Source organism: Cyprinodon tularosa, unplaced genomic scaffold (genome assembly GCF_016077235.1).
Source record: "Cyprinodon tularosa strain WSP-4 unplaced genomic scaffold, ASM1607723v1 ctg245, whole genome shotgun sequence".
Taxonomy (NCBI): domain Eukaryota; kingdom Metazoa; phylum Chordata; class Actinopteri; order Cyprinodontiformes; family Cyprinodontidae; genus Cyprinodon; species Cyprinodon tularosa.
The window spans coordinates 77,893-222,071 of NW_024038908.1; the positions used below are offsets into that span (position 1 = coordinate 77,893).

Sequence of the window (144,179 nt, forward strand, 5' to 3'; positions counted from 1 at the left end):
CCTGACTGCTCTCTTTCCAAATAAGGTGGTTGTGGGGAATGTCAAAAAATATCAAAAACAAATACAGTTAATAACCGACACAAAATCAATGTCAAATTTTTATTATTTTTTTACTATTAAGGTGAAGCACATTTGTTTTTGTCCAATTTTAAAAGATTTTAATCATTTTTTTCTTAAACAATTTTTCTCTTTAAAATCAGCGTGTTTCTTTTTTAAAATACTTTTGAGTCACTTGACTGACTAAAACAACACTAATGTCAAATCATTATACGAGACCGGACAGGTGAAGCTGACTTGCTTTTAATCCAATTTTGGTGCATTTACTTTTTTTTTATTAACTTTTCTAATACAGAGAATCATTTCCTATTTTCTTATAATGAAAAATAAGAAAATCACATATTTTGATGTATTGTTGGTAGGTGAAAAAGAAAGGCACATAAAAACCTATTAAGGGCATTCCTTTCCTCCTTTACTAGACTTATTTTCTCTATCTTACATTTTGATTGAAAAAAGCTTGTCTCTGCTGCACTCCTTCACCCAGCGTCACAGCCGCATCTAATTCACAAATGTTCTGATTCTTTAACTCCTGCAAATTTTGCAGTTTGAATCTGGCAGATTCAGCAGTGCTCTCGCTTTGCTGTATATGCCAAAAACCTGCAATTCCCTTTGCCTTAAAGCACTTCTCAGTTGGCCTCTACATAGGTAAATTGTAAATTGTTTGCTCAGTGCAGGGAAGTCATGTTTGTATGAACTCACCTTAAGTCATCTATTGATATGTTTTATTGACAAACAAAATATTTAGGAGAGAGTATTGCTTTTAATAATGTAACTGACAAGTACAGGTAAGCAGAATAAGCTAAATCCCAAATGTGGCTGTGGATCGGAAATCCTGACTAACTCAGGAAGGAGATTTGTGCTTAATTGGAATACAGTAAATTGTAGGTCCTATCTCCCTTCACAAATGTAAGAATGCCATGGTGCATAGGAAAGGAACTCTGGACTGCTGTTACAAATATGAACATCATTACACCACAGAAACAGATACATGGATGATGCTTGTCAAATTGGCACTACAGCCTTCTGGAACAGAACTACAAAAATCACAAGTTACATAAATGTATCATATATGAAGCTCCCCATAATAAAACCCAAAACATATGAAGGTATGTACATTCACATGTGCCACAAAGATTGTTTGTGCTAGGTGGCCTTTGCATATATGTCCTGACATGCAAAGGATTGTGGGAATCTGTATAGCTTCTAATCGTCAGGAGATCCCTATGCCAGATGAACTATCACTGCAAACGTCCTGCTTCCTTGTTTTCTTCTTAACTGCCAACACTATTTGAACAACACTTATTATGGTAACCCATAACGCTTTTCCACTTTGGGTTAAGAGTCCTTACTGATTTGCTTTATTTGAATCAAGCATCTACACATAAATGGAACAAATAAAAAACCTGTGCAGGAAAACACTGTATCTAGCATTGACACTTGAAACAGCAAATAATATAATTATCAGGTTCAACAATAATAATGACATTTGAAGTTTATTAATCTGACATTGGAGAAATTCACTCTCTGCATTTAACCCAACCCCTTGGGGAGCAGTGAGCTGCCATTGTGCAGCGCCGGGGAGCAGTGTGAGGTTAAGGGTCTTGCTCAGAGACCAAGAATGCAGGTTGTGGGGATCCAGGTGGGGTAGTTGCAACTGGGTACTTGTTTCCGACTTACACCTGGCATGCCCCAACCAGGCAGTGACATCATACCAAGATCCAAGTTCCAGCCTCTGAGACAAATAAAATGTGGTAGAAGAGTAAATCATTGGCTGGCAGCGGATATCCTTTGGAGTTAGATAATCCTGATTTAATGCTGAAAATGTGATTATGTTATTGGAAGTTACATTAAATCCTCTGTCATCAAAGCATGTACACTAAGAACTCTGTAAGGATTTAATCAACTGTAGCCTTTTTTTGTAGATTAAACTTTTACATCGAAGAAATTACTGCTGCAACCGAAAAAGTAAGACAAATTTAAATGACATCATGGTGCAAAGCACTGAAGGCCCCCCTCAGTGCAACTCTTGTTTGGTTCTTTTAAAAGATGTCAGTAAGTAAAAGGCACAGCTAGGCTAAATGCTCGTAGAACAGAAAGGGGAGATGGAGGGCAGAGAAAAAAAAACATGAAATGAGCAAAGTTCCCTCTAGAGACACAAATAATCAGACAAAGCTGCAAAGAATATAAACTCAACAACCATTGAGTGAAGGTCAAACACTAACAGGTGCAAAATAACCAAAACCCGATGAAAGTGCCATCCTGTTCAGAAGCGGAAACAGAGAATACATGAAAGTTTGAGGCAGAAGCCTGTGGAAATGACCAGAGAGGCTTTGTGGTTAAAATTAAATGAGACAGGTGGGCCTTTTAGCACACAGGTCAATACTTGTGTGTTGCCCTATCGATTGGCAAGGCTTCAACCAAATGTCAGTATCCACCAGACTAGAATCTTTCATGATTTCCAAAATATGAAAAAGCGACTCTCCTTCAGAGGGCAACACAACGCAAAAACATTATTTGTGTTCAGATATCGCATACTACTCTAACAACATTTAGACCTCTTAATTGATCAATGACAATACCAATAATACACAATATAAAAATATACAGTAGATTTAGCATCAGAATGTGATTTGGAATCACATTTGCATGTGAACACTGGGGCAAACCACAAGGCAGCATGACCATTCAGGTGTGTCAGACTTTGATCCTTTGGCCTCACTGCACGGCATCCTGACACTGTCATGGGTCACATGGTCTGAGTCCATGTCTTTGTCCCTGTTTGCCCTCTGGCAAGTCAGTCCTCTTCTGCCATGGGCTCTGAGCTGATTACAACCACACCAGTGAGCTAAAAAGACAGTATCACTGCATCTTGTCACCTTGCCAGACTTATAGGATGGATAGACAATTTAGGTTGGAGATATGTTAAGTAATCCGACCTTAATTGGAATATATAGTTTACTTTTCAGCATATTGATACTACTTTAGATTGTATCGATGTATATAAAAGATTTTTGTTCCATCTCACATTCTATTTTATTTCTTTTAACTCTCTATTTTTGCTTTTACACTTTAATTTTATTTTTAAATTTAGTTTAAATTTATAGAAAGAGGACTAAAATGTAAGCAGTGTATCTTTATGAAGATGGCACATACTTCTCAGGATATCTTGAAGCATTCAATCTAAAAACTAAAAATGTTAGGTAGAATTTAAGTGTTTATCAGATCAGTCTCTGTTTCTGAATTTTAATTGGATATGGATTATGCTGAAAGCTTTGTGAGGTTCTAAACACTTTAGTAAAATTGTTGGACATATATTCCTAGATGCATATACATGACCTTTGATCCGAATATTTCAGGCTCTTAAAAATATTCAAGTGTTTTATTTAAAGCTACAGTGTGTAATTTTCAGCGACATCTAGGGGTCAGACTGCAGACTGCAGCAACATGAACGTCTCCCCCCCACCGCTTCTCCCCCCCAACAGTACGGCGAGCGTTACGGGACAAAATGTCTTCCACGACGTCCGCATCACCTACCTTCTCAAGTGATGAGGTTTGTTTACATAGATAATTTTACAGATAGTATTTCATTAGTCTGTGTAGGGTATAGATTTCATGTAGACTTAAGATAATAAATATACCCGTTATTTTTTCTACGTCGTTGTGACGTTTTGGTGAGCTGCTTTGCATGGTGATATAAACAGACGAAGTAATTGTAGTCATTAGTTTAACAGCGAGATTGTGTTCGCTGGAAGAATATATATTCCCCGTTTACAGAGTCCAAGTCTTGTTTGTGGCACGGGGGTTACAAGGCAAGGAAGAGGGAAAGGAAGAGGGCAGAGAGGCCGGGGTGAGCGTGCAGCTGGGGCCAGGCGAGAGAGGGGAGCCAGCGGGGTGAGAGCAGAGGAGGAAAGGCTTGAAGATCTCCAAAGGAGCCGGAGAGAAGTAACCGAGGTATATATCCAGAAAATTATTTTACAGAAAATTACTGAATCATTACCTGTGAAACGTCAGGGACGTTGCTGAATAAGTATACTGGAGAGTAACAGCATCATCACGCAGCATGTTATTGTTTTAGACAGGTCTGAGCATCCTGTACTCCAAAAACTGCAGTGATATTAGACAATTGTGTGTATAGGATTAATTACCTGTCCAAGAGAAAACTGGCAACTTGAGCGTCACTTTGAAAACCTTTTTCCTCCATCAGTGACTTCCATCGTGTAAATGCCGTGCCAATGTTGATCCGTGTTTTTTGTCGTTTCTTGTCACTCTTGCGTTTATTCTCGTCGTGTTTCCGCTTCTTAGATGACGGGGGTTCGGTGTCCGCCGCTTTTCGTTGTGATACAGAGTAGGCATGATCCTCCATTCGTCTGATGTTTGGCCACACAGTGCCAAACAGTTTGCAAAGTCACTCACGCCTGCCGCCTTGTTTACCTTTCTTGTTACCGAGGCGCAGTATACCTGCTTCTTCTTCTTCTTTGGTTTCAGGCAGACTAAACGCTTCTCAGGCATAATACTGCCATCTACTGTTCAGTACCGTCTCAGTTCATCTCTCTCAACTTGCCGTAGTTATTTTCGAGCGTCATGGGAGATCTCGCAATCGCTAGTTTGTTGCCTCTGCGCTGCCGTAGCGCAAAGATGTCAGCCTCCATGGCTGCGAGACCCGCTCCTATGTAATTATAAATAACGAATTCTAAGGCAACGCAAATGTTATGGTTAAAAGGCTGAGCTCATAGGTGATGATAAATAACATAGTTATGTATAATATATAAAATTTCTGAATTTATATGCCTGTAATTATTACACACTGTAGCTTTAAGATTTCTGGATGAAATCTCTGTAGGATTAACTGTTATGGAATTTACTGTAACTGGAGACAGTTAAATATATGTAAAACTTTTTAGACAATTTATAACACTTATATCTGCACAAGAAGCGTAAAATGGACAATGCATAAGCTCAGTGAATGAGAAGCTATTAAAAAATGAAGGAGATATATCCGTGCAAGTTGCCTTAGTCAGCAGGGAGGCCCTTTTGTGACTCAGAGAGCAGGAGATATAATAATTTACTCTGTCACTTCCTGGGGTGGGTGGAGACAGCAAACAGCTGGCAGCTCTGCCCATGGTGATGCCAACAGCATGATTACACTACAAAAAACAAACGCAGTGATAAAGAGAGAAAGATGGTGTTTAACACAGTTCAAAGCTAAAAAAGGGAACGGATGAGTAAGTGTGAGGAACAGAAGGTGGAGGTACGTAGCAACTGGAAGCAATGACACTCATTCCTCTGTCCCAATATCGCTGTATTAGTGAGACTAACAAGTGTTGCTTTGTATATGTCCTGAGAGGCTCCTTCACACTGCAGAGGTTTTTAATTAATCTTTTTAATCCAACAAACTGAAGCCTTCATTCTGATTCAGTTATGGGCCCAGAGAGCTGGAACACATGAAAGAGAAATTCACTTCTTCTCCATCACTGTCACAAAAGTTTCTACAAAATGAGGTTTGCCAGATCCAATACAGTAAAGACAACCGCTTGAATGCAAAGAAACACTGCACCACCGAACAGGAAAAACTGCTGTTTCAGTGTGCTGAGAGCCATTTTTTATAGACGACAACAGGACAGGCAAACCAGCTTGTTTTACTATTAAAAAACATGTCATCCAAAAACAGGCTTTACTCACTAAGAGTAGTGATGATACAGAGTTAAAAGGCTTGCTTTGAATTTGCATCCGGGGTTGGTTGTGGGGGCTGGGTTACCAGCTGCTGTGCATCTCACACGGCCCGTATGGAGAGGAAATTATCCCTGGGTGTCAGAGTGTCACATCATGGTTGCTACAGAAACCTTACTGGCGCAATATTTTAGAAGGAAGTCAAATTAAGTTGACAAGACACATTTTATAGAGCGCTGTCTTTAAAATATTTAGTGCTTTGGAATTGACTAAGAGTAATGTAACTTTGAGCGCATGGATGCTAAGTTTGTATCACCACCAGTTGTATTTCAAAATATGTATTTTGTTTGCTGTTGTGTCTCTGGCCCACTAGACATAAATGGATACTTAAAGTTGTTATTTTTGGTTTGTTTTCACATTCTGATCACATCCAAGCATGGTTTATGTGAGTAAAACGATCTAAAAATTAATAGATTATCAAATAAAATGATTTACTCTATGGCCACTATGTATTTTTTTGTTTTTCAGTTTAACTTTCAATTGATTTTTAAGAAAAATCAAATAATGAATAATGTCCCCAAATACAAGAAAATTTTTGAAATTTTCCCTTCTAGTACAGATAAAGAAAATACACTTAAAAACTCATTTTTATATTTAGAAAGTTGAAGGACTGATTAAAAGAAAATTATTTATTGGCTGGAAAACATGTATCCACCTTAGTTTTCTGTGGTTTGCAACAAAACCTTAAGCGTTTGAGTGTTTGGATGTATTTTTTTGTCAAACTTTTATTGTCTTGATATTAATTTAACTGCCCCTACTGAAGTGGAATAGAAAAAGAAATGTAATCATTAGAATTACAGGGAAATATATAATAGAGAGAATATAAATAATGTACCAATCTTTCATTTCAAATGTGTAGCTATGACACAAATACTTTTTTTGTAGCTCCACTATGAGTGACCAACTGACCAATGAACCAACAATCTATCCACCTGTGATCAAACTGGGAAGAAAGATAAAGAGTCAGAGGAAACTAACATGAATGAAAACAATAGATTTTTAATATCTGGGCTCTCGAGATAAAGCAACAAAAGGAGCTATAGCTCTATTTACAAAGAGTTTGGGACAGAAAGACAGAGGACACTGAAAATACAGAGAGGGAAGGTGAAAAGAGTCTAAAGCTGAAGTGGAAAACTATTGTAAAGGTAGGGGAAAACAAGGTAAAGAATGCCCCAGAGAGGACATGGAGGGAAAAAGTCAAAGAACTTAAAAAAAAAAAAATGCATGGCATTGAGAGAGGGAAGGAGAAAGCAGCATAACAACTGTTTTGTTGGGGTATTCATGAAAAAGCCAGTTCAGCAGTACTCCAGGGTTTTCTGATAAAAAAAAGGTGTTTCTATGTGTGTCCTCTGCATCTAGGAGCACCTGCTTCTGTTCTACACACTATGAAGGAATAATATATGTAATATTGTAGGACTGTGCATGGATGTGGAAGGCTGCCTGTGAGCTGAGAAAGTGAACAGAGATTACTGAAGCACGTAATGGAGAGCTGGTGTTCATAGCATTTAGAATGATGACTCCTTTAAACTCCTATCCCACTCTTCTCCATCTCTTGCTTTTCCCAATGTTTTTTGGGACGGGGAAAATGGCAGTGCTCAAGATGAACAAACGTCCCTTGAGACAGCGCAGGGAGCAATGATCAGGGGGGCATCAAGGAGACGAGTAGGGCAGGAGGAGGAAGGAACACATTAGCCTCTTACTCAGCGTGTCACTCAAATTGGCAGCACCAGCCAGCGCTGCTAGTTGCTGTGGGTCCACACAGAGCCTCTCCTAGCCTTCAACAGGATTTATGTCTTACTCTCTGACGGCAGCGGGATCTAGAGCATTTGGCCCATTTGGTCGACTACATTTCTTTATAGCTGAATAAAACAAATACGTGCAAACAATCAAATCTTTATATGATGAAGGGATTAGGGATGAAAACAATCCCTTCCTAAAGCTACTCTTATATATGGGCTTTGATATTTTCATATCAGCAAATTGGATGTTTTTATTTTTCAATATCTCTTTTGATTAAATTATATACAAACAGCAGTGTTCCAGTTAAACTGCCTGGCCTTCAGTATCAGAACAGGCAAACGCTAAGGCTCTGTGGACATCCATGCCTTTATAAAATGCATGCACATAAGGTTAGGTAACTGGATTTTAGAACATAAAAAACTTGAGTGCCATAAAAAAGTATTTGCCCACTAAAAGATGGATGCCTTGCGTTGCTTTTTTAGAACTTTTACATTATACAAACTATAATGTCACACAAAATACCTAAATAATAAATACAAAAGCAGTCTTCTCTATATTCAAACACCGGCTGAAACAATTAATCGGATTAATCGTGATGAATCAATTATTGAAATAATCGTCAACTAATTTAGTAATCGATTAACTGTTTACTGGAGTATAGGGACTGTAAAACATGCCTTTAGCTGACAGTGCAACCCAAGATGGGTAAAAAAAGAAAATATGCTCTATCCAGAACTCCTCGCGCAGAAAAGATTTTGTTTCATGTGGTTTAATTTTGTGAAATCTCCTTTAAGGAACCTTTTGCTATTATTAATCAATTAATCAAAAACATTTTGGACAGATTAATCGATCTGCTAAAAAATCATTAATTGCTGCCCAAATTCAAATATAACTGAATAATTGTCCTCTTGTGAAATCATGACTGACCTGTGATAAAGCACATTTTGCCATTTTTTTATTTATTTCATCAGCAACACTTTAGCCTGATCACTGCTAGAGCACTGGAAGCAAGAAATCACATAATTAGAACCTGTCTGGCAAATTGAAGTAGGCCTAAATAGCTCAAAAAGCTAACATATCATGCCTCAATCTAAATAGATTCAAGAACCGATGAGAAACAAATACAATGATAGGTCAGTCTGGAAAAGGGTTATGAAATCTCTAAAGTTTGGGACTCTTGCAAACAACAGTAAGAGTTGTTATCTACAAATAGAAAAAAACAAAACAAAACAGGGATAACATTTCTCTCGACAAAAACTTATGCCAGGAGTCATCTACAATGACGTAAACCTCACTCCCCTCACTTGTAAAAGTCAATGTTAATGACACGCACAGTGAAAACTGCTGCTGACTTTCTGTTTGATTCAAAGCACATAAGAAATTTCAGCTCCAAATACCTAAATTTAAAACAAAATCAGGGTTTTCTAGGGTTGCCTACAACTGCATTTAAATCCAAATTAATTGCTGTGACATGACGTACTATTAAGTTTTCTCAATTTAGAAGGTAAAACATGACCTGAGAAAACAGGAAAGATGATTTGACTATTTTTATAGAAGATATACACTCACCGTCCACTTTATTAGGTACCCCATGCTAGTAACGAATTGGACCCCCTTTTGCCTTCAGAACTGCCTCAATTCTTCGTGGCATAGATTCAACAAGGTCCTGGAAGCATTCCTCAGGGAGTTTGGTCCATATTGACATGATGGCATCACACAGTTGCCGCAGATTTGTCGGCTGCACATCCATGATGCGAATCTCCCGTTCCACCACATCCCAAAGATGCTCTATTGGATTGAGATCTGGTGACTGTGGAGGCCATTTGAGTACAGTGAACTCATTGTCATGTTCAAGAAACCAGTCTGAGATGATTCCAGCTTTATGACATGATGCATTATCCTGCTAAAAGTAGCCATCAGAAGTTGGCTACATTGTGGTCAGAAAGGGATGGACATGGTCAGCAACAATAGTCAGGTAGGCTGTGGCGTTGCAACGATGCTCAATTGGTACCAAGGGGCCCAAAGGTGCCAAGAAAATATTCCCCACACCATGACACCACCACCACCAGCCTGAACCATTGATACAAGGCAGGATGGATCCATGCTTTCATGTTGTAGACGCCAAATTCTGACCCTACCATCCGAATGTCGCAGCAGAAATCGAGACTCATCAGACCAGGCAACGTTTTTCCAATCTTCTATTGTCCAATTTCGATGAGCTTTTGCAAATTGTAGCCTCAGTTTCCTGTTCTTAGCTGAAAGGAGTGGCACCCGGTGTGGTCTTCTGCTGCTGTAGCCCATCTGCCTCAAAGTTTGACGTACTGTGCGTTCAGAGATGCTCTTCTGCCCACCTTGGTTGTAACGGGTGGTAATTTGAGTCACTGTTGCCCTGCTATCAGCTCGAACCAGTCTGGCCATTCTCCTCTGACCTCTGGCATCAACAAGGCATTTCTGCCCACAGAACTGCCTCTCACTGGATGTTTTTTCTTTTTCGGACCATTCTCTGTAAACCCTAGAGATGGTTGTGCGTGAAAATCCCAGTAGATCAGCAGTTTCTGAAATACTCAGACCAGCCCTTCTGGCACCAACAATCATGCCACGTTCAAAGTCACTCAAATCACCTTTCTTCCCCATACTGATGCTCGGTTTGAACTGCAGGAGATTGTCTTGACCATGTCTACATGCCTAAATGCACTGAGTTGCCGCCATGTGATTGGCTGCTTAGAAATTAAGTGTTAACGAGCAATTGGATACCTAATAAAGTGTCCGGTGAGTGTAAAATTAATAAAAGCTACTATTTTGTATTTTTTTTATGGGTAGATGAAAAAAAAATTATCAATGCACAAGAAAACTTCATTTAATTTTCAAATAAATTATGTAATTCAGTTTTTTTTTAGGATTGAGGAAAGCAAACTATGCTCAAATATAACTAATCATCCATGAAAATTATTGTTAGGTGCAATAGTGGAATAAAAAGCTCTTGTCTAATTAGCATATCTGCTGTAGGGAAGCCCTAGTGATCAAAAGTGCAGTTACTTGTAGAACTTGACCTGCAACACCATCTGGATATCCTCATTGGCCCCATGTATACATGAGCCCTGTTGTTTATAATATAAACAGCATTTTCCTTCATTGTAATACTGTATTGTACTGTAGAACTGTATAAACCCCACAGTAAATATGCATCTGTTAGGCAATGGTAGCGTATTTATACTGGCTCCACAGAGCGTCTTATCTCCCATTTTCTTTAGAGTTAGAAGTTTATTCTAAAACCTAGTATTACATTATCAAAGTGACCATCCACCTGACAATTTAGAGTCAAGCAGATTTAATACATTTTGAACTTCTGTCAGTTCTATGTCTTATACAACAGAGCATCTATAGAGTGGAGCAGTGGGTAGCACTGCTACCTTGCAGCAAGAAGGTTAAAGGTTTAATTTCTGGCCCGAGGTCTTTCTGCAAGGAGTTTGAATGTTCTCCCTGTGCATGCATGGGTTCTCTCTGGGTACTCTGGCTTCCTCCCATATTCCAAAGCTACCACAGCTTCTCTAAATTTTCCTTTGATGTGTGTGCGTGAAGATTGTTTACCTAAGAGATATATCAGTCACGTATATTAATGTTTAATCATACATTTTTGTCTTTCTAAAGGTTTTTTTATTTTTGTAAACAGCATTCTGATAATAATACCAGAAGCACAGTGACGCTCGCAGCACAACTAGTTGAAGTAGTTGGGTGGAGCTGAATCAGCTATAATGACTTTAACCTCACTCAGACCCAAACAGGTATGGACGTTAATTTACTCTTGCTTTATTAGCTCACCAACTGTTAACCAGACCAATTCAGTTGGTCTGTTCCATGACACTGACCTAAACAAGGATTGTTAGATCACAGTCAAAGTTTAAGCCCAGTCATGGCCTCCCAGCAACTACTCACCGCCGTGAAAGCTGTGCATCTTCGAATTTAAACAGTAGGCTAGTCATCTTTACGCTTCATTATCTTTTTGTTCAGGCTATGCATTATGTATATCCTTTTTTATGAAACATTTTGAACAAATGTACAAAATCACGTGGTTTGTACATACGTGAAGTCAAGTCTTACAGGCTTAAGGCACACATATGGTTATAAGGCAACAATAAAACAGAACAACACAACCCAAAAAAAATCTAATCAAATAAAAGGACAAGGGCGCATTATGTAATCTACGCTTTTATTTTGAAATATTTTCCTGCACTTCCGGGCCAGCCATGAAACCTTCTTCGTCTTCCAAACTCTGAAGAAGAATAATGCTAAAAGGAATTGGCGAAATCCAAAAACGGGCTGTTTTTTTCCATTAAGTTTTTCTGGTTTTTCTTTCTAAATTCTGGTGACAAGACAGGAAAAACGGCTTTGTTTTCCGTTTTTGATCTGTAAATGGAAAAATGGAAGTAGTATCCATTTTTGGTTTTGAAGAAGAAAAAAAAATAGTAGTACACAGACTCATATACCTTCCAGAAAAATGTTACTGCTGGTCAGGTTTGAAGATCATTCAGCGGATTTCCAGCCAATGGTTCTGCACCGAGAATCCTCTCATAATCTGCGTTCCTTATTATGTCAAAAACTCCTATCTTGATAAAATAGAAATGATTCTTACCTTTTTTTAGAAAGCAGTATTAAATTGTCTTGAAAGGTGATAAAAATTCCTTTTTAAAACTTATTTTAAAAAGTGTTTGGTTTGTAAACATTAAATTTGCTAGCATACACAACAATTTCAATTACAACAGTAATTAAAATAGTCATTCAGAACAGCAATAGAGGAATGAAAGGAAAAAAAACAGTGACATTTCACACCTTTTTGAAGGTTTACAATAGAAAATAGTGCATAAAATTCTCAAATCTTGTCGAAAACATTACAGTAATGATTTAACGCTAAAACAGTTCCCATATCATAGACAACCTATAGATAAAAAAAAATTAAAAATGCAGGATTGGGCTTTGGAGTGTGTCCTGGAAAATCCAGATGATAAATGCTGCTACTTCACTTCCCATGCGGGACCAGAAGAACTCATGCCACCTATAATCTAGGAGGTTCTCTCTTATCTGATTATGAATGCGAGTAAAGAGGATTTAGGTGCTAGTGCCTAAATGCTATGCCGTGCTGATTAAAGGTCTGTTGGTAGGGTTATGTAACTGATACAACGGGCTAAAGAAGGTATGCTTCATCTAAACTCTTTTCTTGTAATACATGAGGATAACTTGCTCAATGCCTGAAAAGGTAATAACTCCAACTGACTGATGTTACCTTGAGCTTCTATGTACAGATAACATTTTTTGTGAGATTATTTAGTTACAGAAACATAGAAAAAGAAAGAAAATGTTTTTACAAAAGATATTCTAATTGTTATCCATACAAAAACAGGGAGAGCATATGGACTTAACCTTTTAACCTCAATAACAACTCATATTGCACTGAAAGATAAAAACATGTTGTGCTCCTTGCATCTAAAAGAGACAATGTGTCTCTAGTCTAACTATATCGTTCCTACACTATTTCTTGATAAAAACTCCTCTCATCTTGGTCTCTTGGAGCATCAAGATCTACATCAGTGCACCTACTGTACAAGCTTAGTGAATTAATGTCTGGAAGATAGCAGTCGGCTGGAAGGAGGCAGCCTACTGTGATCAGAAACAAACACCCCTGAGCAAAAGCCTACGAGTCTGCCAACAGTGTCTGTGGTGGAGAGGACCAAGCACTGCAGAACTGAATGGCAAAAGGCTGTGTGCATACTGGCCCATTGCTTATTTCCACCAGCTAGACTAGCTTATTAGATAAAGAGGAGAGTAATGGAGCAGATCCACATTAAGGAGCAAGAACAAGGCTGGACATGGCTGCTGTGTGAGGGGGGCATGTGGCTGGCTGACTCTGCAAGGAAGAAGCAGTGATCTCTTTAAAATGCCCATAGATGCTTTTCTATTATCTTCAGGGGCAGCACGTTAGCAACATGCTAACCCAAAAATATATAAAAATGTGAATTTTATTTCATGAAAACATAGAACATGCAATGTTTGTGTCAACACAATTTAATTAGCTCTACCTAAAAAAAAAAAAATTGTAAAAAACTGAAAGTGACTTTTCTCTTGCATATTATAAGTTAGTAACTGCAGCAAGATGAAGTCACACTATAACCCCTTTTATAATGCCTCTTAAAAACCCCAGAAGCCTGGGGCTATTTAAAGCCTGGGTAGCCGTTTGATACACATGTACGCTGTTAATCTAAATTTTCTGGGGTTTTACTTAACTGAATCTTATTGTCCCATTCCTTAGGTGTAGCTTTAAAACCTTTCATATATTGAAGAGATAGAGCTTTGTACAGGATATCCGTAATATGTTTTTAAGCAAAAAAGTACACCTCATAACCTTATCTGCACGTTAAGGTTAAGGTTATCTGTCGGTTCATCACGGTTCTGAGCCTATCTAAAATGTCTTTCGAATACACATGATTTATTATACAAATTAAGTTGAATTATTTAAACTTTATTTAATAGCTTTGCGTTAAAATTAACGTTAAAAAGTAATTGTACTAAATTAAGTAATACATTCACCGAAATCTTAAAATTTGGGTGAAATATTTTATTTTTATTTTATTTTATATTTTTTTATTTTAATATATTAAGTTTTTGTCAATTACAATGTACAATTTTACAGTGTTTTCTATTCATAAATATAAAATGAAAGATTCAGTAAACATTTATTTCAAAGAATGCTTCTAGAACACAAAAATATTTTTTTTGCATTAGAAACAGCTGAGATTAACAACAGTGGGACAATTATACTATAATGACAGGTCAATAAAGCTGCATTAGATTCTTTATCTATCTGTCTGTCTGTCTGTCTGTCTGTCACTATTTTCATTTCTTAATGTTTCTAATAACTTACATACTAAAACTATACCTTTTCGCTCAGAAGGTTAAGTGTAGCTATGTCTGGTTGTTTGTTAAGCAGAACAAGGAAGAGCTTATCTGGGGTATAATTCATGCAAGAGCTGCCACAGCATGGGGCCTTAGTCATTTAAACATGAGAAATTAGGCATTGATTTTACTTAGTAAAAATGTAAGAATAAACCCCAACAGAAAATAGCCAGATGCTGGCCCCTACAGCCAGCATCAGTCTTACTGTTATAACCACCTGTCCTTATTTAAGCTGGTCCCTTTTAGCTACTAAAACAGCTCTATAGAATCAGGCCATGAAATACATAATGTGGCAGCCATATGCATTCTTACCTGTGAGTATTGTGGGGTGAATATTTTAGTTGCTCGGGTGTCCTAAAGGCACCTTAATATTGTGGCACCTTAAAGGCAAAGGCTAAGTCATGTCAAGAGGATTAAGAGTTAAGACTCCGTTGGGAGATATGAAAGAGTGTGTGATCTTGATATCTGCATCAAATATCAGCCTAAATGAGGAAAAATATATTTAGAATGCATAAATGCTATAAATGTTACAGAAATTAGACAGCATTTACAAACATATGAAAATATTAAATTGCATGTGGGTGATATTTTTGCAATCAATAAAAACATTTTTTGTGACTTGTTAATATACTTAACCAGCATTTTATGTTATGAAAGCAGAAAATGTTTGTGGACCACTGCTGTAGAGAAGTGCTTATACCATAATGGGGTTAGTACTGTGCAAAAAATATTTGTGCTGGTAGAATGCATTCAAATAACATTTATGCAAATGTAATAATGAAGGATGAACATTGCATTGTAATAACACTTGTTTTCCAGTAGCTTTATCTGTGAGAGGCCATGTTGATATAAACATACTTATCATTTTCTTGCCAACACAGTCATCAAAAGGTTTGCCCCCGTTCTTGGAATTCAGAAGCCACAACATCATTTAGCCTTATACATGTGCCAGTTAAACAAGCCTCATCCCCTGTGCTTAATGAGTATATTCCCTAAAGTCAAAGATCTTGGAGGAGGACTTCTTTTTTACAAAGTTACTCTCTTTTCCATGGACTCCTAACATCTCACAAAAACAAGCATTTGGTAGTGCTAGTCATTTTTTCTGAATCCAACTATTTTTTTCAAAAGAAAATACACAGTAACACATAAAACACACTGCATTTTTTTACAGTTTCATTTATAATTCATCACTAAAGGTTTGCAATCATCAGGACCAGCACCCTGGGAAGAACTTGTGAGTGCACCAGCTGGATAACTTAAAGCTTTGTTCTGCCACTTTCTTTGCCTCCATCTTTCCTGTATCGCTTGCAGCTTCTCTGGGCACCTCTTCACAGCTACTATTACATTAGCTTTATTTTATCACACATTGGATTTCTATCTTTTCAGTTTAAAATGCAAGTTCATGTAAACCTAATTGTATGAAATGGTTTGAATGACCCCATGGGGAAGGTAACAACCTCCGTGCATAACCTTTACTTAAAGGCCAAAGGGGTTGTATGTGGCATAAAGCATCAGAACTGACTCTAACTGTAGAGTAAGACTGAGTAAAAGGAAAAGGAGAGAAGAGAGGAAAGGGCAAATGTGTGTGCCAGAAGACAAATTGCATTTGACAAAGAGCTTTAGTTGCCTTGTATGAAAGCACATGGCTGTGTAGCGAAACTAGTAATGGCATTTCCTCAGTCAGGAGCTTTCAAAAGAGCTCACTGCATGATGTTTGAGCGGTTAAAGGCTTCCCTCAACTCGGGGAGCTGCTTTATGACTATGCAGTCACAGTACTCTACTTTTGTATGAGTTTCAGCTGCAGATAGCCTAAGCTATTGAAATCATGATCAGGCCCTCCACATAGGCCTGTCAGCAGGATGGTAATTCAATTTGATTTAGGATGGGATTTCCCTTCCAGGAACCAAGGGCTTCCCCCTCATGATAGTGTACAAGTCAGCAAAACACAGATGTGTCTGAAGTCAAAAAAGGAACTGTATTGGGGAGTAAATCACTTCAGACGTTGCACAGCATAGCAAATTACTCAACTGCTGTCACATGAGTCGGCCCTAAATTAGATATCGGCAGTCTCTGTCTAATTAATTCATATGATAAACAGCTTCACTGTAAAGGATGAATGCTGTAATCAAGCTGAGACAGGATCAGTGTCAATCACAACCACTGTTTGAATTACTGAAAATAGGGAATTTGTCAATAAAGCAGGAGGGGAGAGTGGTTTGCATAATAGACAACAATGGGATAAACAACCTCTGTCGACTAAGAGCAATTATGTTTCGTTGTTCTTGAATAATATCTTAGTTTTTAACAACAGTGTGCTAGCTGCTAATATAACGCTTTCACCTTTTATTTTAAGACAAGGCAAGAACTAGAGACACGCCCGTCTATAGGCCAAATAATGGAATCAGTCAGTTTTACCCTTAAACAGCTGTGATCAGTAATCAGCAGCTCAAAAACTAAAGAAAAAAGTATTTTCTATTCTTGGTACTGTACCTTCAGCTTTAAGGATCACTGCTTTATGATTGTGCTGTTATTCCTGTACAACCAGTATGTAACAAATAGAGTTTTGTATTACAAATGTTGAAACATGTTATATACTTTTACTATATAGTGATGTTATGAAAAAGTGAATCATTTTTTAACCTTACTGTTGTGATCACTTGTGTTCAGCAAATTCTTTCTCCTTGTTAACTAAATCCATCAAAATAAAGATCTCCCTCCTTTTTTGCTATAAATACATCAACTTATGACAGATAACATCTTGTCTTCTTACACTTGGAAGAACATTCTATTGTACAAAAGAAAAAAACTGATGTATAGCCTTGAGGTACAACACAAACCTACAACAGAGTATAACCTCCTGTATTATTCCTTGGAGGCTGGCTGTTATTTTCCTTATAAGTCCTTTTTTAGATGCGCGACTCAGTTGGCCAATAACTGATATTAGTCAATTTTCCTGTGACCAGAAACTTCACAGAAACTGGTCATATTGTCATGTGTAGAGGTGAGTATTGGCATGAGTGTTGCGATTCGATACATGTCACGATACGATATTATCACGATTTTGCAGTATCACTATATATTGCCATATTTTCCCCAGCTATCAAAATCAAATGATGAGATAAAACAGCAAGTCCTGTATATTTTCATCAGAAAATATTGATTAGGTATTATTATCCATGTTGTATGGGGTTTTCTTCCACTGTGACTGCCTCAAATACAGATTTGGTGCTGCACTCACAGTTAAAGGGCTCCACAGCGCTTTCTGCCAGAGTGGTGGTGCAGAGGTAGCACATTTTCCCATCAATGTTTTATGTAACCATTTTTTTTTTTAATCGATACTAAGTAAGTGAAATATCGATATTATATTGGGCAGCCGAATATCACGATATATCGCCAAAACGATTATTTCCCACACCCCTAGTCATGTGTATGACATAGATCAAATTGAACAATCCCACTATATATATTTATATGTATATAAAAGCATCTAGCACCTTTATTATTTTATGCTATTCGGTGAATTACCTTGAAGTCCTTAGAGCTGACGGTATTCTAGTCTCAGTCTCTGACTTTTAGACGTAAGCAGTCACACAAGACCTCACTATGCAAGCATTGTATGGTAAGAAGATAAGGCCACTGGACAGTGACATACAAAGTCAAGAACATATTGTTCTTTAAAACTGACAAGTCTTGTTGGGAACCGTGTAAATAGGATTTGTAATCTCTAAGCAGGAGTAAATGCAACTTTAATCAGTTAATATATTAGATATAGTATATTCTGAAGACAGACAATCTTATTTTGCTTGAAAGTGGACAATGTAAGAAAACATATAAAACAGGCATTAATATAGCTATGAGAAGCTACTCCATCATCAAGTCACTGAAAGACTGTCACCAAGACACAAAATGAAGCTGTATCAGGGAAGAAACGTATCTCTTCTTATTAAAAACTTAGTCAAGTCACTGATCAGCAGTAATTTAGATAAAAAACAGACACAATTATTTTTCCGGCCCTCTGTTTTATCCTCAGAATACTTTGCTTTTAAAACTTAACCACTGTTTCAACTGACCGTATCACATTCGAGCTGATGAACTCATGGGCATGTTTTGAAGCGCACGTGGGAGTTGGTCTTTAACAAGCATGCTTGCAATGTGTTATTATGCAACCAGAGTGTTCAGCTTGGACTGAGACTAAGAAATGTGAGGCTGAGGAGGTACAAACTCCCTTTGCAGTCTTGGATTCTTACCTTTGCAGCCACGGAGGAGCTGGGCTTCTCCAGAAGATCCCAAAGTTTCCTCCTCTTCTCTGGGCAGCAGGTGTTATCGAACTCTCCCTCTCCCTCCCTCTCCCTCATGGTTTCAGCCTCCCTCCGAAGCTCCTCATTCATCTGCTCTTTTTTCTGGTGGTAGCGGGCCTGGCAGCAAGACTCCAGGTAGATCTCGTCGATCCCCCAGTAGTCCAGCTCCTGGCCAAAAGAGAGGGCACACATCTCCTCCATCATGTGCAGCTTGCCTGTGCGGTAGAAGTTCAGGATGGAGGTGAAGGCCCCCGGGTGCCGGTCAAAGAAGTACTCATTCTCATTTAGGCTGTAGTCATCACAGATCTCCATGAGGGACTCATGGGTGTTGCAGTCCCGGAGCTTACCGAGCCGGGTCCTTGGTAGGCGATCCAGGGTCCGCCACAGAACCTCATGGTTCAGGCCACCGACATTAAGGCGGACCCTTCGTGAGCGGGCTTTGGTGCGAATGATTTCGATAGGCTCGGGGGGTAATGATGGTGAAGTTCGGATGTTGTTGGGTTTAGGCCCTGTTGGTCCAAGCTTCTCGGCCATGATAATGGAAAAGGATACTTCTCAATAGATGTTACCACGTTGAACAGGCAAAGAACAATATGCAGGGGAAATGTATGAAACTTTTGAATTATGTTGGATCCTCTCTAGGCAAGTCCCTCCATGGCTGAAAAGAAAAAGAAACAAAAAGAGACGACTTCTGAGGAAGGAGAAATGGAACACCGGGTGTTAAATCTTTGTACCACTTGTCTTCAAGTCAAACATTATGACAGCTGCACAGGGTTATTGATCCAGTTCATCATATTTCTAAGAGAGCATTTGGCCAAATCAATGATTTCACTTTGCCAGTCTATGCAGAGTGTATTTATAGTGAGTCAATATCATTTCACTACAGTACTCCTACAAAATTACTTTCTTTAAATCCAACTTTAAAGAGCAATCTCCAGGTTTAGCAGAAATTTCTGAAGTTTAATCACACCTATCAGAATGCTAAGGCTTTTACTTTACTAAAAACTTTTACTTAAAATTTGTTGGCAGCCCTTAGATAAATCATTTTAAAACCTATTGCCATTTTATTCTGAAGTGAATTCAAAGTTAATTGTACACTATGATAACTGATATCAAACCACAAACACATTGTATGTTAGCCTAGTGGAAACTGGAATCTGCCAAATAAAATCAATCAAATTGTTTTATTCATAGATTATAGATTTGCATTCAGTTAGATATGCTGTAGTGCATTTGTTTTGAAAAAATAAATAAATAAACTGACCTAACAATTAAAAATTAAATTTGGGAGTTAAGCATGTAAAATCGTGAGATTGTTTGCCTTTCACATGAAAGAATTTTCTTGAACAGGTTTTAGTTACATTTGGTTTTGGCTGATTTGAATAACAAATTTTGCACGCACAAGCTGAATGGTTGGCATATGCTATAATATGTCTGTAGGAAAGGGTCATGGTGAAATAATCCATATATATATATATAACACCGCGGCATACCTGTTACACTATTTATTCAATAGTCACTGTGAATCTCCTAACAATCCGCCAACTACCTCCAGTATCAGCACTCTGACAGCCTACACATTCCTTACAGCACTAAAGTAATAATAGGTTAAAAATATTCATAATATTTCATCAAAATAGCCATTCTTACCTTGCCGCTGTAAACCAGCCTTTTCATGCAAACTACTCTGGATCCTAAGGTGGGAAAACCGAGCTGGGATCCCCCTTCAGTTAGGCGGCTACGGCTGAGGGGAGCACTCCGCGCACACGACGCGCGTCCCACATTATGTGGAAAATGAGTGTGGAAGAAAAAAAAGAGAGAAGATAAAGAGATGGAGGGAGAACAAAAAAAAGGTTTTAATCCTTTACACTGAGCGATCACATGCACCGCTTTGCCATCGGAACGCGGACTGTCCGGCAGCTTTCCGAAGCCTGACAGAAGCGCTGTGGACGCAGAGACGCGGAGCGCGTAAAATGAAGCAAAGGGGAAGGAGCGGGATGAGCGAACTGCGGAGCGTCCCGCTGGGTACTACAGTTCAGAAAGGAGGAGCGCAGGGGCGCGCACTGCACAGGCTGCACCAAAGCACAGAGGTGATGACCAAATCAGAGCCGGGCAGCAGGTTGTTCTCCCTAAGTGATAGAAAACAAGGAAACAATCTTCCTTCACAGAACTGTTGCTCCTCTTATTTGCGTCATTTAATAACAATTAAACCTAGTATTTTATAAACTCACAGATCTAGATGCCCTGGAATCAAACAAACCACACACACACACCCTTCCGAGTGGACCATAAAGTAATGCCTCCATGTGATAGGGGGCACATTTCGCCGCGGGCCACTTTTTAGTGTAGCCTAATGACCATAAAATGTAGTGTTGCTTCGCTTTCTGCAGAATGAACTAATGTGCGTGCCCTCACGCTGTAGGGCTGCAAATGATCTCCTGTAAAACCCAAGAGAACACATTTTTATTATGCTCCTTCTATGGATTTAAAACTCGGTTTACATCCCCAGTTTGTCTCAAAAACTGTAGAAACAGTGGCAGTACTAGACAAAATATACCAGGGGGCCAGGAGGGGGCCTGCATTGTTTTCATGGGGGCCAAGAAAAGCATGAAATATAAAAGCAGGGCAAGGGATTCAAATATATTAAAATGGCTGCATTAAATGAAAGTTCTATTCAATTAGGTTTAATTAAAATTCTATGTCTTATTAGGTAAATATACATTTATGATTTAGGAATTTTACTTTTTTTCACTTAATTTAAGTTAAAATTGCTCTTTTCTATAAAATCCGAATTAGAACTCAAGAAAACTGATAAATTCAGCTGTAAAAAAATATTTTTTTTTTTGAAAAAAACAAAACAAAACCATTTGGCAGATGAAAACTGGGACCGTATCTCAATACTTCTGAAGCCTTATTATCACCTTATTGTTTTTAAATAATTATTAAAACAGAATCTGTCATGATGGGTTTTCAAAGTTAGCCCACCTGCAGAAACAACTCAGAGGCTGGTAAAAGTTAAATAGTTTATTGTGAGGTGCGGCACTCAGAGAGACAACACAAATGGGGTTCTCAGAGAGACAAAACATGGGTTTCTCAGCTTGTGGGAAATCCAGCGGTCTGGTGAACTGGAACCGGAAACTCTAGAGGGAGATCAAAGTGGTGAGTTCAAGGACTGTGGGAAAACTGGCTGATGTCTGAATTTAGGGTTGATGGTGGTCCTGAGGAGCAGCTGAGCAGACTGTCACAATGTTCCTGAAGTGAACGGTGTTCAGATAAGGAGATCTGTCTACTTTTCTCAGCGTGACAAGAGAGTCCCTTCCAAGACCAGAAGGACCTGGCTTATCCAGTGGATCAGTTGATATCCTGCAAAAAGACAAACTTGGTTAGCGCTAGAAAGCTCAGATGAAACAAGAACTCAAAGAATGTCTCGGCAAACTCTGAGGGGCTTGAGTACCCAATACTGGCAAACACTCTGGCCAGGAAGTGAAGACAGTCTGCTGCTTAAATACTCCTCAGGAAGTGATGATCAAATAGGCTGCAGGTGTGAGAGGTTGAGAAGAACACGAAGCCCTCCAGACCATCTGAGAACAATGGCACCATCTGGTGGATGCATGGAGGAACTGAAAAATAACAAAACAACCCCCACAAACTGGAACGCTAACAGAATCTGTAAAGAAAAAAGGAAATAGATCCAAATGACCTATCGTAACCATGTCTTTTTCAGCGTAGATCATCATTAGAATTTCTTTGAGTATTATGTCTTTGGTAAAGGACCCATAACAGGGGCCAGGACATGATCTACAGGGGTCCCTGTCTAGAACCACCCATGTGTAGAGACCTAAGGTATTGTAACTAAACAACAAGGATTGGGGGTTAGTAACTAGAGCTTTAAGTTTTAGTCTTCTGTTGTTTGCAATAAAATGCAGTCACATTGGAGTGACGATACATTATGCATCAGTTTTCAAGCCACTGATTGTCATTTGATTCCAGATTTTGACTTGGATTAGACCAATCTAACTCTGGCTTTTTTTTTAATTAATTTCTCTATAATTAAGTCCATCCATCACCCCTATGATATTTAACTGTCCTGTTAAATAAATGCATCCCCACAAATTGATGCTGCCACCTAGCCTAGTAAACTAGCCTCACCCGTCAGCGGCATAAAATAACTTTTGCCTGTGAGTGGTCTAGCCTTGATCAATGCCCCAGGCCCTAGAACTGGCGGGCTAATCACAACGCAAAGATGTGTTTTGAATTTCTGGATGCAAAGCAGGCTGGGTTTTGAGGGTATGAGGACAAAGCTGCACGACGCTGGAAAAAATAAAAAATAAACACAACAAGGAAGATGGCAACAACTATTGAACAGTTCTTATTTGACTCAGCTTTGGAATCAGTTTTGGAAGGGTTAGACTTGAAACGTGAGAAGGAAGAGGCTCCAGGCTCATTCATTTTTAAGAAGGACGTATTCGCCGTTTTACTGAAAGGCTGTTTGTTTACACTCCCCCACCAGCTTTCTGTCACGCTTACTACGTCGGAGTCTGTTCCGCTCATTGGTCAGAGCGTTGGCCAACAGGCACAAACAGCGGTTTGAAAGACAATGGGTTGTTCTCATCAACAATCTTCCGATGTCTCATTCATTGGGGCCAGATTAAACATTTAATCTAACATTTAGTCTTGTTTATCAGGCTACCTGCCACTGCCATTCTCCGTTAGTCTGCTCACATTGCATTTTCAATGAAAGCATTTCTTCAGCTTCATGTATGTATTATCTGTTATCCTTGCCTGACCTGTGAAAAGCCATGCCTTTGGCACTTGTACCACAAAGGAAATCTGTGAAAGCAATGGATGTTGCTTTAAAATCTAACTATACTTTAAATGTTTCCACAACTTTTTGTTTAGCCTGTCTGTTATGTTTCTTGATCTTCAAGAGGAAGTTTTCTTTAAATTCCCACCAAGCCAAAAAAAAAGAGGTTGAAAAATGGCATTTCAGCATCTTTTTAATGATTATTATTGGACTGAAGTGGGACAAAGATCAAACCAACCAAACAGAGTCCAATTTTCAAAATCTATGGTAAAAATCAAGACTATAACGGACCAACCATATTTAGCCTATAAACCAACGTTTAAATGACGTCTGCTGTTTGGTGGGTTATGTGTTACCCTTGTCTGTTAGATTAATCCTACAGTAATGTAATAATAAACTATAAATAATATTACTCTTGGTTCCTATCTCTCAATACATCTGCTTCCTTCATTTTGCAATGATAACACCATAAAGGACTAGCATTACTGTCAATCGAACATTTTGTTACAGCTCAGCAGTTTTGTAGAAATTTGATTATATGCTGCATATATGTAATTGATTTGCCATTGATGCTGCTTGCTTCCTGTGGCTACCAATCAATACAACTGCACTGACTAAACAAAAACTTTGTATAATGTAGCGCATGTCTTAAACCCTGGGGCTACAACATGTTTTGAAGGTCCAAACACAGTACAATCATTTTGGCTCTAGATCATGGCCTCTGGTTGAACTTTACCACTGATATTACCAAATAATTACCTTATACAGCATTTAACAGGACAGCATCCGGACATGGTCAAAGGAGATCATCCTATTCTCTAAACTGCGAGATTTAGAATAACAAAAAAAAAAAAAAAAACTGCTGAAACAGTTGTTCATTAGGCTGGTGAGAGATGATTAGGGGTAATTGCCTGTGTCCACTCACATTAATTTTCATTATCAAACTGGCAGCCAATCAAGCAACCCCATGAGCCAGGATATGCAAGGTTGCTCTAGTTTTCAGTGGAAATGAACACCAAAGTGAATCACTGCAGCTTCTGCTGCTCTGATAATAAAGTGTGCTGTGTAGGACATGCTTGGAGTAGATGCTTCTGCCCCCTTGGCAAATGTTACCTAGCATGTCCTTCAGAGAGTTAAAGCCAGCTTGTATCACGTGGGTGAAATAAATCTATTTACCATCTTGATATTTATTATAACTCTCTTACCAACTAATCAAAATAGCTCTAATGTTTTATTTTTTATCTGGAGAGTCTTTAAAAGGAACAGCACTTGGATATTTTTTGTTATTTCTGAGTAGTATGTGGGCATCTGAGCTTTAGTGGGTTGTTGCTAAAGCAACCCTGTTAGGTTCTCTGGGTTTTTCTTTTTCTGGTATCAGTTAGCTTACTGTCACAGAGAGGATCTCTGCTGATGGCTCGACCGACCTGTGTTGCTGTACACCTGATAACCTTGCTCAATCAAGATGACTAGTGTGTAAATAAGGAAGCGAAGGATCATCTCTCTTCGCCGGAGGATTACCCCTGATGGTATTCCAGCCAAAGACCTAAACGAGGAAGAACTTGTCAAAAATTTTCTTTTTTTAAATTTCTTTTAATCTGAACACTGTTATTGTTCAAGACAACCAGTGAACCTCAATCCTTCTCCAAACTTCATGAAAAAGACCTTACCTGTGTGCAACAGTTCTGAGTCTTCTTCACCTGCTTGTCTGCTCTCCAGCATGACATCTCTTGCAAGTACCAGTGCTCTCGGATCTCACTCACATTCTCCTGGACCTCTGGGGTAGGGTCTGCAAATCGCACTGAACCAAACCCCTACAGATTCATGCTACCTCCCCTTCATCTTACACAGAAAAAAATAACGCAACCTTTAACACAATTGTTTCATGTTAGATGGGTAGGAGATAAAATAATTGTGTTAAAGTAACTAAATATGATTGAGACATTTCAAAAGCGGTTGCATTATTTTTTTCAGTGTATATATATATAGATAGATAAATAAATATATATCATCGCAAAACAGCTGAAGTCTTTTTTTTTACAAGCAGGATTATTACACAAGCTTGCTGCACAGGATATTTACATGGGTATTTATATAGATGGGTATTTATCAATATAACTATTGCACTTGGTATAAAATATAAAGAAACAAATTCTTGCACAGGGTATTAAATTGTAATTGCACATATGCATTGCACAAGTTATTCCCGTTGTAGTGTCACATTGTAGAGTCTGGCTACAGCAGGGATGAATGACCTGTGGTAGTGGTGTTTTTTACAAACAGGGTGTAAAAGTCTTTCACTAAAGGAGTTCTCAGCTCCTGTACACTCCGGTGCCAGGGGTTGAAAGGTGATGTCCATGATGATGCTGATGCCACCACAGAGTCACAGAAGGTTTTAAGCAGGGGACTGCTCACTTCAAAGGATCTCAGCCTCCTCAGGAGGTGGAGGTGGCTCAGGCCCTTCTTGGACAGGGCTTCAGTGTTATGAGTCCAGTCCAGTTCATTATTGATGTGAACACCCAAGTATTTGAAACTCTCCACAGTTTCTATGTTTTGCCCCTGGATGTTCACGGACTTCTAACTCTGGAAGAGAAGTAGTTAGCCTGAAGTTGCTTTGCTAGTACAGCCTCAAGAGGTGGGATTTCCTGAAGAGTATCCAATCACAAGTGGCTTTGTCTGGTGGGTAATGCCTTCAAAGTGACAAAAGTTGACATGAGTAGACAGAAACAGGTCCACACGTGAGGAGGAGGGAGGCTGTGATATAGTGAGCCCCTGAGGTACTCTATTTGCGCATGTAACATGTTGAACATGCACAAGAGGAAGAGTTGATGAGGGTCTCTATGAAGTAGGGTTGTCACGATACTAAACGTTTCAACTCGATACCGATACTAAGGAAAATATTCAATACTCGATACCATTTTCAATACCACAAGGATAAAAACAAAGACTCCAAAATTCTACAGAAATATTTTCATTAACACATAAAATACAATAAATAAATACAATAAAGGTTGTATGCTGTGCACAATATTAAGCAAACTTGATAAAAAACTTATAAAATTAAAATTAAGTGTTCCTTCCTTAGCTATGCTTTGCACACATAACAATGACACTAGCCAAACCGGTTAAGAAACAAAAATAATTCTCAGCAGCTGCACCTCTTACAAAAAAAAAAGTCTGAAACTGAAAAGAGCATAGAATTATTCAATCACACAGTGTTCAGAAAGTGCATTGTCCTCTATTCTGCACTTTAGATGAATCACTGTGGTGGCACTGTATCCATACTTTTAAAAACGAGTATTGTATCCGGATACAACATTTCAGTATCGATACTTTTTTGAGTATCAATATTTTTGACAACCTTACTATGAAGTAAGCTACTTGTAGGAGTATTTATTGCATGTGTGGACTTTTGGCGGAATACTAAAGCGATACAGTAGAGGTTACCCTAACCCTAACCAGCTTGTTCAGGTAACAGAGGAAAGGGTTATAAACCCCCTCTCTCAGCCATCCTTCTTAATCCAGGGTGGGTGGTTTCTTTCATCTTAGGCTTGGGTCCTCTACCAGATGCATTGGATTTTTTTGGGTTCATTGCAGTATCTTACTGTAGCTGTTCCTAGCACTAAGCTCCCCTGGATTGAGATGTCGGTGTCTCCAGGTATCTGTTTGAGCCCCTTTGCAGGACTGGGGTTACTGTCCAGAGTACTCTGATGACCACAGGAACTTAATTTGCCTTTGTCCTCCAGACTCTTTCAAGTTCCTTCAGTCTCCAGTATTCTTTTTTCTGAGGTTTCCATTATTTGGTAAATGGTAAGTGACCTGTACTAATATAGAGCCTTTTCAGGTCATGGGACTCCAAAGCATGTACGCTAAGTTCTCCCATTCATACACACATTCGCACTCTGATTTTGACAGGCTGCAATGTAGCCACAGCTGCCCTGAGGCTCACTGACCAAACTGAGGCAGCCATGCACAGAGGCTACGAGGCCCTCTGACAACCTTTTATTGGCAGGCTGTGGGAAGTGTCTTGCCCAAGGATAGAACTTCAAAAAAAAAATCCAGAGCTGGGGTTTCAAATGATGACCATTTGGTTGCCGGGAAAACTCCTGTGTCTGACTCAATGATCGATATGACAGTGAACAATTGATGTGGCCATTCAACATTTGGGATGGTGAGATTAATCACAACGGTTGTCCTATGCTGTTTATCAAAGATCACAATTTGTTGGTTTGCATCTAAAAATCCCACAAGATCTTAGATTTGTCATTCTTCAACATCCTCGGAGATGACTTCCATTTTGACCTCGAGTTCTCTAATTTGTATTCTGCACAGATGAAATTATACACTATACCAGCCACTAACCCTAATCATTCCTTTTCTGCTAATATCTTGCACCTTTGCTGTGAGATGCAGGAGTCATTCTGAAGCTTCCTTGAATGGCATGAACCTGGGATCTTGCTGGTATGGTAGATCTGGGGCTCGCTCTATTGCTCTGCTGCTCAAGCCTGCTCCTGTGCTACAATTATCTGTGTGTTTATGCTTTCCTTCTTCCAACCCTCTCTAAACATTGGCAGCTAGGATATCAGCCACTTCAACTAGTTTTCAGTAGTACACCCATTCCTTTTCTTCCAGCTTTTATTGGGAGACATTCACTGAGTATTTTATCCTTTGGGGCCATCTTCTTGATATATTCTTGGTGCTTGGATATCTAATCTTTGATGGTGGCAAAAGGCTGCATCGTGGTGCAGTGGGTAACGCTGTTCCCTTGAAACAGGAAGGTTCCAGGTTGTCCCTGTGCATGTGTGGGTTCTCTTTGGATACCTGGCTTCCTCCCACAGTCCAAAAACATGACCTTTAGGTTAATTGGCTTTTTTCTAAATTGTCCTTAGGTGTGTGTGTATGTGCATGGTTCATGTGTCTCTGTGGTGCCCTACGATAGACCTGCAACCTGTCTAGGGAGTATCTTTCCTCTTGTTCATAGGCTGATGGAATAAGCTTTAGAAGAGGGGTGGATGGGGGCAAATGATCACTAGTCCTCTGCCTACTTCATTGCGCTTAGCGTATAGTCAGTGAATACTGGATTTTGACTGGAATACACCATGCATCGTGAGTACTAGGGGTAAATATTGGCATGGGTGCTGTAATACAATATGCGTCAAGACACTTGGGTCACAATATGATAATATCACAATATTATCATAATATTGCTATATCACAATTCATATATTGCAATATTTTCCCCAATTGTCCAAGTTAAATGTATAAATTAAAAGTTCTATATATGTTTATCATACGTTATTGATAATTTAGTTATTTTGGTATCCAAGTTTTTTGGTGTTTGAGTACGTCCACGTCTTCTACTGTGACTGGCTCAAAGCAAAAGGGCTCCGTAGTGCTATTTGCCAGAGTGGCAGTGCAGAGGCAGCCCATTGTCCTTCATTGTTGTTGTTTTTTAATTTTTTTTATCGATATTAGGATGTGAAAGATCGATATTATATCAGGAAGCCAAAAATCAGGATATATCTCCAAATCGATTTTTTATTTTTTTTACCATACCCTTAGTGAGTAGCTTGTGTTTTAATGTCAGTGGCCTGAATTTCTTCCTTTGGCCACCCCATTACCTCAGCACGGTATCTGATTACTGGCAAGGCATAGCTGTTGATTGCCCAGACCTTGTTCATACCCTTGAACTGACATCTCAGAACTTGCCTTACTAATTGTAGGTATTTGGCGGTTGGTGCTTTTCCTAGTAGCCTCTTTCTGGTTGCCATTTGTCTTTGGTTTTCCAAAGTACTTAAAGCTCTCTACAACATCTGCTATTTTCCCCTCTGGGAGTCCCATCCCCTCTGTGTGAATTACCGTTCCTCTTTTTGTCACCATCTGACCACATTTCTCCAGCCCAAATGACATTCCAGTGTCCCTGCTGTAAATCAGCAAGTCAGAGTTTCACTTACTCTTTGGGAACAGCTTTATGCCATCCACAGATGTGCACAGCATAAGTTAAGTTAACAGAAGTGGTTTCATGACACTTTGAATTTGGCTCTTATAAATTTGATTTAGAATTGGCTTTGCTCTTTTTAATTAGCTCAATAGATTAATAGATTTGTATAAAGATATTACTCATGTTTCTGTCACATACTTATATGGCATGAAGGATAATACGACATCCATTAAAAAAGGTGAAAGAAACAGTATTTTCTGTTTTCAGTTTTGGAATTGAAGGCTCTGTCTTATTTGACCTGTAAACATATCAACGAAGTGTATGTTTTAACATAACTGTGAATTAAGTAAAATCAGTATGGAATACAAAGATTCCCCTTATGAAGTGCTTGGTTCAGTGTGTGTTCTATCTTGATTTTTCTTAAGATTAGTCTTAGGCCTAGCTGAATATTTTTCCTTTGAGGTAATTTTTTTTCACATAGCCACATATGTTTAAGCAATCTTTGTTTATACAGTTCCCCACTTTTAAGTATTACTTGTTAAACTGGAGATGCTGCTTTCTGAATAGTTATCCTATTAATAGTTTTTGCAATGATATTTGCTATTATATTGTCTGCAGACACTGAGGGAATTTATTTTTGTAAGCAATAATAAACTTTTTAAAACTTCCAATTAAACTGAATAAAAACAGTTATTAGAACTGTCCAACATCTGACTTTTCCCAGTTATTCATGTTTTTTTTTTTTTCACCCTGCTGCTCAGTAGCAGTACTGCTTACAAAATGTACTTCGGTTTAAACAGAATTCTTTACTTTTATGTCTGCAGATAGTCACTGCTTTGGCTATGACTCTTTTTTCTCTCCAAACAAAACAGTGTAAAACATTTTTTTAATGTTGTGGTTAACGGGCAGAATATATATATATATACATTTTTCTTATTTGTTTGAAAATCATGGATTTCTAAAAAGTATGGTAGAAAATGGAAAAGCCCATTCTTTTATAAATAATCAAGCATCCAAAATAGAGCCTCAGAGGGGTCTCACATGAAATCCAGAAATCATTAGCTATGATTATGTGCACTATATTTTAGGATCAGACTGAAACTTATTCAGATCAAAAGACAAAAAAAGTTGTTTACTTTTTATATGGACATAAACAATTCAAATATAACAGCCAGTCAGACTACAAAGGTGTCAAGTTAACATGCTGATCAGAATATTCTGATAAAGGCTAGGTAGAGTGACTGGCCCCTGGAGGCGGACATGCATCATGTTGATGTGGAGTGGTCATGTATACCCAGCTCAGCCTCTTTCAGAATAATTTGATCCTGTCAAACTTTTACATGCAGTTTCTAAATTGTGCAGAATATTCCGCCACACATGTTTACAAGAAACTTTTGTGATTGGCTGTTTATTACAATAACATATTGTTCACCAAGACGTAGCAATTGATGAGTACTTGAAATTCAGCAAGGAGAGAAAGAAATAGTTGAGCTTAATCGGCAGAGAATTTATAACAGATAATATAATATCATGGCATGAAAATTAAGTCCAATCAAGAATGAACTGCAGCTCTTAAAGAAACGTACAAAAGAGTAAAGGAAACATGACTATGAGATAAACAGGATTGAGGGTTGTTCTTACAAGTAGTACTCTGAATCCCCATCCAATCACCATCTGTAAAAGTTGTTGCAGTTTGTGTCCATGATGTGTGGATTCTATATTAGCTGCCCTTTTCCCATTTGTAGCCCTTTACCACTCATGGATGGAGAGCACTTCAGCCTTGGTGATCGTCTCTGCAGACCTAATTGCTTTTTATCATTAGTAAATTTCCTGTTTTGCAGAAGAGCCAAACCACACAGTGATGGACGATCATAGGGCACACCAAGCAAGAGTTGTGAGAGAACACACCCCTGTGGGTCAACTGTGATGATAGTTCCTAAGCAAAGGAAATGTGCCTTCCAGCATCACCTGCAGGCGGAGGCTATCACTGTGAGCTGGCCAAGCTTCTGGTGGATGTGTCATCTTTGTATGATAATTATGTATTGCACTGTTGTTGTTTTTTTTGTCTAATTCCATACAATAACTTGATAATATTCCAACTTATTCACATGCAATCAATAAACTACAATGATCTTTCATAGGGCAAATAGGTTTTTATTAGTACTTTTTTTTAGAGCAAATCAGATTTTCAATTGCTTAGACTGAGAATATCTGAATTGTACATGTAGTCTTGCATATACAATCTATTTGTGTGTTCATGATACAAAATAACTAATTTGAGCTACTACAGGAGTGGAAGCGCAAAGGTCAAAATTATTTAAATAACAAAAACAATCATTCAGTCACTGAGTGTGGCCTTTCTATTAATAATTTCACATTGTAACGGTTATATTAATATAAAAAAAATAGTTAAAGAGTGTGTATCAATGTTCTTTTCTTTCAAACCTTAAGCTGCTTTTTTAAAGAAATAGTTCAATAAAATTAAAGATTAAAATAAAGTTTGTGTGTATTTATAAATGTGTGTTTCAACACAAGTCTGTTTCACTTAATAATAAGGGGGAGGAACACTCCAATGCAGCATCCTATTTATTCTCTCTTGCTATTTTTAGTTTGCTCATGTCAAGGTCCACATTGACACCCAGCCACACACACCCACCCATCAACCATGAATAGCTTTAGTATAACAGCCTGTGTCGCAGTCATTAATCTTTGTCATGTCTCCATTCATCCCACAAAGGCACCTGTTCCCCTCAGATGTTACCACCTTGGCATAATATGTCAAAAATTACCCATTACTTGATAGGTATGCTTTGGTATTTGCCTATGTAAAAAGAATAGGCTACTGTAATAAGCAGGGGTCTCCCTCCAGGATTAAGGGGTCTTTGTTTATACAATGTACCCATGCAACTACTAAACTTTGCTTTACATCCAACATAGGGCCTTTTCACTATTTCATGTGCCCCTGAATATCATGTTTTATGATATCTTCTCTGTGCTATCAATCAAAGTGAGGGAACTATGTCCTAAAATATTCTTCAGAAAAGGAGAGCACATCTTTTTTTTTTTACAAATGCATGTGACTATAGTACTGTTGTGCAGTAGAAAAACAGATAGGATTGATTACTGCTTCATCCTGCTGGTTATGTTTGCATAATACGTCCCTACACATGGATCACTGTGATATGGATTTTGGTTTGTGTTTATACTGTTGTTGGGGTCTCTCTGCTCCTGTGGCTTGTTCAGTACTCTTGCAATTATGCTGTACACAGCATGCATGCTTGCCACAGCCAGACAAGGAAAACACACTTATGCAGATCTCTTCCTGCTCTAGCATTGTTGTTTACTGAAGGGAGGATGTTTTTTCATTTGTAGCTAAACGCACTTCGAGATTTCAGGAGCTTGAGGCGTAATCATCAGCATTCATCGATTTGAATGGTGCTGCCTCTTAGGCTAGATCAAGACAAGGACTGCTGCTCTTTAAAAGTGATGGGACTAACGGCGTTGAAACTAACGGCGTTACTAACGCCGTTACCTTGTTTTAGTAACGAGTAATCTAACTAATTACTTTGACTGTAACTATAACGCAGTTACCATTGCAGGCACCCCGTTACTGCGCGTTACTCAGGTCGCACAATGAACCTTTTTTCATGATAGGACTCGTGCGCAGCTGCGTGAAGCTGACACCCCACCCACGTCAAAAAGCTCTGCAAATAGACTGAATGGTTAGTGCAACGTTAGTGCAGATTTGTGCAGAAAAAAATATTGTTTGTGCTACTTTTGTTTAAGAGATATTAAAGATTATTTTTTAGGTCATCCAGAGGTGCGCGCCTTGTCATGAGAGAGGGGAGGATGAGATTCCGTCTGTCAGTTGAATAGGTGGGTGTTTCTGCTGGTGGGTGTTAACGTACAGCACACACAGAGAGATGGAGAGTGATGATGACTTCAGCAGCAAAACAGCGTTTTCCACATGGAAATACCGGTGTTATGTAGAGCTGCGTTTCCCCATCACATAACGGTTTCCTCTGCATCTCCACACAGCGCAGGCGGCAAGAGTCACCGCGCAAGCGGCAGGAAACGCGCATGCTCGCTAAAGGCGCGCACCAGTCGCCCTGTGCTCGCGCCACAGGAGAACTATGGAGAGCGTGAACGATCAAATGAACCTGACAACAGCCAGAAATGATGCCTATATGGAGAAAGGGAGAAATCTGGATGGATGGATGGATGGATGGATGGATGGATGGATGGATGGATGGATGGATGGATGCTCTGCCTTCTCAACCTACTGTATTTTTTATTTTAAACATTATTTGATGGCCTTTGTGGCAGGGATGGAGATCCATATTTTATGTCACACACAGAGTATACATCTAGATAGATAGATGATAGATAGATAGATAGATAGATAGATAGATAGATAGATAGATAGATGTTGCAGTATCTATAACAACCCAAACACACAGGATTTCAGAATTAGACATCCCCAGTTATTAATTTCATTTACTCACGGGATCTGAATGTCCTGTTATAAAACTTCACATCGCGTTCCCCCCTGATGTCATTTACGTTGAGTTGCAATAAATGCTAAACTGTCTGCAGGTTCTTGTCTTGTCGTCCGCTCTATTCAGCTGGCTTTGGAAACACACGGCGAGAAGGTGGGGGCCGGGTGGTGAGGGTTACGGGGGCGAGAAACGCAAAAGTAACGCAATAGTTACTTTTACTAGTAACTAGTTACTTTTATTGTAGAGTAACTCAGTTAGTAACTCAGTTACTTTTTGGGAGAAGTAACTAGTAACTATAACTAATTACTTTTTCAAAGTAACGTGCCCAACACTGCTCTTTAACCCAAAGTGCTTGAGGCATTGTAATACAAATATAATGCAGGTGGGCGACCTGAAACAAAAACACCTATATTAGCATTTTGACCTGCTTGTCTTATGGGAGAAAAGCTTTTTGCAATTAGGGCATGTGTGGGACCTCCAGCCTTTTCCAGTGATCACTCTCTGTTTGTCTCTAAAGAGAAAGACAGGGAGGAGAGACCACGGGATGCATAGCAATGAAGTCACAGAAGATGTGGCTGGCAAGTTAGTTAGGCAGTAAAGAATTTCTGTTCTCAATATTGCTTTTTTAGTGTTGTTCCTTTAATCCCCAGTAGATTCATAACAAAAGAAAGATGCTTAGGATGTGTACAGTATTGGACATGAACTGTTTTGTCCTTTATGTGATCAGGAAGGTCCCATGTTGTGATCTCTTCTCAAATGCAGCCGATATCAACATTTTAGCAGGTAAAATGCCAATCAAAACAAATACTGCAACCTACAGTAGGTACAATCATCAACCATTATCAGTTTGGTCAGTTTGTCTCTCTAAAATGCTACTTGTGAGCGTTAACTGCTGTTTTTTTTTTTCAACAAATTGGATCACTGCATATATAGAATAAACACATTAGGCCAGCACATAGATTCGAAAGTGAAATAGATTTTCAGTACTAAAAGAAACTTGGGTTGAGTATGTACACTGAAATAAGATTCTTCCTGATCAAAATCAAACTCCTAGACCTTACTGTTATAATACATTTTCAAAATTATATTTTTATAGCAAAAAACTAAAGTAAAAAAACAAAATTATACTAGTAAGAATTAAGTTTTATAAGTTTATCTAACTAGAACGGTTTACACATTTTAAGTGGCCGTTCTGACATTTATCAGCTTGACTGAAAATTTATTTACGATATCTGAAAAACATTTTTGTTATAGTTAAAATGATACAAATGCTGACCAGAAATAGTCTATGAAATCAATTTCTAGACATCCTGAATGTTTATTCTACATGTAGATAACCTCATTTTTTGTTTGAAATGGTCATTTAGACAAAGAAAAAAAGTTTTTTCAGATATCAGGAAAGCATATTTAGTAAAACTAGTACATATCAAAACGGCTTGCCAGGTGTTGTTACCGTCAAAATATAAAGTATCTGTTTGCAGACAAATGGCCGTTATAGGCAGCTATCAGGCCCATAAAATGGCTTCAGATTGTGCAAGTAGGCTCATTAGTGTGTTATCATCGAGTAAATCCAAACCCTAACTCTAAGGTAATATATGGGATCTAAGGGAATCTATGTACGTGTAATCTGAAAATAATTTCAGTAGTTCTTGTACTGTACATATAACTAAATGAAAATAAAAAGATCTGCATCTCGCTCATAATAAACAAACCAAAAGCAATTAATCTCGTGTCCTGTCAATTGAGTTGAAGAATTCCCTTCCTATAAATACTTAATTCTCTGTGAGAAAGTTCTAATCATTCTTTAATTAGATCCTCATGAAATGGACATGCAATGTTTGTTTTTAAAAACCAATGTGTCTAACGGATCTAGTGAATGATGTGTATATATATATATATATATATATATATATATATATATATATATATATATATATATATATATATATATATATTTTTTTTTTATGCACAAAACTACAACAAAAATCTCACTATATTAAGAAATAAACGTGTGAACTTGTGAAGTTAACTGAAGATAACCCGCTCCCGGCCAGGTTAGCTCTGGGAGAATGTTACTACTGTGACTGAAACAAAGGTTGAGGAAACTCTCTTTGTGAAATGGAAAACCTGAAATCAGAGTCTCCCTAATTTCAAGTTTAAATAACGTATGCTACGTTCACTCCGCAAGCAGCATGAGCAGCAAATATGCCTGTGCTGCTTAATTTTTGATGCTTGTACAAGTTTAGTTCTGATGTGCGGCTGAAGCATTTTAATTTTATTTAGACATTAAGAAACAATGAATGATCATTGCTATCTACATCAGCGGAGCTGTGTCTGTCTCCCTCCGAGCTCCCAGATCAGCTTCTCTGATTGGTTGATGTGGTGTGTCCAGCAGCAAAAGTACAATTTTTCGAACTCCAGCAGCTGCTGCTTCTGAAGCTAATGACGTGCTGCTTCAGCTGCCCAGACGCGGTGCTTCTGCTGCTCCAAACGTCCTGGGGGACCTTTTGCTTCGCAAAAATGTGTGTTACCCATTGACTTTGCATTTAAACTAGCTGCTTCTGCTGCCCCTGCTGCTTGGTAGATGGTACAACAACCTCATCCAGAAATAACAGGCTGGGAACTCAGGAACCAAAAACTAGCGAAGCTCGGGAGAAACATGTTAAGATACTTATTTTTTGTACTCAGTTGTCAATGAGATGTGTGGTTATGCAACTTTGATAATATGTAGTATTTGGTTTAGCCACAGTGTGTCGCTGTGAGATTGGCACGACAGGTGCCAAATAATTTTTTTTTCTACTTAGACTAACCAGAACCACTCCCCGTTCTTGTATAAGCTCATGCTTTGCTATGAAGTTCTGTCAATAAATATGCCAAGAGGGCTAAAGGAAGAAATTGCCTCTGTGAATGTATTCCCCCGTGTTCAGCTAATAATAAGATGATCTGGACAATATTAGAAAAGCATTTAAATATCGAGAAAATACTATGCATGAAGGGGAAGCCCTGCATTATTACTTGTACAACGCTCTTACATCGCTGAAGAAGATGAACAGTGAAACTGTTACGGTGTCATGATCGGTGTTGGTGTGGAGGACCCAAACGCAGAGACCAGTAGGCAGAGATGAATAAAGCCTGTTTATTCTGGTTCACTGAACCAGGGGCAGGAATCAGAGTCCAACAGAAAAACAGCAAACGAACCTGAACCAAGGAGACATCAGGGATAATCAAACTAGAAGCCAGGGAGAGACAAGACAGGGCAGGCAGATAACAGACAGGAAGCCAGACGGGATGTTTGACGAGGATCCAGCAAACAGGAACTGAACAGGGAGGGCTTTTAAAGGGGACAGAGACAGAGAGAGAGCTGACGAGGAAATTGGCAGCAGGTGTTTGGCAGGACAGAGAAACAGAGGAAGGGAGGACACAAGAGGGCAGCAGAGGACAACAAATGGATAACAGGAACAATCAGACCAGGACCATGACATACGGACTACATAATCAGGGCAAAGACCGCCATTACAGCGCTGCAGAATGTGGGAGAAACATTAGGAGATGGCCTGCTGATTGCTATGGTTTTAAAAGGACTGCCAGAAAGCGTTAAGACATTTGCAATACACCAAACATGTAACGAGGATGATATAACATTTGCCATAGTTCAAAACAAGACAATGTGATGAGAACTGTAGCGAGAGCTGGGATGACGCCCGCCAAGTCAGGTGCATGAGACAGAAACAATGAGGATGCTGAATGTTTTAAGTGTGGCACAAACAGTCACAGAGCAAAAGCATGTCGGCAAAAAAAAAAACATGGTGCTGTCATTGCAAAACTGACACAACGTGTAGGTGTAAACGTAAAAAGGATGAAGCAATGGAAGTTGAAGATGACGGCGGCAACAGATCATTCAGATCCAGATCCAGATCATTGATGCATATCTATGGGATCATGCAGCATCAACGAAGAAGGCTTAATGGCTGACACTGCAGCTACTTCCCACATCCTTAATGATATATACAAGTTTAAACGCTGTGTGGAGTTGGTGAATAGGACCTTGTGCAGGGGTGTCGCTAAATGAGAAGGAAATGTGGAGGTTTTCCTGGTAGACAGCATTGGACAACGATGTAGAGCAACGATCCAGAACAACGCTGAGAGATTTATCCCAACTTATCCCCAGGAGATTTTCTCTGTAAGGTCAGCCACAGCATCTGGGGCAATTGTTGCATTTAAACAAAAACATAATATGTTCACATATAAAGATGGTAGGTTTGATAGGTTTGCTATTCATGTGTACGGAAAATTGCATTATCTGCACACTGAGATTGAGGATAGTGATAAGTGTAAAACTTGTCACGACATGAAGACATGGCATGAAATATTAGGTCACTGTAACTATGAAGATATAGTTAGACTGCAATATGTTGTCAGTGGCATGCAGATCAAGGGCAAGGTTATTAAACCTAATCAGGAGCCTGAAGTGTGTATTCAGGGACAATTCGCACAACCCTGAAATAGAGATTAATACAAGAGCAAAAGCTCCTTTAGAAATGGTTCACACATACCTAGCAAGTCCAGTAGCTAATGAGAGTATTGATGGGTACAAATATGTGCAGTCATTCACTGATTATTCTAATGCAGTGTTTGTGTATTTTCTCAAGACAAAGAGTGACATAGTGCAGGCCACTGAAAAGTTCCAAGCAGATACAGCTAATTTTGGGAAGGTAAAATGCACCAGGTCTGATAACGACACAGATATTATTTGAAAGAACTTTTAAAATCTACTAAGGAAAAATGGCATTAAGCACGAGACATCTGCCCCATATTCACCTCATCAGAATGGTACAGCTGAGGGAGCTGGCATACTCTTTTTAAAACGGGCAGATGCATGCTAATTGAGTTTCAGCTACAAAAATGCCACTGTAACTATGCTGTTCAAACCGTAACCATAGTGCACAACAGATGCTTTAACAAGCGCACAGGGAAGACCTCTTACCAGATGCTGACAGATAAAAAGCCAAATAAGTTTGGATCAATATGTTACACATACAAACAGAACAAGGGAAAACTTGATTCAAGATGTAATCAGGGATTATTTGTAGGCTATAAAAAGAACAGTCCTGCTTATTTGGTCTTCTACCCTGACACTGAAAAGGTCCAAAGACATAGACTCATGAAATTTCTGAACAAAGTAAATGTGGAAAAGTAAGCACAGACAGTTGAGGCAGAATCAAATGACAACAATGAAAGATTGAGAAGGTTGAGCAATAAAAAGTCTCAGGAGCCAAGGATAAGAAACAAAATTTCAACAAAGTGGTACATCTGACAAGTATGATCAAGAAGGCTCAAGTCAAGCAAGTGAAACTGTCATTGGGAGATTGAAAGAGACCAGGTTTTTTTTAAAAGATTATGTAACTGATTATAGTGATGATGGGATTCCCCCTTGCAATTTTTTCCACAAATTGAAATGTCTTTAAATCCACATTAACATGAATTCAACACACTTTAGTAAACGGATAATTGAGGCAGAAGATGTCTTTCAGTCATCAATGCACACATTCAGTGACACAAGAGCTCTTTCAAGCTGGGCACCATTTCATTCATAAGACCTGTCCCATCAACCAGGAATCAGAAATACTTTATTAATTCCAGGGGGAAATTACTTTTGTTACATTACTCCATATGTACTGTAATAGAGTGACAATAGGACCAGTTTTTATATAATACAATTTCATACAATATATATAAATAGGGGGTGCCCGCCCCATCTCGCTAGCAGTTTGGGAGTCCTTGGCCTGGAAAACATTGAAGACCCCTGGGCGATAGAATCAGCTAACTCAAAGCAGTGGGTTAAAACAATGGATGAAGGAATCCAGTCATTAAACGGAAACAACACATTCATTCTGAGGGGGGCGTAAATGGGTTTATTCTATTAAGAGTGACATTGAGGGGAAAGACAAGTACAAAGCAAGGTTTGTAGCGAAGGGTTACAGCCAGAAGATGGGGATTGAATAGGTTGAGACATTCTCCCCAACAGCAAACGTGACAAGCGTGAGGGTATTGCTACAGAAAGCAGCACAGGAGAATCTGCTTCTCCATCAAATGCAGGCAAAAACTGCTTAGCTGCATGCACCCATTGACTATGAAATCTACTTAGACTAACCAGAAGAATATGAAGGAGGGGAAGGTCTGGTGTATATGCTGGAGAAGTCTTTGTATGGACTAAAGCAGTCAGGCTGGACCTGGAACAGGACTCTACATGGTTGTTTAACTGTGATTTTTTTGCTGCATTATTTGAAGGAAGACACAACTGACTTAAGTGAGGATAAAAAAGGGATGTTGTGCAAAACAGATTTCTTTACAAAGAAAATTAAGTATAACACTGTAAAAAAAAAAAAAACAACTTCATAATACAGTTTATTAACAAAACCCAGCAGACCATTGTGTCTATGCTAAGAAAACAAAAGAGGGAAAGATGATTTGGATAGTGTGGGTGGAAAATTTGATAATTACAATCAGCAATGAAAACATGATTAAAGATGTAAAACTGGATGCCTTCAGAAAAATTCAAGATGAATGACTTAGGTCAACTAAAGCATTTTCTTGGTACTGATTTTAGATTGATTTTCTGGAGGAAATGTTAGAATGCCAGAGGAAAGATATGCACACAGGATTTTGAAAAAGTTTTACATGCAGAACTGCAAACCCAGAGAAACTCCCTGTGATCAAAAACTGTTCTACATAGAAGACACTGTTAAGATGAGGGACATAAAGATCGATAGGGAGGCTGCAGGCAGCCTAATATATTTAACTAACTGTACACATCCAGACTTAAGTTTTGTGGTAAGCAAGCTATTGCAATATTTTTGTGAACCAACAGAAGAAGAGTGGGTAACGGTAAAGCAGGTGTTAAGGTATCTCAGAGGTACAGCAGGCAGAGAGTTGTGTTTCAGGAGGGATGACAGTATAGAGTTAGGTCTTGTAGCCTACAGAGATGCAGACTGGGCAGCAAATACAACTAATAGACACAGCACTACAGGTTACTGCGTGAGCCTAAGCAGAGGCGTGCACAGACATTTTGGGGGGCAGGTGCTCAGGAGGGGGGGGCACTTTTTAGCGCACGTGGAACACTTAATTATAAAAAAAATACACGCATGTTGAATGAAATTTTACTTTTATTTGTAACATTCTCTAAACGTCAGTTTTCAATGGAAAAAAGTCACACCACCAACAGAACAGACTAAAGCTCATCTTTCTTTTTCTTTCATCTGGCTCATCTCCCCGTTTTCCCTCATCCATCTGCTCTCCCTCATCCTGGTCTTTTTCTGTCTCTGTGTCTTCCCTGAACTCTTCCTCATCTCCTGTCCTGGTAGATGTTGATGGTATAGAGCTTCCCTGCTGTGACTGGCTACAATATAATAATAATAACCATCATGACAATAATAATAATAATAGCTTTAACAATTATGCCACATTAGTTTAAATAATGGGCTATTAGGGCAACATGACTGGAAGTCTTGTCACGTGGATATGACTTATGGTAGCCTAAAAAATAATAGCTATTTTAATACCTGCTTCACAAACCACTTAAAAATAAAATGTGAACAGCTTTTAATATTTTTCAATACGATTAACCCTCCTTTCTTGGCATTGTGCTGCAATTACTAAATCAATATACAATTAAGACAGTAAAGAGACCAAAATGTGTTAATTTATGTTGCCTAACAAAACCTATGCAACAGAATTCTGAGATTAAAGTCAGAATTCTGACTTTTCTCCCATACTAAACTGAAATAAAATTTAAAAATCAGTTAACTTTTTTTTTTTTTCAGTGGCCCTAATCCTCTTCCGTATTTGCAATTGCAAACTCTACCGAAATTATTTGTAGCGTATGTGGTCGTCCTCACGTTATCTGTCATTGACTTGGGCTACAGTGTAAAACTTTCAGAATCGGGTTTATTGCCATTGTTAGTGAAGGAGTTCACAAACTAGGAATTTTTTGTGGTACAATCGTGCAACATGAAACATAATATGATATAGGTAAATATAATTATAAAAATATCTAAAAACTGTGGGTATACGTCATGCAATAAAATAGACTAATATATACACTTAAGCTAAAAATATGGATATAAAATATAAAAAGTAAAATAGCATCCTACAAGGAGACAACTAGTTTATCAGGTGACCAGTCGGCAAAATGCTTGTTTGGTGCTGTTGAGTGAGACATTTTAATGCACAACAAAATGATTTTGCTTGATCTGTATATTACCTGGCTAATGGAGCACGGAAGAAGCAGCCTGTCAGCGGCCGTTCCTGCTATCTGAAGACGCTACTGAACTGCTATGATGCTGCGCATCTGGCATGCCCTGCGGGCGACCGCGCGAGGTCATGTGACAAAGGAAGAGAGAGAGAGAGAGAGGGTCGTTTGTGCGCAAGTAGGTGGCTCATTTCGGGGCATTGTTTCAGTTGTTTTTAGTCGCTCAGGTTTTCAAAAGATCATTTCAAAACCGACCTCAGTAAAATCTTATTAATATTAATAATAATAATAATAAAAAAAACGAGTTTCAAAAGGGCATTTTCTTTGATAAAGGGCAAACTTCCTAGTGCTTTAGCACCACCTAGTGTCTATGTATGCACGCCCCTGAGCCTAAGTGACAACAGTTCCAGGGCACAATTGCTATAGCCAAAAACCCTGAACATTAAATATAATTTCATAAGGTCCATCGTGAACAAGGGAAAAGTGAGTCTGATATATTGCACTACTGAAGACATGGTCTCAGATGCTTTGACAAAGCCTGTCACCAAGTTCAAATTGAAAAAGTTTGCAGGCACTGTGTTTGGCGTCTAAAAAAAGTTGGCAGAAGAGGTCAACATCTGTATTTCATCTGTTTTGGATATCAACAAACTGAGTACAAGTAAAGGTGTTAAGAGACTTATTTTTGTTGTTAATAAGATGTCTGGTTACGTGACTGTGATAAGGTGCAGTATTTAGTTTTGCCACAGTGTGTTGCTGTTAGATTGGTAGGACAGGTGCCAATAAATTTTTTTTCTAACCACACCCTGTTCTTGCTATGAAGTTCTGTCAAATATGCCAAGAGGGCTAAAGGAAAAATGTGCCTCCATGAAAATATTAATTGGGAGCAGATATGAACAGAAGCAGCTAGAAGGAGCTAAGGGTAAAGGAAAGAGGCACTGGGGAGAAAAAAGAGTAAACCCAGAAAACAGGATTTAACTGTAACTAGAAAATGAATAAAACTAATGACTACAAAATAAGGAATAACCAAGGGGAAAACTAGAGGATAAGAGAAGGGACTGAAGATAACTGAAGCCATGGAAAACATAACCCAAGGATAAAAGAAAGAATACCTGACTAAAACTAGACCAAGGAATAAATAATAGCAAAAATGGTGAAAAGAGATAACAAGAAAGAGTAAAACTCCATCCATCAATTTGCTTCCGCTTTCTTCCAGGGCCAGGTCGCGGAGGCAGCAGTCTATGCAGAGATGCCCATGACTTCCTGATCAGCACACACCTGCTCCAGCTGCTCTTGGAGGACTTCAAGGAAACACCAGGCCAGCTCAGAGACATAGTCCCTCAAGCTTGTCCTGGGCCTTCCACGAGGCCTCCTCCCAATAGGACATGCCTGGAAAACCTCCCGAGGGATGCGACGAGGTGGCATCCGGAACAGATGCCTGAGCCACTTCAGCTGGCTCCTTGCGATTTGGAGGAGCATCAACTATACTCCGAGCTCCTCCCGGGTAACTGAGCTCCTCACCTGATCTCGAAGGGTGCTCGAAGCCACCCTTCGAAGGAAACTCAGTTTGGCCACCTGTATTCAAGATCTTGTCCTTCTGGTCATTACCCAGATCTAATGAGCATAGGTAAGGGTGGGAACATACATTGATCGGTAAATCGAGAGTTTTGCGCCTCGATTCGGCTCCCTCTTCACCACGAGAGTCCGATACAGCGACCACATTACTGCCGAAGCCACACTGATCTATCATTCTAACAGTCCATTCGTCCCTCACTCGTGAACAAGACCCCGAGATACTTGAACTACTCCACTTAAAACAAGTACTCTCCACTGACCTGAAGGGGACAATCCACCTTTCTCCAGTGGAGAACCATGGCCTCGGATTTGGAGGTGCTGATCCTGATCCTGACCACTACACGCTCGGCTGCAAACATGCCAAAGGTCCTAGTTTGATGAGGCCAACAGGACAACATCATCTGCAAGCAGCAGAGATGATATCCTGAGGTTCCCAAACTGGACACCCTTCAGTCCCTGGCTGTGCTGAGAAATTCTCTCCATAAATATAATGAACATAACCGGTGACAAAGGTGCAGGCCTGGTCGAGACCAACATGCACTGTGAACAGGTCGAAAGTACTGCTGGCAATGCGACCAAGCTCCTGCTGCGTTCATACAGAGAACTAACAGCCCTTAACAGAGGGCCTCGCACCCCATACTCCAGGAGCACTCAGCAGAGGGCACCATGAAGGACGCAGTTGAACGCCTTCTTCAGATCCATAAAACACATGTGGACTGGTTGGGCAAACTCCCACAAGCCGTGAGCGGGACGAAAACCACATTGTTCCCTCTGGATCCGACTATCAGGTGCATACTCCTCTCCAGCACCCTGGAGTAGACCTTACGGGGGAGGCTGATGAGTGTGAACCCTCTATAATTGGAGCACACCCTCTGATCCCCCTTTTCAAAGAGACGGACCATTACCCAGTCTGCCAATCCAGGGGTACGGTCCCCGACCGCCACGCAATGCTGCAGAGACGTGTCGTGTGGCGAGTCTGCCTCTAAGTCCCCAGCCTCTGTCTCCTCCTCAGAAGATTTGATGATGGGATTGAGGAGATCCTCAAAGTACTCCTTCCACTACCCAAAAACATCCCCAGTCAAGGACAGCAGCTTCCGACCTGCACTGTAAACAGTGTTAGGGAGACACTGCTTCCCCCTCTTAAGGCCTCTCCGAACTCCTCCCAGACCCGAGCTTTGCCTCTGCAATCGCACGCCCTGCAGCACACTTGGCCTGCCAGTACCTCTCAGCTGACTCCGGAGTCCCACTAGCTAACAAGGCCAAGTGGGCCTCCTTCTTCAGCTTGACAGCATCCCTTACTTCTGGGTGCCACCAACGAGTTCAGGGATTGCCACCATGACCGGCACCAGAGACCTTACAGCAACAGCTACAAACAGCTGCATTGACAATGGAGGAGAACATGTACCACTCCGACTCGATGTCTCCAACCTCCCTCGATATCTGGGAGAAGCTTGTCTGGAGGTGGAAGTTAAACACTGCACCAACAGACCAAGAGTAAAACTAACTAAGAGTAAAACAGGAATTCAAAAAGGATATAAATCTTGACAATATAGAATAACATGAAATAAACTATAAATGAGAACCCAAAATGTAAAGCTTACACAGGAAAAAAAAGTCCAGAATGGCAGATCATGACAGCCAGGGCCAATTCTCTTAATACTACATATGCTCCCAATTGGTTGAATGATTAGGCAGAATAGGATTAATTTCCACAGTTATGCTAATAGAACTCAGCTATATCTGTCTATAAATCTAGTTGAAACTAACCAATTACTTAGACTACAATCATGTTCTGAAGACATAAAAACCTGGATGAATCTAAAATTTCTAGTAACTCACTTCATTTGGATGGGTTTAAATTGATCTCAGATAAAAAAAATAAAAAATCTTGGTGTTATTTTTGATCACGAACTGTCAAACTTATATCAAAGAGGTTTCTATATTTTTATTCTTTCATCTCCAGATTATCGCAAAAATTCAGTTTCCTGTCCAGGGGTGATGCTGAGAAACTAGTGCATGCATTTGTTAATTAAAGGCTTGACCATTGTAATTCTTTACAATAACAAAGTCTACAAGCTGCAGTTAACAGCCTCAAAGCTGATCCAAAATGCAGACAGAGTTCTTATGAAAATTGAAAAGAGAGATCATATTTCTCCTGTCTTAGCTTCTCTTCGTTGGCTTTCTGTTCATTCAGATCAGAATTTAAAATCCCTTCTCCCACATATAAAGCCTTAAACGGCCAAGCTCCATCTTATATCAGAGATCCGATTATACCTTGTGTTATTAACAGAGCACTTTGCTCTCGATCTGCAGGTTTGCTAGTGGTTCCTGGAATTTCTAAAAGTAGAATGGGAGGCAGTTTATTTTTGTTATCAGGCTCATCTCCTAAAACTACCAGGTTTGGTCCGTGAGGCAGACACCCTGTCTATTTTCAAGGGTAGGCTTAAAACTTTCCTTTCCTCATATTTAGAGTGTCTCCAGTTATCCTGTGCTATCTCTATAGTTATGCTGCTATAGGCTTAGACTACTGGAGGGCGTATGGTTCCCTTTTCCTCACTCTGCTCCATTCTATCTGCTGTGCAGCTGCCATCAACACCTTAGTTTGTAGATAATAGAGCTTGGTCTGTTTTTCAGTGTAGTCTGGTTTCTCTTACTGTGACTCCCTGTATGTGCTCTTTTTCATCCTCCTATAGGAGTTGGCTTGGAGCTTGTCTTGCTCGCAGTGTGTTTTCTAGATGGGGCAACTTGCCTTGAGATGACATGTGTTGTGAACTGGCACTATATAAATAAACTGATTTGAATAGGCAGAAGATGCTTTACATTTTTCCATTTACTTTATTGATTAGAAGACACTGCATATCTAAGATGAACTTACAAATCTCCATTAATCAATTCCTGAAGTTTCTATTTGATGCGGTCCAGTGAATCATGCTAATTTTCATCATTGCTGTGAGCATTTTGCTATTATAGCCTATCCTTTTTATTTTGCTCAGTTTTTTAAAAGATTTACCAATTTAACCTTAAAGAGATCAAAGGGCTCTTTCACCTTTTGTACAGGCTTTTTTTCTACCATTGGGCAAAGTAGTCAGACTCAGTGGTGTAGTTGGGTGTGGATGCAGCACAAAGCTCCCTCGAGGAATGGTTGACATCCACCCTGAGTACCTTAGTTCTCTGGATGTTGTTGGGCTGTTATGGCTTACCATCCTCTTAAAGATTGTGTTGAGGTTGCTGGTATTGCACCTGTTCAGAAGTGACGGAAGAAAAGGGAGTTTTCCTCTCCACTGTCGCTACAAGTATGCTTGGTGTGAAAGATTGCTTTTGAGTCAGTGAGTCGATGCTGTCAGCTAGTTTATTTTTGATATGTATGATCTGGTCAAAGTGCCTTGAGATGACATGTTTTGAATTAGCACTTTATAAATAAACTGATTGATTTAATTGAATTGAGTTAGGCATGCTCAAAATAAGGGTTGCAGTCCTGCTGGTTTTGGGTAGGGGTGTAAATAATAATCGTTTTGTATCGATGCATCGATCCAAAAGCCGACGATCCGATGCATCGACACGTCCGCAAGATAATCGATTCATGTTTTTTTTTTTCCTCCGGTCTATTTTTATCCATTTCCTCCTGGGCGTAATTCTCCCTCCCGTGCTGCGGTGCCGCTAAACCTATTTTGCCCTCCTACCAGGAAGCGTCCTGGTTATACTCTTACAGCAGTTTGTTGCAGCGAGCTTCACACAGACATTTTTAAATTATGCTCAGTATTGAAGCGTGGTCTGAGCTACACACTGTGGGTCTAGATACGGCCGAGGCGGTGAGGAAGTGGGGACAAGTTTAGTCCGACGGCGGAGGGACATGAGGGCCAAAAAGAGCGGAGATTCAGCTGGAAAAAGGGTCCCAGCGTTCTCGCGCACCTCGCTCTTCTAGCGGGTCAAACTTCACGAGTTTTGTTCCGCGATTTTGGTCATTAAACAAAACAAGCCGGCCTCCTGTCTGGTGCACTGTTTGTGGTCAGCTACAATCTGGGAGAGGTGCAGCGGAGCGTCTCTCAAGGGGGCGGTGACGCAACACTCTGGAGCCTTCTTCTTCTTCTTTTTTTAATGGCGGTTGGCAAACAACTTATAGGTGCATAACCGCCACCTTCCAGAATGGAGTATGGACCAGACAAACTACTATATTCTCCCTAAAATACCCGTTCTTCTTAGAAAATTAAAAATACTACCAAAAACTACATCCCCAGATGACCTTTGAAACAATTCCCTTAAATCTAGTTTATTTTTATTCCTGTCTAACTCTCTATGCAACATCTCTCTTTCCTGAGTATATTTATTACATTCTAAAAAGACAGTTTCTCTGGAGCAGAGGTATTGCATTGAACTCATTACACTGATATTGTGCAGTATTTTTGCAGTATTTTTTTTTATGCAACTTTTCTACTTCTGTTATTTGGTGTTGTTTCTAAAGAAAATGCATAATGATATTACAGCTTTCATTGATTTATTTCAATCTTGAAACTTTGTTTAGCCTGTAAGCTGTAAAAAAAAAAAAAAAAAAAAAAAAAAAAAAATAACAACCGATCAATCGATTAATCGAATCGAATCAAATCGTGGTGTATTCTTGAGTATCGAAAATAATCGAATCGTTGGGTCAGGAAATCGATACTGAATCGAATCGCCATGATGGATGTGATTTACACCCCTAGTTTTGGGGGGGGTTCTCTTCTTCAGCACAGCTAATTCTGATGATTGCAGTTCAGTAAAAGGCTTTAAATCAGCTATCAATGGAAAATCAGCTGTGCAGGGAAACTTCTAAAACCTGCAGGACAGCAGTCCTCGATGACCCACTTTGGGCATGTCTGGTCTATGTTCCTATTTTCACCTATGCTCATGAAATCTAGGTCATGGTCGAAAGAACAAGATCCAGGATACAAGCAGCTGAAATGAGCTTTTTTCTGCAGGGTGCAAGTTACCCTTAAATATAGGGTAGGGAACCGCTTTTCGTCCACATTGAGATAAATCAGCTGAGGTGGCTGAGACATCTTTTTTCTGATGCCCCCTTGATGCCTCCTTTGGGCAGTCTTCAATGGACTTCCAAACCAGGAGGAGTCCCAGGCGGGGAGCCACAACCCACTGGAAGGACTATGTCTCTCAGCTGGAGTGGAAGGGCCTCAAGCTTCCCCCAGCAGAGCAGTAGAAGGTGTCTGGGGAGAGGGATGTCTGGGAGTCTCTGCTGAGACTAATGTCCTCTTAATCCTGTCCAGGATGAAGCGGAAGACGTTGAAGTAAGGATATTTATAGATATTTTTAATTTAGCCTGTGATATACACAGATTTGGTGTTTTGGAAGACCATAAACTAAAGTTTTTTACACTGTGTCCCAGAGAGTAAAAATACCAATGCACGGTTTTTCATGTTTCCTTAAGTAGGCCACATGACAACTATGTCTTACTGTATCTGAAACAATGACATTGAAGTTCTATCTTTCTCTGTTATCTTCATATTTATATCTCATAGACACCTACCAACATGGCGCTGCGTGGTCTAGTTTTCATACTAAAGCAAATATTCGCTTTGTTACTACTGTCAGTTGCACTTCACATTGTCCACTGCCAATCCAAATAATGGTCACATTGTGGCTGTTTCCCGAAATGTTGCTTTGCTTATCTTACATGACTTATGGGTGGATGCCCTATGTGGTTACTGCTATGCCATGGTATATTTTGTATGTCCTGGAGCAGTGTCATAGCGCCACCAGGGGGCTAAGCATACCTACTGCAGTATTTTCATTAATGCTGTATTCTCTTGTGCTTTATGTTTGTCTCCACATGGATGGGACATAAGAAAAACCAGAAGAGACCACTTAATTTCTCCTTAATGTAATGCTTCCTTTACACATTACGCAGTTAATGATACATTAATTCAAAAATATATAACAGGTGGGGTGCAGCAGAACATGTGCTTTTGGAAATCTAAATTACACTATTCTATATTTTTTCTTAGAAATAGAGAAATCATTTATAAGTTATGCTTTAAGTCAAAAATCATTGAAAGTCAGAGGTTTCTCAACATGCTACATGCGTACTTGAACTAGTTAGTCAGTACTTAAAATGTTGATATTATTGGAATACCACACTTTGTGTTTTATACTTCTAATGGTTTAAATAGTATTGAATCAACTGCTCACATCTGTTGTCTAGACCTAAAAATTATGAGGAATAATCTATTGTCATTGATTACAAAACAGTGTATTTTAAAAACAAGTTATATGTTCTTAACTTTACCTTTAATTTAAAGATGATATAGTTTGTTAAAAATGAATATAAATCGAGGGACTTGAGCAATAAATCACTACCTCACTGTATTTCCAACTCATATGAGATAAACAAGCATTACCTCACAAGCACATTATTGATCACAAATCTAAGTATATATGTTATTTGAACAAAAGCTCCACATGGGATGGCAGAATTCCAAAGGTTATTCTGTATTGTACTAGCCCTGCAGATGGCAGCATTAATTTTATGTGATATTCTCTAAATATACGCATTAAGAATTAATTTATACAGAAATCTTTACATATCTAGTTGGGGAAAAGTTACATTTTATGATTCACACAAACAAAGTACTTGAACAAAAACCATTTTTAACATCTTATAATGATGTTTTTTTTTTATTCGTCACAGCACTTTGAGTGAGTGATCCACAAAAGCTTGTTTCCTGAGGCATACTGTAAAGGTGATGTGTTTCTTACTCATCAAAATGCAAAAAGCCATTTGGTTGATGATTAACTTTTCCATACAGGTTGCTTAAGTTTATCTTGGTTTCATACATAAATAAAAAAGTTACACTCTTTTGAACGGTTATTATAGTTAAATTAAAATAGGAACAACATGTACAATGGGAATCTGTAACAATACCAAAGATGAATCTGAACAGCACGTTCTGATTTTGAGCATAAACTGAGGCTTACTTCCAATGGGTTCACATAAGCCACATAATAGGAGAGTAATGACTGCTAAGTGCTCAGGGGTCAGAGTTTCACCATGTTGATGGGTGGTTGTGGTTGGTGTCCTATAGCATATAATTAGATAGCCTGAAGTTACAAGAGCTTTTATTCATCTGATGGTGTTCAGCAGAAAAGCTCATACTTTATTTGAATCTCTGCTGCTCACTTACTGTCTTTTTCATGGTTGTTATTAAGGAGAAACATGGAAAGTTGTAAAACACAGTAGCACTATCAATATATACAGTATATATATATATATATATATATATATATATATATATATATATATATATATATATATATATATATATATATATATATATATATATATATATATAAATATAGACACATACACTTGACAAATATTTGGTTTTGCTCCCTTTTTTTTTACCTAAAACTTTTACCAAATACACAATATAAAAATTTCCCTCAAATATTGTTCACAAAGCAGTCTAAATCTGTGATAATAAGCACTTATCCTTTGCTGAGATAATCCATCCCACCTCACAGGTGTGCCATATAAAGATACTGATTAGACACCATGATTAGTGCACAGGTGTTGCTGAGACTGCCCACAATTAAAGGTCACTCTGAAAGGTGTGTGACGACAGCCTGCCTGCAACAATCTGATACAGCCATCGACATTTCCACAAAATATGCCTTTTAGAATGCCATGTAGAACGCTACAAACAAACAGTTCTAGTCAGTTTTATTTTGCAAAAAAAAGTTAACCTTTACAATTGCAAATAATAACCAGATTTTTTGCCAGACTGATAGTTCTAGCCTAAATAGATCATCATCATTGCTGTTGCACAGAAAACCTTGATTTATAGACTTCACATAAACTTTTTTTTATGAATTAATGCTCTACTTTATAAAAAAGTGTCTCACAAAAGTTGTGAAAATAGCAGATCAGCCACATAGTTAATTAAGTAGCGATGGAAGAGCCATACAGCTGAGAGCGAACCATTACGAACAACGACCCACTAATTTTTATTAAGTCTCTTCTCGTCAACTAAAACTCAAACCTATGACTAGTTATGTTTTAGATCAAAGATCCACGTTTATCTCATCATTTTTGTATTGTCATCAAAATAAGGTGTGTCAACGAAATGATTTCGTCATCGTCATCCTTAACGAAAAAAACACTAGCAGCAACAGTGGAGAGGAAAAAGACCCGGCATGGGATGTACACAGGCAGATTGGTGAGGTGGCTAAAATGACAAAACCCTGCCAATGGCTAAAGCACATAAGGGACAGCACAGAAGCACTGATAACTGTAGCATGGGAGCAGGCCTTGAGCACCAGAGTAACAGAGGGCTAGATCCACAATGCCAGTCAAGTTCCCAGGTTAAAGCTATGCAAAGAAGCTCCATTCCATTGATAAAGAGCAGAGTACTGGCATGGTGATTGACTAATGTGGCAGTAACAAATAATGGAAACATCAGAAAAAAAAAAAAACATGAGAAACTGGAGAACTACCAAGCGGTCAGGGAAGAAGCAGAGAGACCCTCAAAGGTAATTATTTTGCTCTTTTGTCCCTCCAAATCCCTCTCACAAGGGCTGCATCATGTTTATAGAATGTAAGCAGAGTTGTTTCGGCTTGTTAGACTAGACACAAATGGCGCGGTGTGTTAACATCCGTATGTAAATTAACGTGTCAACACGGCTCTGGTGTTCCCACAGCATGCCGATCAGAGCTGAGGCGATTTTAATGTGGGTTGCTTGCCGACTTCTTTGAGCTGGGTAGATGGGCGTCAGTGTGCTGCTCCCACTGCCACTAAAAGGCCGTTGTTCCTGAGTTTAAGCAGGTTTTTAGGCCAGTGAGAAAGGGGTAAATATGTGTTTCTAAACAATTAAGCCATGAGTGAAAGTTAATTGTAAGCTGTACAGATGTCAAAGTAACTTTGTTCAAGCGGATAACAGCTGACTTCTTTCCTGGCATTGAGATCAGGTGCATGGTTTCATTTTTTCTCCTCATGTGTACTTGACTTTTGAAATCGTGTGGATGGGGTTCTAGGGGAGGGAACTCTGTCTTGTCCAAAAAAGATATCCAGTATGATTGGACAATGATTGTTATACCCTTCTTTTGTTTGGCGTAGTTGAAGGAATTATTTGCCTTGAATTTGTGTCTCTGAACCAGAATATTTTCTTGTGTTGGGCATGGCTCAGCAGCAATGAAATGTTTGGTGGTGGAGTTGTGAGGAACCTACCCTAACCTAGGTTGCAATGGAGAGGAAAATAACAGAAACCTGTATAAAAGCACCAAATTAACTACTTTACTCAAGTCACTCCTTTACCTAAGTCATGATGCTACTGTTTGTGGACTATTCTTTTTGAGTTTTCATTTACATTTTTTTTATTTATATCATTCTGTGTTTTCTTGTTAATTGTTTTTTTTCCATTTTGGGTTATTGTAGTTGTTTTTTTACTTATATTTTAGCAGTGTCACGCTTTTGTGCTGCTCTCTGTTTCCCTCTCGGCTAGTCTCCTTTCACCAAGCTTCTAGTTGCTTTTGTCCACACCTGCTCCCAATTAACTGATTACTCCACTCTTGGTTCTGTCTGCCATGTATAATCTTCCTCTGCAGTTCATCAGTACTGGTTTCTCCTGATTGCTTCAATCCTAACCTGTGTTTCCCCCCTGGTGTCTCCTGGTTTTGATTTCTTGTTTTTGTTCCTAGACTTGTGTATCTGGGGCCTGTTTCAATAAGGAAGTTCAACCAACTCTGAGTTAAAACTTGAACTCTGAGTTGACTTATCCTGAGATTGGAAACTCTGAGTTTTGGGTTTCAGAACAGCTGAAATGAGTTAGTTCAATCAACTCTAAATTGACTGACTCTGAGTTAAGCGTGTGCACCACAACTATAAAAAGCCATTATCAATGGAGCACAGATATTACGAGTCACCATGGCAACAGCGTCAGACAAAAAAAGGTGTGCATATTTCTCACCAGCAGAACTGGGTGTGCTTATGCAAGCATATTCAGAATTTGAACATGTATTTAAAAAAAAAAAAAGCAACTCGGCTGCAGCGGCAAAGGAGAGAGAGTTAGCTTGGGTGAAAATAGCTGCTCGAGTCAATGCGTAAGTTTACATTTTAATTACTTTTATACAGTGTTGGGTGTAATGAATTAAGTTACTTAAGTCATATAAATACTGTAATTAAATTAAAGACTATAAAACAATAGTGGATTTAATATCAAATTTTAAAAGGTATATTTTGATTTGAACTTTCTCCCTCTAGTTACACACTTTGGTCAATTTACTGTAAGATTAATTCATGCAATTGAATATTGTTTATTTGAAAGCATTAGAAGTGCAGTTTCTTGTCTCTCCTTGTATTGTTCAAGTGGTTGTGGTTGATTTGGGATTTAGAAAGTAATTAATAAGTAAGTAAAACAAACTAGTAAGTAGACCAATACTTTCTAGAGACAGTAATTATTACATTAATCTAATTAGACTTGTTGAAGATAAAATTTGTAGTTAGTAATTAAGAACTATTTTAGAGTAACTTACCCAACTGTTATAATATCAGAGGTGAAACTGGAAGAACAGTATTTTATTAAACCTAATTTAGTTTTCATGGATAGGTGCAATCCTGCAGGCATCAAAAGAACATGGTAGCAGCTGAAAATGAAATATAAAAACATACTTCAAGCAGGTAAGCCTTGAGCACATCATGGGAGTAGAGTAGCTACCTGGCTTTACAAACAGGATCATCCATAAAAGGACATGCCATTTCATTCCCTTTGATGCGCTCTACGTGACTGAAATGTGTGCAATGAATACTGTATGTCCCCAAAGAATCAATGAGGTGTTTAAACACCACTTCCTCTTTAAAAAAGGGGAGGAGACCAAAATAAACTCTGGATTTTCTGAAGAAAACCTGCTCCCGACCAGGTTAGGTTCACAGAGTAAATTCCCATGGTAACTGACTCTGAGTATAAGTTAGCTCTCTTTCAGAAACGGGCTTGACTTACTCTGCTTTCTCAGGTTTAACTTACCTCCCTTTCTGAAACAGAAAACCCAGAGTTTCCCTCATTTCAGCGTTAACAAACTTTTTTCACTTAACCTCCTTTCTGAAACAGGCCCCTGGTGCCGTCTGCATCAAAATAAATCTGCAAGAACTCATCTCTGCCTCTTATCTTTGCATTTGGGGTCAGCCAACTTCCACCCAACCCTGACACTAACCCTAAAAAAGTACAAGCTCCACATTGTACCTGAGTATTTTCAAACAGGATAATATAGACTGAAGTGAACCAAAGTCCTGCATGAGCAGATTATATTTTTAGAGCTCTGGTATTCAAAACAGACAAGTTGAAAGCAGCATTAAAAAAGGATTTGAATCATCTAATAAAGGGGACATCAATGGGTAATCTCTTGCATCTCAGAATTTGATCCATCATCGACAATGTTTTCAACCCCTCTTTGGTAATCTATGTCGCCTTCAGTGTTTTTGTATAAAACAAACTGGTCTCCAACTGGACCAATTCTCTATGCGATGTACACTGTATTTGCTCCAGTTAAATAAACGGAAATCAATGGATTTCACTCAGTCAGCACTTTATTTTTATCATTTCAAAGAGAGAAAACTTCATCATACAGCCCTCATTGCACAGTAATCAGCCCTGTTCTGCCTGGGCGGCGTTCGTTCCCCCTTATTTACAGTAATGGAAAGTTGTCACAGTCGAAACAAATTACAGAAACTTTGGTTAAACAGTAGCATGTTATGAATAAACCTTGAGAAAGAATCTGGTTTGTTATGGGAAGAAGTATTCCTTGTATGTAAAACACTTCTCACTAAGACATATTTTTGGCCTTGCAGGTGAAACAGACTGAGTAAAAACTTTTATAGTGAGTAAATAGCATAAATCAATATATGAAATAAGAGAAATCTAAATTTTCCGACCACAGCAGTCTTGATCTTTCTCTCTGATTTGCAGCGGCTGTTACATCATGTCGTCATCCACATATACAGAAGTAAATTTTGAGAAAAAAAGGAGTTGGAGGTAGGTAAAAATTAATACTCAAGAAAAGTGTAAATTACTAAATGTAAGAAAGTTCCAAGGTTAAAAAGGTCAAGGTAAGGTTTTTGTAACAGTAAGCCATTTTACTTCTGCGTCTTTTTTTAAAATAAACCACTTACTGTTGAAATGCACTGTATGCACTTCAACAGTATGCACAAGGTCAAAGGCTTGATCCAAATATATCACATTATATTAATGTTTTTCAGAAAATATTCAAATGTTGGACCTGCTGAGGCAAATAGTCATCAAGTAGCATATTTTTTTTCTTTTGTAAACATTGCAAGTCTCCCACAGTCTAGAATACATAATAAGTATTGCATAAAATATTTAATCCACCCCTCACTATGCAAATAAGGGGCAAGGTACTCAAGAATTTGTGCACAAAGAAACACATATTTCACGAGAAGGAATAGGAAGAACTGCAGGGTACTGCAGAGTTGCTAAAGCACCCAAGATAGACACACACACGCACCCACACACCTCAAATCCTCATCTTGGAGATTACAATAAGTGCTTCTTATAAATACACCAACTTTCTCTTTTTTGTCTTAAGTACAACGTGTACAAGTGCTCACTTTTGTCAATTTGTTATGTTTAAGAAGTTATTTCTCTTTTTTTCTGAGAATGAGAAATTGTTGGTTCCTTTTCTGTGTGCTTTCCTTCCCTCTCTCTCTTCCTGTGACTCTTTCATGCAAATATAATCATAAAAGATATCTACTTTCCACTGAATTCACCAGAAAACAGGTGAATTAGGTCTAACAGTGTAAAATCATACTGCTATTTCCAGCAATAAGTTAGAAATATTGTATGTTTTAGTGGTAAATGCAAGCACAGAAATACATCAAAACAGCCTTTTATGAGTGTGAGAACACTCAGTTTGTTATAGGAGTGAACATTAGCTGTCCTAAAGATGCTTTATTAATCATGTTGTCTGCCTAAAAATAAAATTTGCTCACGATTCTTTATTGCCCACTTCAACAGAGTAAGCCATCTGTTGAGGCCAATAAAGTTGTTCTAGTGTCTGTAAATCTTGGGCTGGACTTTTTTCCTATCAGTGCTTTAAAGAAATACACACATTCTTTCACTTTCTATTTCTTTTTTACCCACCAAAGCTTTGTGTTGGCCTATAATATTTTCCCACCAAAGCTTTGTGTTGGCCTATAATATTTTCTTCAGAAGTAAAGTTTATCCCAATTTCATAATTTAAGGTCATTTTAGCACAGGAGCTGATTAAGGAAAACACCAGCTGATTTTTTTACTGCTCTTAATAATCATCAACTTCACTGCTGATCCATCATGCAGCATGCTTTTGGCAGTTGTGTGTATATCATGCCTTCATCCAAATGTGGAGTAATGATGAGACGTATCAAGATGAGCAATCGCTGTCACCTAAAAGGACAACCCCCTGGAGGACAAATGGCTTGCCCTTGGATCATTGCACCCACATTAACCTTCCTGTTAAGGGATCAAGAACAGGCTTTAACTTTCACACGGGGAGTAAGATCATAGTTCTTAAACTACTATTTCTGGTCCCCTTCACAGGAACTACTGTGGCTGAAGAGATTTCTCAGCCTGGCAGAAAGACAAAAGGTGAAATAATGCCTGCCACAGAAATGTCACATAAGCATCTGGCAGGAATAGGATTAGCATCCCTTGGGTACACTGCAGCTCTTGCCTAAGTAAATAGATTGGTGTGCAGCTGAACTGTATCAGTTGTATTAAACTGGATGAGATATCGATAATTATGTTAACTTTCTTTTTGTAAATCCTCACCAATTCATTACTATGAACAGCATTAATTTTTTGTCTCTCCATTTGAGAAACCCCAAGGAATCTGCCAAACAGAACATTGACATGGTTCTGGTGCAGCTATAGTCAGATTAATAATTAAAAAAACTGCTGAGAAAAGCAAAATCTATAACTTTCAACAGTTTTTATGTGTCTATATCCTCATCAACTCTAATTCTGCTGAAGGAAAGTATTCCCATGGCAAGATGTTGCCACAACCGTCGATCACAAAGATGATGTTAAGGCACTTTGCACGTACAGTAGGCCAAACTATTGTGATAAAGGATGTCTTTGTGTTTCTGGGTATTGGAGGCACAAATGAGCGTACAAGGTAGTACAAAAGGGTAACTGACACATGTGTGGCAATGAAACCTCAATTAAGTACTAAATAAAATTGATTGGTGGTACTGCTAACACCTTTTCTATCTCAGTATTATTAGCTAATGGTGCTGATCCTGTACATCCAAATTTAACAACCTTTTTAATAGTGTTGCAACGATACCAGTATCTGGGAGAGCCCCAATACTGCCCTATTATGGTGGTATCGGCGAGTACCAACATATAGGGCACCGATACCATTTTGAGAGCCAAAAGTTTATTCAACTATTTTCCCCCATTCCATGTAGGCAATAAAACGTTCTACTGGACTAACTTTGTATTAGTCTTTTTCCTGCATCACAAAGGTAGGCAGCAGCCTGACAACACCATGGTGGCAATTATTTTACATTCAAGTAGTATGGAGTTCTTCATATATACACACACACACATAAATTTCAAACAGATGGTATCGTTATGCTATCGGTATCGACCGATACTGCACAGCCAGGTACAGTGGGCGCTGGTTGGAAATGGACACTTCACTCACGCTCCGCGTGTTTCACGTATTGTGTGAAAAACATGTGACTACCATAGCCACTAGGTGGCAGTCTGACTCCATTTCGGCGTCCCATGAGTCAGAATTACATAGGTCGAGTAGCAGACTGGAAGGGGTGTCAGGGGTTGCGAGTTTATAGCGCAGAGGTTAAGCTGAGTGGTCTTTGGTTCAATAGACTGTGGGTTCAATCCCAGCGGTGGCCGAGTTGCCTTAAATGTTTTTGTTTTTGTTTTTTTTTAATTATAATTATTATCGCTTTTTTATAAAGTAATGAAAGTTAGAATGTAAAGTAATGAAACCAGGTTTTCTATTTTTGAAACAACAATTGGAGTTATTCGTTGGACATTCACGCATGAGCCTGTATAAAAAGAGGAGCTGACCAGCTCCTTTAGTCAGAGACTTGCAGTAGAATATATTTTCTTACATACCCTTTTGAATAACTTTGGCTTATCTTAATGAGGAATCAACTTTGGATATGATTTTAATTTCAACATCACCAGCCGCAGCACTGTCTCTGTCGCCTTTCTCTGGTTGCGCTACAGTCCGTATCCCCGGCTCCAACTTAATTAATTTTATTTTTCATTAAATAATAGCGATGCAGATAAATAGAAATAACAGTTCTCAGATAAGATCGGAGGTGTATCTATAACTATGCAACCATTTTCATAAAATAAGATTATGCAGTCACTTGACTGCATAATCTTATGTTAAATTAATTCATGAACTTTATTTTAATCAAAAACAAAATAAAATAGCACAGTATCACACCAAGATCCCCAATAAGCCTGCTTTTCAGTTGACTGCAGGCCCACAAACGTCACCCTCAGCACGGCAGAGGTCCCAAGCGCCACCTGGTGGTTGTCCGGGTACATTGCAGTTCTTTTTGAAATAAAAAAACTGGCCTCAGGAAATACAACGTGATTCACGTGGGAATCACACAGGAATCACGCAGGAAACCGTCCATTTCCAACCAGTCCCCACTGTATAGGGTATGTTTTATTGAACTAACTTGCCTGCGGAACACCTACAGGATATCTGTCTGACACTGGTACTTTTTAGAGTGAACTTAGGCTTAGGGTTAAAAAATGCATTATATGCAGGTAGTAAGGTCTGTAAGTTTTGGTTTGGCTGACAGAAGTGTACAACTGTCCTGTGAATAAAGCAATGCTGAAAGTACACTGATAAGGTAATCAATTCTGATCTAAATCTTGGTGTCCTAAACTAAAAGATAAAGTGTTTTGGAGAAATCAATAGTCTGCCAGGCTGGGGAAAGAGGCGATTTAAAGCTGCTGAGATAAAGACTGAACATCTAACAGACGGGAGAATAAAATTTGTCAAGAAGTAAATTTTTACAGAAATAACTGAGGGTTCTTTACCGAGAAGTAATATACAAAGGATATTTCTGTACTGAGTTTTAAAAAGTGTCCATGTGGGCGACTGACATTAGAGGAGATAGAATACATTTACATTAGTCAAGGGTACTCTTAAATTATTATCCAGTAAGGTGCAACAACCTTTAAACATTTTACTGTTGCTGAATGATCAAGATCCTTGCTGGTCAGTGGTTTACAAAATCTGATAATCTACATAAATGTCACGTTCATTTCAGGTTGCATTTTTATAGTTCAACTGGATGGTAAGGCAGTGGATGGCTCATTTGCCTTTTAGCAAAAAAGGTGAAAGATTTAATCCTTTCTAAGATTTCAACATGGAGCTTGCATGTTTGCATGCATCTACAGCGACCATACATGTATATTATAAATCCCTCCACTGTATAGACGATGGAGGAATTTATAGTTAATTTTCCTTTTTTGAAGTTATTTTTCCTTAAATGACAGAAATTTAACACATATACTGTATCTACAATTAAAAAAACAAGATTATTTCCACCAGATGTTGCATAGCTGAAATTAAATACCCATAGTTGAGGATGATCCATAAACATCTAATATTGTACATTTAGGAAAGTAAGTAATTGAACACCCTGCTAATTTGCAAGCCGTCCCATTTAGAAATCATGGAGGGTTCCGAAATTGACACCGTAAGTGCATATCCACTGTGAATGAGGTAATCTAAAAACAATCCAGAAATCACAACATATGATTTAACTATTTAGTTGTATGATACAGCTGCAAATAAATATTTCAACACCTGAGAAAATCAGTGTTTATATTCAGTACAGTAGCCTTTGTTGGCAATTACAGAGATCAAACATTTCCAGTAGTTTTTCACCAGGCTTGCACACAGCGGAGAAGGGATTTTGGCACACTCCTGCACACAGATCTTCCCTGGATGAGTCAGGTTTCCTGGCTGTCACTGAGATACACATAGTTTGAGTTCCCTCCAGACTCTCTATTGGGTTTAGGTCTGGAGACAGGCTAGGCCACACCAGAACCTTAATATGATTCTTACCGAGACCATTCTTGGTTATCCTGGCTGTGTGCTTTGGGTCATTGCCATGTTGGAAGACCTAGCCTTGACCCATTCTCAATGCTCTCACTAAGGGAAGGAGGTTGTTTGCCAAGATCTCACAATACATGGCATGGCCCCGGTCATTAATACAGTACAATCGCCCTGTCCCATGTGCAGAAAAACACCCCCAAAGCATGATGCTACTCTACCACCCCCATGTTTCACAGAGGCACTGTGTTCTTGGGATGGTGCTCATCATTCTTCTTTCTCCAAACACAGTTGGTGGAATTATGACAAAAAGTTCTATTTTTGAACCTTCAGTGCCATGCAAGATTTCAAACCATGACGTCTTATTGTATTAACAATAGTAACCCTGGAAATGGTGGTTCCAGCTCTTTTAAGGTCAATGGCCAGCTCCTCCTGTTTAGTTCTGGGCTGATTTCTCACCTTTCGCATTTGAAACCCCACGAGGTGAGATCTTACACGGAGCCCCAGTCTGAAGAAGATTGACAGACATGTTTAACTTTACCCATTATCTAATGATTGCTCCAACAGTGGACTTTTTTTCACCAAGATACTTGGTAACACAAGGTTTGTAACTTGTGGAGGTGTACAATTTTGTCTCTAGTTTCTTTGGACGGCTCTTTGGTCTTGGTCATGTTAGTAGTTGGATTCTTACTGATTGTATGGGGTGGACAGGTGTCTTTATGCAGCCAACGACCGCAAACAGGTGTATCTAATTTAGAATAATAAATGGAGTGGAGGTGGACTTTTTTAAGGCAGACTAACTGGTCTTTGAGGGTCAGAATTGTTGCTCATAGACAGGTGTTCTTATATTTACGGTATTTGCAGCGGTATCATACAAATAAATAGTCAAAAAATAAAATATTTTTTTAGATCATGTCTTTCACAGTGAACATGCACCTACGATTACAATATCATATCGCTCCATGATTTCTAAGTGGGAGAGCTGGCTGTAACTCCTCTGCATGTTTTTTAGTTTGTAACATTGCTCTCACCAAGTGCATAAAGCCCACTTATGTAAAGTAATGGTGTTGAAATTAGAGAAAGCTAAAAAAGGGGTCAAAGATTATTACTTCAGCTTGAACCGCCTGGTGACATTGTGTGGAAAACTTAATCTTGTCCTGAATGGGAACAAAACAAGGGATATGATTGTAGATTTCAAAATAAACAGAAACAAGTTGAATCCATTTAAGATGGAGGTGGTTGCCGAGTAGAAATACCTCGGTTTTCACCTGGACAACAAACTAGACTGAATACATAACTGTGAAGCTTAAGTGTGGTAATGTGGCCTTTTTGTTAAGTTTATTGCATGCATTCTAATTTTTGGATTTTCTTTATTTTTGAACTTTTTTGCTTGTTTTCAATTTTGTGTGTTGCATGTTTTTTTGGGATTTTGTTTGGAGGCCACATTGCCACTCACACCTGGACACGCCCACAGTAACGGCACAGGTGTTCCCAATCAACCAAGCAGCGTGCCGACTGGGACGCTGATTAAAAAGGCAGCTGTTTGGTTGGGGAGTCAGACACCGGACATGGGGAGGCCGATCATGGAGGGAGCCGGACGGAGCGGGTGAGAGAGAAGCAGCGGGAGAGGTTTGGGGACTGACGGCCGGAGGCCGCTGGAGCGAGGTGCAGAGACGCACACCGGAGCGAGGTGCAGAGACGCACCCGAGCGAGGTGCAGAGACGCGCACCGGAGCGAGGTGCAGAGACGCGCACCGGAGCGAGGTGTAGAGACGCGCACCGGAGCGAGATGCAGAGACGCGCACCAGAGCGAGGTGCAGAGACGCACGCCGGAGCGGGGTGCAGAGGCCCGTAATGGAGCGAGGCGCAGAGGCACGCTGGCGAGAGGCGCGTGTTGGAGGTGACCTCGCTAAGGCCAGCTATGCTGGAGAGGCCCACACGCGCAGCGTGCCGGAACGAGGATCCAGCACTGGGGTGGACGGTGCCCTCCATTATACCCGCCAAGTGCGCGTCTTTTAACAGACTGGCCCATTGACTCTGCTGCTCTTCACCATCTGGATTTTTATCTTTCTTTTTAATCTTTTCCCTTTTAACTTGTCTTTTTATCTTTTTTTTATTGGACTTTAATCATTAAACTTTTTAAAGCCCTGCTCACAATCGCCGCAGTCTGTTTGGTTTTATGTTTTTTTTTTAAGATGATCGCACCTCTCGGGTGCCACAGAATCTGGCGTTGCTGGTAGGACTGCGGGGTTGTGAGCAGTGTTTTAACGGATTTTATTTAATTTATTTTTTTAAGATCAGATGGGAATGTGCTCTCAGGACTATGGATCGGCCGGGACGGGCCTTGTTAAAGTGTGGGGGAATGTGGTAATGTGGCCTTTTTGTTAAGTTTATTGCATGCATTCTAATTTTTGGATTTTCTTTATTTTTGAACTTGTTTGCTTGTTTTCAATTTTGTGTGTTGCATGTTTTTTTTGGGATTTTGTTTGGAGGCCACATTGCCACTCACACCTGGACACGCCCACAGTAACGGCACAGGTGTTCCCAATGAACCAAGCAGCATGCCGACTGGGACGTTGATTAAAAAGGCAGCTGTTTTGGTTGGAGAGTCAGACACCGGACATGGGAAGGCCGATCATGGAGGGAGCCGGACGGAGCGGGTGAGAGAGAAGCAGCGGGAGAGGTTTGGGGACTGACGGACGGAGGCCGCTGGAGCGAGGTGCAGAGACGCACACCGGAGCGAGGTGCAGAGACGCACCGGAGCGAGGTGCAGAGATGCGCGCCGGAGCGAGGTGCAGAGACGCGCGCCGGAGCGGGGTGCAGAGGCCCGTAATGGAGCGAGGCGCAGAGGCACGCTGGCGAGAGGCGCGTGTTGGAGGTGACCTCGCTAAGGCCAGCTATGGTGGAGAGGCCCACACGCGCAGCGTGCTGGAACGAGGATCCAGCGCTGGGGTGGACGGTGCCCTCCATTATACCCGCCAAGTGCGCGTCTTTTAAAAGACTGGCCCATTGACTCTGCTGCTCTTCACCATCTGGATTTTTATCTTTCTTTTTAATCTTTTCCCTTTTAACTTGTCTTTTTATCTTTTTTTTATTGGACTTTAATCATTAAACTTTTTAAAGCCCTGCTCACAATCGCCGCAGTCTGTTTGGTTTTATGGTTTTTTTTTAAGATGATCGCACCTCTCGGGTGCCACATAAGGGACAGAGCAGCCTATACTCTAAAGTTTAAGTAGTTCAGCTTTTGCAGCAAGATGCTGCATATCTTTAATAAGTCTGTTTTAGAAAGTGTGATTTCTTCTTCAATCTTCAGAGCAGCAGAGCAACTGAATTAAAGAAGCTGAAAAAACTGATAAAGATAAAATTGTTCTAGAACCTCTGGAGTTCTTCAGAAAATGAAGTAGGTTGTGGACAACAGTGAGCTTCCTCTTTATCAAACTTAAAAAATAACAGTTCAGTCTGAGGCTTCTCCAGATCAACTGCAGGACAGACTGCCACAGACAATCCTTCCTGCCTAAAGCTATCCACATTCTCAAAAAGTTGTTGAAGAGAGGTTGATGAGTTAGTTACACACGTAATTTCACTATATTATATACTATATAGTATTTTTGAATTGAATTGAACTACTTTGTGCAAGGCTCTACCTCTGGAATCTGCTGTAACATCTTAGTCATCCAGAACATGACGACAAGAGAGAGGTCCAGATATCTTCTGTTTCTGCACAAAAACTGTCTATGGGAGCAAAGCAGCCCGGAAGCATATGTTGCCACTACCATGCCTAAGAGTAAAACTGGGACTTGAGTCACATTTAAATCACTAAAACAAGTCATCAGACTTTGCATAATGCTTTATATTCATGCATTGTTGTCTTATTTCTACGTTCCTTTAAAATCAAACACTTTAAATTACGTTTTGTAGCAACTGTGTTGGATAACATTAACAAACCAGCCTAGCCTCACATTTGTGTTGTGGTTAAAAGATTTGCTATTCGAGATTGATTAAAAGTTTTAGATTACAGTCCTTTTCAATCAAAATCAAACTCTGAAATTACCATTCATACAGAAATTGTATATTCTCCCTTTTTAACTAATTTCCTTTTTCTTCCTTTAGGACTTTTTGGACATTAAATCGAGAAGTCCAATCATTTAGACTTCAATGCAAAGCTTAAACTTAAAAAATGTTTTTGTAATAATCTTAAAATCCACTGGCTGATTGAGGAAGACAGATAGCTTGGACCCCAATGGGTCCAATATAGACGTGTTCTAACTTGGCGGCTGCGTCCTCTGAAGGATCCGGTTTACCTGGACAGGGTCCTTTGAGGGCAATGAAAATAAGGACGCCGTAGGAGTTTGGCTGTAAATTTGAACAGATCCAGCCTTCTCAGATTGTCAGCACCCCTCACTCAGCACAAGCTCAGTTGCCTAATAGCAGTGACTGTGGACACAAGAGGCAAGCAAAGAATGGATGCAGGACTTCTTAGTACTGGTCTCTGTGCTAATTCATTCTTGAGGGGCTTCAGCAACAGTATTCTTGTCACAGATATTTCAGGCTGAGAAATAACCATATTCAGGTAAAATACATCTCTTTAATATCGCCAAATCCATTTGCACAAAGACAGATAAACTATTTCAATAAATCAAACATTATCTGCAACATATCTGACTCACCGTTTAATGAATTGTTTTCATTAATTTAATACAAAAGTATTCATATGTATTTCAGTAAACTCTACTTACAATTTTTACCACAGTTTATCGCCATTGCCTTTTTTGTCCGAGCACAGCGCAGCAGGCTTGCTTTGACCCACAATGAATCATGGGATACGGTAGTCATCGACGTATTTACTGGACCTGTCCTAGTAACCAGGAAGAAAGATGGCTGCATATGAAGGAGTCTTATGCCACTCTTAGAGTCATGTGCGCTATGATGTATTCGGACAAAAATCTGGACGCAACCATATAGTGAAGGAGTGGACAGTGAGAGCACAGTAAGAACAGGTTCTGATTGTGTCAAGACGAAGAAAATTAACCAGAAGTTGTCTGATTCAGACAATATGATTCTTTTTTCCTCTGTATTTCCTTTACATTGGAAAGGTACGTTTTTAAATACTGCATACTTTATTTTAATAGAGCAAATGCTATGCTTTAACAAGTGTAAAAACCCCAGTTAGAATATGCTAACTTGTTAGAATATGCTAACTTGAATATGCTTAAGCATTATGGAATTAATATCAAATATTTCTTTAGATTTCTCTCTTAAATACAACCTGTAGACAAATCCAATATATTTGAATTTCTAATATGAAGTGCAAAAGTTGTATTAGCAAATAAAATAAAATAAACTCGGTTTGATGACTTAACACTTGATTGGTTTTGCCTTATACAGGTGCTGGTCATAAAATTAGAATATCATGAAAAAGTAGATTGATTTCAGTAATTCCATTTAAAAAGTGAAACTTGTATATTATATTCATACATTACATACAAACTTATATATTTCAGATGTTTATTTTGTTTAATTTTGATGATTACAAATGACAACAAATGAAAATCTCAAATTCATCATATCAGAAAATTAGAATATTGTGAAAAGGTTCAAAATTGATGGCCCCTGGTACCACACTCTAATCAGCTAATTAACTCAAACCACCTGCAAAAGCCTTTAAATGGTCTTTCAGTCTAGTTCTATAGGCTACACAATCATGGGGAAGACTGCTGACTTGACAGTTGTCCAAAAGACGACCATCGACACCTTGCACAAGGAGGGCAAGACACAAAAGGTCATCGCTAAAGAGGCTGGCTGTTCACAGAGCTCAGTGTCCAAGCACATTAATAGAGAGGCGAAGGGAAGGAAAAGATGTGGTCGAAAAAAGTGTACAAGCAAGAGAGATAACCGCACCGTGGAGAGGATTGTGAAACAAAACCCCTTCAAAAATGTGGGGGAGATTCACAAAGAGTGGACTGCAGCTGGAGTGAGTGCTTCAAGAACCACCACACACAGACGTATGAAAGACATGGGTTTCTGCTGTCGCATTCCTTGTGTCAAGCCACTCTTGAACCACAGACAGCGTCAGAAGCGTCTAAAGAGAAACAGGACTGGACTGCTGGTGAGTGGTCCAAAGTCATGTTCTCTGATGAAAGTAAATTTTGCATTTCCTTTGGAAATCAAGGTCCCAGAGTCTGGAGGAAAAGAAGAGAGGCACTTCATCCAAGTTGCTTGAAGTCCAGTGTAAAGTTTCCACAGTCAGTGATGGTTTGGGGTGCCATGTCATCTGCTGGTGTTGGTCCATTGTGTTTTCTGAGGTCCAGGGTCAACGCAGCCACATACCAGGAAGTTTTAGAGCACTTCATGCTTCCTGCAGCTGACCAACTTTTTGGAGATGCAGATTTCATTTTCCAACAGGACTTGGCACCTGCACACAGTGCCAAAGCTACCAGTACCTGGTTGAAGGACCATGGTATCCCTGTTCTTAATTGGCCAGCAAACTCTCCTGACCTTAACCCCATAGAAAATCTATGGGGTATTGTGAAGAAGAAGATGCAATACACCAGACCCAACAATTCAGAAGAGCTAAAAGCCACTATTAGAGCAACCTGGGCTATCATAACACCTGAGCAGTGCCACAGACTGATCGACTCCATGCCACGCCGCATTGCTGCAGTAATACAGGCCAAAGGAGGCCCAACTAAATACTGAGTGCTGTACATGCTCATACTTTTCATGTTCATACTTTTCAGTTGGCCAACATTTCTATAAATCCTTTGTTTTTATTGGTCTTCAGTAATATTCTAATTTTCTGATATGATGAATTTGAGATTTTCATTTGTTGTCATTTGTAATCATCAAAATTAAACAAAATAAACATCTGAAATATATGAGTTTGTATGTAATGTATGAATATAATATACAAGTTTCACTTTTTAAATGGAATTACTGAAATCAATCTACTTTTTCATGATATTCTAATTTTATGACCAGCACCTGTAGAGAGTTAAACCTGACTTGGGGATTAGGGACTTGTGTCCATCTCTGCTTTAAACTTGATAATGTTCTTGATAATGTAACACCCAGAGGCCTACTGTAGTTTTATACTTGTCTTTATAGCTAGTCTCGTTTTGTCATAAAACTTTATTTCAGGAGGCCTTTGGATTGGACAGCTGTTTGTGACAGATGTTTGTCCTGAAGGTGTGGATTTTGACGTCTGCACCCTCTCACTCTATGTTGACGATTAACTGGCTTCACTCTGAACAAGGACATTACTGTCCTATCCTCTTCAATTTTCATTGTTGTTTAGATTAGGTTGTTTCTGAACTTTTTGACCAGTTTCATGTCATTTGAGAGACAAATGGTCAAACAATAGAGTATATTTATTCTAGTCTGCATGTTAAATGAAATTGTATCTTTCATATCAAGGGTGTATATAAAAATATTTTTTTCATATAAATTATCAGAAGCTTAAAATTAGCACACTATTTGTGCAGCTGGTCGGTGCATTCACAGTTGTGACTTTGAGAAGCACATTTAGTTACTAAAAGGTTCTTATAATGCTGCAGACTCAACATTTGCACATAACAGATTTGAAAGGGACATGTAAGCTTTATATGAGCCTACATATACATATATATAAGCTCATATAAATATCTCTGAAATAATATGAAGCATTGAAATAATTACATTTTTTTAGCATTATTTATTGTTCGCTGAGCCGACAAGTTGGGAGTAATTTATTTCCGCCCCATCAAAAACATTTATGAGTCTGTTTCAGCACTATGCTCTATACAAGAAGTCATAAATCCACTGCTGTATCTGTGTTTCACTCCTTCTCTCCTCTCCTCTTCCTCCTTCCTGCTTTTCCTTACAGTACATCAGCTGACTGAGTTACGTGCATGGATTGAAGATTTTCCATCATATCAGAATTCATCACGTGTCATTTGGGCGTGAGGATGTGAGAAACGGGGAGTTTTAATGTTGTTTTTCTTTATAAGAGTAGAAAAAAAACCCACAACATCACAGCTAATGTCCTTGATACTCTGCTCTAAGGGAACAAAATTGAAAAATTATGCCCTCAGGGTTGGAAAAAAAATGAGAATTCGTAAGGGTTTTCAAGACATGGTGCTCCAAAGGCATATTAAAGCATTTTTCAGATAAACTCTTTCTCCTCTAATTAAAAATTGAACAGCCTGCTGGCCTCAGTGTTGTGTTTGTGAACACAGTCAGCTTTTGCAGTTTGTCTCCTCCTCAGAAATCTGTGTTGTTGCCACAAGGTGGTGTCATGTTCATTAGCTGTATGCTCTGACCAATTTTAATAACCAATGTCTCAACACTGACAGGTGTTTTTTAATATAATTCTAATTACCAGAGCTTAATTGCACAAGTTATAATCTCCCTTAAATGACTCCATAGCCAAGCATGCACTTTTGGATGTTTAAGACAGCCACTTTAAACTGTCAGAGGACCTTTATTACCCAGCAGCGTGAAGCTCCTAGCCTCTCTCATTTCCTTGCAGAAAGCACTTCACTGAGTGAAGACAGCAATGCCATTATCTCAATTTGAAGAGTAGTTGCCTTGACCTGTCCACTGACCTTAAATTCCTAGTTGCTGCGGTGCAAAGTGAGTTCATTATCCACAATTGCTGTCAGTCTATGATTTTTTTCTATCAACAATCACAAAAATAAGGGAGAACAAACAGGGCACCCTGGAGCGGTGAGTGGGCTGCAGTGTTTTTTACTTTTCTCTGTATTGAGAATCCTAACTTAATCTCTTTCTCTCTTTCTTCCTGCCAGACATTCCCTACCATTACTATCATTCAAACTTGGATATCAAATCAGTTTTGTCTAGTTTGTTTACAGTATTAATAAAAAAAAAATCTTTGCTGTGCTCAAATGTCAGTCGTTATAAATGAATCATGTGCATGGCTGGGGTCACGCTGCAGTGATGGTCAACTCTGCTCATGACTGAGTGTTCAGTAAGAGTCAGAGTTAACAAGCTTTGTTTGGATCAAGGAAGTGGAACTAACCATGACTCATGATCGGCTTACAAATATGCACCATGCACTTGAAATATCTTAGTAAAGGAGAATGAATAACAATTTTTCAGCCCGGAGGAGGAGAAGCGACATCAAGTTCAAGAGAACTTTAACAGCCAGTTAAATTCTAACTTTTACTTGAGCTTGTCAACTTAAATGTTTGACCTTTTCTTGTCTGAATGTCTCTGTTATGTGCAATTACTTCACTCAAATATAGCATTTAAACTGCTTGGTCATAATATTGATAAACATTGAAGTTTTTCACAATTTGTCAAGTAACAACAACCCAGTTCAATGTTTTTCATTTTTATGTGATAGACTAAGATAAAGTATTACATTATTGTAAAGTTAAGAAAAAAAGATATAGGCCTATAAATGTTAAAGCTTTTTTTGGACAAATAACAATCTGAACAACATGGTAATAATTTGTGTTCATAACCTTTCCTGTAATGTCGCTGAATAAATAAACAAATCCACCATTGTGTCCATGTAAAACAGCGGCTTTCTTCTCAAGCATTGGAAATTTTTAAAGTGCAATACGAGAATACATTTGTCTTTAGTTTAATGCAAGAAACATTGTGAGAATGTTTTTGTTTCTGTCAAAAAAAAAACCCCACTTATTAGTAGAAGGTACAACCCAAAATCTATGCACGTTTTCCCCCATTAACCCCTTAACAGTCGGCCTTGGCAAAAACCTATAAGCTTCTAAGCCTCAAATGCCAATTGGTGGGCCCATGATGGCCGTCCATTGTCAGCTGGAAGGCTCTAGAGAAGGGTTCCTTAAAGTCGTAGGGAAATCACATTTAGATGTCAAATCATTCTGGCTTAAACGTGTATATAAATGTACTCTTTATCAGACAATATTGTCCCAAAATTTAGAAAATTTCTATTTTAATAATTAATTTCTATTTTCTATTGTCTTAAAATATGTGTTTAAAAAAAAAAAAAAAAAGATCTTTTGCAGTCCATTTAGTTATATGTCCACCTGTACACCTAAATTCGGCCAATCATACATCAACGGATCACTAAAACTGATATTCAACAGTCACTCCCATAAGTCCCACCAAATTGGTTCAGGTGTGTCAAAGGATGTACTACAACTCTCTTCTGTTTTTTGTTTGTGATCAAGTATATATATATATATATATATATATATATATATATATATATATATATATATATATATATATATATATATATATATATATATATATATATATATATATTTTTTTTTTTTTTTGCTATAAAGGCAGATGAGTCAACTGTTACAACCATTATGAGTAAAAACATCCTTTTCCTTCATCTTCCAAGAATGAAAAAAGCCAAAGCAAAAAAAATGTACAAATCTAAAATTTAAAACACTGCTGTTTACAAAACTGCGGGGCACATGGCATTCCCTAGGGTGCAGGGGCACAGCCTTACAAACTAAACAGATGGTCTAGCTGGGATGGAATAAAAATTATCCTGTCTCTGACAAGCAGTGGTAGCAGTCTGTGTAGCTTATGATTGTTTTTTTTATTTTTTTTATTTTTTCAATTTGAGCTGTGTGAATCCACACAGGTCATAACAGAGTCTAGGATGAAGGATTTAGACCTCATGGGGGGTGCCAGCAGGCTTAATGCCCACAGTGGTCTCCAGATAATGCAGTTGAGCTTACCTCAGCTGTATTCCAAACAGCAACAACAACAACAACAAATAGAAAATAGAGAAAAGCGAAGAAAATTTTGATGAAAACTCATTTTGACAGTTTTCTTTTTATCAGCTGTAATCCCTTTACCATGTTTTTTTTTTTTTCTGTTGAATTTCCTCTCTGTCCTGATCTTTGCACCTTAGTTGGTGTTTTTCTCATGCTTGCCCAAGTATGTTCTCATTGCTTGTTCTGTTCCTCTATTGGTTCTTTGCTTTGTTGTCTGCTATGTATACACCTCAGGCCTTTGGTAGATTTGCAATCTGACAATCCTTGCCATACTACTCTCATCCACCAAAGACTGGCTGTAATATTGATGTTCACTCAGTCTTTAGCAATACTTTTTTTTTTTTTAAACATGCAGTTGCATGTTTTAGTTTAAATAATCCCTTAGCCGTCATATCTTTCTGTCTTACAGATTCCATTTTTCCAGATGTAGAAGTGTTTGTGTTATAAAGAAATACCCCTTAGAGCAGGGGTGTCAAAGTGGTTCCAGAAAGGGCCGTGTGGCTGCAGGTTTTCTTTCCAACCAAGCAATAGCACACCAGACTCCAGTCATCTCATCAAGGGAGTGCAGTCTGAACATGATGACTTGATGAGATGACAGGAGTCTGGTGTGCTGTTGCTTGGTTGGAAAGAAAACCTGCAGCCACACGGCCCCTTTCTGGAACCAGCCTTTGAGCATCACTATAGAGGCTAAGAAGTAAAAATGCTTTTCAAAAATATTTAAAAAAATCTTAAGACACATTTCTATTCAGCCTCTAATAGTAAATACCCATGTATTTACATTTGGAAGTCTTAAGAAGTATTTTTCACACCCCTAGAGACTGAAATGTTTTCTGTATTCCTTTGCAAAGTCTGGTGTGATTCTAATTTTATTTTGAAAATATTTTGTCCTTCTAGAAGCTGAATTTTTTCCCCATATACTCACCAGTTGTGACCAGCTCTTTTTTCCTAACAAAGTGCATGCTGATCCATAGATATAAGGACATGATGTGTTCTGGGTGATTAGCAATGTTATTGCCCTCTAAACTAAGACTTTTTCATCTATAGTCTGAGATGTTGCCAGTCCTGAGCTTTGGGTCTCTCTTGTTCCTCCAGTTATCATGAAGGTCTTTTTTGGTTTTAATAGGTAAATTGTTGTTTTGCAATTTGAAAGTTATTGGTTAGATTTTAGCCTTCTCATATTTCAACATGTCCTTGGGTGGGGCACTTAACCCTACGTTGCCAACCAGCTGATTTATGAATATGTGTATGGCTGTTTAAAGTGCTGTTAGTGGTGGGAATAAATAAAAAAAAGTGGTTTTTAAATTCAATCAATTGCCATCTTGCTTTCCTCTCTTTTTAATGCTCTTCTTGACCACTCAGTTTAGAAGGAGAGCCATGTCTTGTCATGAAACAGTGCAGTGTGAGATGCCCAAAGCTTGAATGATTATATAATCCAGCACTTATTTAGAAGTCTCTATGACATTATCCTTGATTTGTTTGGAGGATTTCTGAGTCTTTATGATTCTATGTGTTCAATAATATTATCTAGTTGTTGTCTAAGAACAGCTGTATTTATACTGAAACTAATTTACAAAGAAGTAATCACTTTTTAACATTAAAGGACATATTCTAATGATTGGTGGACTGAATTTTATTAAGGTGTAAGTGAATACAAATTCATACCAAACTCTCATACACAAAACATCCCAACTGAGACAGGTATGCAAAAAACATCTAAATTGACTTTACCTCAAGAAGTATAACTATCAAGATGAGCTGCTAGTCGACTTCTAAAGTGTTCAGTGTTTTTGTACACATCCCCATGCTGTTTGTCTTGGCCATAGAAGAAATCAGGTCTGCAACAAACAATTAGTTCTAAAGAGGGAATCATCATCCATTGTACTATACAGTACAGCCCTGAGGTAAGGATAGAGCCATCTAACATCTCTGTAGACCCTCCATATCCTGGACAGAAATTGTTAAGACCTTTACCTTTAGGGTAGAAATATGAAGATCTTTTGCCAAAAAAGAAAGAAAGAAAGAAAAAAAAAAACAGCTGCCATATAGATTTTTTTTTCCACAAGGGTGTCTCTCTGATGAAAACAATAAAAAAAATGCTGTGATTGCTTAGTCAGCTATTCTACTGAAAAACAAATAATGGATTTGCTTTACCCCCCGACAGCCTGACCTTTTTTATTCCTTTTTCTCTCCATATAAAAACGGCTCTTACATACACATACGTTTACATTCTCATCCTATTACTGTTTATTTTATTTGCTCTATTTTCAAACCTTTTATGTTAGCCTTTAAATTTGGTTCTAAGTTTTGCACTGAACATTCTTTTCCCCTCGAAAATCTATACAGAAATGTTGGCATATCCAAGTAGCTGAGAAGCGCCTGAAAAGCTTGGTTTGAGCTCTTAATTATGTGCTTAGAGGGAATTTAATCCTCAGTATGACTAAAGAGATTCCCTTTGCAAATACATTTATATTCTAATTTGCATCCCTGTTTGAAAGCTATTTATGTTGTCTGTTGAGCTCAGCACTGCAAGCAGAAAATCTCTATAAGGAAAGAGTCACTGTTAAAAAAAGTTTGATTTTAAGGGTGAATTCTTTCTTTCATTGAAATTTAGTGATGAATCAAATAGAAGTACAATATGCCGAGTGGCTTTTCATAAGGGAACATATAAGGTGTGAAAAGCTATCCTGGCACCTGGCTCGCTGCTTTTTCCTCATTAGAGACAACTTCATTTATAAATGATTGAACACCTGTGCACCCCATACCTCCACATACCCAAAATATTCACATTTAGCTTTTAGGAAACGTCTGACCGCCAGCCATGAATTAAAGCCCTATGCATATTGTTGTTCTCAGCCCTTTTTGTGAGCCTAGACACTGGAACTTATTATTTTTCATAAATGTTTGAAAGCATGAATTTCTGCAAGAAAGACAGTGACAATTTTTTATGAGCTTACATTGAGAAAGGTTGAAGGTTATACCTTGTGTCAAACAAAAACATGACTTAATATTAGATTAGAAAGAGACAATAATTTAGCTCATTTGGGAGTATGTTTCCGGTAAGACCTGTGATCCTTGTTTCTTTGTTGCCTGATTTAGTTAAAGAAAACCATCAGACAGCAATTCCTTTATCAGAGTAAATCAGTGGATAAAGCTAGATGGTATTTTTGAGGTAGTAGGCTTTAGAAGAGATGTATCTCAACAAAAAAATGATTAGGGATATGGCTACGGAAATGAATAATACCTGCAAAGGGAAGTATATAAAATATGAACACCTCTGGGCCAGGCACAGGATTTACATGCACTAACTACTTAGAATCCAGTAAAAAATAATCAACTGTTATAGTATGGCATAATACTTATAGATTCAGCATTATATCTATAAGATTTTCTTAAAAATGTTTCTTTACAGTTTATTTTATTTTTACATACTATTGCACAGAGATAATGTATGTAAGTGAGTCTGATGGCAATAAACACAAATATATATATATATATATATATATATATATATATATATATATATATATATATATATATATATATATTTATTTATTTATTTTTTATTTTTTCTTAAGTAAACCTATTTGACTTACCCTAATTCAATTGTTTTACTCACCTTTGTAAAGTATGTTAAGAGTGGCAAACAAGCTCAATTTAGCTCGATAATTAGCTGGATTAGCTGCTTTGTTGTCAAGCCTCCAGTGGGGTTTATTTTACAGATGTTACAATCATTGTATTTGGTTACTAATATTTGTCTTAAAAAAAAAACAATGTGGTCATGATTGTGCCCTTTGTGGAATTCTGTTTAGATTTCTTTTTAAGTTTTCAGTTACACTTTAATTTATGTTAGTCTGTGTTTTCTTGATCATTAGTTTCTTTTCCATTTTGTGTAATATTTAAGCAGTGTTTTATTTTTAAGTTACTCTCTGTTGCCCCCTCGTACCAGTCTTCTTTCCCTTTGATCCTTCTAGTTACTTCTGTCTACACCTGTTCCCTATCAGCTAATTAGTCCTTCCATTGTGTTCGTGTCCTACCTCCTGTTCAGTTACTCTTTGTTGGATCCTCGTCATTTTTTTGGGTTTATGCCAACTTTGTTTCTCATAGCTTTTTGGGTTCTTGAGTTTTGCTTATTGATCAGTTATGGACTTTGGATTTCACATTTTTTTTTTACATTTTTTTTTTATTAAATCTGCAAGAAACTATCTCATCTTCAGCCTCTGAGTCTCCTCTAAAAACCTTCACGCAAACTGACAAAGTTTTAAATAAAAGAACAAAAGTACTTCATTTTTTTTCTCTGTTCTGTACCTGTAAAAAAAAAAAAACTAACTGCTATCAATAAATGTATTCAGGGGAATTCTTATTAGTATCAGCTGACTGACCGGTAGCAAGTATAGTGGATGGAGAACTGTGCAACCCATGCAACCAAAATTTGGTAATCTTTGTCTTTTTCTCCTGAAAAAAACCCCAAAATATGATGCATAATTTTACTTATTTTAAAACAATTACTTATCAGTTATTTTCATTTTTATGTATAACATATGTCATCAGCACATACCTGTCATTGTACTCCCTTTTTGGGCATCCTAGTGGTACAGCTGGTTTGTTACCAAATAAAATGTTCGACAGGATCTAGACAGCTTAATCAGATAGATAATCGTACATGGCATTCTTCTGATTGGCATGCAATTTAGAAATATATTATCATCACATAGTCATTAGACAAATGGGCACATTAGTAAAGTAAACCCTAAAATAAAATGCTCATTCATTTTCTCATCACCAATTTTTCCTCATCTCCTCTCCATTTCTTTTAACCTTAATTTACAATCAAGTGCAAACTTCCAGAACAAACACTACCATATTGTCCTGGCAAATGTTTGTTTAGCAAATGCAACCTGGCCCTGGCAGCAATTCACAGTGCTTGGCAGAAGAAATAATAGTTAAAATGCTTCGTCATGCTGACTCCAGACATGTGGCTGTTGCTCACACAGTGCTCTGAAAACTTGTACAATAACTGGACAAATATTGGTTTTGTGCCATAAAACCTCTGGTGAGGTAGAAATAAGGATGTATGACTTATATATGGTCACATTTATTATGTTGGCTTGTTCATTGTTATATTGCAGCAGAATAAACCTCAAAGATAATTAAAATGTTCAGGATTTTTAATTAATTTACTTTCATTATACTTTATACGTTTGCTATAATTCAGACCCCACTGTTTTCATCTCATTACAAAGGAGAAGGTTTATGTTGTTTTAATTCTTAATAATTCAAAACCATTATAAAAATAAACTGGAGGCTTGGATTACCAGCATCTATAACCATCTTTAGTGGTGAATGAAACCAGCATTCTCTATGTATCATAGATCCGATAATGGAATCTTATTTGTTTCAAGTTACAAATATCACTCTTTTAGATAAAATTACTTCTGTAATGTTAAAGTTAATTGATATCATAAGACATGACTTTTTTACTTAAGTTTCAGAGACCTTCATATCAAATACTAATTTTCTCTGCTAGACTCTGGATAAAAGGCAGGAAAAGATGCTAGAAAAGTTCAAACAAATCTTTTGACATAGATAATTAGGTAGATAATTATTGGTCAGTTCACTGAAAAATGCCACAAGGTGGCATGAGAGGTAAAGTCAGGAAAGCGTAAAACTCTTGAGCATGTTGGTGGCACTGAAAGACTCTTTTTGCCACGAGCTGAAACAATATCGCAAGTGACCCCGATTTAAAGAGGTTATTGGAATTTCAGTTGGTTGCCTTCCTCCAGTTACAGTAAGTCATTGCAGTGCTGTTAACTTCTCTATTTCTCTATTTTATATTTTGTATCTGACACAAGTAGTTTACAGTTAACTGGAAAGGCAGCAATTAAACATTGTGTCTATTTCAATAACATCTATTCTTAAAAATACCATCCTGTCCTGTGTAAATTCCATAGTTTTTTTGGGGTTTAAACACCAGCAGGGGTGTCAAAATTTTGCAATGGCAAAATTAATATTACTGGTCTACCCTGAACATTAGGTTACTCAGATCAAATCAGATTAACTTGAACAGGTTTAAGATACAGTGGTACTACTGTCTAATTTCAATAGTGCTCACACATGGTTGAAAGATTCAGTCTTATCCAGTTAATGTTTGGACCAATTACTCTTTGGATTCGTCACCGCGAGCTAAATCTTTCTTGAGCAGTTTCAAAAACAGTAGGTGGTGTCCACACATGGTATCAAAATATATATATATATATATATATATATATATATATATATACTGTATATATATACTGTATATATATATACTGTATATATATACTGTATATATATATACTGTATATATATACTGTATATATATATATATATATATATATATATATACTGTATATATATATATATATATATATATATATACACTATATTGCCAAAAGTATTTGCTCACCTGCCTTGACTCACATATGAGCTTAAGTGACATCCCGTTCCTAATCCATAGGGTTCAATATGACGTCGGTCCACCCTTTGCAGCTAGAACAGCTTCAACTCTTCTGGGAAGGCTGTCCACAAGGTTTAGGAGTGTGTTTATGGGAATTTTTGACCATTCTTCCAGAAGCGCATTTGTGAGGTCGCACACTGATGTTGGACGAGAAGGCCTGGCTCTCAGTCTCCGCTCTAATTCATCCCAAAGGTGTTCTATCGGGTTGAGGTCAGGACTCTGTGCAGGCCAGTCAAGTTCATCCACACCAGACTCTGTCATCCATGTCTTTATGGACCTTGCTTTGTGCACTGGTGCACAGTCATGTTGGAAGAGGAAGGGGCCAGCTCCAAACTGTTCCCACAAAGTTGGGAGCATGGAATTGTCCAAAATGTCTTGGTATGCTGAAGCATTCAGAGTTCCTTTCACTGGAACTAAGGGGCCAAGCCCAGCTCCTGAAAAACAACCTCACACCATAATCCCCCCTCCACCAAACTTTACACTTGGCACAATGCAGTCAGACAAGTACCGTTCTCCTGGCAACCGCCAAACCCAGACCCGTCCATCAGATTGCCAGATGGAGAAGCGCGATTCGTCACTCCAGAGAACGCGTCTCCACTGCTCTAGAGTCCAGTGGTGGCGTGCTTTACACCACCGCATCCGACGCTTTGCATTGCACTTGGTGATGTATGGCTTGGATGCAGCTGCTCGACCATGGAAACCCATTCCATGAAGCTCTCTGCGCACTGTTCTTGAGCTAATCTGAAGGCCACATGAAGTTTGGAGGTCTGTAGTGATTGACTCTGCAGAAAGTTGGCGACCTCTTCGCACTATGCGCGTCAGCATCCGCTGACCCCGCTCCGTCAGTTTACGTGGCCTACCTCTTCGTGGCTGAGTTGCTGTCGTTCCCAAACACTTCCATTTTCTTATAATACAGCTGACAGTTGACTGTGGAATATTTAGGAGCGAGGAAATTTCACGACTGGATTTGTTGCACAGGTGGCATCCTATCACAGTTCCACGCTGGAATTCACTGAGCTCCTGAGAGCGACCCATTCTTTCACAAATGTTTGTAAAAACAGTCTGCATGCCTAGGTGCTTGAATTTATACACCTGTGGCCATGGAAGTGATTGGAACACCTGATTCCAATAATTTGGATGGGTGAGCAAATACTTTTGGCAATATAGTGTATATATATATATATATATATATATATATATATATATATATATATATATATATATATATATATACAGTATATATAAATAAATCTGAAATACTAGTATATTATCAGATATGAAAAAGTTGTATCTTTGTGCCCTGAGTGGATACCAGACTAACCTCAAATCTTTTGCCAAGACTTCTTATTCTTATTTGTCCAACACCCTTTGTAGTTATTGTGTCCAAATACTGTATTAGATCATTGTGCCAATCAGAGTCAACCCTGTCATGTTTCAGTTATATCAACCCTATTATTTTTGATTAATTTTTATAGTATATACAAAATGTATTCATTTGGAAAATTAAATTTTTATTATTCCTCTAAAAGGAGTTTTCTGATATACGGTACTGTAGGCCTGATTTTCAAAGATCCTTAATAAGGAGCAATAAATTGCTTGTGCAGATAAAAAAGCATTCAACATAACAGCACATACAATAAGAGGATGTGTCCAAGTTTTTTTTTTTGAAGATTGCATTTACAAAGTGGTTTTGATTGCCCATTACAGCCAAATTGATAGTTTTGGCCTTGTTTCTAAAATCAAATTCTTTCAGACATCCATCCATCCATTTTCCGTCATTCTTATCCCAGCTGGGGTTGTGAAGGGTGCTGGTGCCTACTGTATCTCCAGCTGTCTACGGGCAAGAGGCGGGGTATGCCCTGGACATGCTGCCAGTCTATTGCAGGGCAACACAGAGACAGACAGAACAAAAAACTATTCACGCACAATCACACTCAATTTGGAGAAGCAAATTAGCCTAATAGTTATGTTCATGCACTGTAGGAGGAAGCCGGAGTACCTGGAGAGAACCCAGGCATGGACGGGGAGAACATTCAAAATCCATGCAGATAGTCGGAATCGAGCCCGGAACCTTCTTCCACCATGCAGCAGTGCTACCGAGTGTTCCACTATAAAGCCCTGGTAGTATACATCTCCTTTTTAAAATTAAATTAAAACCAAAGTCAATGTTCTTGTTTGTGAAGCAGAAGCTTTGTAAATGATACAAAATAATTTTTTTAAGTGAGTTAGAGGAAATTGCACATAAGCCAGCGTGGCCTATTTGCAGGTTTACCCTTAGCATCTACATAACCCAACTCACCACAGCACACGCTGCTGGAGTGTTCCCTCAGCTGGTCCACCTTGTGGTGCTGTTAAAACCTCTTTCCGCAGAAGTCCTCAGTCAGTCTAAATGAACTCACATGTCTCTGTTTGTTGAATTTTCATTTCATGTCACTAATGTTAACACACAAAGTGCTTAAGGCAATATTTCCCAATGCTCTCACGATTACATTATTAATGTTAATGTTCAGTCCCTGCAGTTTTCAAAGATTGTTGGCTAGCAATGCCCATATGTACCACCTTGTAGACAATTCAGACTATCATCATGCATGACCTACTGAGCACTACCAAAACAGGGGTGTCCCTTTCTGTCTTTATAAAAATCTTGAATCTTACACTCTTGCACCCACCCTGTACTTTCCTACCCCCTATACTGCAGTTTCTCCCTCTATGCTTGTTCCTTTTTTCTGTTACCTCACACATTTTTTTTTAAAGTAAAATCAACTGGATTGTTATATCCTTAGTGGAATTTACATCAGATAAAAATGTTTACAGAATACATGAACACAACCATCAACATGGGCATGTGCTAGACCAATCAATAACTTTTAAACAGTTGTTCATTCGGGTGATCAATGTGCAGAAATGGGTTAAAACTAGTGATGTTGTTTTGCAGTTTTGGAACAAAATATTGATGAAAGTTTCATTTAGAAAGCATTGCATTTTTTTTATCCAAAGGAAGAGTTAACCTTCAGATGTTTTACCGCACCAAGAATTGCTACTTGCAGATTTTATACAGTATAAAAAGTACTAAAATACCTTGCCATCTGCAGGGCAACCTTTATGTACACACATTCTGTACAGTCTGAAACAGAACTGCACAGAGATACTTATTCCCATGGCAGAAATGCTTGTATAATCCTTGGTTAATGATATACCTTATCTGATAATCCTGTCTGATAAAGGTTCCCTGAGCAATATTCCCTAATCCTCCCCATCAACAAGGAGGACTTAGAGCTTGACTTTATTGTAACATGTCAAGAGTAAAAAAACAGCATCAAAAAAGGCTGAAGCATAAAAAATCAAAAAGAACTAAATAAATACTGCAGGATGTTGGAAGTCAAGTACAGAAGCAAAAGCCCTTGTTTGTGATCTAAAAATATGAAAACACAATAAATTGTTTTATTATTTCCACACATTTATCCTTCTTAATATAGCAGAAAAAACGGCACGATAGAGGAAGATCAAAGCATCTGATCTTTGGGTCATCAGTGATAATGAATGCTGAAAGCTTAAATAAAGTTTAGCTGTCCTTATAAGATTATTCTTACTATTTAAAATGTATGTCCTTTAGATAAAGCAATGGTTTACTGAGAGAACTGCAAAAGTTTATTTTTTCCCCCAAGTTATCAGTAAAAGTCTTTGAAAAGTTTCAGAGCATTGTCTGTACACCATTGCACATAATTGGATGCAATCTATAATTAACAACTGTAACATCACATACACATATATTAATCCAAAATAACAGAATGCAACACATAAACTGTCCAGTAAACTTGTAAGAAGCAGGCATCAACACTAATGGAAATTAAGCAGTTTTCCAGAAAGACCAGGTTGTGCTTTATAAGAAAGGACAACCTTGCTACAAAATGCATATATCAAGGGTAAGGGCTAGGAATATGAAGCAGAACTCTTTTATTTTGCCCCTAAACCTTCAGTTTGTTTGAAGATGGATGTTTTTTTTTTTCCTTTTGCTGCACAGTAAACCCAAGAGTCTAACCAAATCCATATAGGAGTGGCTTCATGAGACAAAAATGAAAGCTATGGATATCTTAGCAAAGCTTCTTAGCTAAATATAAAAGGAAATCTGCATGGCAATGGATAGATGCTGTTTTACCAAATCAAGACAGACACACATCTACTCTTTCAACATTGTGTTTTAGCAATGTTATAGTTAAAGGGGTTGCAAACGTGTACATTTAGGTTAATGTACTTTTTAATGCAGATTTTTTTTGGTTCAGTTGATCTTTACATAACAGGTGACCCATATTATACAAATTAATTGTTAAATGATTATTACATCACAAAAAACTCCCTATTTAAATTAGCAATATCTGTTTTTCACTTAATTCGAAGTCCAAGGACCCTTAATCCCCTCACACTAGACTCACATGGGAAGCTACACTGTAGCCACAACTGCAGTACAGAGACTCTACTGAACCCTCTGAACACCATCAGTAAACAGCGCAAGTGAAGTGCCTTGCTCAAGGACACAACTGAGACAATAAGAGGTTGCAGTTATAACAGGCACTGAAAAAAGGGACGTTTTGGTCCTGAAAATATTACCTCGGTTTTTATTTAACATTTTTAACAAATTGCAATGTACTGTCAGTATGTATACTTCAAAATGACACTTTTTAATTTAATGTATTGCTTAGAATTAATGTCTAAATCTGTATCCATCAAATTACAAATACATTTATTTCATATTACCTAATAGTATTAAAAAATTAATTAAGTTCCAAACTTAACAGATGCAAGTAATGTATAATTGGATATTAGAAGTAAACTTTTTGCTTTTTCCTCATCTGACCATGTTAAGGTCAGAAATAGAAAATATTGTTTGCTTGCTGACTGCGTGGTAGCACAGTTTGCAGCATTGCTGCTTTGTAGCAAAAAAAGTTCTGGATTCACACCTTGATCCAGGATCTCTCCAAGTAGTTTGCATGTTCTCCCCATGCATGCATGGTTTTCTCGCTGGGTATTCCAATTTCCTCCTACAGTCCAAGAACATGCCTCTCTGTGTTGTACTGCGACTGTCTGGCCACCTGTCCAGGGTGTACCTCACCTCTTACCCATAGACTGCTACAGAGTGGCACCCGCCCCATTGTGACCCTGACTGAATAAAACGGATAAGATGGATTCATGGATATTTACTAGTTTGTCCTATTCAACAACTGCACAGTAACTGTCTAAATCCGATCAGATTACTCTTCAATTTATTGAGTTTATTTGAATGAGTTGCATATATTAAAATAATAATGAAAATTGCATACAGTTGGAATTTAGATTTGTTGGGTAAAATTTACTAGTGAAACAAAAACACATAATTTGTGGATAAGAGAAATTTGATAGTAACTTTTACTTGTTTGTTTGTTAAATCTACTCTTCTTAGTAAGTAAAATATAATTAGATTTTATTGAGTAAAAATTTAAAAGAGTTTCTAAGTGGAAAAATTTACCTAGCTTTTCCTAAGTAAATGGTTATCTAAATGTTTTTCAGCTCAAACTCTAGCAACCTACACCACTGTCACTTCATAATACTGGGATTCTGAGTACTTTGCAGGCAAAGAATTAGCCCCAACTTCAGATCATTTAAAATGTCTCTCTAGTTACGTAAACTAAAATGCTGTTGAAAGGTATTGACAAATGTTGAAACATTTGCTTGTGATATTGTAATCAGATGAGATAAAACTTTCTGAAGTAATTTAGTCTAATACAGGAAACCAATGACTAAGCCGGCATCCACTTTTCAGAAATTAATTAATTAAAACAAATATAAAGAAATAAAATGTATCATGTTCAGTATATTACTGCAATGCTGCCAGTTAAGTGTCCTCTCAGGTTACACCTCTCCCTGACTTTGAAAACATCATGTGAGCGATTTGGTCACAGGGGGGCAGAATATTGCCTGCATTAGATGAGAGACATGTAAAAGGCTTCCTTCCCACACTATTTAAAGCCTTTTTGTGGTGGTGAAGAGAGAGCATCCAGATTTCCCGGCTCAACAGCAGCATCTCGCATGTGTAGTAAGTATCTCCTGCTTCCATGGGTGTCTCTTATGCTTTCCTCTGTGAGTTTTGAAGATGATTATGTTTTACTAATAGTTAAGGTGTGGTTGAATATATTTAATAAGTTTTTTGGCTATAATATTTAAAGTAAAAGTCTGTTTTTTAGTAATGATTCGAATAACGATAGTTACTATGCTAATTTTTAATTATAAAGTAATAATATTGTCTGATTAAACAAATATTCCTAATCTGTTCTCCATTTGTTACAGTTTATGATCATTTATTCCCTTGTATAACTTGTGTTTCAAAATAATTTAGATAATTGAGATTATTAGAGTTTATGATTTGTAATTATTTATTTTATTCCTTACATTTTAATATCATCCAATTAAATAATGTTCAATTTTGAAGTTATAAAATCTGCTATTATTTAGGAATTATATTTTGGAATGTAAAATTATAACTGCATTTCCCTTTTTATGTCTAATTTAAGATCAATGGCATGTAGATCTTCGGCATCCCCTGAAAACACATAGAGATAAGAAGAAAGCTTGATAATTTTAACAATAAAAGATGGTATTTAACAACAACCAAAGACAGTGAGTCAATTAAAAAGTCTTACAAAAAAAGCAAAATGCAGTTTTAACTAAAGGTATAAGGATACAAAATGTGTTTTCTAACTTAAATAAGACTAGTAGATTTCAAAGCTATTATACTCCTGAATCCTAATGTTAGAACATGAGACATCACAGTCAAATCTTTGTATATGTAAAGCAGCTAAAGTGGTAATTTATGTTTTTGTTTTGTTTGAGAAATTACTCAACCAGTGCTTATTAGTGCACTTCCTGGAGACTTGGCTCCTTTAATGTGTGACAGGCTTAATACAGAAACCAATGGCACATATTTACCGCAGCTGCTCGGAAATGATGGGCGTGATCACATTCTCTTTCTCTAAATCAAATTCACCATATTACAAAAGATCAAATTATACAGTAGGTTCTGTTGAGTTTTGCAAAGTTGCCTCGGTGGCGTGGAAGATGTGCAAACAAACATGGTTCAGAAGTGGAACTGATTCCATGTCATCAGTTAGTGCTGTGCTCTTACTGTATATTTGCGGTTAATGCTTGAGGGCAATGTTAAATAGCATATACATACAGTATATAGCACTAAGCTATTGCTAAAGTATATTATTGATTAAAACAAACTCTGTATGAAACAGATAAAAATGTTACAGTGGAAAATAGCGTGAGAAAATATTTGTATATATATATTCTCAGTCATATTATTGCATAAACAATGTGGATTTTTTTATTTATGTATTTATTTTTTTTATTGGCCAGAGCAACCAATTACTGGAATGCAATGATAGCTTAGAAGAGGGGAATCAATCTGATGGCTTTGGTGACCACAGCTCACTGAGCCTACAGTTAATTACCAAACTTTAATCTAGACTGACTATTCTGCCAACTCTAATGGAAAAGTCCTTGTTAGAGTCAATGTTCAGGGCCACTGGTGCATGTTAGATTGCTTAAATGTTTGCTGTGAGTTGTCACCTACTGTGTCGAAATGTATTTTTGGATCAGGTGGGCAGCAAAAACAAAACATTTTCACAAAACACTTTCCCAGACAGATTAAGAATAAATTTTTAACATCTACAGTATTTACTTGCAAGAAACAGCAGTTGTTTCTGAAACCAATGCCTCAGTAACATTCCAAGGGTATTCCCATGAATTTTTATTCACTGCATGATAAGGTCTCTTTCAACTTTGTTCACCCAGGATCACCCTGTAGGCCACATGGGAAAAACTCAAACAAACTGCAAGCAAGCTTTGAAGGACGCCATCATTTTCTTCTACTGAAAGGCTTCATACCCCAAATACTCTGTGGATCTGAATGTCCTACTGGGTAAAGACAAAGTAATCTGTGCACATTTCCCCTTTAGGCAACATAATCTTATGACTGAATTAATAATCTGCACACCATCAGAGAGAGACAGTATTCTTCAGCATGTTTAGCAGGGTTTTTGCACTCTTTACAGAGCCAATAGTTTGTTTTCGATGTAATTTTGCTGGTTTATATATACTGAATGTTTGAATCATATAAATAAAGATATGTTATTATTCTCCCCATTGGTGATTTACTGGCTCTTCAGCAAAGTGATGAACTTCAGCAGAGATGTGGTGCGCCAGACCAGCTGTTACACTTATGTCATAGAGGATGAAGATTCAGCCCTGGCGAGTCTAAATGCAGTCGAGGTAAGAATAATCAATAATAATGAAAAAAAAAACAAAGAAAAACTCTACACTCTTTTATCTCCAAAACATAAACTTTAGATGGTGACTTGGACTTGAGTTGCACTAATTTAACAAAAAAAAGCTATAGGTAAACTTATGCTATAAATACTCAAGACTTCTCAATGTCAGGAACTCGACTGTCATCAACATCCTAATTTCATTGTATTTTTGTTTTCATTTTAGGCACTGTAAGGCAAGGCAAGACAATTTTATTTTTGTAACAAAATTCAGTACATTGGTGATTCAAAGTGCTTTACATGAATTATAAAATAAAATAAAAGCATATTAAAAGCAAAAATATTTGCAAAACAAATAAAACATTTGGACCACAAAAAAAAAGCAAAATAATAGCAAGTAAAAAACATGATAAAAGCAGGTAGACAAGAAAATAAAACGGTTGGAACACAACCTTAAATAAAAATAATACCTCAGTTAACAGTTTAACTTAACCAGTTAACGGCAGTTCTAAACAAATGGGTTTTTAACTTTGATTTAAAAGAGCTCAGGCTTTCAGCACCCTTACAGTTTTCTGGTAGTTTGTTCCAGATAAGCGGAGCTTAGGAACTAAATGCTGCTTCTCCATGTTTGGTTCTAGTTCTGGTAAAAAAAAAAAAAAAGAGAGAAATTGATGGATTGTACACGGCTGTTTAATGAAATTATTACAGCTGTGCTAATTGTTTCATTTATTAGCATCAATCAACATTTACTCTAATTTACTGGCTCAGCTCTGACAGAGATGGATCAATTTAATTGTGTTTATGTAATAACTTAGGATGTCTATGGACCTTGGGCTTTCTTGAAAATGCTGATCATAACTGCTGTAGCTTTATGATAATAACATGTCTCCTAAACTGAGCTATGTACTAAAGAGAGTTTGGGTAATTAAAAATTATTAACTTAAAGGAATAGTACACCCAAAACATGATTAGCCTTCATTTTCTACTCACCTCCATGCTGAACAACACTCTGGAGTACTTTTTTGATATCTCAAATGCATCTGGAGATCTGGGAGGCTTCTTGCTGTCTGCTGACATTCAAATAATGGAGGTCCATGGCGCCCGAGACAGAAAGGTCCATAAAAGTCCACAAAAACGTGTCAATATTCCTCCATACTGCTCGTCCAATGTAATCCAAGTGTCCTGAGTGGGTAGCATCCAGAATTTACTCGAAACGAAGTCATTTAGAATGTTTTTAGAGCATAAACAGTAGTGTATAGGATTTCCTAATAGCGCCCCCATGCGCGCTCACGATTCTACGGAAGCCGGCAGACCAAACCAGCGCATTCAGCTCGGCAAAGAACTCATGCTCTTCCTCAACACTGAAGTCCTCAGACATTTTTCTTTCGTTGTTTCTTTCTTTGCACAGGTAAACAGCACATTTCTTCTTCTACGCTTGCATTATCGGCAGACCAGACGCTGAATGCACACTTTCTTCCGGTTTGGTCTGCCGGCTTCCGTAGAATCGTGAGCGCGCATGGGGGCGCTATTAGGAAATCCTATACACTACTGTTTATGCTCTAAAAACATTCTAAATGACTTCGTTTCGAGTAAATTCTGGATGCTACCCACTCAGGACACTTGGATTACATTGGACGAGCAGTATGGAGGAATATTGACACGTTTTTGTGGACTTTTATGGACCTTTCTGTCTCGGGCGCCATGGACCTCCATTATTTGAATGTCAGCAGACAGCAAGAAGCCTCCCAGATCTCCAGATGCATTTGAGATATCAAAAAAGTACTCCAGAGTGTTGTTCAGCATGGGGGTGAGTAGAAAATGAAGGCTAATCATGTTTTGGGTGTACTATTCCTTTAACTCAAATATCCCTCTACCAGTTTTTAAAAAATATATATATACTCAGATTGGTGTCTAAACTTAGTGGTTATTGGTTTAAAGGCAGGTTTAACTGGACAAGTTGTCAGTCACTCAAAGTGACACATAGGAGAAACCAAGCCATCACATGGCATACCAAAGATGACATTAGTAACCAACTAAACTAACTGTCATGTTTTTTGGACTGTGGCAAGAAGTCAATATTTTCAGAGGACCCAAGGCCAGGGTTCAAGCCCAGAACCTTCTTGCTACCTTGTAATGAATTAAAAATGTAACCCCCATGCTTAATAACAGTTTACCCATGTATTTTACTGAATCTTCATGAAGTCAACTTGTCCTATGAGTTATGGAGGTGGACCCCTCATTTAACGGAAATTATGGTTAGAAGGTTAGATGACGTGAAATGGCGAGAGGCTCTTAAATTCAGTTATAAATGCTTGAGACTGATAGTGCGGGAAAGGGACACAATGCTTTACTAAACTGGCTCTTTATAAGACCTGAAGCATACTGTAAGGGCCAGAAAAGCTTGCTGCCTAGCATGGAATGACTCATTAGAGACTTGCCCTTAAACTTAAAAAACCTGGAACTATGATATGTTTTGGATTAAAATATATGAGACTGCATTTGAATAGCCTTTCAAAGGTGAAAAATTGGAGACTTGACTTAAATTTGGACAAGATATTAACTCCCAATGGCAAGATATCATTTTTTAAATTCTAATTCCAAAACATGAGCTTATCATGTCAAACCAAGTATCGAGTATACAATAAGTTATTGCAGAGGCCTTGACCCATTGCTATTACCTTACTTTTTATTTGTCATGCTTTTCCTCGGTTCATAGCCTTTGAATCTGTGATGTTTTTCCAAGAGAAGAAGTAACAATCTACTCTCACCCCGAGGACTGAGTAAACAAATGGTTTGATGTCTCTGTTGTAAAAAGCCCTAACTACATGCCACCTCCTGTTGATTTAGAGCTATTATTTAGATTGCTGCATTTATTAAATGGGGACTGAAAAAATAAAAGGTTGCTGTGTTGTTGTATATATACATTTTTTAGTTTCAGCAGCAGGACCATCACTTGTTCAGGAACTTGCTTCGGGCGGTGCAGATTTCTGAAACATATTGAGACTATTTCTCTTCTTAGATCCATAAAAACAAAACATTGTGTTTGTTCATGGAAACTCTCATTTGTGCATTAGAACAGACTCAGAATAAAAACTGTGAACCATTTTTAAAGGCTGTTATTTAGGTTGTTGCTTTATCAAAACAAAATTCAAAATGTCAAACGGTACAGTTATGTTTATATCTAAGTCATACACTACAAGTGAAAAGTCATAATTTCAAAAATTTAACCGGTCATATTTTTATTCTTTTGCTCTTCAGTATATATTTTCATGTATATTTCTTCTTAAAAACGTGTCTTTTATTGTTCCCGTCTAAGAACTTTACTGAGATCAAGGTTAAATTTGAGGCAAAGAATAATGAACTATTGGTTAATAATAAAAAAAAAAATTAGTAACATTTTCATAAATGCGCAATTAGTTTTTGTCCACCTGGAGCTGTATTTTAAGCAGTCTCCTTCAAAAGTAAAATTTGTATCTATAAGTCAATAATTTGCTGAGCTGGAATTTGCAGAGCATTTTCTATGATTCATTTAGGGCCAAAAAATATGGATACCTCCTCAGATATATAAAGTGTACATATAGTCATCACCAAAACTCTTTTGTACTGTACTGTAACTGTGATGTATTTGAGCATTTCTGTTATATTGTTCCTCCTCAAAGGCCCATCTACAACTTCTTAGAGGTTGAGGACAGCACTATTTCCAAAGCCTTATGTTACATTGCTTTATTAAAATAATGACATTTTTTGTCCTATTTCAATTTCTTCCCCACTTTCTTTTTTTGTAATTACTTTGGGAAATGATGTGGTGTGTAGGAGCTATGCAGCATAATGCCATTTCTCTTTTTAAGTCTGTAATATGGAAATGCATTAAAGTTATTTTCTATACTTCTATGTTGCCCTGTGATCAGCTAGAAACCTGTCTAAGAAAACATTTTTGAGGACACCTTTAAAAACCTTTTTCTAAAAAGAAAACCAAAAACTTCAAATACGAAACATAAGTTTTACTTTTCTAATAAGATAAACAATAAAAAAAAAACAACAACCTTGTTTCACAGACAGAGACCTTCTCTTTTTACCTGATAATGATTTATTTAGGCCAGATTGATCAAATAAGACAGATATTTAAGAACTGACAGCAGATCGATAAACCCACTGCACATTTGATCATGTTATGCTGGAATCATACTGTGCAGTTAGCAGAGAAGGGGGACCTGACACTTCTGGAAAACCTGGTGAGGAAGAGCCCAGAGGTCCTCGGTGAGAGAGATGAATGCGGAGCCAGTCCCCTTCATCATGCTGCTGCAGGGGGCCACGTCACTCTCATTCAATTCATCACCTCTGTCATAGACTCACAGGGTAAGCATGACTCAGCCATTGATCATAGTGTGCTGCTGCATGCTCCATATGAATTATCATAATTCTATCTTAAAGGGGCTTTGACTAAGTGTTTTCTCTGCATTCTGTTATATATCAAAGAGGTCAGGATGTAAAAAAAAAAAATGCATACAATTTTTTTTTTCTTCATGTCTTTGCGTGTCACACACCAGAATTAAACAGCTGTGATGACCGGGGCAACGTACCTCTGCACTGGGCTGTGGAGAAAAACAAAGCTGAAAGCTGCAGGGCGCTTTTGGACCTGGGAGCAAACCCCAACATCCTCAACAATGCCCTCTTCTCCCCCCTACACCTGGCGATCAGCCTCGGGCACAACAACCTGGTTGGGGTGAGGAATCTGAGAGCGAACAGTTCGTAGTCAAAAAATTAAAACTGTTTCTCACCACCTAAGATTTCAATAAAATGCACCACTTTGCAATAAATGTATTTATTTTCTTTTCAAGTTGTCAGATTTTTAGACCAACAATTATTCATTTATAACTGATTTTCTTAGCCTACCTCCATATTTAGGAAGACATAAGAACAAGGACTTCAGATAACACAGGTGTATTTTGATAATTTTTGGATAGAAAATACGAAATTGGCTAAGACGCCCAAACTGCTAAGTCAGAAAAATGATTAAAAAAAACAATAAGACTGGATGAGGTCTAGAGTTTGTTTCTGCCACTATGCAGATGGAGGGTGATGATATAAAAGCTGCAAACACTAAACTCATTGTATAGGAACTGCAGTATAATGTATAAAGAAAACTAAGATGATATGGAGTTATTATATTCTTGAAAATATGCGTGAATATGTGTCAATCTGTGAAGAAATTTAAGTGTGAATACTTCTGCGATTTGGTCTCAAATTTAGCAATGCAACATTTAACTAATTAAAAAAATTGTTTTAAATATTTGTATGACATTTTGTCCTACATACTTTTGAAAAGCCAAAATACTTCATATTCTATACAGAATGACACAGGTCTTGGTGAAGGCAGCATTTGGCTCATCTCCATAACCTGACACAGCATGGTGCAGAACCAAGGACGTATTGTTAGGGCAGATAATGATGTCACAGACTGGATGACGCTGATTAAAAAAAAAAAAATCCTTGCCTCCCTTTAGCTGCTTTTGTCCTACAGCGTGACAGACTGCAACCTACAGGGAGACCTTGGAAACACCCCACTCATACTGGCCTGCTCCCTAAATAACTGTGAGGCTTTGAACATGCTGGTACGTACCAAAATAAGTTTCCAATTGTATGATTTGCATTAAAACAGAGCTGCATCTCTTTAGAGGATTACAACTACTTTACTTCTCATAAAACATAACCTCTTCTTGTCCATATTTTTAAAGATAAAGCATGGAGCCATGCTGTGCAAACAGAACAAGCTGGGTCATTTCGCCATGCATGCTGCTGCCTTCGCGGGAGCAAAGAAAGCTATGGAAGTCATTCTTAAGGCTGGTATGAGAAAAAAACAGGATTTGTCAACAAAAAAATCCCAAACTGCTGACAGCTATGAACATTTCTTGCAAGGCCAAATAACAAATTAGGCTGATAGATAAGGGAAGCTCATCTTGGCCCTGAAATCCTCAAGATGCATTTTCAGGAAAAATGTTTAAGAACCTAATGCTTCAGAGTGATTCAGTGCTTGTGGGGAGACTGTTTTGTAAGTTTTGGATTGTTAAAAGATGTTTACTTCAAGCACAATGCGGTTATAAGGTTTTAAAGAGTTTCTGTACGGTATTAACAGTGTTAGTTTGTTAGGATAAAGGTTGTATGCAGCATATCGAAAACATTACACCAAAAAGTAGTGCTTGATTTGTTTGCAGGAGAAGAGAATGGTCACAATGCAGTGTCCCACATCAACTACTTGGACAAGTCTAAAAGCAGCCCTCTCCATCTGGCTGTGCGTGGTGGAAATTTTGAGACCATCCGTCTCTGCATTGCCACTGGGGCCAAAATCGACCAGCAACAAGTATGAGACTGACAAATATCATAAACATGTCAACGGTGGTCTGCAAACACTTACACTTTCCCTAAATGCAAAAACAATCCATCACAACACAGATGTTCATTTGCTTAGTACCAAGTTGTTTTCCTATCACTTACGTTGACATAGTTATAAGCAGAACGCAAATGGCCCGAGTCCTCTTCCATCTGTAAATTGCATGCTTTGCTGGATTTGCATTTTTTTTTTGCTTAGCTTTTTAATCTACGGCCCATTTGCCTACACCTGTACAACATTTTCCTGGCAGTTATGCTACTTGGAAATGTCTGTCTGGTCTCTTTCTTTCAGGATTGTTTGTTTTGTCCAGCTCTGGGCTAGCGGCCAGAGGTACGGCCTGAATAGGGGTTATAGTAATAGCTTTAGATAGTTAAATTGATACAGATTACCTCCTCTTACACTATGGAGCTGAGTGGGGCAATCAGTACTATGTTTTCTGCCTGTCTCGGTTTTCACATCAAAGTTTGTGTGACAGCCTCTTTTTTTCAGGAATTTAGAGGTACACCTCTGATGCTTCACAAGAGTAGTGTGTGCAAGATATGCTTGCTTACATTATAATTTTTGTGTTTTTTTTAATAACATCTTCATCTTCAGAATGACCGTTCCACACCGCTTCATTTGGCCTGCACTCAGGGGGCTATAGAGGTGGTAAAATTGATGCTGTCCACTGTGGACCAAGTAGAAGATGTCATCAACCTGACTGATGGAGCTTGCCAGACCCCACTGCACAAGTAGGTGTTCTCCTATCATCCCACCCAGAATGAATGTCAACAATTAGCCTTTACTCTTGTCTCCTCAGAAAATGTCTGTGTTTCACAACAATCGTGCACTTGTTGTGTGTGCCTTTTTTCCCCCCACAAAGTTTTATATTATGGCTTCATCTTTGTTAAATAAGTAATGCATTATGAATAATAAATCATTATTTTGCACACTTATGCTTATTACTTATCACTATAGACCAGATACTGTAGTACATGAGCAGAGCATTAGACAAATCAAACACAGAGAAAAGTACACTGCAGTGTCTAAATAGAGACTAGACAAAAAAAGTTTGATTACAGAATTAATTCAATTAAATTATTTATTCAATTCAATTGACAGTGGAGAGGAAAAAACACCATTTTAACAGGAAGAAACCTCCAACAGAACCAGGTCAGTGTGAGCGGCCATCTGCCGAGGCTGACTGGGGTTCAAGGAGACAGAAGTAAAAATACAGAAAGAAGCAGAATTAATCTATGAATGTTTGAGGTAATGGTTTAAATAGAACCAAGACAGATCTAAACAAATGTAGGATTTTAACATTGATTTAAAGGAAATTAGGATTTGTTCCAAATAAGTAGAGCATTCAAACTGAAAGCTGCTTCTCCATGTTCATTTATTGTTCTGGGTAGGCAGAGTGGACTTAAGGCAGAAGACCTGAGGGGTGTGGGTGGGTTGATATGTTAAGTAGTCCATAATGTATTTTGGTTCTGAGCTATTCAGTGATTTATAGACTGATCGACTGTATTAGGTGTACATGATGACATACGCGGCCGGGTAAAAACAAATTAAAATTTTTGCGGAGAACATATTTTTTTACCTTTTTTTTTGTTTTTTGTTTTCTCATTTCACAACTAGTTTAACTTTATCAGCTTTGAAACAATCTGTAATGAACCAGAAGCTATTTGGGCCAACTTAGTTGTTTTCACTCTTCTCTTATATAAGATGGCTCTAATGTTGAGTAAACACTGAAAATTATCCTTTCTTGTTTTCAATTATAAAAATCTTTCCAACATAAAACACTTTTTTCAGTTTAGCACCATCCAGTTAATTTTTTAATGAGTATTTAAACATTGTATTGTTTAATTGCACTGAAACTCCTTTAGCTAAGAGAAATCACAGTGATAACACGTCCTGCCAAGCACAATTTATCCCAGACTGGACTTTAACCTACCGCTTTGTGAAGCCTATGCATGCTAGGAGACGAATTTTAACCTGCACATTTTAATATTGGTAGAGATAGCATAGTGTACACATAAAGAAAGGATCATACTGTACAGTTTGATGCCAGCTGGTTTGATGTCTAATCTCTGCTCTTTACTGCAACAGCTATCTTCCCTGCTGTCCTCAGATTTGGGGTTTACAGACATGTGGATTAACAAATATTTTTTCATCAGTCAAGTAGTTGCAGAAGTCATCCACTTTAGCCGCTGCACATGCAGAACGCCACCAGACTGCCAGGAATTTATGACTGGCGTGCGTCATCTAATAGAACAACTGCAATCCAGGAGATGAAATGAAAAAGAAAAACCTTGTTGTTATGTCACACTCTGACGAAACAGAATTAGATTGAAATCACTCTTTTAACATTGGACACCGTGACTAAGGTTTTTTTGGCCCTTGCAGCTGTGTTTGTCGGTTCACAGAAACTGTGTTTGCTTTTCCAGGGCTACAATATTTGATCATGCGGAGCTGGCAGATTACCTAATTTCTTTGGTAAATAAAGCATTCACAAACACGCATGGACACACATGTACACATTCATTTAGGACACATCTTGCTTAAGGTTTAGGGCTCCTGTAATTAATCTCTGTTCCTTTTGTTAGCTGTTCCTGTACTCTTTCCAGTACTAGATGCACTTTGGTGTCTTCCTGGGAGGAGTTCTTCTAGATTATTAATTATTTTTTTATCAAAAATATCTGTAACCACTTTTTATATTTCCATACTATTACTGACCTGGTTCAAGGTGCTGATGATTGTTTGTCGGCCCTCAATCCCTCATTAATTGCATTTATTGGACGTATGTTGCTAGGTGGAAAGACGAGTCAGAGTTTATTTAATGTAAACCAATTTTTTAGAAAAAGTTAAGATGTTTGACCTGAAGCCTTCTAGTACTAAAGCCATGAAATTGTGAGATAGATTGGCAAACATTTACACACTAGGTCAGGTTTTGCTCTTTCCAACATAAAAAATACAAATTATTAATGTAATAGAACAAGATACACAGTGTTTGTAAAAGTTTGTAACATACAATAGTTAAGTGGAGCAAATTGATCATTATTCTTTTTATTTATTTAGTATTTGTTAAAAAACAAAAAAGAAAAGATCTTTGAAAAAAAAAAAAAAAAAAAATGGTCATAATTATTCCCCACAGCTCAATATGTAGACTTGTGGTGATTAAAGCTGTATGTTTTAGATGAAAAGCATGTCTGCCTCCAGATGTAGAGAAATCATCGAACAGTGAAAGCTGTTTTCTAAGTAACATAATACCCTTTTTAATACTATGAAGAAAAGTAATTTTGAAAACTCCCTGGGCATCTATGGTAGAGTAAGCATACCTAGAGCAAATGAGAGATGAGAACAGCCACATTTTCACTATAGTATTGAATTTTGCATGGAAGAACATTAACAACTTAAGTATAAGAGTTCTGCTTAAATTGTTTTCTTCCTAGATTACTTTTCATATAAATGTTCTAAAGTATTTATTAAAAGTAATTACAAGGAAATTAATCGAGAAATAACAAGATTTATATGTATTTTTTCCCTAGGGTTCTGACCAGAACAGCATTGACTGTAAGGGAAACACTCCTTTATTGCTGGCAACTAGCTGTGGAGCATGGAAGACGGTAGCTCTGCTGCTGTCCAAAGGTAGAATAAAATGCTGCATACCCTAACAAGAAGTACACAGATAATGTTCAATGATTTCTGATCACTTTTCATTTGAGTGGTTGTAAGTATATGCTCATATCTTTTAAGGGGCTAATGTGAATGTGAAGGACAAATGCGGCTGTAACTTTCTGCATCTGGCCATCCTGCAGCCTAAGGGTTTGAAAAATCTCACTGAGGAAGTTTTACAGGTATGTGGCAATTGCTTAATAAATACACAGTGTGGAGTTTAATAGAAAATGATGAAATATTGGGAGCTGGTTAATAACTCTATTGTGAATTAATCGTTTATGGCAAGATGACAAGAAGAACTGGATTCTGAAAGGAAAACTGTATGTTAAACCTTATAGAATATACTAAAGCAACAGTGCTTACACAGCTTTCAAAAGAAGAATTTATCACAAAATAAAACCTGGATTTTATGTAAGGGTAAACCCCACAGCTCTTTAGCATTTCTGCCATGTGCATCTACTAATGCATATAAATATATATAGCTTTAATCACAGCTTCTCGATGCATCTGATATTAAAGCAATATTCATGCTCCAACAAAAGAACAAACCAGGGCAGGTCTAAAACATCTCTCCAAGAGCGATGCAGCTCAGAGATGCAAAATATTTATCCGATAAACTACTTCGCAAGTGTCACTGCATTGATCAGATGACATTACATAAAAATGTATTATATTATTTTCCTGAAAATGTAGGTAAGAAACGCTCCTGTTACCTCTGGATTCACTGTTCAGGCACAAGACCAACCTACCTGTTTGCTTCTACAAAATGGCTATCAAATGTGCATGTGCAAGAACGCCAAGCCATGTTTACCTTGTGCACGGCTCTGTTTGCAGTCTGCCCATGTTGCTCAACAACAATAACTTAGCAGGAAAAATACACAATGTCAGATTCGCCCCCAGTAGGTCTTAATCTACCGCAGCTTCGCTGATAAAGGTGGGTCAAGTATCCAAAACTGTTAATCACGTAAGAGTAGCGCTACTTGATTTTACTGAAGTCAAAGTAGAAAGTAGTCATCCAAGAAATTACACAAGAATAAAAAAAAAAAATACTCAATTACTGAGTGATTGTTGGCTCACAACATGTGATTAATGTTTGAAATTATGTAAGCAAAAAGTTTTGTGCAAATTCTGCTATTCTAAAGTATAAAATGAAATAAAAAAAAAAATACAAATAAATAACATGATTACAAAATATTAAATTTAGGCAGAATAGTATTTCCAAATCTTTTTTTTTTCAACATGAACTTATAAAACCAACATTTACACTAAGTAGTGCATTTATTTTAGGAAATTATAAAGAACTTCCTGCTACAGTATAGATAGATAAATAGATAGATAAAAGCATATACACTGTCGATTATATTTCTACCCGATCTCTGAAAAGCTCTCGTTACTCATGGTGGTACAGTAGGGTAATCAGAAATTTTTACTCGCGTAAAGGTAACAATAGTTTCATAAGATTTGAATTTGCATAAAATTATATTTTCATCTAAAAGCTTCTCAAGTAAACATAACTGAGTAAGTGTATGTAGCTATTAACTACCCACCTCTGCTCACTTGACACTTAAAAACTAGAATTACACCCACGACGGCCTGTGACATGTGGCACAAATAATAGATAAAATGATCCTCTAGGACAGGGGTGTCAAACTGGTTCCAGAAAGGGCCGTGTGGTTGCTGGTTTTCTTTCCACCCAAGCAGTTGCACACCAGACTCCATTCATCCCATCAAGTCATCAGGTTAAGACTAGACTCACCTTGATGAGATGAATGGAGTGTGGTGTGCTACTGCTTGGTTGGAAAGAAAACCAGCCACCACACGGCCCTTTCTGGAACCAGTTTGACACCTGTGCTCTAGGATCTTTAAAGAGATTGTTTGGTGAACAATCTATGAAGCCATCCTCAAAGCATGCTAGATGGAGCAAATGACCTGAAGTCTGAAGGTCATGACCTGAAGGTGAAATTATAGCACCTGCAGGTACTCTAATTTTTGATGGAATTATGGCTAAAATCTGTTATTTTTCTGCACTTTACTTTGGGTAGAACTTTAATGCAGTAGCACTAATAAGCAGCGCCGGATGGCCAATACTTGTGCGGGAAAAGCTTTGGTTGCTTCATATGACACAGTCAGCCAGGACTAAAAAAGTCAGATTATGCCTGAAACTCTGAAAGGGCTGTAAATTCTAATTCAATATTAGTTTGAAAGGTCTACTTTTGTCAATTTCAGCATTAAGTTTGTTTTCTTTCCTTCATTTCCTGGACCAAGGTTTGTGTACTACTAATTAAACCTTTATATAATGTGTCTGACTTTAGCATAACAGTGTGAAGGCCTTGCTGAGCTGTGAGGATAACGAAGGGTGCACACCACTGCACTATGCTTGCAGACTTGGTATCCATGATTCTGTGAAGAACATGCTCGGCCTCTCAGGGCAACTTGGCCTTGCATGCAAGTCCAAAGACAAGAAGTCTGCTCTTCACTTTGCTGCACAGTAAGTAAAACACTCATTTTATTAGAAATGGTCAAAAAGTTGCTTAGTTCTTTGGAATTGAAGAGTGTTGACTTAAGATTTTGACAAAATAAACCTTGGGTCAAGCCTTTGTCTAGTTCTTTGATTGATCTCTGTGATGTATCCAGTCCATAACATGCTATTAGTAACATGGCTGCGTTCTTTTTATTTAGAATTACTCTCTTCAGTAAAGGAAAAAGAAGACAAAATAATCAGGAAAAAAAGGGTGGAACAATAGTTTTCCGTAAAAGTTTAAAAAACCATCAACTGGACTTGGTTGCCAAGGTTTGGAGACGTTTCGCTTCCCCCTCAGGAAGCTTTCTCAATTCAAATGTCTGACATTTTACGAAACTTTTACCGAATGACTATGACCTTGATGACTGAGAATCTTCATCAGCAACAATAGTTTTCTTTCCTGTTTTTTAAAGTGTCATCCATGCATGACTTTTTTTCTTTTTAAAAGATCAATAATGTCACAAGATAATAAAATAATAACCGCTAAGATAGCTTCTCTGGATAACTCAAATTATAACACTGGTACTTTTACAAGGTCTCCCTAATTAAAAAGAAAGGTAGACAGATGATAAATAATTGTTCCAGCTCAATCTAAAAATGTCACTACATGATTTAATACAGGGAGAAATGTCCTACCCCATAACCTTTTATCTAGGATTGATTTCTGCAACATACCAGTATCCTTCTAAATCCTGGAGGTCCTGTCAAAAGAATAGAATTCACTTGGCCAGAAATGTAAAGAAAAGCAATAATGTGAAAGAATGAACAGTAGGCACTTATTCATATTGATTTTTCAATCACTCACATATTCAATAACTCACTATTTAATTAAAACTTCAGGCAAGAGAAAACTATTCTCTGATATGAGCTTTAAATCTTGATGAAATCCCACCTTAAAACTCTACTACATTCATTGTGCTTATCCCATGGTAATTTAACATTTTCTAAAACATTTGAAGTAGCAAAAGGATATTCAATAATGACATAGTAGGTCAATTTTAAGATATTTAAGAACTTGTTGGCTCTAATTTTCCCTGTATTGGTTTTCCTACTGACTTATTTGAGGAGCTTCCAAGTGCTACAGGGGGTTGTTAATATCATTAACATATAGTAAGTCTTGTGATTTTTTTTTTTTTTTACCGAAAAATGTAACTAACAACAATTATTCTGCTTCTGTACACTTATCACAGTCTCTTATAATAAGATGCTTTTCCACTATTACAAGTCACTGAGGCTTTTAAAGCTCAAATGGTCTTACTGGTCACTCTGGTTTTACCTTTCAGTAAAAAATAAAAAAAATTGCATTTAAGAGACTGTTTGCATGAATGCTTGATCTTTTTGGAAGGAACTTAGAAATTGTTCAGAGTGTATATCTCGCCTTCCACCCGCTCACCACAGCTTTTAACACCTGTGCTCACTTGAGATGGAGCTTTAAATCAATCTGTAACAATCTGTAACAACCAGTAACAAAGTTATAGGTCAATTTTAAAATTCATGAATAAAATCAAATAATGTTCCTCCTCTGTATTAAAGAATACTGCTTTAACAAATTACCTCTTTAGAGCCTCCTCTGTTTTCCCAGGTCTAACAAAGTACTCGGTCAACTTTGCAGGGGAGCTCTCACCTGGTAGTTTTTGCACCTTGATTAGTAACTCAAAAATATGTGCCAGCTTTCCACATGGTGCACTCAGCCTCCCACTTGTCGCAACCGCCACAGTATGTGCAAAATTTTGGAGTTCATCCGTGAAGCATCACTTTCGTTTTGCCATTTTGAGTCCAAGGCCGATTGCTCTGTTCCCTGTGTGTATGTGGGCTTCTTGCTAGACCCTCCCACAAGCCGTCTCTTGAGAATTACATCTGGCAACAAAGTACCATAGTATTCTATGCAAAGCGGCAGTCGATATAAGCTTAATGATTATGAAAAACAGCCTCCCCCCCATCCCCACCCCCACTGCTGGATTCCCTGTCCATGAAAAAGAGGAAGTTTGGTCACCATTAATTAAAAATTTGATCAAACAACCTCATATACATTATTCTGCCCCATGCTGTATGGGGTTTAGTCATTCAAATTTCTCTGTAAATCTACTTTGAAGCTGGCTGACGCATTAGAGCATATTAGTATTTTGACTGTTCAATACCTCTCTTTATCTATTTATTATACAAGGTATGGGCGTGTAAACACCTGCCACAGGTTACTGGAGTCCATCACAGACTCTCGTCTGCTAAATGAAGGTGATGAGCGGGGCCTCACACCGCTGCATTTGGCTTCAAAAAATGGACACACCAAGGTGGTACAACTATTGTTGCGCAAAGGAGCTCTCTTTCACAGGTAAAACCAAACCAATGATATAAGCATTTATAGACGGCATATAAAGCCTTAGCAACAGCATACCATGCAAAAGAGTTTAGTAGAGTAATGTTAATACTGACATGTTAAACAAGCTGATTTATGGTATATAAACCTGTGAACATATTTTACAGTGATTACAAAGGCTGGTCTTGTCTTCACCATGCTGCTTCTGAAGGATACACACAAACTATGGATATATTGCTCTCTGCAAATCCCAAGTTACTTGATAAAACCGATGAGGATGGGGTAAATATGATGATTTCTATTCTAAAAAAAAATTTCCTTTCTCTTAAGGGTGTCCATTTTAGAAGGAGTTTTTTAGAAGTTAATCATCAACAAATGACAGTCATGGTCTGATAATAATAGCAGTGTTAAAAGGCTCGGTAACATATCTTGGTAACTAAGGAGTCTTTTGCTATCCCATGCAAGAACACTGCACTCCATATCGCTGCAAGATCGGGACATGTGGCTGCGGTCAGAATGATGCTGGTAAGAGGGGCCGAGATCATGTTGAATAAGAATGACACTTCGTTCCTCCACGAGGCTCTGCAGAACGGTAGAAAGGATGTGGTCAAGGCTGTGATTGACAGTGAGAGGTAAACTTTAAGGTTTGATCTAAAATTATTAGTTAGTGTTTGGTCTTAATTTGTACTCGTATTCTTAGCATATGGAAATATTGAAGCTCCATTAAGCATTTTGCTGTTTCAGATGTGATGAGGCTCTTGGAATGTTTGAACCCGGATCCACTCAGCGTTGCCCCATTCTTGACATGATTGAGTTTCTGCCTGAGAGCTGCAAGGTGAAATCACTCACAAAATAATAAACAAATATAAAAATAACAACCAGATTCTAACTCACATCACAATGAACCATTTCTAACTATTTTACATAATCTGCTTTGGTTGATTTCTGGATTTAGATGTAAAGTGTTTTCTTTTTGATTTCCACAGCATCTGCTTGACCGCTGCGTGAGGGAGTCTGATGATGATCACAACAGCCCAGACTACCATGTAATCTATCTACAAGCACTGTCTAACCATAAACCTAATCATCATTGTGAACAAAATAAAAAAATATTCTCTATGTGGTGTAGATTGAATATAATTTCAGATGGCTCCAGGCTCCTATTGCAACAAAATTGCTCAAGAATGGCTACGCTCCTAAGCCACTAGCTGCAGTCAATGTAAGTTTTCCTCTCCTGGTCTGTTTTAGACCAGGAAACTGCTGCTTCCCTTCACCTAGTTAAGCAGATTTGATGTGTTTGTTGAGGTTTTCATTTTTCCATGTAAATTTGTGAAAACAAATTTGCTTGTAAAAATGAAAAAAAGGGGTGTTCTGAATTTTTTTTTTGTATTAATCCTTTTATTTAATTTTAATTTTTTTTTAATCATTTCTGCAGGCAATGGTGGAGTATAACCGAATTGAGCTCCTCAACCATCCAGTCTGCAAAAAGTATTTGGCAATGAAATGGTGTGTATCCACAGAGTAAATACCAGATAAAATATAGTTTGATTTCACTTTTCAAATTTAAGTAAGACTTTGATTATATTCAATCTAAAATAAATTATTTTATCTATACAGGTTTGCCTATGGGAGCAAAGCTCACTTGCTTAACATGTTTCTGTACCTGTTTGGGCTATTGCCATTAACAAATCTGATAGTGACTCTTCGACCCTCTGTGAATGCCACTGCTACAGGCGAGCTCGACATCGTTGTGGTTCCCACCTCATTTACAGAGGTAACTTAAAAGTACCTGAAAATCTACTGTATAATCTTAAGAACATGTTCAACTATAATTCTGTCTTTGTTTTATCATCTTTTTCCAGCAAAGTGTGTTCTTGTCCTTCTGCATGGTGATGGTTTTGATCACAAACATCTATTCAATAGGAAAAGAGATCGTGCAAATTACACAGCAGGTGCAGAACTATGCTTTTATACATATGTTATTAGTATGGAGCTAATTTGGGACCGAAGAGTTAATGAAAAAAATTGCACCTGAAAGTATATTTAAACCATAAAATTATTTTGAAATTAAACAAAAAGAATATGAAACTGAAAATAATCCTTTCAAATTCAAGTTTCTTTTTCATTTTCTGAAATTATTCCCCCTTCATTTAAAACTGCTTATGTGGGTGGAAAAATAACCAAATGCATTCATTGTAAATATAACATAAATATTCTGGGTTTTTACTATGCTTGTCACATGGCTGGGTGTTCCCAGGCAGTCCCAGAGTTGGTCCTGGAGGGCCGCTGGCCTGCAGGTTTTAGATGTTTCCCTGTTCCAGAACAGTCCATTTTCATTGAGAGCTGATTAATAAGCTTTTGCTGGACTGCAATCATCAGAATCAGCTGTGCTGAAGCAGAGAAACCTCTAAATCCTGCAGGAGAGCGGCCCTTGAGTTACCAGATTTGGGTTTCTGAAAAAGAGGACACCCCCCCCCCCCAAAAAAGAGCTGCAGTAGCAGTTATTTTGATCGCTGTTACACTCTGATTTTGATAAATTGCTTTAACTATTAAATGTAAGTTTTACAGTTTACATACACCTTTGTATGTGGTTAACAAGAAAAATAATTATTTGTTTTCCTCTCTTGCCCCCCGAAGCGCTGGAGTTACTTCAGAGACAGTTCTAACCATATTGACTGGTTGTCGGCCATCTTCTCTCTTTTGTTCGTCATTCCCCTATTGCTAAATACAGAAGTGTCTTTGCACTGGCAAGCAGGGGCAATGGCAGTTTTATTTTCCTGGATTGGGTTTCTTCTTTATCTGCAGAGGCAGGTTTAATTTCACTCTAACACTTTGTATTTATCTTATCATCACATCTTTTCAATGTTATTGAAGCTGTAAAAATCTCACCCTTTAGGTTTGAGGGTATCGGCATCTATGTTGTAATGTTTGGAGAGATCATGAGGACATTGATCCGTATTGTCATGCTGTTTGTGTACCTGATGTTGGCATTTGGTTTGGCCTTCTATGCTTTGATGCTCAACCAGGTAAGAGAAATCGCCAAGAACATGGAAGCAATTACTACAATTATAGAAAATCCAGCACTGTTTTGTTTTTTTAGGGGTCGGGCCTGTTTCAGACAAACAGATTTTAATATCAAATTTGACTGACATCCCTCAGTCTGGAAAGGGATCAAATTCATTTCTTGGTGTCTTCAGTCCAACTGTCCACAGTAATTTCTGCCTGCACTGTGGGGAATTGACCACTGTACAATTCAGATACACCTCTGCTTTACGGTGCTTGCTGTGGATCATCCGCTTGCCAGTTTCAATTCAACATTGCAGACAGTGATTTCATAGAGGACCTGATAAAGCTTGTTTTGCTCTGGAAAGCCAAAACTGTCTACTTCAATGTCTATGGGTCAATCTGATTATCCAGAGCCTAAACCAGTTTGGAGAATACCCCCTCTAACTCTAAGAGCTGTGTCTGGATTACACAGGACAATGAATTATAAATGATTGAAATTTCTTTAAAACTGATTTTTTAAAAGCCCCCTAAAAATCTCTTAGGAGCATTCCTTATTTCATCTTTATTTTCTCTATATTCCATTTTGATTTAAAGAAACATTTGTCTCAGCTGCACTCCGACAAACGTCAAAACCACAATCAGTCGCCAATTGGTTGAGCGTTGTATTTTCGTAGAAAAGTCCAGATTTTCCAACTCTAGCAGTCTCACCACATGCAATTTACCCCGGACCTCTTCAGCTCTCTTTACAGCACCATTTTCTTAGGGATCCTATGTAAGTCAGTGTGAACACAGCAGCCTTTTGGGCTTCAGCTGATTACAGTGAGAGTCATTAATGGATATGAAATGGAGCAGTGGTGAGCTAGGCCAAGAGTGGCCACTCAACAAGAATTTTTGAATTGCATTGATGGCTCATCCAAGGGCTCATTAGGCTAGCCAGCCAGACTGACTGACACGGGGCATATGGTCAGTCTGGTGAGGCTCAATACTCTCTGGACAAAAACAGACTGGACCGATCACAGTGCGGGAGGCGGGCCCATAATTCAACAGCGCTTTCTGCAACCATAACAAGATTGCTGCTGCAACAGGGGAATGTTTCAATGATGATTTGAATCATGTCCTAAAAGAGAGGTTTAGATTGTTAAGATTTCAACAATGGGCTGTTTTTGAGTCACTATTGGTCCACAGTCCAACTCACATCCAGTGTACACGATATAAACTAGTCTGGATATGTAGGCTAATGGGTCATACCAACAATAGCATCTAATGTAATGTAGAAAAAAATTAAAAGAGAGAATTTGAGAATTTGAAGGCAAAAACCAGTGCTGAACAAAAACAATATAAAGGCTCTTTTACACCTAAAAAGCTACATTACATGAATACAGTTTTTTTTTTTTTGAAAGCCTTTTTTTTACTGATTTATATTTATCAATTTTTTTGTCAACAGAAAGAGTTTAACAGCGTACCACTCTCTGTGATTCAAACCTTCGTGATGATGGTCGGGGAGCTGAACTATCAGAACAACTTCTTGGAGGCTTTTTTGAACAATGAGCTTCCATTTGGTGTCCTGACATATGTGATTTTTGTGTTCTTTGTTCTGCTTATGCCCATCCTTTTAGTGAACCTGATGGTAAGTGTTTTATTATTCTTTGGCTGTTTGGAGATGTTGCACTACACACAGACCACCCAACCAGATAATAGTGAGATTGGTAAAAAATGTTCTACCTTAGGAAAATCAACTTTTTCACAATGAGCATGTATGCAGCAATGGTGGAGAGGAAAACTCCCTTTTTAGCAAGAACAAAATCTCCAGGAGAACCAGACCCATTATGAGCGTTCCATCTGCCAAGACTGACTGGGGCTTAAAGGGGAGCGAAGCAGATAAATAGAAACTGACCTGAATAAAATAAGTTATTTCTTTTAGAAATGAAACCTTATCCTTTTTTTAGAGAAAGGCAAGAAATTGAAATGGTGGTCCAATGTAACTAGTGGATTTTTGTCACTTTGTAATGACTCAGCAGAATAGTGTTCTGTGTCCAACCCCTGTTTTTTTTTTTTTTTTTGACAATCAAAACCAGTGACAGCAAGGTTTGTGTTAGCAAAGCAATTTTTATACCACTTATAAAGACCAGGTCAAAACTGACCCCAACACAAAAAAAAGTATTTTTTTTTCCAGAGTATTTCGAAATTTAATAAAGGTGAATGTTTTGGATTTATTTAACTAAAACAGAGGTAAAAAAAAAAACCTTGACGTGTTAAACAAAATTTATGAGGTACTTTTATGTATTCAAAAATTTAAACGGGTCAGTCATGACCCCATCACAACAGGAAGCTTAATTTAATTCACTTTCAATTCAGTTTATTTATATAGCGCCAGTTCACAACGCATGTAATCTCAAAACACTTTACAGTTCTCCAGATCATACAGTCAGATTGACTCAAAATTTTCTATCTAAGGAAAAGCAGTTGATTCCATCGACTCATTGTGTCATTGTGCCTTGCTTTTTGCAGTGTGTCTGCTCCTTATGTCATCACTGTGCGTTGTTTTATGATACATTAATAGTTCTTTCCTGCAGATTGGTTTAGCAGTTGGAGACATTGCTGAAGTTCAACGAAATGCTTCTCTGAAGCGAATCGCAATGCAGGTAGGTTTGGAGCTGGTCCTCCTGCTAAGATTTCATGTTCTTCATCTTGCCATAACAACATATTAAAGTTATCAGAAATTGAAATCTAATATAGTGTGGATGAGATTGAGTTTGGTGTTTAAAACTCTTGATAGTAATTTTCTGATTGTGTCCAAGTAACAATATTAGAAGCAGGAGATGATTAAGCACATGCTATCACTGCAAACTGAGAAGTAAAATATTAATATCCTGTTTAACTATGCCCAGAATAAACTCAGCAATAGAGCAGTGCTATAAAATAATAAGTAGGGTAGATATGTCTCAGAATGATTAACTAGGTTTGTTTAGTTTTCTAATGTAGTACCCATTTTTCCCCTCTGATCTAAGATTGATCTCCACACATCCCTGGAAGACAAGCTCCCTTACTGGTTTATGAAGCGAGTGGACAAACCCTCAGTTATCGTCTACCCCAATCGCAAATGCTCCAGGGTAGGATTCATGCCTGCAGTAAAGATGGTCAATAAATGTTGTCTGTTTCTCTTATAAAGACTCCCAATTTCTCACAGCACTTCATAAAACAAATAATCTCCGGTGAGGAGGATAGAAGTGAAGTCTGGACTCGTCTGCAGTCCAAATCACAGAGCTGCACCTTTGTAGAGAATGAGCTAAAAAAGCAGAAAGCGAGGTAAGGCACCTAAAAAGAGCAGACACATAATTAAAAGTAATGCATTCCCAAACATATACATTTAGATCAGCCTAAGAATGTCACTGAAAGTTTGAAATGGTCATCAAAATCCAGTTTACATTGATATAGAGCAAGAAAGTGGGAAAGCACAGCAGAGATAATTTTTTATGTCTGAGCTACCCCTATGGGTAGGTTTGTGTAATAACGGTGCGTTGCAAAACTATTCATATGCTTTGAACTTCTCAGCGTTTTCACACAAACCTAAATGTTTTTCAATGAATGTTCTGGGTTAACCCAACACAAAGTAATGCATGGCTGCAAAGTTTAGGAGAAAATAAATGAGAAAAAATCTAAAAAGTAGAAAAAAATGTTGTTTTTTTTTACAGTTCAGGTCTTTTTGATCAGAACAATTGGTTTCTTTGTTTAAAGAGAAAAGCTGAACAAAAGGGGGGAGGGGGGTTGTGGTTTCAGCTTCTACGCATGTACGTATAAGGATGTCTTTAAAAACATTCCAAAGAAATTACACAAGCAGTCTTATCCTGATTCAAATGCCTGAACATGAAAGTAATTCAAAACAACAGACTCGAATGACCGAGGAGATGGTGGGTCATGAATTTGCGTCTGACTCCAGGTCCTTTAGAGCATCTTCAACCAGAAGTTGCTCTACTGGAAACCTCCAGAACTGACAAACACTCCTGGATATGTGTTTAAACATTGTCAAAAAGAAACTGAGGGAAAGTCCATTTCCCTTCAATGTGGTCTCAACCAATCTTGCTCATCTCAAAATTAAATTTGTCACTTTTCTGTATGTAAAATTCTTCCATTTCAGTTAGAGTGGTTGGAAATTTTTGTTTAAACACATTTCCGAGTATTGCCACCGAAATTCAGAATAAGGTCCTTGTGTCATTCAAAGTCAACAATATCTCTGATTTAAAGCAGAGATCTTCAGTGAGGGGGAGGTGGGTGTTGCAACTCCCTAGTGGGCTGCTGAGGGCTGTAAAGTTTTTTTTGTGATCTTCTCTCCTACAGCCGCATAGACATGTTAGGCCAGACTGAACTAATATTTTTTTTATCACAAGTAGATTAGACAGTAATATCTGTAACATTGCTTAAACCAGGAAAGAATAAAAAAGAACTTTATACCTGTGGACAGGTACCAGAAAATTGTCATTAACTGATGAATATGGAGTTATTAAAGGAATAGTACACCCAAAACATGATTAGCCTTCATTTTCTACTCACCCCCATGCTGAACAACACTCTGGAGTACTTTTTTGATATCTCAAATGCATCTGGAGATCTGGGAGGCTTCTTGCTGTATGCTGACATTCAAATAATGGAGGTCTATGGTGACCGAGACAGAAAGGTCCATAAAAGTCCACAAAAAACGTGTCAATATTCCTCCATACTGCTCGTCCAATGTATTCCAAGTGTCCTGAGTGGTTAGCATCCAGAATTTACTCGAAACGAAGTCATTTAGAATGTTTTTAGAGCATAAACAGTAGTGTATAGGATTTCCTGAAAGCGCGCACACGCTCGCTCACGACGCTACGGAAGCCGGCAGACCAAACCAGCGCATTCAGCTCGGCAAAGAACTCATGCTCTTCCTCAACACTGAAGTCCTCAGATATTTTTCTTTCGTTGTTTCTTTCTTTGCACAGGTAAACAGCACATTTCTTCTTCTACGCTTGCATTATTGGAAGAGCAGACGCTGAATGCGCACTTTCATCTGGTTTGATCTGCCGGCTTCCGTAGCGTCGTGAGCGCGCGTGTGCGCGCTTTCAGGAAATCCTATACACTACTGTTTATGCTCTAAAAACATTCTAAATGACTTCGTTTCGAGTAAATTCTGGATGCTACCCACTCAGGACACTTGGAATACATTGGACGAGCAGTATGGAGGAATATTGACACGTTTTTTGTGGACTTTTATGGACCTTTCTGTCTCGGTCACCATAGACCTCCATTATTTGAATGTCAGCAGGCAGCAAGAAGCCTCCCAGATCTCCAGATGCATTTGAGATATCAAAAAAGTACTCCAGAGTGTTGTTCAGCATGGGGGTGAGTAGAAAATGAAGGCTAATCATGTTTTGGGTGTACTATTCCTTTAATATTTTGTTGAATATGTATTTTTAATGTGGCAGTAAGTCTGATGTTAATTCCTTTGTGAGAACCCCTCAACCAGCAGTTAAAAACTTCTAAACAATTTAATTCAGTTCAGTTTATTTATATAGCGCCAATTCACAGCACATGTCATCTCAAGGCACTTTACAGAGACAATTCGACCAGATCATGCAGTCAAATTGGTTCAAAGTTTTGTACCTAAGGAAAACCAGTTGATGGCATCGGCTTATTGACTCAAAGGCACTCCCACACACCTAGCATGCATGTAGTGACAGTGAAGAGGAAAAACTCCTTTTTAACATTAAGAAACCTCCAGCAGAACCAGGCTCAGTGTGAGCGGCCATCTGCCGAGGCCGACAGGGGTTTAAGGAGACAGAAGCGGCCATAGAAAAAGAAGCAGAGATACAAAAGGCAGCTGTCCACCAGCCACCAGCTCCACTGGTGGCCCCACCCAGGAAACACACAGCCAGGCAGACAAGCTCCGAGCCAGCTCCCATGTCAGAGGATGAAGAAAACAAACACCCCCTTACTCAGAAAGGGGGAGTTATTGCTCCCTTTTCATCAATAGCGGGCCTGGGACTGAATAAAGGTGGAGAGCCTTGATTTAATCCTTTCTTTTGTGACTCTGACCATATTTTAGATTTGATACTCTACTGGAAGGCTAACCTTTTTCTATCTTTAAAGTTAGCTGCAGGATTATTCCAGAATTGCCATCCACCCTCCTAGCGACTCTGTGGTTCCTCCTAAGAAAATTGAAGCAAATAAATATAATAAAGATTTCCCTCAAATGAGGGAATATTTTTCCAAGCCAGTATAAAGCATGAGCTATCCCGCTTACATCACTGAGATTTAGACTGAACTCAGAAAAAGTTTATTTCAAAGGGTAATTGGGAACACAACATTCATCTAGATTACTCATGTGCAGAGCCTTTTGTCAAAAAAAAAACAAACAAACTTCGACCTTACAATTAAATCCAAATTTGTGTTAGTCTAGCATTTTTATACAATAAAATCCATTGCAATTTTTGCTTCAAATCAAATGAATAATTATGCAAGGAAAAAAATGTTCTTAATCTAAAGCTTAGTCAAGGTTAGTATTGACAAATATTTTGTTTCACAACTGTTTTTGTTGGTTTCACTTTTTTGGTTGCAGGATGAAAGAAATGTCAGGCATGCTAGAGAAGCAGCACTGCCTCCTGAAACTTATCATCCAGAAGATGGAAATCTCCTCAGAAGCCGAGGAGATTGACGGTCCTGTGACCCTCAGAGGCAACATGTGGCCCACTTTGAAGCAAACCAAAGCAAGAGTCCGCACCACATCTCGCTGGTTGCCACTGATTAAAGCCATTGAGGCCAAGCGCAAATAGGCAGAAGAGATCTAAAATGCATGGACATTTATTACTATTTTCACCACTAATTTTCACTATATTCTAGCTGAAATCATAAGATATAAAAATGTATATGTGACTGTTACTTATACCAAGATTCATTGCTTAATTAATTTATTTCTCCTGTAGACACGTGATTGTAAGGGGTCAACTGAGTTAGCTTGTAATTTCTTTCTTCCCTTATTTAGAGTTCCTAAATGCAACAAACATAGACAATTATATACATAATAAAGATATGACTTTTAAATTCACATCCACATACATTCAATACTATTCAATAATACATTTAAATGATAGAGCTACTCATACTACGATTCTACTTAAACCCTGCTTATTATATGAATAAATAAAAATCTGTCAGATTTTGTCATGCTGGAAGTTACTGTCTGTATACTGTATCTATAGTACATAGTTTTTTGGCTCTCCGGTGTCTAGCCAAAAATATGACATGTTCTAAATATATGCAATCAAAGAGATGAATTTGCAATCCTGTTTTTGTGTATAGTAATAATAATAACAGTGGGTTATAATAATAAGTGCAAAGAATCCAGAATGTTAATTAATGTTTTTGTGTCTTATGTTTAAAGTGTTACTTACAGTATGTTGCAGCCATAATTACTTTCTACATAATGCTGTCAGGTGCCTCCATGTACCTTGCTGGCTTACGAAGAATATAACTTTGTCTCTTGTAAATAAAGCATGACTTCACCCAGCAAAGCATTAGTGCATCTACACGATCTATTACAAAAACTTTCCTGTAACATATACGATAACAACAGTCATGTAGCAAAAGCACATGCTTATGTACAGTGTGAAAGATAAATGCGTAGATCAGACATCTGTCTTTGTTTTTCATCCTTAGCTCAGTGCTGCAATCTGCTTCAGTGGAGATCATGGGAAACACTGATGCAGATTTCAGCCTCTGACATCATGAGCTTACACCTGTCCCTATGCTTCTCCAACTAGACCTCTGACAGAGGTCAAGCCCCTTAAAAGTCTCTGCTGATGGACGAATGCCTATTGTCCTTCAAGTCCACTTTAAAGTGTTATTTATTACCACTAGGGTTGAATTTAATTATTCCCAGGACAAAAAGAACAACCATAAAGTCATCAATTACATCAATGTTTGGGGCAATATTTCTCTGTTTTACTCTAGGAAGTATGTCCATAGAATAACCAATGAATGCAATGGTTTATCTCTGCCTGTTCTCCCAGGAGTGAATTATGTCATATCTCATAAAGCTGATGCCATTTTGTGTCCGTCAAAAAATAAAAAATAAACAGCTCATCAGGTGAGTGGTAAATCCAACAGCAGAATCCCTTAGCTTGCACCTTCATACAGTAGGTGTCAGTCAGGCCGTCCGCCTCTCTGACGGATGTGGTGACTGAGGATTGGGTTGGCAGACTGCCCAAACCTCTGGCTGTCTTTCCGGCATAACTCAATATCTCCACCTCATGACTCACTCAAGGATATGTTAAGATCAGGGATCACTCCAAGGTTCGACTGATCTCTGGTCTGCTGTAAAGCTTTATGGAAAATCGCAAATGGAGCGAAGTGCCCTTGGATTGGGGTACAGTGCTTGGCTAAGGAAAAAGTAAGTCTGTCTGAGTAGAAAGTCATCTAGCATTTTAAATGACTGACTTGAAAGAACAACAGACCCCAAACTATCAAGTGTTAAAGTTGTTTTGAGACAAATTAATTGAATTTCAGTCAAATTGGATGGAGAGCATTTGTTTATTAAACTTTCAGTTGACAGATTCATCTAGATTTAGGTCCAGACTTTCACTGTGTCATTCTTAAACATTGATATGCTGAAATAAAATTTTCTTTTCGGTTGTGATCTTACCTGAAAAACTGAAACCAAAACTAACTGGATACATAACAACTACAAGTTCAAATGCGCAGCAAAACCATGAACATTGATGTTAGGTAAGCACATCACAGAGAGTTGCAAGTAGAACAACCAATACATAAGATGATTTCACTGAACTCCAACCTGAAAGAAGATAGTCCACTTTACCTTTCATTTGGACAGCATGGATGTGTAAAACAGTGTGTATCCATACATTTTCAAAGGCTTTATGAAATTAGACATAGATAAACTTTATTGTCTTTTTGTATGCACATAGTATATTCAATGTATACAGCTTACAACAGTGAAATGAACATTACCATTTCATAATGTGCAGCAGTGATCAAGAACTTAAACAGTGTAGGAGAAAAGGAAACCAGTTTAAAAGAGTGGTGCAAAAGGTATTGATATGGATACGTTCAGCGCAGTGCAAATGGATATGGTGCAAAATGCAGTAGAACACTAAATTGTGTTCTATTTAAAGGGATTATTTAAAAAATCAGCCATGTTGATAGTGCAAATATGATGTTTTCAAGTGTGATGCAGAGTCTAGTTTACAGTTTCAAAAGTTCAACAGTCTGATGGCAGCGAGGAAAAAGCTGTTGCAGAACCTGTTGGTGTTGCAGCGAAGGCTGTGAAGCCTCTTCTCACACGGCAGCAGGGACAACAGTCCATGGTGGGGGTGTGAGGGGGTCACTGATGATGTTGCGCAGCGCTGGGATGGAATGTCTTTTATGGAGGGGAGAGGAGCCCCGTTGAAACTCTCTGCTGTCCTCACCACTTTTCTCACATTCAATCTGTCTTCATTGTTTTATTTAGAAATGTATGTTTTCCTTGTCCATTTTTCTGTTGCTACAGTTAAGATTGACCCTGACCTGGATCTGGAATCTGATCTTTTCTGGCTGCTCATCTGTATGCATTGGTCTCTGCCTGGCCACCCCTGTGAAAATGTCTGGCTCCATCACTGTTGCTAAACATACCTTGAAAAAAATGAACTGTTCTGTATCAAGAAACAAAAGGATTCGTCTACATAAATTGATGTTCAGTTTAAATTGATATAATTTTACAAACAGAAAAAAGAGCCAAAAGAATTTCAATGCAGGTCGAATTGATGAAAATCTCAAGCCAAAAGTGTGCCTTATTCAATTTTTAAAGAATTGGCAACAAAAGTCACAATCTCAAACATTTTGCAATTACTAAAATGTTTTGTTTTTTATTTACATTTTTGATCCTTTATATTCACTTCTCTTTCCTTCTGTTTTCCCATCTGTTGAATTAAGTACATCTCAACAACAGCAACCTTTTCTCCCCTCTTGTATTTTTAGTAAATAACAAGCTGGTTTTGCTGGTGGTCCAAGAATTTTATCTTCGTTTCTTTACATCTAATGTAGCATTTTACATACTTGTAACCTGTGTTTACTGATTTTGGCATTTCTTAGAACTTTTCTCAAAAAATGTTTGTTTTTCTTATCATTTTTCAATAAAGGACAGATTTGCATACTGGAAATTTGAGTAAAATATGCTCCAGCTGAAGTGATTTTACTGAGAAACATATTTAGTAAAGCAAAAACAGCTTTTTTCTGAGGAAGTACTTAAAGTCCAGAATATTCCCTACTGTACATTAGGGGTGGGTATTGGCAAAGAAGTCATGATTTGATTCGAATCACGATTCACATGCCACGATGCGATTCTATCACGATGCATCACGATACTTGAAATATTGCGATGCATCGCGATCCGTTGCGATATTTTCAATGAACACTGTAAGAAAAAGACACAGCCATTACCAGTGGCTGACTGGCTGGGTATGATCTGGATAGTGTCTTCAATTGATACATAACTGAAAGCAACTGAATTCATACATAGCTGTATTTATTGAAACGACTTTTGGAGGTGTTGCCATGAAAACAAATACTGGACAGAAATATTACTATTACTGGCGTGGACACTGACAAAAAGATCTTAGGATTCATCAAACTTGAAATAACAAAATAAGGATAATCAGTGCTGTTTACATGGCATCAGTGGTCCTTTAAACCAATGAAACGAAAACATTCAAATTTATATTCCCCCTTTTGCAAATGACGTGCATGATATCAATTTCGTTTTTACCTTCTTTGTTTTTAAAGCCGAAATGCATCCAAGCATCTGACTTAAAATGTGACACAGCCATCGGGCGAATTTAGTTTCCTCCATGTTTTATTTCATATGACTCGTCACAGTATCCCATGGCCAGACATGCTAGTGACACAAGGCAGCGGGCGTCAACACATCCGCAGCGACATCTGCTGTACTGGAAGTTGTATTCCACTTGATTTGGCTGATGTGCGCCAACCATTAATGCATTTTATTTGTTCTTTTTTTTTTTTTATAATCGATTCTTGCCTTCAAGAATCGATGCAGTAGATCACAAAAATTAGAATCGCGATGCATCGTCATGACGATTATTTTGCACACCCTTACTGTACATCCTGTTCATTACTGTTATCAAAAGGCCTGTCACTAGAGGTGTGGACCTGTCAAGGAGCTTCTCTAAGTAGTGCTTTTTGCTCGTCAGTGAAGATAGACGGAATTGTCATTTTTGGTATATTTCTTTATGCTTACGACATAATGGATTCAACAATTCTCTCAGAAATTTTCAAAGGAACAGAGGTATTATTTTCTTAGTTGTCTCTATCACTACAGTGAGAAAAGCTGAAAATGAACATATTCTGTGCATAGAAAATTTTTTGCTCAGAGTAAAGTTATTTTTATCATTTAAAGCAAAACCTTTTTAAAGTTTAATACTTAAGTACAATGCAGAAGCTGCTGGTTTTTATTTTTTTTACTTAAGTAAAGAAGTATAATCAATACTTTTAATGTGAGTACTTTTGCCACTCTTTTCTCTCCACACTATCTCCTTTCACAGATTGTTCTACAGGATATTTTTGAGGGTGTAAAACAAATATATAATTACCCAAAAAAAAAGAAATGGTTTTACATGTGAATGAAGATTGGGCCTCTTTGCATCTGCCACACCCTGGTCATGCCAGCACTCCAGATGTCATGGGAACCACTAACAGCTGGGGCTGGTGCACAAGGGCTGCGTGTGAAAGGCCGCTCCATCTGGGGAAACCCAATCTCTCTGTGAAACCAGCAAAGGATTAGATGCTTTTGATAAGCTCCCTAAGACATTTCTATTAAGGCACATCTGTAGGAACAACAAATTGCATGGACATTTACTGCATATGGGCACTACAAAGATTTCCCTTTTTTTACAGTATGTTCGTAGTTACAGCGGGAACGTTGAAACCTCTTGTACCTTACACTGAAGATCTTATGTAGCTTTGTTACATCAATCTTCAAATAGTAACTAGGATTACAAATAGCCAGCCATTAATTCACAGTGCTTAACCAAATTATCCAACTGCAGATGCCCAACTTAAGAGTGTCCACAAAGAGACAGAGCTGTGGTCTCATTGGGGTCATGGAGAAAAGGGGAGGAGAAATGCAAAGAGGCCAAGTGTGGGACACTTAAATTAGAGGGGTCCAGACTTCATTTTTGGACTTTAACTCGTTGCATTGTGTGCTTGCAGAATCCTTTTTGGCCTTTTTGGGGCCTCCAGCTACAGGGTTAGGATTTTTTTGAACTTATAAGGAAGTTGGCTATTAAAGAAAAATCCAACATCTTTTCTTAACTTTGACAAGAAGAAGTTCTGCTGCCCCTTTGAGGTCAAATCTGAAGAGCCATGTCAACAAGCTCGACACCAAGTGATCTTGAGGATGACGAGATATTTAATGGAAGGAGCTCCACAAAAGTGAGGAAAAATACCTGCTTCAGTTCCAGACGGTATTCAGAGAGGGAAGAGGATGAAGAGGAGAAGGGCATCGAGCAGGAGCGCAGCAGGCTCTCCAAAACTCACCCAAAGGAGGCACGGCAGTCCCAGAGAAATGCTGCAAACGCAAGGGAGAGGGCAAGGATGAGAGTCCTAAGCAAAGCCTTCTCCAGACTGAAAACCAGCCTGCCCTGGGTTCCTGCCGACACTAAACTGTCAAAACTGGACACACTGCGTCTCGCCTCCAGCTATATCTGTCACCTCAGACAGATTCTGCAGGAAGACCGGTTGGAGAACAGCTGTGCACATCCAGTCAGTCTGGTACGAAACCTCTCCAACAGCCATGTTTGGTAAAAATGCTTTAATTAGAAATAAAACTGCATTTCCTCACATATTTCATAAAATCTAATTCATTTTAATCTTAAAGCTTAAAAGTTTTCTGCTAAGTTTCACTCACAAATGAGGTTTAAGTGCATGTCTTCATCAACTATTCTCTTATGTATCATTTTTTCAGACATGGCCCTTTATGTCGTCAGGGAGATCAGAGGAGGACATCTCATCTGCTGTAAGACTTTGTGGGGCTACAGCATAGTCCATCCCTCTTCATTATGCTGCTATCAACCAGAACCTTCAGAACTGACTCCAAAGTAATACTCTGGGCTTTGCCGTCATAATGAACTGTCTTTATGTTATGTTGTTAAATAACTCATGACAGAACAGTGATGTTTTATTGTTTACCTGTGTAATATTCAGAACTTTCATAAGTTCTTCAGTGATTTTTCATTTCCAATATTTGGATATCTTTATTATCACTTTTAGCTGTGCACTGATTTAGAGTATAATTTAATAGCATGGGTTTGATTGAACAACAACTAGACTGGTTAATGTTAAACTGAGAAAGCCTATAGAGTGCTGGTCAAGCCGTATTGACTAATCATAATACTTTAGGATTACATCAAAAGGGCTTTCCCAAAAGGGGAGGTACACACCTGGGGGGGTTGGGGGAGTTGCAGTGTAACTTAGGGGGAGAGTGGTAGATATTAACAGGAAAAAAAAAAAAACATTTTCAAAGGTAATCTTTAAAAGAAGTATTGTTTAGAATATCGAAATTCTGCTAAACTGAAACTTAAGCAGGTACTGTAAAATTAAAGGTGGTAGTCTTGTGATTTTTAATAGATTGCTGATGGTGGTTTTGGTCAGGGTGGTGAGCATGTCAAACTACAAGCCTACCTAGTTCATTTGGATTTCATTCATCCATTTTCTCCCACCTAGTCCTTGTCAGGGTTGCTGTGGGTCTGGTGCCTAACTTTGGCAGTCTATGGGCAAGAGGCAGGGCACACCCTGGACAGGACACCCTGCAACAGACTGGTGACAATGGACAATGTAGAGAAGCTAATTAACCTAAAAGTCAGGTTTTTGCATTGTGGAAGGAAGCGGGAGTAGCAGGAGAGCACCCATGCATGCATGAAGAGAAAATGCAAACTCCAAGCAGAAAGACCCTGTGCCAGGAATTGGACCCTCAATCTTCTTGCTGCAAGGCAACAGTGCTACCCAATGCAGCACCATCAGAGTTAAAACACTTCTTATCCTAAGTGAATCAAAATGCTAAGGTTATCTGGTAAGAGCCAAGGATATGTTTGTATGTTTGTCTCTGCTATCATTTGTAACGTTTTCAATCTAAAAAAAAAATTCCAAGTTGGGTCATTTTTATCTAATTGAGTGGATTTATAGACCAATAATATGTACAGTGGCTGAAGGGGGACCAACACCATGTAAATACACAATTTCACACCAGATTAGAACGTCCTTCAGACTCAAAAATAAAACCAGCAAACTCAAAGATTAAACAAATAAACACAAAAATTAGACTAGTTAGCAAGACAAACCCAAAACACACCTGCAAAGAATATATATTGCAATAAAGAAATGCGTCAACATACTACAAACACAAATCCCCTGCATTACTTAAATGATGCTAACACACAGACATATGAGATGCATGAAAATGAAAAAATTTTGCAAATAGCAAAAAGAACAGCAAGTTAAGAAAAGCTTGAAACTAGCGATGCATAATGGAAGTGCTTCAGGGGAGACTAGTCATCACCTGATTTGGGATTAGACCTTTTGAAAAGACATACTGTATGTGGGATGCTATGGGAGGGTAAATGTTGAAAAATACTAAAAAGAAAACGTACCTTTCCTTCTTTTCTCCAGATGACCTCTGGAAGGCATCTCATTTATGTTGTTTTGCTAAGGATCTGGTCCATAGACAGTAAATCATAGTAATTGCTGTGTTTTGGTTGCGAATTGGTGATGATCGTTTCCCCATATTGATCTGGAGAGCTTTCATTATGAGGTGCCAGTTTGCTGTGTTTTTTAGCTTACATTAGTTTTTGCTACCCACAGAATTTTTACTTTGCATGTGTTTTGTGTCATCTGTGTTTGGGGCAGCTTTTGTGTTTGCAGCATATTTCCCCAGTGCTGTTCTCCAAGTTGCTTTTCTTTGTTTGTTTGTTTTTTACTTGCAGAATTTTCTAAGACTATTTGTCTCATTTTTGTGTTTGCTAGTCTAATTTTTGAGTCACCAGGAAATGTTGAATTTGCATTTAAATCATGTATTTATATGTTTGCAGCCCTTGACCATCATACATTTTTACTAAATGAAAGGGAACTGATAGTTACACAACAAATCCAAGCTATTGTGAAATGATCAACTGCTATCACTTTAAAGAAATGATACAATGTTATGTGTCTGGACTAAGTGATGGGTCTTTTTGTAAATAAATATATATGCAAACATTTCATCATTCTTAAAAATGTTATTAACGGTAAACAGCACTTACTGTGTTAACGTTAATTGCTAAGAGGACATCCAGTGTCAAAGAACTTGAGAATTCATTTGCATTTGTTGGTGCAATTAGTAGCACATTTTGACATGCACTAAATAGTAAATAGCATCAATGAGGGTAAGTTCCATTCTTACAAGTTTTGTTCATTGTTGCATTTTTCTTTGTCTGCATTTGATTTTTTCTGAGACCTCAGATGTTCTGAATATTTTGTGATTTATAAATCATGTCAAAGTTCAAATATTTGCTCTCCTACTGTATACTAACTCCTAAGAAAGATTTAAAATGGGGGAAATCATTAAATATGAGTAAACACAACTTTACAGCTATTCTAAGCTGCAGGTACAGATTTCCTCAACCGTGTGTTTAAAGAAAATCTGCCCGGAACTCATATCTGCCAGCAGGAGTCTTGAGAACTTCGGAAATGTCTGTGAGATCAAATGCATACTTTCATATTTCAGTCAAAACAAAGTTATAAAAGAAAAACACCCTTTAGGTTTAACTGGAAGTGCAGGGAGAAGTTGAAGGTCACTACAGCATCCCATTCAATGAGCAACATGGGAATTTCCCAAATGTTCAAGTCTGCACTCAACAGCCTCCACTCTTGGTAGACAGAGTGGATAATGGCGATGTCTTGATGCAGTAGCTCTTACATCCAGTGCAACTCCTGAATGATGTGAGCACAGATGGATGGGGATCTTTGCTGAGGCGGTCTACTGGGACATGCTGAGAAAAGGGCTTAAAAACAGAGAAACAAGGAGAAGAGAGAAGGACTTTTCATCAGGTTAATTCAGAGCTGCAGCTGTTGCCATCTTGCTGAGTTTCCCAGATCCTTAAACCATTCTCCTGGGAGACTCCAGTCACTCTGTTGGACCGAGCAGCTAATGAGCCGCCTTCTCACACTGTGTCTTCCTCTGTTCTTAGGCCCCCTTCTTCTTATGTCCCCCTGAACTTGGGACATAAGAAGGAAAAACAACTTGAAAATGTCCAACGTGCAACTTGACTGAGCTAATAATGAGATTTCATTAATCAAATCTGGCATTATGTCAACACAGCCATGAGGTAGGAATCTAGACAAGAAAGCAATTCAGTCACCTGATCTGGATGAAGTAGGTTTCTCTCTTTTAAAGAAAAAAATAAATTAAGGACAATTTGAAGTAATATCATTATAATTACAAGGGGCTGTTTGTCAAGGAGGCAACATTAAAAAAAAAAAAAAAAAAAGGAAACAAAGCTACATTCTATGTTGTGTATAATTTTTTTCTGCGAGTTTTGCTGAGGCTTATGTTTTTTATGCTACAAGGATGTCACCTAGTGGTGAGAAAGACAAAAAAATTACCAAACAAGGTAAGACTATATGAGAAAGAAATTCTCAATTCTAAGTTGGGAAATACTGATTTTTTTTTTACCAAAAAAGAAAAAAAAACCACTCGTATTATTTTACAATTTTAAACAATCTTAAATACATGCTACAGATTTCTATTCCTACTCATTAGGAATAGATATAGAAATGCAAGAGCACTAGTTGAGAAAATACATTATGGGCAAAATTTTGGAAGCTGCAATTCAAATTCAAACAAGCAGTTTGTCAGGTAAACAACAAATTAAGACCAAAGCTTTTAGTCGCAGAAATGATACGATTTGTGTCAGGCTTTCACCCAGCCATGACCTCCGAAGGCAAGAGGCTTTCTGTCTTTAAGTACAAAAGAAAAAAAATAATCCACTGGACTTTGTTTTCCAAGTTTGAAGACGTTTTGCTTCCCATCCAGGAAGCTATTTCATTTCAAAATATCTGGATAAGCGTTGAGTTCAAGGCTTTATAGAGTAGCCCACAACTCAAGCCTGGAACTCAACGCTGATTCAGACATTTTAAATCGAGAAAGTCCTGGATGGGAAGCGAAACGTCTTCAAACTTGGAAAACAAAGTCCAGTAGTTTTTTTTTTTTTTTTACTTTTTTGGAATGACTTACCTGGATGGCTGAGAATCTCCACAGCTCCACAAAAGGAATCTTCAGCTGCAGGTGCAGTGTTCCAGATTATTATTTACACATGACACATGCAGATTTCCAACCAAAATGAAGGTCTTTAATAATGATAAATCAAGCCTAACAATTATTAGACTCAGTCAGTAAGAGAAGTGTTAAAAAGAAAAAATAAGGCCAAATTTTTCATTTCACTTTTAAGAACAGAACAATGAATGAATCCTGCCTGGAGCCTTATCAACATTTAAAGAGGTAACTCTATTATTCCCACTTTTTCAGCTTGCATTTTCAAACCGTTTTGTCTGTTGCATTTTCTTTTTACTTTTCAATCCTAATTTAGCTTTAGCATCAACCTTTTGGTCCCTGAGTACACCTGAATAACCATAGGAGGTAGTAATTTGCTGCTTCACCTGATTACTTTATACTTCTGGAAAGAGTGGAAACTCAAGGGCATCTCTGATTTGGCAAAGTAGCAGTTTGATCTCATTGAATTATAAGAGAAACACAGTGTTGGATGGATGTTTCAGAGTTCTCCCTGATCTGCAGAAGTCTCCTTAAAGCACTTGCATCATCTGCACGTGCACTATCGATATGGTTAGCCAAAATGGTTGTTATCTATTGAGCCGCTCCAGATGTTGCTTGCTGCTTTTCTCCCATGCGTGAGCTTTATTGACAATTTTTGATAAATAAACACCAAATAGTTCACATCCAAAATGCAGTGGGAAAACTATTTAAAAAATGACATATGCACCAGGAACAATTTTGGCCAGTGCACAGTACCTCTTCATGTTGCGATCCAAGTGTGGTTGTATATCCAGTGAGAGACCTGGTACATCCCAGGAGCAACCGTGATTGGTTTAACGTGGTTTTTAATGTGCAAAGGATGACAGAATTACAAAAAAAGAGAGTCAAAAGGTTATGTAGCTTCTGAAGGGATTTGAAAATGCGAGGAAATTGGAAGAAAATTGAAATGTAAAATAGAATGCTCATTTTAAATGTTTGTTATAGAAAGGTGTTTATAATCAGATTTATGAATTATGGTTTTAAAAAATACATTTATAAATAGGGATAGAAAATACATGATTAAATTGTAGTTTTTAATAATGGATGAATACCTAATTTACAATTCGTATTTAATAATTCAATCTATAAACTGCAATTACAAAATGCTTTTAAAATCTCTCCCTCAATAGTGCATATCAAATGCATAGCTGTCCTTTAACAGGACAACACCACAGTCCCCATTTCCTATCTAAAGAAGGATGTCTTCAACATGAGGGAGTTTTTCTTATATTGGTGACATCATGACCCATTGGAAAGAACAGTTAGATTTTTTAAAGGATCCTACTTTAACCTACAGCTATTGACAGCTAAAACATCCGGATAAAAAAACTGCCCAAAAGTTACTACCACATTTTATTTTCCTTTGAGATTAATAAACTATTTTTGAATTCAATTTATTTTACAGTTCACTTCATGTAGTGGGACAAAGCACTCACCCTTTAATTGATCAACTGATATATTCTTTACAAGCCTTGTGATAATTTAATCGTGTACTGATTTCCTTTCATATTCTTTAGAGGGACTTGGAAAAAGGCACCAGTGTTATAAACCAAACACACATAGATTAATATTAAATGTTCTTTTTTAACACATTAAACTAGATAATATGGTTAACCATGTTTGGAAAATGTTTTTGGTTACAAATATTTAACAGTATAGTGCAGGATTTATGAAAAAATCTGCCCTCTCCACTAAAAAAAAAGCACATGCACAACCCTATTAAACGTGTGCGAGAGCATGCACAAGCCCATTTCTCCTGGTGCACGCTCTGTTTTAAAAGTTGCTGTTTCCACCATGTCAGACTCACCACCGGTAAGTGAATATGGGGATAAGCACGTAGGATGGCCTTATGTAAACATATCATCAGAATGATTGACAGTTAGGAGGACCACCTTTTTTGATGATCCACCAAGAAACAGAACATCCTCCACTATAAATTTAAATTAGTTCTTCAAAGCACTATTAGTTTTAGCTCTGCAGCCAGGCGTCCCAATAAATGTGAATATGGTAGGTGTTTAGAATGCTGTATGTATTGCAATTGTCCATCCATCCTTAAATGCCTACCCTTGCTGGGTCCCATGAATGAGTAGCCACCAGACATTGGGCGAGAACCAGGGTGTAACCTGGACAGGTCAGCAGCTCATCATAGAAGGCACACAGGAAAAAAATAATGCAGCAAACTATACTTTATGGAAGGAAGCCAGAGTTAACAAAGTTTCAGAGCATAAAGACCTCTGTGGGATTCAAAGCAATGGCAGCTTTGAATCCCACAGTTCTAACAAAAGCAGGCTACGTTTAAAGGCAACTCTCGGGATGATATAACTGTACTTTGTCCAGTAATATCACTGATAGTGCAGTCATTACAAGATGCATGGTTAAAATGTTTATTTGGACTTTATTACAGAATAAATAAGGTTAGTGCTTTCAGATCTGCTTTTAGGTGTTTCAGCTGATGGCCTCCGATTAGGAACACTTTAAGGTGGGAAAAGAAACCATTACCACCATTACCATTATACAATTATTTTGAATTTTGATGATTAATTTATTTATGATTCTTGTACTATAATAACTATAGTAGTGTATTCTGGTAATCATTATCAGATTTGTGGCTGCTATTATTTTCTTGTCCAGCAGAGGTCAGTATTAATCAATTGATGTAAAAGTGGAAAGGATGTCCAGACCTATCTGCTTGAAGTTTGGTAGCCTCAAACAAAGTTACCTTCTTTTAAAAATATTTCAAAGTAAATAATAATAATAAAAATAATATTATCTTATTTTTAATGTTTTCAAATTAATTTAGACAGACTGCATTTATTGAAGAAAAAAAATCAGTGGTCATATAGATTTAGCAGAGTCCAGCTGTTTTAATAAATCAGGAACATTTTTCATTTAAAAGGCAATTTCCATGAACAGGAAGGTAAGTTGTATCCAAAGTCAACATCATGGGTTCAGAGAGGCTGCCTTTGTAGCTACACCCAAAGCACACAAAGTTTAGGCCTAAAACTTGCAGGAATTCAGCCTGAGTGCTCTGAGCTATCCTAAACCACTTTTGCATGTTCTTTTCATATCAGCTCATTCTAGAGGACTAATATGAACAGAAATATTTAAACCTCATAATTTGCAGCTATATTTGTTCCATTGACAAATTTCTTACTTTCACTAATTATTCCTTTTCCAGATAGGGGCTTTTAATCGCTACCCTTATCTCATCTTCTAAGACTGAAATCTCATTGCTATTTTAAAATATGTTGCCCTGCATTATTTTTTTATTTTGGTTTATCTCTCTTTATTTTTCAAGTTTACAAACACCAAAGATGTTCATGGAAATGAAATCAGGACCCAGACAAATAAAGACAGTTGCAGTTGAATCTGAGTAGAACCCTGGCTGGAATAAACTCATTTAGATGGACCTAAGAATGGTGCATTTATAAATACTGCTTTAGGTAATGCACCAAAATATTTTAAGGTCTGGATGCGGTCCAACAGATATTTTACATTTTTTTGCAGACTGACAATAATATCATCGATGATCTAAGATAATTAATCTCAGTGGGATGAGTGTAATAAACTGTGCAATGCTTTGGATGATATGTTTGTATAAGACATTACTTGTTATGCTTTCAGATTTTTTTGTGATTTTTTTGTTTTATCCAAACTAAACTATCTCCAACTTTTAAACGTAATTAATTGTTAAGTTTTACACAGAATATCTGATGGAAAAAAGAACACATACAGTTAACTATCTGGGTAAAAGGGAAAGGTCTAGTGCACACTAATTGTTTTCTCGTGGAGAAGGAGCTCTTCTCTGTTGAACAGATGATTGGGTTGCAGAGGGTGACTGATGGTCTCCCTCTCAGGAGGGTACTGGTGCTCTTTGTGACAATGAGCTGAGTCCTATGACAAGAAAACAGAAAAAATAGATCAGGGAAAGACTGGAACGGGGATGTCTTAAGGTGGAACGATAAAAAGACAGGAGAGCTTGACAAAACAGCGTCCACATCAGCCTCAGGGCATTCCTCTGCCTTGTCTACTATTGTCTCAGTACTTGGCGAGAGGACAGAGAACAGAATATCAGTCCTGAGCTGCTTGGGTGGAGTCCTGGTTCCTGCTTTACTGCCAATAAGAGCCAAGAGGAAATAGATATTTGTGTTTGCTCTTAGGGTGTCATCAAGACAATCCAGGCCTTGTTTACAAGAACTGGGCGGTGGCTACAGCACATTATTTTCTCCTAACCTTTCAGACTCTCCTAAAAATGAAATTTAAACCACTTGGTTCTTTCACTGGGCTCCTTTTGGTTGCTTACTTACTTTCACTTTAAAAGCTCAAAATAGTTAATATTAAGTTATGCTAATAGACTGTGGTTAATATCTTAGCTGCAGTAGATAACTCTTCTGGCCTATTCATTTACTATAAATCAGGATTATAAATCAGGATTACTTGGCCGAGAGAAGCAGGGATCAAACTGGAAGGGTGAATTTAAAATTATTTTAAGAAGCTTTAATTTATGTTTTCTGCATATCAATTTTAAGATACTCAGTAGATGGGTCTACACATGTTGAATGGAGGTTGGAGGCTGTGCACAACTAGTGATAATAATGAATACAATACGGAGAAATCAATTCTGGTCATAGCAACTGTCTAAAAAAATTATTCTTATGCTTCTTTATAAACTAGTTAAAAAGTTTGAGCAAAATCTGAACAAAACTACATAAATTAGAAAGGCTGTTTTTGTATAATAAAGATTTTTTCTTTCTTCTGTTATCTAAAATAATTTAATTATGATACTCTCTAAAAAGAAGTCAGAATGAGCTTTAATGTTGAGCGAATACATTTAGTTTCTGCAATACATTACATACAAAGATTGTAAATTAACAAAATAAATAAATAAATGTGTTTTGTCCGTTTAAAATTTGAGGGTAGCCTATTCTTTAAACACTTGGTGTTTGATAAATTATTGTACAGATAAAAAATGATGAAGTCTAATTATAGTTTAACAAACTAAATCCTTTAATATTTGTTGGATTGCTCATTTTTTTAAATACCACCTAGAATCACTAAACTTCCAAATTACTTTAACTTAGTTAGATTTTATATGTTCACAGTTAGTTGTGTTTTTTAGGACGAAAACATGCTTAAAACTGACCAACATTTGCGATGTGAAACATATAATATCCTAACAAAGAGCATCAGAGAACTTAAAACGTTTTAGTACGTCTGACCTCAGTATTTGTTTCACCCATAAAAAATCTTTGGATGCACACATTCTTCAGCCCTAATTTCCCATCTAAATAAAAACAGAAAAACAATTTATAAGTAGTTCAAATGTTTACAAAAATGCTTGTATCAAAGAAGAAGTTGGTTTAGCTTTTAGCTTTATCCTCCAAGAACATATTACCTGGATATATATGAAACTGAGATGCTAAAAGAGTCAATTACATAGCATTTAAGATGCCTTTCATAACTCAAAAAGATCCTCATATCCTGTCAAATCCCTCTGTGTCTAGTCATGCATCCATTTAGAAAATGCAAGTTTGAAGATGGCTAGGTATTTAAACAAAATAGTTAACTGATTGTCTCATTGGTTATTTGTTTCTAATCTTAATGAGGTCAGGAAATTTTTTTTTGAAACAAGCATTTTCAGCAGAACCCCTCTTAACCTGTCTGAATAACTTTCACACAGAGCTGCTCCCATCCCAGTTCCGCTCGCCCTCCGGTGCTGAATTCTCCCCAAGTTCATCTTCTGATATTACAAAGACAACCACAGGGTGACAATGAAGATGATATTTTCCCTAACAATGGCTCCCAGTATCTGCTTTGGGCGAAGCTCAGTGAGCAGCGCGGGGTTTCCCATCCCCGTCAGACAGCAGCTAGGCCCGATGGAGAAATGAGTCCCCTGGTAGCTCTAAGGCCCGACCTGTCAGCAGTCCGGAGGGATTAGCCATTCACAGCCTCCACATTGTTCTCCAGGCCACAATAGAGTACGTGGGGCCCGTTCCTTTGTCATCAGCTCTGCTGGGGCAATAACAGTGTAACACACCTGCAAAATACGGATTAGACTTTTTCCACATTCTTTTACTCATTCTCTTGTGACCCCTGTCTCTATTAGTGGGGAAGTTGCCTGTGGCAAATGTGTCCACATTGAAAACGTAACTTTTTGCCAATTTTGTTTTTTTGTCACGTTATTCTTTTCTATAATTTTTTTTTAATCTCACTAGAATCTTTGACTTTATTGAAACCATGTACGAGTTCCTAATGTTTGCATGAGTCCAAATTAATGTCAGGAAGGATATCTTTTTACGTCATCTGTCTTATTTTGACATCCAAGCATCACCTTTAACCTTGCAGAGAAAATATTCAGTCAGGGCTCTTGGGCTGCCACCACGAAAGCAACCAAATCCCAAATCCAACCTTTTTCTCTAAGAGGCCTGAACTTTCTTTGACCACAACCCAAAATCAAAGGGATTTCACGCTTATCATGCCGAACGTGACATCTTAAAAAATTTCAGTATGGCAAAAGAAACAGAAAATGATCAAGATCTTTACTTAGTTTATAACTACTAAAACAGCCTTTGTTTGCACTGGTGCAAAAGAATAAAAATGCTTTTTTGTAAAAGAGATTACTAGTTTATTGAAAATTTGTTTTCTTGTTTTTATAGGAGTGAGCAGAATGGGTATTTTAGTAGAGTCTTCATTAGTTTCTTTTTACTCTTAAATTAGTATTCAGCTTTGCGTTAGTATGACTTCTGTAAATGTATTTGTGAATAGCAATGCAAAAACAATAAGCCTAGTTGACATTTGATTTTGCGTCAATCGGAATCACCTTTAAAAAAAAAAACAAGGATTCTGGAGAAATAAAATGGCTTTTAACCCTAATTCTTTAAATAAATGCAGCCCAATAACTAGTTGGAAGTCTGCACTTAAACATCAAAATTCACAAATTAATTTTATGACGCAACCAGAGTCAGCTTGGCAGAGTGGGGATTACCATTACAGCCCATGATGGTCTCTTTGGGCGAACCTTCGGGTCACTATCATACATAACAAACCTCTGACAGCGACACTTGGCCAGTTAACACTGCGTGATGGATTACCTGTGCGTGTAAGTCTGGGAGAGTGTCTCAGTAGACACCAATGTGTGTGTGTGTGTGCATGAGATGGACGTGTCTCAAAGCAAATGTGGGTGTGCACGTATGCATGCCACCCCCACCGCCACCCCATCCCAGAGAGAGCCTCCATGGCTGGATGGTGTATCAGATGGCACGTTAATTACTCAGCCTTCAAAAGGGGGCTGTCCTGTGGCAGGAGTGAGTGGAGGACTGATAGCTGTGTGGTGGTCAGAGAGGTTGCCCGTAGGGAAAAGACAGAGAGATGAAGGGCACATGTGAAGGACTAGATGCTCGTCACGCAGACACGCTACTATGGTGTGCACAGGTGCACAGCCTGGCTATTGAACAAAAAAGAAAACAACCCCACACCTATATACTAGTTGCTATAATCTCATTTAAGAGGATTTTGTCCCTTTTAATGAACAGCACACTTTGTTTAGAAACAACAGTCATTCTATCAACACCACACAATCATTTACATTACTGTTCTTGATTCATTTTAATATAGAAACCTATATAACCTATGTATAAAAATAGAGAATCTTTATATAATCTGATCTGCACTGATAAGAAATGATTGCATACATTTTTTGTGTAGATTTCAATAGAAATATATGCAAGCAGAATTAAGTCAATGTGAGAAGCTACAAGAAGAGCTGTTGGAGTTTAACATACTTAAAAAAAACTTGTTAAATGATAACAGACTTTTTAAGACAACTCTAATCAAAATTACTCATGAAGTTAAACACTCAAATTTTAAACTATTCTGTTTATATAAACTCAAACTTGTCAATTCGGTATCCAATTTATCAAAAGTACAAACCTTTGGTATATAATATGCACTACTTAAAAAATGTATTTCTCCATCAAGAATCTTACCACACCATACAGTTATGCCCAGTATAATCCAGATTGGGATATTTAATTTGAAATGGCAACATGTATAAAAACGTTATGTAATGCAAAATGGGATTGTTAGACATGTTTCTTTAATACCAGTTCAACTATATTTGTGACTTGTCTTTTTGTTAAATAATGTAAGTAAAAACTGATAAAAAAAAAAAAACATTTTCTGAATGTGCAATATTGTTTCATGTTAATCCAAGAGATGCCTGTCCCAGTTTTTTAAAGGAAAACAAAAATCTTGTTGAATTAAAGTATTTAAAAAAAAAAAAAAAAAAAAAAAAAAAAAAATATATATATATATATATATATATATATATATATATATATATATATATATATATATATATATATATATATATATATATATATATATATATATATCTTCTAAGGGACTGTGGATTTTCCATAATAGTACATTTATGAAATAGAATCTGAGGTTGAACAATAGGCAAGTCACCCAAAACATACAGTAATACAGCTAATATTTATAACTGTAACTGGGCCCCCTTTTTTTGAATAATCTGTAATCTGGTTTAGCCTCCAAGCTAAAATGAAATTAAACTTTGATTCTATCCTAAAGTTCAAAGATTACAGTGACCTTAAAAATCGTTTTACATTTTTATGTTTTTGTTTTACCAGAAGTGGTTACATTTTAGGAAGGATTTAGTCCTCAAACAAAAAGCACTTTTTTAAATTGTAACTAATACTGGTTGATTAAAAAACCTTTGTTAGAGTTTAAGATTTAATAATATTCAAAAGTTTTTTTTTTTCAGAAAGCACCGAAGACCATACTTTTTTATAGAATTCAAATATTCATGATTCTATATTTGCTCCTAAGTCAGTGCAGCTACAGATTTGTTCACATTTAAGGTTGAAACAGGTGTTTAAGGTCTTAAAACACTTAAATATGTTAATTAATATTTCTGACCAAATTAATGAAAACACCTATATAGTTTGAAAATAATCTGCTTATTAAAATGTTTACTTTTGATCTTTAAATGGATTTTGTGATTTCAAAAGCTATTAATTATTGTAAAAAAAACAGCAGATAAAACAGTTTGTGTCTTGTTTTTTCTGTGTTACATTCTGTTGCAGGTTACAGGAAGGAGGTCCAGTATAGAATTTGCAGTAGTAATATCTCTGTAATAGAGTCAAAAAATAAATTTAAACAACCAGGAAAATTTCGCTTGGATGCTTTGTCTTTAACAATGAAAATACATAAAAAATATTTATAGGTATCCCTGATAAATGTGTTTGAGTAACACATTTAATAAATGCAATTGTAGAGATTTTTGAGCCTTTTGAGTCTGATCACAACATAAGATAATTTCAGAAATGAATTTTAATAACAATCTTGTCATAAATCAGTCACAGGATATTGATTAAAATTGGAAGTGATATAAAAAAAAATAATAATAATAACATCCTTTTGAATTCCTCCAGTTTTGAATGCTTCTGTATGTGTGCTTGGATCAACCTTTCTCCAACCTGTGGAGGACAGTGAAGACGGACAACGGCCTTTGACCTCACCTGAATCCAACCATCCCCTCTGGCTTTCAGCCTTCCAAGTCAACCCATCACACACATACACAAAGCGTTGAGTTCCCAAAGGCTTCTCAGACCCCCTTCCTCTCTGTGTGTCAGATCAAAGCTTGCTGGGGGTTGAGAGGGACCTGACCCGTGGGAGAAGTGGCGGATCCTGGTGTTTGGCTAGTCAGCGGTGTGGAAAGAGACAAACGGGCAGCTTCAAGGACAGCCAAAGAGCCCCATCACCCTACCCTCCCTCCCAGGAGCCCAACATGCATAGAGGGTTCTCAAGTCCATGCATGGCAGAGAAGTCAGTTTTTGTTCTGCTGTGGTGTGTAAACACAAACAAACACTTGCATTGCAAGATATACAATGTAGTTTTGTTTCATTCTTCTGTTTTGCTTAAGAAAGGAGACAGTCTCCACGCCCCCCCATCACTACATCACAGATGCTTTGACAGACACACACCTGCTCCTGTCCTCTGAGTCAATTTTATGACAGTTTTCATCAACCATGTTTTTTCCACTTCCTGAACCAACAACAGTCAAGAGGATGTAATAAAAATGGTCCAATAATAATTTTTTCATGAAGCTGCAAGAGATTCAAGATGCATTTTGTCCTGTAAAACCCACATTGATAATGATGCCTGATCAAAACTATCGATAAAAGTATTGATAGTTTGGTTTTGAATTCCATGGGATGTTTGCATTTAAACAAATAATTTCTGGAAAACGTGGCATGAACGTTTATTTACAATCAACCTTTATCTCCTTTGGATAAAATCCAGTCAGACCAAAAACCATTCGAAGTTGCCAGACCCCTACAAAAAGTAAATCTCATTAAAAATGGTGCTATTTAGAAAAGTTCTTAAAAGTTTGTTAGACAGCAATAGTGGGTGAACAAAACAACATTATTAAAACCAAGAAACACAGTATGTAGTGTTTCTTTCTTTTAGGATTTAAAGGTGGAATGGAGATCAACAGTGTCAAAAGCTTTTCCTGAAGTCTAATAATACCTGTACTGTCATTTTTATGAAGTCTGAATTAATAATAAGGACATTTCGTAATGTGGTGAGCACAGAAGCCCAATTCAAAGACGTCGAGTTTTGAGGTTTGAGATGAGCTTCTGCCATAGCAGCTTATTCAAAAAATTTTTTTCAAACATGGTTTGATTATTGCTGTTTTTAAGGCCTTAAGGAAAACAACTGACAAAAGGGATGTGTTTACTAATGAAGTAGAATAAGATGCTATGGCAGGCCAAGTTTTTTTTTTACAACATTGATAGAGCCTAAAGAAGTGGTTAGTGGTTATGGTGTGTGATTTCTTTTTGGAAGAATTGGAAAGTCGGATTAATTCTAACTGGAGACAGATTCGGTACTGGATTTGATATGGGTGTACACTGTGCTCCTTAAATTCTTTCGATTTTCTTAGTAAAGAAGTGCGCAAATTCATTAGAAAGTCTTAAATCCGACTTTTGGAACAAGCAGATTTGGGAAGAAGAGACTATAGCAACACTTTTTTTATGATAATGCTGAAGTGGACTCGTGCTTAGTGTGACTCAAATAATTCGTTCCAGGGGGGGGTAGAAAGTCCAGGCCTATCCAGGGGATCAGGAAGGCTTCCCAATACTGGCTAACACTCTGGCGTCGAGGTAGTGACAGCCCACTGCTCAAATACTCCTCTGGTGATGACCCAACGAGTCGCAGGTGTGAGAGGAGGCCTAAACGAGGAGAGGGCACCATCTAGTGGTGGAAAGGGAGAACAAAAGAAAACAAAAAACAACCCACACATACTGGAATCTTAACAAATAAGTCACATCCCCAGAGCACAACATTCCCTGCATGTTGTGGGGATAAAGTTTTTCAGAGTTGATAAGAGGATAAATGAAGCTTAGTATTTATAGGGCACTCCTGGAATAAACTCATAATTCAGTTCAGTAAAGTTTTTACTTTTGTAACCAGGTGAAACATGGGTACATGTTAAAAATTTATTTTATAAACCATGTTTTGCTATTATTTCACTGACTGGTTGTAGTTCTTGGAAATGAAGAGAAGGACATTTTTTGAGCCAAGACCTGTTGGAGAAGACGACTCTATGGCCAGAAGAGCAAAGGATCCTGGTGTTCTGCGATTACCGTTTGAACTGAATCATCTTCCGTGGACAAAGCTACAGAGATTATGCTAATGTTGTGTCTTTTATGCTTTTTTTTTCTGGTTGTTCTCTTTTAGAGGTGCCACTGCTGTTTATTATAGGCAGTGCTGTTAACTCTCAACCATTGGGAGTGAGACTCACTCATCTCAGCGTCTTCACACACTCCATATTGCCTATTTCTCACACTAAAAATGACAGACATTAAAACTAAACTCTGTTCCACTTACTTATGTATCAAAATACCATGGTGATCAAAATCCAGTCCGCGTTTTTAATACAACCTTAGTGCTAACACATACCAGGTTCATATCCAGTCCATATTCCCACCTATTCACTGTGCTAGTTATACAAAAAAGACAGTTGTTATGAGGTGAGTAATTTTAATTTTTATCTTATCTCATCTGCACTAGGATTGCTCTTTGTAATTTATTGAAGATTTTAAGCAATCTAGTACTTGAGTAAATATGAATAAAAAATGCATCAGGTATCTTAAATTATTAATGTGGAGACACATTGTAGGATCACATCCAATTGTTTGTTTTCTCTTTACCTGGTGCTTTTTTTAGTCCCAGTTTTAGTCCATGTTTTGCTCACAAGTTAAATAATTATTGCTCATTTTAGTTTAATAATCTCCCATTGGAATTTAGGAGCAATTAAACCAACACAAATATTTAAATTCTTAAAGCTTTCAGGTTTGCCTCTCAAACCCATAGGAGGTCAACAAAAGTAAAACAACAATTGCATTTTATTTTTCAAAAGATCAGCCACCCAAGAAAAGACCAACCACATTCAGAGAGGATGTACAGAACAATTCATTTATCCTGGATTCTTTTTTTTATTTTTACTTATATTATTCATTTATCTTTATTTCGGTCCATTGAATATGTTTAAAAACTTAATTTCGATCACACCCTCCAAACTGAAACATCTAGAGAAGTGCTGTCTCCTGTCATGGTGAATTTTTATAAAATCAATAGCCTCCTAGAAGGTCTGAATTGTTTAGCCGTTTTGTCAATTGTAAGAAAAACTAATAACATAATGAATTAAGCTTTTTATCCCTTAGCCTATTAGCAAATATTCATACACAGTTAAGCTTGCATGGATTTCGATTGCACTGGTTCCTGTATTAGTGCCAGTAATCCAGTAATAGCTTATCAGTTCCCCATTGTTTAATTTACTTAAACTGCAGAGAATAATTAATGAGCAAAGTCATGAAATTCTTAATCTAAAGTATATTTAAGATACAAGTATTTTAGTGGGCCCATTCGGCCTTAGCTCAAATCTCAAAATCACCAGAATGTAGAAAACTATGTATATTGTTTATATAATATATAAAATGCTCCACATAACTAGAGATCATTTTACTGTGGTATAAAAATTCCACATTTTGCCGCTTTGTTTCAGTTAAATCCTTTGAAAACCTCTAGCTACTGTACACCTTTCCTCATCTAACCCTGACAGGGGTCTAAACTATTTCAAAATTTCATCCCAAGGTTTGGTGAAAAGTTGGCAGCCCTGTACAGGCTGTTAGGTTTCAGCTTTGCTACTCTGTTGAGTGCTAACAACCTTGTTAGCTCACCATTTCACTGAAGCAAGGGCTACTTACTGATAATGGTTCATTCATATCTCCACATATTGAACCTCATTCTTTTCATTTTTTACAACTCAGAGGGAAAAGTCTTTTTTTTTTTTTTATAAAGAACCCGTGTTATTTGAAGTGTTATCAGGGACTTTATAGAGCAGTGGTGGCTGGCCCATAAGGGGCGCTCTGGCGCTGCCCTCTCCCTAGATGTAGAGAGGAACAGTCATAAATAATATAGCCTATATAGATTTTAAAGTATTATCAATGTCAGATTAACTTAATAGTATGTGGCTACATGTAATAGAATTATTAAAACAACACTTTCACCAACTGGCAGTGCATTTCCACCGAGACAACGTATAATTTCTCTTCTTGGGCGCTAATTCAAAGCGCTCCCCGGAAGTCTAGCGAAACAACCAATTGTATAAGGGAAAAATTAATAAAAAGTTGGTCAATCGGCATCGGCAAAATTAATGGATTTGGGGCTCCTGGAATTTTCACCCCTGCTACAGTGATATAGTGTCAGGGTTTGGTTGAGGTTGAGGACCCATATGCAGAGGCAGAGAGGCTGAGGTGATTTCTTGTAGATTTAATCAAAGGAAACAGTTTAACAAAGGCAGGAATACAAAATCCAACTAAAAATGTAAAGCAAAAGAGAACAATGGAAAAATCAGGGGAAACCAAACACGAGGAGCCAGGGAGAGACGAGGTATAAAGACAACAACATGAGAAGCCAGCAACGACAAGGAACCAACAAGGAGTGACTGCAGAAGGAGAGTATATGTAGCTGACTGAGACAAAGGCAGGGTTAACGAGCAGATAAGGAGCAGGTGTGAGTGGAGACAACGAGGAAGCCAAGGGGAAAGGAACACACACGAGAGGGCAACAGAGGAAAACAACAGAAAAACCTGAGAACTAACATAAATCTAGAAAATATAGCAAAATAGGAATTAAACCAATAAAGTCAGAAAACAAGGAGCAAAGTAAAGCACAACAGAACCAAGACAATGACATATAGGTGATAGCTAGTAGTCAGTCAGACAGTGAGGTAGAGATTGTAGCGATGACGAAAGTTGAAATTAAAGAGAAGCTTTCACACAATCCAGTGAAATCTTTACTGAGTTACCCTTTCGTGAGAAGGAAGAAGGTGGACAAAAAATCCATGTAGAGGAGCTGGGACCTGACAAGCCTGAAATATATTTACCGCAGCAAACCCAGGAAAAAGCTAAATCCTACAACCAGATTTGATCACGGACAAAACAAATGTATGACAGTTTTATCTGCAACAAACTCTTTCATTTGCTGTTTGAGATTTTCAATAGCAAACAATATGTTAAAATGCATACAACAATAATAAAATGCATAGAAGCTTTTGTTCCCAACACAGTAAAGTATGGAAAACTTTAATGGGTATGAATACTTTTGGGAAGCACTTAATAACATCCAATTTTACCAGCATGTGCTTTTTTGTGACCTCATTATGCATCTTTTCAACAGCAGCCAGCTGTGTCAGCTGGTAGTGTTGATTAATCTGTATGATAATGAAGACAGGCCTCCAACTCATGTGGGCGTGTAATCACTTTAATCATCTAATAATTATTTTGTACTCATAAGGGCCGGATGTTTAATGATTCATTTACTCACTTTATCTGCACTTGATTAGATCTAATCACATCTCAGTAACTCATAGTTGTTATTACTGTATAACAATTACTTCATCGGCTAAATCTTCCTCTCTGAAAAATGCGGACTCTGATGGCTCCATATTATGAAAAAAGAAAACTAAATAATATCTAATGTCAACAATCATAAGCTTGAATTTCACAGTCTCTCTCAGCCAAGGATCATAAATTATAGATTTCTAGCATGAAATTTCCTTTGAAATCCCAGAGACACCTGATGCTTGTTTGAGCTACTTCATGCGTCGAGCACCGTCCTCCTCCGTGTTTTTATTAAGCCCCCTGCAACTACAGACCCCACGTTCCCCTCTCCCCTCTGTGCGCCTCTGGTGTGCAACAAAAAAAAAAAGACCCGTTTGTGGACTTCCTATTACACCGCAGCCCCTTCTTGGTCGGTTTACAAGGTGACAAAGCTCGCCATACTGTCTGTGCAGCTGGCATCTCCAGTAAACGGGGGGCTCCCATGTGGTGTAGCTGCGTTGCACTCAAGTTATCTCCAGTGAGGGCATTTAAATCTCTATGTCTTTTCCACATGTCACAGACTAGTTTAATTACCCCGGGTTTGTCTCAGCTGGAACTGTTGAACGCCCACCCGCTTGTCTGACTGTGTGGGAACCAGGACGGAGGAGGATAGGGTCTAGGAAAGCTGCTTAATGCTAATATGCTGGATTTAGTATATGTCATATGTGAATATTAGAAGAGTAACAAGAAGAACAGCAATAAAACATCTTGCTTTATACAATACATATTTAAAGACTTTAATGTGTGTGACAATCTCCTTACCACCAGGCATTATAATGCCATTATCACTTTTAATGATGATGGGCAAGTTTAGTTTCAAGGTTTCTCATTAAAATGACCAAGTTCTGAGGGTCTTTCATTTAGTGAACTCCGCTCCCGGAGTGCAGCCCCCCTAAAAGGGACCCTTGCATGTTCTGAAATGGGTTGAAAAACCTTGTGCAACAAAGTTATGCCAATCAAAATGAAAAAAATATTTCAGAAAAAGCTGCTTTGGTCTCACAATCTGTACTCTCAATGCTGTAGTCATTAATTTGTCTGATGAAATTTGTCTAGACTACAGTCATGACACCAAAAAATTTTTTTGACACAAATTCTTTTTAAATATAAAAGAAAAATTATTACAATGATAAATTTCAGACCAAACACATTTTAATGCGGCTGCACGGTGGCGCAACAACAAGGTTCTGGGTTCAATTCCCGCCCCGGGGTCTTTCTGAATGGATTTTTTTGCATGTTCTCCCTGTGCATGGGTGGGTTTTCTCCGGGTACTCTGGCTTCCTCACACAATCTGAAAAACATGACTGTTAGGTTAATTGACTTTTCTGAATTTTCCTGAGTTTTGAGTGTGTGTGGATGATGGTATGTCTTTGTGTGTGTCTGTGTTAACCTGCGACAGACTGGCGACCTGTCCAGATTGTACCCCGCCTCTCGTCCATAGATTGCTGGAGATAGGCACCGGCCCCACAGTGACCCTGATAGAATAAGCGGGAGAAGATGGATGAATCGTTGGACACATTTAATGTGGTTAACTGAATAAATACTAAAAAAACATTAAAAAACTGTTGTCAAACAAATATTTGATTTATCAAGTGGAAACTGCTGTGCATCAGTCCTTTGGGAAAAGGTAACCTTAACTGTGAATCATAAATCAGTCACATTTTCTGAAAAGTTTTATTTAATAACCCTGGCAACTTATATGACAGAAACCACTAGAAAAGTCCTGTAAAATTGAGATGTCCTTTAAAAATGAAATTGTCAAAATACACAAAGTAGACTTAAGAGTCTGAAATGCTAACAAATCTTTCCCGTGTCCAAAAAAAAAATTAAAGAACAGGTGAGAAACTTTTCATTGAAATGTCTTACTATTAAAGCAAAATGTGTAAAGCCCTTTCTAAGAGTTTAAAGTTTAAGGAAGCCATTATCTTCAAATGGTAAACCATAAATGGGTTAGAAAAGAAATGAGAACAACAACAAAAATGGGGGTTTCATCGTTTTTAGGCTTAACCTAGTCCCAAAACACTGCTGACTAACTAAGATCCCAAAGGACAGTCTCATACTTATCTTTAAGATCCGCAGGACTTTGGTCCAATATTCTGTGAGGTGACAAAGAAAAGATTAACTTTTTTAGGTCGAGGAGGGCTATTGGTTAGGGCAGAGGGCTTGGAATGCTAAGATTGGAAGTTTAAAACCCACTGCCCCTCTGGGTCTCTGAGCAAGACCCTTACCCTCCGATTGCTCCCTCACCACGATGGAAACCCTCTGCTCCCCAAGGGAATGGGTTAAATGCAAAGGTACTGTAACTTCTCCAGTGTGAGATCAATGAAGTTCAATTATTTATTATTTTGAAGGCGCATGTTTGTTCAACAGTAAACCATGGCGGTATTTATGGGCCTGTCATTTTAACCTCAAGTACATCTGGGTTAGGCAGAGGTATGTTGGTTTGGGTGATGCTGAAATGCTGGTGTGTTTTGGAATGATCCAAAGTACAAAAGATAAAAAAATGAAATGGAGTAAAAGACTAAACGAGAGCAGCTATGCAGTGGCCTTGTAAATATATGAACTTAAATCCAACTGAAATACATGAGCATATTCTTGGACAGGCTGTCATTATTGAAAACACCCATTGTGGTAAATTGAAACATCTCTGCACTGAGAGCCAAATTTCCTCCACAGATATGTTAAGGACTCATTAGTTGCATTTCACTGCATGCAAAACTGTCATTAAAAACTCTGTCTATATTCTGCTAATTTCGAAAATACAAATCATCGCAATTGCGGTATTTCCATTAAGAAAACACTATCAAAATTGCATGAGAATATGTTTGTTCACGCGCTAACTCTTGAAAACATCATGGTAGCAGTGGATGTAAACACAAGAGATACATCCATATTTTAGCCACAGCTCAAATGCTCATCAATCTCAATGCCACAAACTAATTGTAAAAATGAGTCTCCTCATGAATCCAAATATGTCGCACCATCATCCTCCAGCTACTTCAAGCCTTCTTCGTCTATCTACAGATCAGTACGGTCCAGGTGAAGATCATGTAACTCGTATGATGCAAAAAAAAAAAAGTATTTCCATTGCAGTTTTGTGAAATACAATATTTTTGATAAACTGAAAAACCAACCCATCGAAGTGTATAAACGTGCCATTAAAAAACGTGAGGTATTTGAAATGGCAGTTTTTCCATTTATCAAATTTATTTTCTGTAGTTTTAATTTGTGTAATTTGATTGTTAATGGAAATGCAGCTGTTGCCAATTATCACATATACAGGATGAGTCGTTGTGGCCAAATGTGACATAAGGAGATGCAAGGTTTGAGGTTCCTTGATTTTTCATAAAGGCAGTTATGATTTTATTATATGAAAATATTGTTTTAGATCTTTTTAGTGTTTTCTCAATTTCTTTTTGTTAATTTTTAAACCAAGTGTTTAACGAGGAGAACTTAAGTGCAACAACAAAAAGAAAACAAAAAAAACAGAAGATGTGTTTCAGGGAACAAATAATTTCCAACAGTGTCTTAAGAGGACGAGGGCTTTAAGCTCTGTTTAAGACGTAATATGCAGTAGCTTGCTTAAAAGTACACTGCATTCGGCTAATTTAGCATGAAATAAAATCTGATTTTTCATTTGCTAATTTCATTTTGACTAAAAAAACATTTTTAACCATTGAAATATTTTTTCTCAATTAATTGAGATTCACCCCAATGTGGCTAAAATCTTTTGTGCTTTCTTTTTTAGTGTGGTACACCAAATGTTTTACATTTTTACTTTAGTTTTTAATTTGTGATGTTCAAAATGTTTTAATAATACTTAAAAAAGTAGTTTTCTTTTCATTAGCTTTGCAAACGTATCAACATTTTTAAATATTTGTTCAATTAAATTTAGTTATAGAAATTAACTGGACCATTCTAACATAGCTTCAAATAAAATTGCGTTTCTAAATATAGCTCCATCCAACCTATCATCCCTACAGCATGATGCTGGCAATGCTATTTTTTTTCACAATGAGGATGGTGTGCTACGTTTTCTTCTTTAAAATACTTTTTTTAATAATAACATCTGTTTTAGTTAGTTCTAGTATAAAAAAACAGAGGACATTCTTCCATATTCTGTTTAAACTGCAAACAGAATTTTTAAATGCTTTTTTTATTTTTTGTTCAAAAAATACATTTTATCTTCACAATATAAAGAAAAAAGGTTTTATTTGGAGTAAGAAATTATATGTTAATGTGTCTGATAAAATCCAAATAAAAGAAATTAATTATTTAAAGGATCATGTGACAAAATAAAGAATACTAAGACTGAATAGCACATTCATCCATTGTTCTACACGTTTCCTTATATACGTTTTTTATACAAACCATTATCATCAGGGTTGATTCTTTCCTCAAGGACCTGTTGCCAATCTGCAGTTGTCAATAAGCAGCTGTAAAACACATACTAATAACCCAAGTATCATTGAGACACTAAGCAAAAAACTCACACGGATTTTTCAGGGGACTAACAATAAACAATTTTCTACTGTTAGAAGGTTAGGTTACGCAGAAAAATCCCATGCATACAAAGAAAGGGTTTAACCAAACTCAAGTAAAGAATAAAACACAGAAACTCCTCAATCTAAAGCAACAAAAATAATTACCACCCAGACATACCATACTATAACATCTGCAAAAGAAAATAAATAAAAATAAATACGTGTTGTTTTTGAAATTTCACTGTATAGTGTCACACAACAATGCATGTTAAGATCAGTAATAGAGACTTTCTTGATCTTGTGACACCATTTGAAGGAACTATTTCTGAACTGAAAATCCACTGCTATTTCTAAATGATTCTCTAGATCTGTTCATAATCCATGACAACACTGGACTTGAAAAGTTCATTATTACATTAGTACTGCAATATCTTAACTTATTTGACAAATCATGAAAAATCCTGTTTTGCTTCTGTTAAAAAGACAAAACCAAACAAAACTAAATTTTGGTCCATATTTAAAAAATATTCATCTCAACAAAATACGTCATTATGTTAGGAATAAAACGAGGTGAATCCCAATAAAAGGTGGTGAATTCTTACATGGCCTTCAGCCATGTGAAAATGAGAGCCACTGATAGGATCAGCTGACCTTTTCACTCCTGTCTTTCCTCACCCCAGCCGTCCCCCCCCACACTTCCTCCATTTCCTCCTGGCACCGTCGGCACAGGGCGGCACCCAAGAGCCGCCTGGGTCGGTGCAGAGTGGGGGCTAGGGTTACAGCCACCAGAGACACAGGCTCACATGTTTTAACAATTTCCTCCCTACTATGTGAAATTATGCAAATATTTTAGTCCAGTTTCCTTGAGTCTGGGGCGCCAATTAAAGGTGTCTGTTTGGTTTTCAAGACAGCTGCTGCTGAGACTTGCAGACGGGCAAGCATTGCCTTTGGAGGAGAGGGGCTCACACCAGGCCAGCCTGGACGCAGATGGAAGACATGCAGATACAGAGGCTGGGCACAAGGATGCTCTGCTGATATGGATGGGGGGGTTGTATAAGAAGTGAGATTAAGAGGTTAAAAATAGGTCTGTGAGGTGGATGAGAGATGGTGTCCAAGGGGAATATTAAAAAGGCAGTTAGGTGACAGCAAAGACGAAGAAGGATTTAAAGAGTTCCGTTGAAACACAACTTCAACAGACTTCTATAGATTTGATGTGATAGGCCAACACAGACAGACCATGATTGTAAAATCAATTCTTTTTTTCATCTGATTTTGTTTGATTTATATTACTTAGCCACTGACTAATTTATAAATACATGGTAAAACATGGTGATGGCTCCATTATGAAATGGGGGTGCTTTTTTTTTTTTAGCAGGAACATTAGAAGCTGGTTGAGTTGTTGGGAAGATAGAGGCTAAATACGAAAAAAAAAAATGTTACAGTCTGAGAAACACATCAGAATTAAGCAATAGCTAACCCTTCTGCATCGAAGCAACCCTAAACACACAAAAACAAAGCTGCAACAGAATGATTAAGATCAAAGCATATGAAAATGTTAGAATCATTATCAGTGCCTCTAGACCTAGACCTAAATGGAACAAAGAATCGATCATTAAAACCTTGAGTTTTTTTGACAAAAAGCAATAGCTCCTTTTGTTACTTCGGGGTTTCCCAATCTGGGGTACTAATACCCCTAGTGGTCTGCAAGGGGATTTGCCAGGGGTACATGAAAATATTTTATTTTTACGTAGTAAAATAAAATAGGTCTGTGATATGTTTAGTTTTGTTAGGACTCAATTGAACAATTAAAACAATTTTATCAACCAATAAGTATGTTTCTCTTATATGTTTGAACTCACCTTCAGGTGTGACACATCAAACCAAGCAGAGGAACAGACTGAATGTAGAGGTATCAGCTGTTTTTCCAAACTGAGCTATAGGAGTTCATCAAAGCAAACTCAGGTGTCTTGATGAGAACAAAGTAAAACTAATAAAGTCACTCTGACTATAATTTTTTTTTCTGATTTGTTCCAAAATTCAGTTATTGTATGTTCCACTTTTGGACAATTATCAAAACTTTTGACTGAGAGGGGAAACAATGCTAAAAAAAAGAAGTCAAAAAAGGTTGTACTGCTTTGAGTTGGTCAATCACAAAAAAAGTATCAAAGTTTTTGTGGTTTAAACTCGGCAATCCACTCTGAGTTTTTATTGTCATGTTGGCATCACAATTTCCTGACTGTGCAGGAGAATTTGATCCAAGGGATTGCACTGTCCTGGTAAAAAGCATAGCACACATGAAGGAAGGAATGGATCGGAGGTCATGGCACTAAAGCATGGGTCTTAGTTCAAAGGTGTGGATGAACGTGAGTTCTGAGTATAGATTTATCTTTGTGAGTAGAAAACCTCTTGAAAGCAGGGCATGTAATCACACTATTGAGCGTGACGGACCATATCATTATTAAACGGTATTACCCAGGGAAATTGGAGAAAGGGGTCAAATTTGATGATGTGAACCTTCACCGATGCTGGTGATAGACATGCGGTTCACTTTGATGAACTTATCCATCATTATAAATAATAGCCTGTAGGCAGGAGTCACTGTGAAAAATGGTCTGAAATGTCTTAACTTTGGAAATTGTTAAAAAAGAACTGAGCGGACTGTCTCCCTCTAACTTTCTCCAACTTGCAGTAAAGAATTTTAGGTTGAAGTCATTTATCCACACAGCTTTTAACACAACTCCCACAGCACAGAACAGCAGTCTGCTAGTAAGACCTGAGTTGACCTTGTCCAAGGATGATCCTAAAGGTGCTCTCTTGGGTGATTTCCCTGATCAACGATCAGATCAGTAAATAATAATTCAGTTCAGTTTGACCATCTCACTATAACTATAAGTACGGAATGGCAATCTAAATTTTGATTCATTGGGATCATTAATCCAACGTCCACCTAAACTGTAGTCAGCTCTGGTGTACAATAGCTGCATAATACAGAAGTGTTTCTGCTCTTTGACGAACAGTGCAGGTCTATAAGATC

At 37.8% G+C, this 144,179-nt stretch overlaps 3 protein-coding genes across 7 annotated transcripts; 2 read left to right on the top strand and 1 right to left on the bottom strand.

Annotated features, from left to right (window-relative positions):
* Positions 1 to 1,670: 1,670 nt before the first annotated feature.
* Positions 1,671 to 20,829, bottom strand: LOC119785244 (potassium voltage-gated channel subfamily B member 2-like; the record flags this gene model as incomplete). The annotated part of the gene is made up of 3 exons (XM_038287789.1): positions 20,418 to 20,829; positions 18,717 to 19,425; positions 1,671 to 1,789 (listed from the first exon to the last, which is right to left on the bottom strand). Coding segments are annotated over exons 2-3 (704 nt in total), but the record flags the coding sequence as incomplete, so codon positions are not given.
* Positions 20,830 to 49,019: 28,190 nt separating this feature from the next.
* Positions 49,020 to 111,846, top strand: trpa1b (transient receptor potential cation channel, subfamily A, member 1b). Of its 4 annotated transcripts, none has more exons than XM_038287755.1 (29): positions 49,020 to 49,104; positions 85,958 to 86,084; positions 86,332 to 86,434; positions 90,624 to 90,786; positions 90,978 to 91,153; positions 91,935 to 92,042; positions 92,166 to 92,274; positions 92,643 to 92,788; positions 93,413 to 93,549; positions 95,245 to 95,293; positions 96,346 to 96,445; positions 96,554 to 96,654; positions 98,788 to 98,963; positions 101,161 to 101,325; positions 101,478 to 101,592; positions 101,776 to 101,942; positions 102,055 to 102,145; positions 102,297 to 102,356; positions 102,440 to 102,529; positions 102,746 to 102,816; positions 102,928 to 103,084; positions 103,173 to 103,262; positions 103,948 to 104,117; positions 104,207 to 104,336; positions 105,761 to 105,943; positions 106,890 to 106,958; positions 107,325 to 107,426; positions 107,504 to 107,622; positions 110,900 to 111,113. In XM_038287755.1, exons 3-29 carry the CDS (start codon positions 86,339 to 86,341, stop codon positions 111,111 to 111,113), a joined length of 3,354 nt encoding a protein of 1,117 aa, XP_038143683.1. In that variant the 5' UTR covers positions 49,020 to 49,104; positions 85,958 to 86,084; positions 86,332 to 86,338. The 4 variants fall into 4 exon arrangements, with proteins under 4 accessions (XP_038143683.1, XP_038143682.1, XP_038143681.1 ...); XM_038287754.1 differs by lacking the exon at positions 49,020 to 49,104 and adding an exon at positions 80,116 to 80,251; XM_038287753.1 differs by lacking the exon at positions 49,020 to 49,104 and adding an exon at positions 84,081 to 84,197 and having other exon boundaries at positions 110,900 to 111,846.
* A 4,481-nt stretch (positions 111,847 to 116,327) lies between these two features.
* Positions 116,328 to 117,569, top strand: LOC119785240 (musculin). 2 transcript variants are annotated; one of them, XM_038287778.1, is made up of 2 exons: positions 116,328 to 117,152; positions 117,317 to 117,569. In XM_038287778.1, coding segments are annotated over exons 1-2 (438 nt in total). In that variant the 5' UTR covers positions 116,328 to 116,715; the 3' UTR covers positions 117,318 to 117,569. The 2 variants fall into 2 exon arrangements, with proteins under 2 accessions (XP_038143706.1, XP_038143705.1); XM_038287777.1 differs by having other exon boundaries at positions 116,336 to 117,123.
* The last annotated feature ends 26,610 nt before the right edge of the window (positions 117,570 to 144,179 follow it).

What these genes read in the sequence shown, in the direction of transcription:
- trpa1b (XM_038287753.1), top strand. An exon ending in GGAAGTCATTCTTAAGGCTG is followed by an intron (nt 92,275 to 92,642) that starts GTATGAGAAAAA and finishes ATTTGTTTGCAG; the next exon opens with GAGAAGAGAATGGTCACAAT. An exon ending in AAGTATTTGGCAATGAAATG is followed by an intron (nt 102,817 to 102,927) that starts GTGTGTATCCAC and finishes TTATCTATACAG; the next exon opens with GTTTGCCTATGGGAGCAAAG.
- LOC119785240 (XM_038287777.1), top strand. Translation starts at nt 116,716, where the DNA reads ATGTCAACAAGCTCGACACCAAGTGATCTTGAGGATGACGAGATATTT. An exon ending in GTGCACATCCAGTCAGTCTG is followed by an intron (nt 117,124 to 117,316) that starts GTACGAAACCTC and finishes TCATTTTTTCAG; the next exon opens with ACATGGCCCTTTATGTCGTC.